This window comes from Salmo salar, chromosome 09, assembly GCF_965601325.2.
Source record: "Salmo salar chromosome 09, fSalSal1, whole genome shotgun sequence".
NCBI lineage: Eukaryota > Metazoa > Chordata > Actinopteri > Salmoniformes > Salmonidae > Salmo > Salmo salar.
The window spans coordinates 37124814-37246709 of NC_138299.1; the positions used below are offsets into that span (position 1 = coordinate 37124814).

The 121896-nt window shown below is 42.8% G+C and overlaps 1 protein-coding gene across 2 annotated transcripts; it reads right to left on the minus strand.

Moving 5' to 3' along the window:
• Window positions 1-42708: 42708 nt before the first annotated feature.
• Window positions 42709-119943, minus strand: LOC106611270 (endoribonuclease Dicer). Of its 2 annotated transcripts, XM_082955752.1 has the most exons (35): window positions 119752-119943; window positions 98182-98239; window positions 97982-98049; window positions 97168-97370; window positions 96742-96904; window positions 96293-96423; window positions 95827-95961; window positions 95323-95483; window positions 94955-95123; window positions 93737-93895; window positions 92179-92486; window positions 91836-91968; window positions 88245-88366; window positions 87938-88058; window positions 87513-87667; window positions 87219-87351; window positions 86827-86902; window positions 86387-86526; window positions 84915-85094; window positions 84477-84690; window positions 83951-84104; window positions 83411-83593; window positions 80563-80668; window positions 80187-80362; window positions 73892-75242; window positions 73395-73547; window positions 72891-73043; window positions 61616-61765; window positions 59363-59613; window positions 51281-51536; window positions 50737-50989; window positions 50240-50508; window positions 48268-48430; window positions 48008-48083; window positions 42709-44963 (listed from the first exon to the last, which is right to left on the minus strand). In XM_082955752.1, exons 4-35 carry the CDS (start codon window positions 97279-97281, stop codon window positions 44798-44800), a joined length of 6474 nt encoding a protein of 2157 aa, XP_082811878.1. In that variant the 5' UTR covers window positions 97282-97370; window positions 97982-98049; window positions 98182-98239; window positions 119752-119943; the 3' UTR covers window positions 42709-44797. The 2 variants fall into 2 exon arrangements, with proteins under 2 accessions (XP_082811878.1, XP_082811879.1); XM_082955753.1 differs by lacking the exons at window positions 94955-95123; window positions 95323-95483; window positions 95827-95961; ... (4 more) ...; window positions 98182-98239; window positions 119752-119943 and adding an exon at window positions 94171-94237.
• Window positions 119944-121896: the final 1953 nt, after the last annotated feature.

Sequence of the window (121896 nt, forward strand, 5' to 3'; positions counted from 1 at the left end):
TCTCTGGGCTATTTACTGTCAGACCGAATAGGCTGTGTCCTCAGTCTTCTCTGGGCTATTTACTGTCAGACCGAATAGGCTGTGTCCTCAGTCTTCTCTGGGCTATTTACTGTCAGACCGAATAGGCTGTGTCCTCAGTCTTCTCTGGGCTATTTACTGTCAGACCGAATAGGCTGTGTCCTCAGTCTTCTCTGGGCTATTTACTGTCAGACCGAATTGGCTGTGTCCTCAGTCTTCTCTGGGCTATTTACTGTCAGACCGAATAGGCTGTGTCCTCAGTCTTCTCTGGGCTATTTGGTGGATGAGTGGAGATTGAAAAGTAGGGCCTACTGACCACACAGAGAAGCTGACAGACCCAACATGGGTTTTTAGAATGGCCTCTGACCCCTGATCTAAAAATAAGTGTTTCCATCAGTCAATAAGTCCATGTACGCATCCCTAATGACACCCTATAATGTGCAGAAGTGCAGTAGTGCACTATATAGGGAATAGGGCTCCATTTGGTATGCATCACGTCAAGGATCTAACCAGTTACTCGTATGAACAGTCCAAGCCAAATACTAAAACCATCTAACTTGGCAAACAACTGTCTTGGTATAAATCATGGCTTCATGAGCGTGTTAGCTGAATTAACTAATTGAAAAGAAAACGAGAAACATGCTTACAGTACAAACAAACTGAACAATCTCTGTCAGATTTCCAACGCTGACACCCCTGGCTTCTCCCTCCAGCCCTAATCCTGCCGTCATCCCAAATGGCATCCTATCCTCTATATAGTGTACTACTTTTTACCAGGGCCCAAAGGGTGCCATTTGGGACACAACCCCTGACTCCACACTAAATGGACGTCGGTGCCGTATGTGTATGTGAAGGGACAAGCCACAATTTAAAGCTGAGGTGTTTCTACATATTAGATTTAAAAGGTTCTGCAGTTTCCTAAAGAGCCAAGCATTAGCAAGTTATAGGCTTTGGCCCCAAAGCCAGTGGTTGCCCTGGCTTAACAGCAGAGTAATATGCTCTGTCAGGAGAATTTAGACAGGCCCCGACTTAAAGGAAGGCTCTGTTGATGCCTGTCTGTAAATGCCTGGGTCATGGCCACGGCTCCACTACAGACGACTGAGGGACTTCAAAACCTCATAAAATGAAGTATCAAGGGTATTTCTCCCACCTCTGGATTTTGTAAAAATCAAGATCTGGTTCCTACTTTTTTTTTCTTTCCTCTCTCAACAGTGGTACTTTTCATGTGAGTGAGAGCAGAGCAAGGCAAGGCTCACTCAGCACGTGGTGGGGAATGACTTTGCTAAGTATTTTTTCTGCGAGGGATCTAATCATGACCTGGCCAATGGGTCTGCTAGGGAAACATCTTGACTAAAATCACTACAGTCTTGGGTCTGCTAGGGAAACATCTTGACTAAAAGCACTACAGCCTTGGGTCTGCTAGGGAAACATCTTGACTAAAAGCACTACAGCCTTGGGTCTGCTAGGGAAACGTCTTGACTAAAAGCACTACAGCCTTGGGTCTGCTAGGGAAACATCTAAAAGCACTACAGCCTTGGGTCTGGGTCTGCCTGAGTGACTGAACTGAATGTCTTATGTAAGTGTTAATGCTAAAATGTCACACAAGTTGGCTCATTCCAGCATAGGCCACAGCATAAAATAACACAGTACATACAGTACATAAGCCCGAATGAGACTGCTCTCTCTCTCTCACTCACACACACACACACACACACACACACACACACACACACACACACACACACACACAATGAGTTTGCTTCTTCACAGATATAAAGTACAATGTCTGTTTCAAACAGTCCTTCTCATTTTACGAAAATTGAATTAGAAAAACTGTGACAAGAACTGTGGTTTCAGGGGAAAGTCGCAGGGAACAAAACTAATTTAAAAAACATGTGAAACAAGTCAAATTATTCCAGAAACCAAGAATTTTGATGAGGTATTTGGAAATAGTCATGAAGAACATGTCTACATTGACATGATTAATGCAGGAGGTTAATGATTTTCCCCTTCCAAAGCTCAGGTTCACCAAACAACAATGCATGGGCTATGTCCCAAATGGCATATGTCCCAAATGGCTTCCTATTCCCTATGTAGTGCCCTATTTTGACCAGAGCCCCTATGGGTCAAAAGTAGTGCACTATAAAGGGAATAGGGTGTGATTTGGGACAGAGGGAGTGGGTATGATGTACTGTCCATTAGCGATAGCTTTAGCTTGTTGTAAAGCTTTACCATTAAGAGGATTGAAAAAGCCCAGAGAGAGATATCAGATATTTTATATTTCACCTTTATTTAACAAGGCAGGCTGGTTGAGAACAAATTCTCATTTGCAATTGCGACCTGGCCAAGATAAAGCATAGCAATTCGACACATACAACAACACAGAGTTACACATGGAATAAACAAAACATACAGTCAATAATACAGTAGAACAAAAGAAAACAAAAAGTCTATATACAGTGAGTGCAAATGAGGTAAGTTAAGACAATAAATAGGCCATGGTGGCGAAGTAATTACAATATAGCAATTAAACACTGGAATGGTAGATGTGCAGAAGATGAATGTGCAAGTAGAGATACTGGGGTGCAAAGGAGCAAGATAAATAAATAAATACAGTATGGGGATGAGGTAGGTAGATAGATGGGCTGTTTACAGATGGGCTATGTACAGGTGCAGTGATCTGTGAGCTGCTCTGACAGCTGGTGCTTAAAGCTAGTGAGGGAGATATGAGTCTCCAGCTTCAGAGATTTTTGCAGTTCGTTCCAGTCATTGGCAGCAGAGAACTGGAAGGAAAGACGACCAAAGGAGGAATTGGCTTTGGGGGTGACCAGAGAGATATACCTGCTGGAGCGCATGCTACGAGTGGGTGCTGCTATGGTGACCAGTGAGCTGAGATAAGGCAGGCTTTACCTAGCAGAGACTTGTAGATAACCTGTAGCCAGTGGGTTTGGCGACGAGTATGAAGCGAGGGCCAACCAACGAGAGCGTACAGGTCGCAATGGTGGGTAGTGTATGGGGCTTTGGTGACAAAACGGATGGCACTGTGATAGACTGCATCCAGTTTGTTGAGTAGAGCGTTGGAGGCTATTTTATAGATGACGTCACCGAAGTCGAGGATCGGTAGGATGGTCAGTTTTACGAGGGTATGTTTGGCAGCATGAGTGAAGGATGCTTTGTTGCGATATAGGAAGCCGATTCTAGATGTAATTTTGGATTGGAGATGCTTAATGTGAGTCTGGAAGGAGAGTTTATCTGTTGGAAAAACATTTCTTTTTTAATGCTAAGCTTTAATTCCTGTTTTTCCATGAGGCTATGGGACTACTTCATGACTCCTGCCTTGAGTTCTCTTTATGTTCTTCCTTTCTTTATTTGAGAGACAGTTTTGGTGCTAATGGTATTAAGTAACTTGTGATCAAGGATATAACAGAGACTGTAAAATAAGTTGTGAGCTGAGTCAGGGTTCAATGAGAGAATCCATCTAACACCTACATTGTTGCCATTCATACAAGTTCCCTCCATATACCTTAGGCCAGGGCTCTCCAACCCTGTTCCATCTTGTAGGTTTTCACTCCAACCCTGTTCCTGGAGAGCTACCATCCCGTAGGTTTTCACTCCAACCCTGTTCCTGGAGAGCTACCATCCCGTAGGTTTTCACTCCAACCCTGTTCCTGGAGAGCAACCATCCCGTAGGTTTTCACTCCAACCCTGTTCCTGGAGAGCTACCATCCTGTAGGTTTTCACTCCAACCCTGTTCCTGGAGAGCTACCATCCCGTAGGTTTTCACTCCAACTCTGTTCCATCCTGTAGGTTTTCACTCCAACTCTGTTCCATCCCGTAGGTTTTCACTCCAACCCTGTTCCTGGAGAGCTACCATCCCGTAGGTTTTCACTCCAACCCTGTTCCTGGAGAGCTACCATCCCGTAGGTTTTCACTCCAACCCTGTTCCTGGAGAGCTACCATCCCGTAGGTTTTCACTCCAACTCTGTTCCATCCCGTAGGTTTTCACTCCAACCCTGTTCCTGGAGAGCTACCATCCCGTAGGTTTTCACTCCAACTCTGTTCCATCCCGTAGGTTTTCACTCCAACCCTGTTCCTGGAGAGCTACCATCCCGTAGGTTTTCACTCCAACTCTGTTCCATCCCGTAGGTTTTCACTCCAACCCTGTTCCTGGAGAGCTACCATCCTGTAGGTTTTCACTCCAACCCTGTTCCTGGAGAGCTACCATCCCGTAGGTTTTCACTCCAACCCTGTTCCTGGAGAGCTACCATCCTGTAGGTTTTCACTCCAACCCTGTTCCTGGAGAGCAACCATCCCGTAGGTTTTCACTCCAACCCTGTTCCTGGAGAGCTACCATCCTGTAGGTTTTCACTCCAACCCTGTTCCTGGAGAGCTACCCTCCTGTAGGTTTTCACTCCAACCCTGTTCCTGGAGAGCTACCATCCTGTAGGTTTTCACTCCAACCCTGTTCCTGGAGAGCTACCATCCCGTAGGTTTTCACTCCAACCCTGTTCCTGGAGAGCTACCATCCTGTAGGTTTTCACTCCAACCCTGTTCCTGGAGAGCTACCATCCTGTAGGTTTTCACTCCAACCCTAATCTAGCACACCGGATTCTAATTATTAGCTGGTTGATAAACTGAACCAGGTTGATTACACATATGGCAACAACAAAAAAAAACCATCTCTTTACATTGCACGACATTAATGTGGATCCCTATTTCTGGAAGATAGTTTATCTAGCTTCTATGATATATGTTAAACAGTGGTATATTCAAGTGGAGGGTAAGGTAAGCGTACATGAACACCGGTTACCCACTTTTTTTTATTTTGGCACATGCAGTTAACCACCTATTGTGGAAAAATGCTTTGAAAATATAAAGACGGTTATTCACCACAAATGGCGATCAGCGTTTACCCACCAATTTTCTTTAGCACTGCATCACTGACTGTCATTTATTTGAGGCCGATTTTGCTAGATTATGTTTGTAATTTAACGCGTCAGACACAGCAGCATCACCTTTCCAAGTGATTCTACACTAGTAGGCCTATACGTTCATCATTCACTGTAACCACTTCCGCAGTGACACAGCCCAATCACCTGCGTGTCGACTCCAAACTGGAAACCATCGCTTTTACAAAATGGGTTTTATTCCTCTCAGCAGGCTGCACTGTGAAAGGAGGCTTGTGACAGACACACAGGGAGATACTGTGACAGTGATGGTGAGCTGAGGGGATCATTTCCATGACTAAAATATCAAGCCCCTTGTCAGACCTGTCATCCTATACAAACACAGATGCAAGTGCGCACGCGCGCACACACACACACACACACACACACACACACACACACACACACACACACACACACACACACACACACACACACACACACACGAGAGAGAGAGAGAGCATGGTGGAAAGGCTCAGAGTTGCCCATGTCTCCAAGTATTCTAGAAGTTTCCGTTTTTAAATGCAGCTGTTAAAGTGGATAGGATGGTGGTCTCCCTAGCTGTTAAAGAGGATGGTGGTCTCCCTAGCTGTTAAAGGGGATAGGATGGTGGTCTCCCTAGCTGTTAAAGTGAATAGGATGGTGGTCTCCCTAGCTGTTAAAGGGGATATGATGGTGGTCTCCCTAGCTGTTAAAGAGGATGGTGGTCTCCCTAGCTGTTAAAGGGGATAGGATGGTGGTCTCCCTAGCTGTTAAAGGGTATAGGATGGTGGTCTCCCTAGCTGTTAAAGGGTATAGGATGGTGGTCTCCCTAGTTGTTAAAGAGGATGGTGGTCTCCCTAGCTGTTAAAGGGGATAGGATGGTGGTCTCCCTAGCTGTTAAAGGGGATATGATGGTGGTCTCCCTAGCTTTTAAAGCGGATAGGATGTTGGTCTCAAGCGGAAAGAAAGAAAGCATTCTCTTATTCACATCTGCGACACATCAAGGAAGCAGCGGGATGCAAAGTGGACATGTCTTCACTCAGTGTCAGGTGAGGCTCAGCTGGCTGGCTGGCTGAGGGGAAGAGAGAAATGGCAGCACTTTGCTCCATTGCAAGTCATTTGGATTGCAGTTGGCACCATTTACTGACGTTGATGGCGACGTGTTAAAGTCCGCATCCCAAATAGCGCCCTATGTAAGGAATAGGGTGTACTTTGGGACGCAAGCATATATGTTCCGCTACAAGACCATGGTGATTGCCTACGGAGCTGTGAAGGGAACGGCACCTCCATACCTTCAGGCTCTGATCAGGCCCTACACCCAAACAAGGGCACTGCGTTCATCCACCTCTGGCCTGCTGGCCCCCCTACCTCTGAGGAAGCACAGTTCCCGCTCAGCCCAGTCAAAACTGTTCGCTGCTCTGGCACCCCAATGGTGGAACAAGCTCCCTCACGACGCCAGGACAGCGGAGTCAGTCACCACCTTCCGGAGACACCTGAAACCCCACCTCTTTAAGGAACACCTAGGATAGGATAAAGTAATCCTTCTAACCCCCCCCCCCCTTAAAAGATTTAGATGCACTATTGTGAAGTGGTTGTTCCACTGGATATCATAAGGTGAATGCACCAATTTGTAAGTCGCTCTGGATAAGAGCGTCTGCTAAATGACTTAAATGTAAAATGTAATGGTTAGAAAAATGTATTTGCCTCTTTGTTTTTGCCTCTATTTCATCTTTCACTTTTTTTTTCCATAAACATGTTTGTTTTTTGGTGTCTTAACATGCTTTTGCTCAAGTCAAGACTAACCCTCTGTCACGACCATATGAAGAATATACATTTTATATACAGGGACCCAAAACATATGAATGTTACCATCAGTGGGTCATTGTAATCACTGTTAGTCTCTACCCACAACACTGAGAAGAAGCTACTGATATGTGATAACAGATTATGATTTAATGTTATACAAACAATCAATACGGATAGGGTTGCACCAACATGGTTTATAAGAAATCAGAGATCTGTTGCACCACTTAATTTTAAACCTGGATAAATTCATCTAAGGTTAAATCTTTAAACTATGATTAGTGACACGTGTCATAATGAATGACCATAACATTCACGTGTCATAATCAATTACCATAGCATTATCATGTGTCATAATCAATTACCATAGCATTATCATGTGTCATAATCAATTACCATAGCATTATCATGTGTCATAATGAATGTCCATAGCATTATCATGTGTCATAATGAATTACCATAGCATTGTGTTCTAATTCTAATTCTGTACACTTCTTTCTGAGGATGACCTTTGGATTTTACCAAACAAATTCATGAGTGCATCCCAATAACCTATGGGCCCTGGTCAAAAGTAGTGCACTAAATGAGGAATAGAGTGCCTGTTTGAGATGAGTGGCTTACTGAAGACAACACAGCTAATAATTGAATGACATTCTCATGTTGTTTGGGTAATTCGACCGTTATTAAATTTCATCAGATTACCCGTTTATAAAGTCACCTTCCAAAGCAGACACAGTGTGTATGCCCCAAATGGCACCCTATTCCGTAAATAGTGCACTACTTTTGACCATAGAGCTCTGGTCAAAAGTAGTGCACTATAAAGGGAATATGTTGCCGTTTGGGACAATCAATATCTGTGTACAATCCATAAAACTAGGTGTGAAGAAGGATTCAACTGTCACGTCCTAACCAGTAAAAGGGGTTATTTGTTATTGTAGTTTGGTCAGGGCGTGGCAGGGGGTGTTTGTTTTGTGTGTTTCGGGGTTTGTTGACCAACTCAATATATATTTACTCTGGTGCTGGGTCCCCAACTCACTATATATTTACTCTGGTGCTGGGTCCCCTACTCACTATATATTTACTCTGGTGCTGGCTCCCCACTCACTATATATTTTCTCTGGTGCTGGGTCCCCTACTCACTATATATTTACTCTGGTGCTGGGTCCCCACTCACTATATATTTACTCTGGTGCTGGGTCCCCTTACTCACTATATATTTACTCCGGTGCTGGGTCCCCACTCACTATATATTTTCTCCGGTGCTGGGGTCCCCAACTTACTATATATTTACTCTGGTGTTGGGGCCCCCACTCACTATATATTTACTCTGGAGTTGAGGCCCCCACTCACTATATATTTACTCTGGTGCTGGGTCCCCAACTCACTATATATTTACTCTGGTGCTGGGTCCCCAACTCACTATAAATTTACTCTGGTGTTGGGGCCCCCACTCACTATATATTTACTCTGGTGCTGGGTCCCCTACTCACTATATATTTACTCTGGTGCTGGGTCCCCAACTCACTATAAATTTACTCTGCATTTGCCCCTAATAGGGAAACAAACACACATATCGCTGCTTCTTATTTTAGGACAATTGTTGCAACGGGGAGGAAATGGTGCTCACTCCGAGCTCTTTCTCTCTTTCTCTAGACCCATGAGGAGGCTGGAGCGAGGCTCCTGGGTAAAGCTTGAATAACAAATGAGTGTTGCTGTGGATTTGGCTAATCATCCCGGCGGGGCCCTGCCTGCCTAGGTTGCAGCCCCCCGCACAATTCTCGACTTATCGCAGAGCAGAGTCCGAGCACTTGAACTGCAGACCCCTGTCCCTAATTAACGACGGCCGCAAATGAAAAGCAGCTGGCTGTAATTACATAATTAAAGTGCCTTTGGGGGAAAGAGGCATAATTTCAGCAGCCATCGCCATAAATCTTGTGCTGTCCAAACCTATAGTTTAACATGAACTTTTCCCCAGCAGGTTAATGCATTACTCATAGAAAAAACAGTATCCCTTTGTGTTTTGGTTGGACCTGCTTAATAACAAAGAGTAGGTTGGGCAGGCGGGCGGCGGGCCGGAGAGGGAGCTCTCTTTACCCGTGAACGAATCAGAGGTTCTAACGCACGGTGCACTGACACCTTCACTTAGCTCCATGTGTGAACTTTTTTTTCTTCTGTTTTAACACAAGTCAGGTCTGCTGTTTGACTGGGTGTGCTATATGCACCAAAGAAAACCTCACTTCTGATAATACTGAGTTGTCTGGATAAAGCATGTTCCAAAGCTGGAACATGTGAGCTTCATAAAACACACATTATATTACAGTATGCTAATTAGAATTATAGACTTTTTATATAAGGATGGAGAAATAGATAAAACATTTTAATGTTCATTGTTATTTTTCTTATTTTTACACTATTTGATTTAGGGACAGTTCTAAAATCACGGGGGGGGGGGGGGGGGGGGGGGGGGGTTGTCCAACTCGAGGTGTTATAAACCCTCCCCCCAAAGTAAAAAACATTTTCACATGTTGCACACTCTCCCCCCTCAGAAAATGTGCTCACAAATAATAATAACTATAGCAACCATGTGTTTATAAGTGTGGCACAGTCGATGCCATGCAGGGCTAACTGGCCAGAAGTTTAAGGGTTCACTGACCACCACGGACAAGCTCACTTTCATTACAGTACAATCAGAGCCGGCTGCAGACAATGATCAGCCAGGGGAAAATCTGATTTAACATTTTGGTGCTATATTTATAATTATATAAAATATATGCAACAGATTTTCCACCAGCAGGTTTCTACACCAATACACCACACACAACCATTAAGCAACACATAACTGATAACCGATTACTGACTTCGAACACTTATCATCATGGTTTGTGTTTTCAACACATCAAGTACAGTATGTCAATCTCAACAAACAGAAAATACATCCCTCTCTATTTAGTAGAGAATGCTTGGTTTAACAAAATCCGAATGTCATTAAACTTCTGAGTGTTTTGTAACAGATGTCTCTTTCCTTTAATCGAATGGTGGTTGCGTAGTTTGAATGCTGGAATTACTGTATATTAGAGTGGAGCGGGTCAGCAGGTAGCCTGCAGGTAGCCCACAGGAGACTATTGAAGGAGCCTAATCAGATTAAAACATTGTGACTAGATGTGTTAATGCCACACATAAAAAGTAATACATTTTAAAACTTAAATGAGAAATATTTAGGCTATATTGAAGCGTTAGGTTCTAGGTCGAGGAATGGCCGCTCTGATCAGAAAGGAGGCAGAATGTGTGTTAAGCTTTCCTGAATAACTGGGCCTGCTGGGGGCATAGGCCTATGTGGCCACACTACATAGGACAACTTGGGAGAATGATGATCAACAACAGACAGCGCATCAGTATAAGAAACAAAACTACAGCCAGACTGGCCTGCTACTGTGCCTTTCTGTAATCTGTCCAGAGTACACCCACAACAGCCTAGAGTAGAATTGTACTCAATTGTACTTACTTGAAAACGATAATGCAATTCTTCATTGGATTGCTGTGTCGTAGGCTAATCTACGTAGCATAATTGTATTGTCCCTAAAGATCCATAGGGGAGCTTTTTGAGCTGCATGTCTTCACTGTTCTTTAAAGTGTAATGACACACCTGGACTCTCATGATTGTATGTATGATATGATTGCTAGTTAACCTATTGTAGACCTGGACAAACAATCCACCGACCACTATTGTCACTATGGATAGAGGGCAGGATGGACAGTTGACTGGTAGACTAGTAAGTGGGTGGAAAAGCGTAGTGCATAAGGGAAGTACCAAAACACCTAGGTAGTAGAGGAGCAGGCAAGCAGTTGAGGAAATGTGGCTATATGGAAGACATTACATATACTGAACAAAAATACAAAACAATTTTTAAGATTTTACTGAGTTACACTTCAGAGAAGAAAATCAGTCAATTGAAATAAATCCATTAGGCCCTAATCTATTGGTTTCACATGACTTGGTAGGGGTGCAGCCATGGGTGGGGGCCTTGGAGGACACACAGCGCATTCGGAAAGTATTCAGACCCTTGACTTTTTCCACAATTTGTTACGTTACAGCCTTATTCTAAAATGTATTAAAATGATTTTCCCCTCAATCTACACACAATACAAAAACAGTTTTTTAGAAATGTTAGCAAATTTATTAAAAAAAAGAAAAACTAATTTACACAAGTATACAGACCCTTTACTCAGTACTTTGTTGATGCACATTTGTCAATGATTTCAGCCTCAAGTCTTCTTGGGTATGACACTACAATCTTGGCACACCTGTATTTGGCGATTTTCTCCCATTCTTCTCTGCAGATCCTCTCAAGCTCTGTCAAGTTGGATGGGGAGCATCGCTGCACAGCTATTTTCAGGTCTCTCCGGAGATGTTCGATCGGGTTCAAGTCCAGGCTCTGGCTGGGCCACTCAAGGAATTTCAGAGACTTGTCCCGTAGCAACTCCTGCGTTGTCTTGGCTGTGTGCTTAGGGTCGTTGTCCTGTTGGAAGGTGAATCCTCGCCCCAGTCGAAGGTCCTGAGGGCTATGGAGCAGGTTTTCATCAAGGATCTCTCTGTACTTTGCTCTATTCATCTTTCCCTCGATCCAGACAAGTCTCCCAGTCCCTGCCATTGAAAAACATCCCCACAGCATGATGCCGCCACCACCATGCTTCACTATAGGGATGGTGCCAGGTTTCCTCCAGACGGGACACTTGGCATTCAGGGCAAAAAGTTACATCTTGATTTCATCAGACCAGAGAAACTTGTTTCTCATGGTCTGAGAGTCCTTTAGGTGCTTTTGGCAAACTCCAAGCAGGCTATCATGTGCCTTTTATTGAGGAGTGGCTTCTGACTGGCCACTCTACCATAAAGGCCTGATTGGTGGAGTGCTGCAGAGATGGTTGTCCTTCTGCAAGGTTCTCCCATCTCCACAGAGGAACTCTGGAGCTCTGTCAGAGTGACCGTCGGGTTCTTGTTCACCTCCCTGCAATATCGAGTCGCATAGCAAAGGGTCTGAATACTCATGTAAATGAGGTATTTCTGTTTTAAATTTGTATACATTTGCAAAAATAAAATAACTTGTTTTCGCTTTGTCATTATGGGGTATTGTGTGTAGATTGATGACAATTTTTTTTTTTAATCAATTTTAGAATAAGGCTGTAACGTTACAAAATCTGGAAAAAGGGAAGGGGTCTGAATACTTTCCGAATGCACTGTAAGCCAACCCACTTGGTAGCCTGGCCCACCCACTGGCCCAGCCAATCAGAATGAGTTTTTCCCAACAAAAGGGCTTTATTACAAACAGAAATACTCTTCAGCACCCCCACTCAGATGATCCCGCAGGTGAAGAAGCAGGATGTGGAGGTCTTGGGCTGGCATGGTTACATATGGTCTGCGGTTGGAGGCCGGTTAGACTTAGTGCCAAATTCTCTAAAACAACATTGGAGGCAGCTTATGGTAGAGAAATGAACATTCAATTCTCTGGCAACAGCTCTGGTGGAAATTCCTGCATTCAGCATGTCAATTGCACGCTCCCTCAAAACTTGAGACATCTGTGGCATTGTGTTGTGTGGTAAAAATTGCACATTTTAAAGTGACCTTTTATTGTCCCCAGCACAAGGTGCACCTGTGTAACCACCATGCTGTTTAATAAGCTTCTTGATATGTCACACCTGTCAGGTGGATAGATTATCTTGGCAAAGGAGAAATGCTCACTAACAGGGATGTAAACAAATTTGTGCAGAACATTTTAAAGAAATAAACTTTTTGTGCATATGGAACATTTCGGGATTTTCTATTTCAGCGCATGAAACAACACTTTACATGTAGCATTTTGTTCAGTGTAGTTAATCCTGCAAAATGGCAAATATAAATCAGGGAAAAAACGAACTACCCTGCCCAAAGCAAAACACATTTGTTAGACAACTTTCCCCTATTTTGGACCATTTCTACGTTTTGGAGAAAAAATATATAAAGATAAAAAGTTCTACCTGATGACATCATCAAAACTTAAAACATTTTAAAAACAGTGATTTGAAAATGTAAAAAGGCACTCGCACATCTGAGCTATCTTTTTTGCAGGTGCATGGTTACAGTTGAATAGCATGAGAAAAACAGTGGTTTTCAAATAATATGAGATTCACCATGATGTGGGAAGGCAAAATATCCTCCCTTGTGCTAGAAACTTGTTACATGTTTTGAAAATCACTGCTTCTCCCTGTGATGTCACGAGAGAAGCATTTTTTAAAAACCTCTTATCTTTTTAACAACAGATCATAGAAACGCTCTGTTTTCACATACTGTGTATATATATATATATATTATATATATATATATATATATATATATATATATATACATACACATACATACATACATACATACATACATACATACATACATACACTGGTTTGGTGCTGGAGATGATGAATAAGAAGTTGAAAAGTGGCGGATATTAAGACCATTTCACAGAATGTGCTATAAACCTGGAAGTGAAGTTCCGACAGCCTGTGTCCTGAATGATTAATAGTTACTTTTTTCTAAATTATTTCTGCGACACAAATCATTTCATACAATGAGGGGCTACTATCTTGTAATGGACCCGTTACCATGATGAAAGCTTTCATTTGTTTTCGGAACACTTAAAGGGTTAAAAAAAAGCCACTCCGCTCCCCATCATCAATCATGTGTCACTTAACAGAAGGGTTATATTATGGGCGTAATGAAAATATGCTCGACTTTAAATGGATCCAGTTGGACGGGCTTTGAATCCCTGCTTACTGTTTTCAGTGTTAAGACAATTACAAGTAGTCCTCTGGTACATGACTTGTCCAGTTAGACATGAAGGATATTATTAGCACCAAGCACAACAGTTATTATGCTAGTTCTCAGACGTACGTAATTGAAAAGGACAGTGTCGTTTCAAAAAAGAAAAACTTCTGATTTATGGTGGTTCTTATAGCTTATGTTGTGATTAGCCAAGAAGTCTGAGAAGGTCCACAAATTAGACAATGCTCTTCCTCTTTTTTTATGAGTAAAAAAAAAATCTGAAAATCTATCTGGACAATATGTTTAAGGAGCAGAGTGGATAACGAAACAAATATGCAAATATTTCTGGACAATGGTATTCCATGGCAGAAAAATATATACAGTGGGGTGTGAAATTATTCACACCCTTTATAAAGATGAGAAAAAAACGACTGTATAAAATGGTAACACTTTACACATTATGACATGGTCATAACCAGCAACTTGCTGACAAGTTGTCAGAACCTGTTATAATATGGTCATAACACTGTCATGACACATATATTTAGACTTGTTGTGAAATATAATTGAGTTATTGTATGGCTGGTTACGACACCTACATTTAGAGTGAAAAACTGGAAAGAAATGACCTGTTTTCAATACTTTTCAGTACCTCAACCTTGTCATACACGTCGATCCAGACCATCCCAAACTTGCTCAATGGGTGACATGTTTGGTGAGTATGCAGACCATGGAAGAAATGGGAAATTTTCAGCTTCCAGTAATTGTGTGCAGATCCTTGCGAGGGGGTTGTGCATTATCATGCTGAAACATGAGGTGATGGCGGTGGATAAATGGCACAAGAATGGGCCTCAGGATCTCGTCACGGTATCTCTGTGCATTCAAATTGCCATCGATAAAATGCAAGTTTGTTCGTTGTCCGTAGCTTATGCCTGCCCATACCATAACCCCATGGGGCACTCTGTTCACAACGTTGACATCAGCAAACCCATGTCATACACGTGGTCTGCCATCTGCCCGGTACAGTTGAAACCGGGATTCATCCGTGAAGAGCACACTTCTCCAGCATGCCAGTTAACATCGAAGGTGAGCATTTGCCCATGGAAGTTGCTTACAACGCCAAACTGCAGTCAGGTCAAGACCCTGGTGAGGACGACGAGCACGCGGATGAGCTTCACTGAGACGGTTTCTGACAGTTTGTGCAGAAATTTTTCAGTTGTGCAAACCCAGTTTCATCAGCTGTCCGGGTGGCTCGTCTCAGACCACTGTATGTGGAGGTCCTGGGCTGGCGTGGTTAAACATGGTCTGCTGTTGTGAGGCCGGTTGGACGCACAGCCAAATTCTCTAAAATGACATTGGAGGCGGCTTATGGTAGAGAAATTAACATTCAAACATTCCTGCAGTTAGCATGCCAATTGCATGCTCCCTCAAAACTGAAAGACATCTGTGGCATTGTGTTGTGTGACAAAACTACACATTTTAGAGTGGCCTTTTATTGTCCCCAGCACAAGGTGCACCTGTGTAGTGATCATAATGTTTACATTTGTACATTTACATTTTAGTCATTTACAGCCACATGTCACAGGCATAGAAAATACATTTTTCCTCAATAACGTAGCTATCAGTAGAGTCAGAATTAGATGGGGGGGGAAGGTCAAGTGCAAGTGCTGGTTAATTAATTCTATTTTTCGGGGGGGGGGGGGTTGAGGTGAGGAGGAGGATCATTTACTATACTATATAAAGGTAGGGTTTCAGATGTGTTCGGGAAGATGGGCAGGGACTCTGCTGTACTAGCATGAGGTTGAAGCTGGTTCCACCATTGGGGTGCCAGGACAGAGAAGAGCTTGGACTGGGCTGAGCAGGAGCTTCCCTCATGTAGGGGTGGGAGGGCCAAGAGACTTGAGGTGGCAGAACGGAGTGCTCGGGTTGGGGTGTAGGGTTTGAGCATAGCCTGAAGGTAGGGAGGGGCAGTTCCTCTTTATGCTCCACAGGTAAGCACCATGGTCTTATAGTGGATATGAGCTTCGACTGGAAGCCAGTGGAGTGTGCGATGGAGCGGGGTGACATGAGAGAACTTGGGAAGGTTGAAAACCAGGCGGGATGCAGCTTTCTGGATAAGTTGCAGGGGTTTGATGGCACAGTAGTCCAGACGGGAGATGGCTTTAGCAGTCGATACAGAGGGAGAGAAGGTAGAGAGGAGGGAGTGAAAGGATGATAGGTCCTTCAGAAGTAAATGTTTTCCTCCCTTTTCGTACAGCTGCCTGCAGCCCTGTTTTGTAAGCTCGCAATGAGTCACTCAGCCACGCAGCAGGAGGGGAGGGCCAAGGTGGCCGGGAGGAAAGAGGACAATGCGAGTCATAGGATGCGGAAAGGCAGGAGAGTAGGGTCGAAGAGACATAATCAGTAGACAGGAGGAAAAAGGGTTTAGCAGAAGGGAGAGATGATAGGATAGAAGAGTAGAGAGTAGTGGGAGGGTTGGAGGAAAGGGAGACAGAAGAAAAAGGGAAAAAAAGTTGTTATCAGATACCTGGAGGGGGGTCGCAGTTTAATCAGTAAGAACCACCTTTGGTATGAAATTGATACAACTGAAGAAAAGTAAGGACCCACATTTGTAATGAAATTGATACGACTGAAGAAAAGTAAGGACCCACATTTGTATTGAAATTGATACAACTGAAGAAAAGTAAGGACCCACATTTGTAATGAAATTGATACGACTGAAGAAAAGTAAGGACCCACATTTGTAATGAAATTGATACGACTGAAGAAAAGTAAGGACCCACTTGTTTTGAAATTGATACAACTGAAGAACACTAAGGACCCACTTGCTATGAAATTGATACACTGAAGAAAAGTAAGGACCCACATTTGTATTGAAATTGATTCAACTGAAGAAAAAAGCCAATTCCTCCTTTGGCCGTCTCTCCTTCCAGTTCTCTGCTGCCAATGACTGGAACGAACTACAAAAATCTCTGAAACTGGAAACACTTATCTCCCTCATTAGCTTTAAGCACCAGCTGTCAGAGCAGCTCACAGATCACTGCACCTGTACATAGCCCATCTATAATTTAGCCCATACAACTACCTCTTCCCCTACTGTATTTATTTATTTTGCTCCTTTGCACCCCATTATTTCTATTTCTACTTTGCACTTTCTTCCACTGCAAATCTACCATTCCAGTGTTTTACTTGCTATATTGTATTTACTTTGCCACCATGGCCTTTTTTGCCTTTACCTCCCTTATCTCACATTGTATATAGACTTATTTTTCTACTGTATTATTGACTGTATGTTTGTTTTACTCCATGTGTAACTCTGTGTTGTATGTGTCGAACTGCTTTGCTTTATCTTGGCCAGTTCGCAATTGTAAATGATACACTGAAATTGATACACTGAAGAAAAGTAAGGACCCACTTGCTATGAAATTGATACTTTTCTTCAGTGTAAGGACCCACTTGTTTTGAAATTGATACGACAGAAGAAAGGTAAGGACCCACTTGTTATGAAATTGATACGACTGAAGAAAAGTAGGCTACTTTTGAGGTGTAGTGTGGTGAGACTCCAGAATCATCCATTTCGCCATGTATTGATTTTTTCCTGATATTGAAAATGGCCCCATTAGCCATTTCTAAACACACAGATAAATAGGCTGAACATATTCAGAAGGAAAGTACATCTCTGGGAAAAGATGTGAGGTAAACGGTGTGCAGTTCAAGGGATTATGAGAATCGTAGCTGTTCAAGGTTTTAACTCTTCTCTCATCTATGACCAAAACAAGGGCAAATGGTGGTCCTATTTTCTGCGTTCCAATTTTTTTGTAATTTAGGAGGCTCTCTTATCCAGAGCGACTTACATGAGAAATTCGGGTTAAGTGCCTCGACAGATTTTTCACCTAGTCGGTTAGGGGGATTCGAGCCAGCGACCTTTCAATTACTGGGCCCAGGAATAGAGTACCTTCTGGGACAACGTCACTGATTTCCTTTGGCTCTTTGTTGAACTGTTCTCTGTGTGTTTTCTTTCCCCTCATCAGTAATACCCACAATTCTAGGTGATGTTATTTCTATTGGAAAGCAGTTCAAAAAGGTGGCTCAGTCAAGTACAATGCTATGAGGGGATCCTACATAACGGTAACCATGGTGGCAAGGGCCAAATGTGAAGCAGATTTCCACTTATTTATGTTACGTTACTTTGTGACTTTAAACAGCGCCAGCCCAATTACAAGCCCAGTGCACGTTCTCTCGTATGGAACGGCTCGGTGCTGCGCCTGAACACCGCCCGCTCAGGTCTCTCTCTATCTCCTGGACTGACGGTGTATTGTAAATGTGTTTTCTCTGTTAAGGTAGAGCTGTTTTTGTAACCACGCTTGTTGACACATCAGCATGCTGCTATGCAGAGGACCTGATTGGGATCATGAGTGTTCCATCGACGGCGGTCGTTTCAGAGGCCTGAGAGACTTCAGGGAAGATGTTCTGAATTAGATTTGAATTACAACCACTAAATGCCCCTGTCACAGCTCGTTATGGTTGACACTGCCCATGTGCATTTAGCTGACTCGGGTCTTATAGGAAGGCCCGCAGCTTAAACAAATTCCTACTCCAAAGGCATAGCCCCTGAAATTGTCACCGTGTAAAAGGTTAATAGAGAGGTATTTCTCAGCTCACAATCCTAATCCTCACACAGCCTTAGTTTGGAAAATAGGCCCTACAATCCTGGGTGGAACATTTTCAGAGGTTTTTTTAAAGATAAAAGCAAATGGAATTAGTTTGATTTTCGTAAAAAAAAGTCTGTTTTGATTTTAAAACCTAAGTGTAAAAGAACAGTATTTTTTTTAAACATATGAATGTGCTTTTCCATTGAATATGAGACGAGCACTTTTCTTTTGATCTTAGTACACAAAAGAGGGGAAGAGGGGAATAACATGTCTTTAGTATAATCAAAAACATGTTAGACAATTTAATGAAAACTACACACACAAGAAAACAAAACAAAATGGCCTTCATTTGACCGATATCAACAAAGTTAAACAATTATTTAAATTATAGATTAAATAATAATTAAATAATAACAAAAATCAGAACCATAATTTTGCCAGACTGGGACAACTTGTCCCCTTCATCTTCCTGTCCTGACATGATGAGAGACTACCTCGCTCTTTGACACAGAGCAACACACACACCTGTCTCAAAGCGAAGATCTTTCAAGATGGAGCTAAATCACTCTGCCTCAGCTCTACTCAGCATCTAGCTACAAATGTTTAAACTCCAGCTCCATGACAACTTAATTGACCCAGGGCTATACACTAGGGGGGAAGAAGCAGGTATCCTTAAACAGTCAAAGTCTCCCAGAAAAATGAAAGGACAAAGAAATACATTAAAATTCTAGTGTGAAATGGTAAAAATAAACAATGTGCCTGAGCAGGGATCAACAATCCCAGAGTGGACTCTGCAGAGTATCAGGCCTCTGGACTCCAAACAGAGACACAGTTTAGACCCGTTCTCTCACCCGCGCACTCCTCTCTCGCATTCTCTCTCTCTCCTCCCTCTCTCTCATACTCTCTCATGTTCCCTCCATCGCTAGTGACAGCCCAGGTGTTAAAGGTTCCCTTTTGGCAAGAAGTCTTCTGCTCTCTCTCCCCCACCGCTTTTCTTTGTTGGAATGATGTGGGCGTACCCAAACAACAGAATGGTGTGGGCGTATACCGGTCATTACAAATATTAATGTGATTAAACCACTGATTGGCCTGCTCATCCTCCTCAGGAGGATGACATCATCCTCTATGAGGAAATAGGAAGCATTTTTGAAATGTCAGAATTTGAGGTGGGGTTTTTGAAGGGTTTTTCCCCCCCTCCAATTTATGCTTTGGCTACAAATAAGATTATAGCATGAGTCAACAACATTATTTTTACGAGTTAACAGAATATGAACTTTTAAAAGTTACTTTACTGGACAGTTACTTTAAAGTATGCCTTTTAAAGGGGGACTGCACTTCCTGATTTGGCTCATTAAGAAATGCTAGAGGCCATGACTGATGCGAAGAGAGAGTTGTCTTGGGGTTGTGGTTTGATGTGGGTGTTATGTTCGCATATCGTACCCTGGCAGGTGCTGTTGTTTTTCCCTCGAGTCACCATAGTGACAACATAGCCACTTCCTCAAAATAGTCACTTACTTAAAGTCAGAATGAATCTAAGATAAAAAATATTACAGATTTCTTGATTTTTGTTTTTTGGCTGCTCGCTCAGGACTGATTTCTGAGAGCAATAACGTCTACATCAGGAGTACTCAACTCTTACCCTATGAGGTCCGGAGCCTGCTGGTTTTCTGTTCTACCTGATAATTAATTGCACACACCTGGGGTCCTAGGTCTAAATCAGTCCCCTGATTAGATGGGAATGATGAAAAATGCAGTGAAACTGTCTTCAAGGTCCAGAGTTGAGTTTGAGGGGTCTGTTATGTCATCATCTGCAAGCTGTCAAATTATCGTAAAACAAGCACAAGTCACACGCTGTTTATCAGTGCCCAAAATCATTTGCTAGCTAGCGGAGATCCAACTCTGTGTTTGTCAATGAAGCTAGCAAGTAGTAGCTAGCAGGCACATTGAGCAGCCAGGGCACAATCAGCTTGTCAAGTCACTGGGTGGGACACAAGATGCTTGTGAATGGGTTTTGGAATATTGACAAGTTGCATTTGGGATACAAGTGCGCTCTGATTGCCACTTTTTTTTACAAAATGAGAATTGAGACAGACTTGAGTGATTGACAGCATCAAACACACAAGTAGGTTGTCACTCCATAAAGGGCTTAGGGCCAAGGCATTGCTCTAAAAAATAAAATAGACATTTTTACAAAATGATTAGTGGCCCGATATAGCCGCCTTCAGCACTGGAAAAGTAGTGCACTGGGCCTTTACTACTCCTGTATTAGCGGACCGATACAGCCGTCAGCGAAAAATTCTCAACACCCCCAAACAAGTTACACACGGCTATGGGCCAAGGGTTATTCAACATAACACTGGTGACGTGTTGTCTTATCTAAACTAGTCTGAGGCGCAGCGTAATAGGCAGGTCTGGCTCACTGTCGGGAGGTTGTGGATGCTATGATTGGATAGAGCCCCCTGACCCTAACCCAACACCTCGTTACTACCTCAGGTAACCCTCCGTTTAAACCTGCCCCCCCCCTAAACCTAACCCTGCCCCCTAACCCTGACCCTAACCCAACACCTCGTTACTACCTCAGGTAAGCCTCCGTTTAAACCTGCCCCCCCTAAACCTAACCCTGCCCCCTAACCCTGACCCTAACCCCTCGTTACTACCTCAGGTAACCCTCCGTTTAAACCTGCCCCCCCCCCTAAACCTAACCCTGCCCCCTAACCCTGACCCTAACCCAACACCTCGTTACTACCTCAAGTAACCCTCCGTTTAAACCTGCCCCCCCTAAACCTAACCCTGCCCCCTAACCCTGACCCTAACCCAACACCTCGTTACCATCTCAGGTAACCCTCCCTTTAACACTAACCCCCTAACCTCCTCGAAACAAGACCTCCTCTAACACTAACCTACTCCAACCCTAAACTCCTCTAACCCTAACCCCCTATAACCTCCTTTAATCCCAGCCTCCTCTATCCCTAAACCTCACCTCCTCTATCCCTAACCTCCTCTAACCCTAACCTACACCATCTCGAACCTCCTCTATCCCTAACCTAGTCTAACCATAACCTCCTCTAACACTAACCTCCTCTAACCCTAAACTCCTCCAAACCTAACATCCTCTATCAAAAACCCTTTCCTCATCTAACCCTAACTTCCATGAATCCTACCCTCCTCTATACCTAAACCTAACATCCTCTATTCCTATCCTCCTCTAACCCTAACCTGCATCAACATTAACCTCCTCTAACCCTTACCTCTTCTATCCCTAACCTAGTCTAACCCTAACCTCCTCTAACCATAACCCTAACCTCATCTAACACTAACCTCTATCCCTAATCTCCTGAAACTGTAATCTCTATCCCTAACCTCCTCTAAATCTAACCTCCTCTATTAGTATCCTCCTCAAACCCTAACCTCCTTAAACGAGAACCTCCTCTAACGAGAACCTCCTCTAACGAGAACCTCCTCTAACGAGAACCTCCTCTAACGAGAACCTCCTCTAACACTAACCTCTATCCATGCACTCCGCTAACAGTAACCTATATCCCTAACCTCCTCTAACCCTAACATCCTCTAACACTAACCTGCCCTAACCCTAAACTCCTCCAACCCTAACCTCCCCTATCCGTAACACTAAACTCCTCTAACCCTAACCTCTTTAATCCGAGCCTCCACTTTACCTAAACCTAACCTCCTCTAACCCTTACCTCCTCTAACCCTTACCTCCTCTAACCCTTACCTCCTCTAACCCTTACCTCCTCTAATCCTAATCTCCTATATCCCTAACCTCCTCTAATCCTAACCTCCTCCAACCGTAACCCTAACCTCCTCTAACACTAACCTCTAATCTCCTGAAACTGTAATCTCTATCCCTAACCTCCTCTAAATCTAACTTCCTCTATTAGTATCCTCCTCTATCCCTAACCTCCTCAAACCCTAACCTCCTTAAACACTAACCTCCTCAAACCCTAACCTCCTCAAACCCTAACCTCCTTAAACCCTAACTTCCTCTAACCCTAACCTCCACTAACTCTAACCTCCACTAACGCTAAACCTAACCCTAACCTTCTCTAAACCTAACCTCCTCTAACCCTAACCTCCTCTAAACCTAACACTAACCTCTTCTGTCCATAACTTCCTCTAACCATAACCTCCTCTAACCCTAACCTCCTCAAACTGTAATATCTATCCCTATATCCTCTAACTCTAACCTCCTATAATTCTAACCTCCTCAAACCCTAACCTCCTCAAACCCTAACCTCCTCAAACCCTAACCTCCTCAAACCCTAACCTCCCCTAACCCTAACCTCCCCTAACCTCCTCTAACCCTAACATCCTCTATCCGTAACCCTATCCTCATCAAACCCTAACCTCCTCTATCCCTATCCTACTCTACCCCTAACCTCCTCCAATCCTAACCTCCTCAAACCATAACTTCCTCTATCCATAACCCTAACCCACTATAACCTTAACCTCCTTTAATCCTAACCTACTCTATCGCTAAACCTCACCTCCTCTATCTCTAACCTCCTCTAACATTAACCTCCGATAACTCTAACCTCTTCCAACTCTAATCTCCTCTAACCCTGACCTCCTCTAACCCTGACCTCCTCTAACCCTGACCTCCTCTAACCCTGACCTCCTCTAACCCTGACCTCCTCTAACCCTGACCTCCTCTAACCCTGACCTCCTCTAACCCTGACCTCCTCTAACCCTGACCTCCTCTAACCCTGACCTCCTCTAACCCTAACCTCCTCTAACCCTAACCTCCTCTAACCCTAACCTCCTCTAACCCTAACCTCCTCTAACCCTAACCTCCTCTAACCCTAACCTCCTCTAACCCTAACCTCCTCTAACCCTAACCTCCCACCCTACCCCCTAACCCTAACCCCTCTAACCCTAACCCTCCCCAACCCTCAACCCTAACCTCATCAAACCCTAACCCTCCCCACCCATCAAACCCTAACCTCATCAAACCCTAACCTCATCAAACCCTAACCTCATTAAACCCTAACCTCATCAAACCCTAACCTCATCAAACCCTAATCCTAACCTCCTCTACCCCTAACCCCCTATACCCCTAACCCCCTCCAACCCTCTAACACTAACACTAACCTCTACCCCTAATCTCCTCAAACTGTAATCTCTACCCCTAACCTCCTCTACCCCTAACCTCCTCTACCCCTAACCTCCTCTACCCCTAACCTCCTCTACCCCTAACCTCCTCTACCCCTAACCTCCTCTACCCCTAACCTCCTCTACCCCTAACCTCCTCTACCCCTAACCTCCTCTACCCCTAACCTCCTCTACCCCTAACCTCCTCCACCCCTAACCTCCTCCACCCCTAACCTCCTCCACCCTAACCTCCTCCACCCCTAACCTCCTCCACCCCTAACCTCCTCCAACCCTAACGTCCTCCAACCCTAACGTCCTCTAACACTAACCTCTATCCCTAATCTCCTCAAACTGTAATCTCTACCCCTAACCTCCTCTACCCCTAACCTCCTCTACCCCTAACCTCCTCTACCCCTAACCTCCTCTACCCCTAACCTCCTCTACCCCTAACCTCCTTTACCCCTAACCTCCTCTACCCCTAACCTCCTCTACCCCTAACCTCCTCTACCCCTAACCTCCTCTACCCCTAACCTCCTCTACCCTAACCTCCTCTACCCCTAACCTCCTCCACCCCTAACCTCCTCCACCCCTAACCTCCTCCACCCCTAACGTCCTCTAACCCTAACCCCCTCTAACACTAACCTCTATCCCTAATCTCCTCAAACTGTAATCTCTACCCCTAAACTCCTCTAACCCTAACCTCTTCTAACCCTAACCCCAACCTCCTCTAACCCTGAGACAGCTACCTCCCTCCATTTATAAGTATACATTAAATACAGCATGTGAAAATTAGATTACTCAGTAATAATATACACAGAGCGATGGCCTTGTTGGTTCCTCGCCAGCCCTGGTGAAACATGTTCAACAAAACAGTTACTGAATTTAACGCACAGCTGAATTATCAGGGGCAGCATTAGACTGGGGTTGAGCCAGCCATTAATATAGCACAACTTCATTAAAACACCACGGAGGACAACACTGTACCATAACACACAGCAAAATGGACGAGACAGTCCAAGTCAAGGAAGGTGTGTGTGTGCGTGTGAAACACAGGGCTTAGTTAATGCTCTTATTCTGTATTTGGGGAGCAGTAGGTTGTAGCGAGTCATGAGCTGGTCCCAAAAAGCAGCCTATTCCCTATATTTTCACCTAATAGTGCACTATAATAAATAACAGGGTGCCATTTGGAGTGCAGGGGTGGTAGTAGGGGTGTTCAGTATGGGTGTTGTAGGGGAACCATTGAGTTTCAGGGCTGCAAAGCCATCCCATCTGAAAACACTTCATTAATGCCTCCCTGAGCCATGTCAGCCCTGCATCCCCCATTCCCGCCATGGCCGCTCCAAACAGGCATTAAACAGTTGAAGTCGTGAGCTGAGCCGAGAGGCCCAAGAGTCTAGTGGGGTGAGTCAATTTGCTGAAAGTGGGTCTGATTTGGCTTGTTTGTGCCTGATCATCAACTAGTGCAGTCTCAGCTTACATTGTTGTTGGTGAGCTGCGGTCGGCCAAATGAGCTTTGATACAGTTTAGGAGTATTGTATCAACAACCAATTGGGAGTTTAGAGGGATTAACTGAAAAGGCCAAACGAGGCCTGCTGTTTTGAAAACTCAAAGTTGGTTTGAGCTCTGAGGATTGAAAAACCATATTATAGTTTGGGGGAAAATGCATTAAATTGGTATTATGTTTTTGTTGCTGGTACCGTGTACAATATCCTTTTCAAATGAATGTTTGAAAAAATGTATTTGTAAACTCGGAATAGTATCTTCTTTCATATTCAAATCCCTGCCACTTCAGGCCCTTTTTAATCCCCCAAAAGCTCTATAATTATGATTATTGTACTAAACATTTCTGCAGTACTCATTCTAAGTTCTAGTAATTCTGAACTCCACCTTGATTCATCAAATTAGCAGAAATAATGGAACAAATTCCTACCCTGAGTGATGATCTAACCTGCATAGCAACAGTCAGAGACCTCACGCAACTGCTGCACCCACCCACAGCAAATCAATCCAATATCCCAATGTTATACGGGCCAACATGGAACACTCTACAGTAGGGAAAATGTAACTTTAATAATACTGTAATTTTATACATGGAAATATTTTTCTTTCAAATAATGCATCTGTGGTGTTAGGCTCCCCCAGTGAGGGTACTTGAATGTGTATCTGTGTCTGGCTGGCACACAGACACTCCTAAATCTATCCCAGGTTGGGTCGCTCTACTCTCTCCCACAAAAATGCATGGTTGTTAAAGAGAAAAATACATAGACGAGAGGCTTGGATATCAGATTAACATCAAGTAGCACCAGATCCCCTGGTATTTTGTTATTATTGAGATTTTGGTATTAAATCGCCTCTTCAAAGTAGCTAATTACACTAAGTCCTGATTTCATGGTCACAGCTGTGTTGCATTACCAATCACAACAACAATACTTAGACAGCGGTGGTTTTCTCCCTCTGCTTGCCATGGAGGAGATGTTGTGGCTTATCACTGTGGTATCCATGTCACTGAAGCCCAGGCTCCATCCCAAATGGTACCCTATTCCATACATAGCGTACTACTTTTCCTAAAGTAGTGCCATATTTATGGAATAGGGTGTCATTTGGAATACAGTCCAAAAACCCTGGGCAGAACCATCCAGTCTAACTGATCACCCTCCCAAATGATGGACTGCCAGCTCCAGTCAAAGTCAAATAAAACAGACAAGGCAGGGCCACGTTGTTTTGTTTCATCCCTGCATGGATTGGTTTCAGAACAGGAGGATGACAATTGAAAACTGCCTTCTGGCAATTGCTTTCTTTACCTCTCGAGATATTCTGAATATTGTAGAGTTCCCAGGAGCGGTTGATCATACCACCCCTGACCTTCCCTTCACACCCAAGTACCCCTCCCCCCTCTCAGATCCAATCACAATGACTTGGGCTGTATACCAAACTGCACCCTATACACCATTTTTTGACCAGAGCACTGTGTAGGGAACAGGATGCCATTTGGGATGCATCCAAGATGTGTTATGAACCTCTCTTAACCACAGAGGCTTGACGTTAGGCATTAATGCTGATCCATTCCAGTGACAGTCAAGGACACAGGTTGGTAGTTCTGTGTGTGTGAGTGTGTGTGTATGTATATTCTCTCAACACTGGACACTATGAGAGAGAAGGGATGGAGGACATGAAAGGATAACATCTACAAGAAAAAAACTCCTTTCCATTCATTATTAATCTCAATTGGACTTCCTGGATTTAATAAAGGTTAAATTGTTCAGCTCTGTTCATACCGTTGCATCTCTCTATAGACAATCTGAGCCTTCTGTGCAGTCAGTTAGATTTTCAACTGTGGGCTGTTCAGTGTCACAAATGATCAGACTACAAGCATTAAAATGTCTGCACTGGTTTCAAACTGTTCATTTCTCCTACACACACAAACACCTTACAAACTATTCATGTTCCCAAGTGTTAGGTGTAGCCTTGTCCTTGGATTTTCACAATTGAGCATACATAGTAAGATATGTCTGAAGGGAATGCACGGTTCAAAACACACACACACACACACACACACACACACACACACACACACACACACACACACACCAGTGAATATGCATGCAAATCTCCATCTCCATCAGCCAAACGGATTTCATCATTTAAAACTGTGTTATTCACTAGCCAGTCAAATGAGAGAGACATGTCTGCGTACCTAAACACCCGTCATTACAGACTAGTCATCTGTGGGACGAACGGTGGGGGCAATTTACGGTCCGCTCAACTCAGGCCATCTAAAAACACTAACTGCAAATAGAAATAAGGCAACCCGGGGCAAAAGGTGTTTATTTATTATTTTGTGCCTCTCTCTCCTTCATCTCCACTTTGTGTCCAAAACTTAATTTCAATATTTCTCAGATTGCATTTGTGCTTCAACAGAGATGGAATGAAAGTGGTGATGTGGAAGGGAGGAAGGGGAGCGAGGAAGGGGGGAAGGGGAGCGAGGGAAGGGAAGAGCGAGGAGGGGGAGAGGGGAGCGAGGAGGGGGGAGGAAACGGGGAGCGAGGGAAGGGAACAGGGCAGCGAGGGAAGGGAAGAAGGGAGCGAGGAGGGAAGAGGAGAGCGAGGAGGGGGAGAGGGGAGCGAGGAGGGGGAGAGGGGAGCGAGGGAAGGGAACAGGGCAGCGAGGGAAGGGAAGAGGGGAGCGAGGAGGGGGAGAGGGGAGCGAGGAGGGGGAGAGGGGAGCGAGGAGGGGGGAGGAAGAGGGGAGCGAGGGAAGGGAACAGGGCAGCAAGGGAAGGGAAGAAGGGAGCGAGGAGGGAAGAGACGATGAATGAGGGAGAGATAAGGGGTATTGGTTGTCTTCAAACAAACCAACTGTGATACTAAACAAATCACCAGCAGCTGAGGCCTCACTAACAGACTACATTATCTCCCAAACACAGTCAGCAACCTCATTCTCTCATTTACTAACTACACTAACAGACTACATTATCTCCGAAACATAGCCAGCAACCTCATTCTCTCATTTACTAACTACACTAACAGACTACATTATCTCCTAAACACAGTCAGCAACCTCATTCACTAACTACAGTAACAACTCTAATTTACTAGTTACAGTAACAACCTCATTCTCTCATTTACAAGCGAGAGTAACAACCCCATTCTCTCATTTACTGGCTACAGTAACAACCTCATTCTCTCATTTACTAGCTACAGTAACACTAATTAAGGCTTATGATACATTGTTAATTCTCATACCTCAGCGTTTTAGATTAGTTGATAATTTAGGTGTGTTAGCAGAGGCTGAGGCAAAAGTGTCACCGGAGTTCCAGTGACCATCCCTGACGTAGACAGAAAGGAAGAGATGAAGCGAGAGGTTTTACTCAGCCCAAAATCTGTCAACGAAAGTAAGCCCACAAAGTGAGGAGGTTTTGGTAAAGGTCAATTAGACAGTATCGAATTAGGTCAACATGTTTTCTTATTGGTCATTTGATCAAACAGAAGTTTCGTAATGGTTAAGTTGTTATGAATGCACTGATATGTGGACGAACGCGGCATTTCGTCAACTTAAAATGTTTTCATAAAAACATATCAGAGTTGTGCTTGTTGTCATAGAGATAAGAGGACTCATCATGGATATAATCTGTTTTAGCATGGACATTGCCATTGAGGGCTTTCTCCATTTTAAAGTAGTCAACTGGGTAGAGATTTGTATGAGTTGGGAGCAAACAGCCAATGAAGAAGAACTTTAACTACTTTAAAATGGAGATAGCCTCAATGGCACTGCCCATGCTGTCACAGATATTAAGATGAGTCCTCTATCTATACTTGACACCTTGTAGATTCCATGCCCCGACGAACTGAGGCTGTTCCGTGGGCAAAAGGAGAACCCTTTATTTCTAAGAGTGTAGACATCCCTCCCTTCCAGTCAAAATCTAAAGCCACAATGACGCCCAATCTTCAAACACATTGGCTGTGTTCCAAACGACACCCTGCTGCACTGTAAAATAGGGTGCCGTTTGGAACACAACCATTGAAATGAAGACAATTCTATTTGCTGGCTTCAAGATTTTCTACAGACTGTAACTCACCCTCCCCCAAACACAGTACACACAGCTGCCCCTCCCCTCTGAACTGACTGGCCAACAAATGACATCTCATGGGTATCTTTTTAATTGAGGTTCTAACCAGTTATAAGTGCACAGTATGAAGCTGCTAAACACTCTGTTCTCCAATCCCATGTACATCTTTATTTGTCACTCAACATGAGGTTGTCTAATGATAGATCATGCTGTTATTATAGAACAACAAACAGTGTGTGTTGTTGATTGATAGGCTGATTGGATCAATAACAAACTAAACCAATCACAGAGCAGATGGTGGGATGAGAGTACTGTTGAGAGGCTGGTCTCTGCCTGCCCCCTGGACTGTGTGTACTTGGTGTGCATGCACACACCCACGCAAACACACCCACGCACACACACACACACACACAGAGAAACACACGTCTGGATGTGGTTAGCAGTGAGGAAGGCCAGACCTACTATAACTGAAGGGCCATCAGTAAGCCTGGGAATTAACAACCCATTTCTGGTATGTGCATTGTATTTGTCAGACTGCGATTTACTGTATTCCTCCAAAGAGAGGGAAACAAAGACAGAAAAATGAGCAAGGCTGTCCTGTCTGTGTTTATTTGTATCTATTTAATGTATATGCGTACAGTGTGTATGTTGGAGCCGTTCTTGCATGCAGAACGCCGGTTACTCTCAATTTGGGTTGTCGCAGCACAACCCCAGCCTTTGAGGAGAGAAAAACAAGATGCCGGGTCGGGAGGGCAAGTTGTGCAAGCGCGTGCTCGCTGAGTGACAGACAGTTGAGCACTAGCAAGGGGCCCGTGTTGCAGAGGTCAGAGCAAGGTTTTGGCAAAGGAGCGAACATAGAAACAATGCACCCCCAAACCCCCCCTGCATATTTATTCCTCATCTGTTTTTACAGCGTAAAGTATAAATGGGTCAGATGACGCGGCAAAAGCCTGCACATTGTCAACACAGGTAATAAGTCACTATAACCCTCTCATTCCCACACACAGCCCCTTCAACAAATCACACTGCCCTCAGATACCGCCACAGAGTAGACTGCAGCATAGAGATGTAGCCTAAATGACACCCATAGGGCTTTGGTCAAATGTAGGGCACTATATAGGGAATAGGGTGCAATGTGGGACTCACTCCTGACACAGAAAATAAACATCTACACTTCAAAAGGACAAGTATGGATGTTAAATCCAAGGCAGTATTTCAGACATTTTAAAAAGCTGTGCTCCAATTCCCCTTCCAACGAACCAGGACACCCAAACGTACCTGACGAGTCTCCTTGCGCACTCCATCAACAGAGGAATATTATTTGTTCTTCCTTTCCTTCCCTCTGCCTGATACCTCGTTCTGCAGTACACACCCTTCAGGCTTATGCAGAGATCAGTGAGTGCGTCTCAAATGGCACCCTATTCCCTATGGGCCCTGGTTAAAAGTAGTGCACTATATAGGGAATAGGGTGCAATTTGAGACTCATTCAGTACCTTGTGGCCTCTGCCTTCCACCTCTGCTCCGAGGTTTAGGGCTGTAGTAAATAGCGTCAGCAGGCACCTCATGTAGGCCTCACGGCCCAGGAAGGGTAGACTGTACAATATACAGGGTGCTAGTGACGAGCCTCAGGCCGGTGTGCGAGAGTGAGCACAAAAAGCAGGCCAGAGGGAAGGAGAGGGAAAGGTAGAGGAGGGAGGACAGGATAAAGAGGGCCCTTTAAAAAGAGACAATCTGGGATTGGTACATACATTTTTAGCAGTTAGAATGCTTTGTTTGAAAAACCAGATTCTCCCTTTAATCGGCTGTAAACGCAGAGCATCAAGGTTAGGTGAACGAGGTCTGGATTCTGTCCTGCATAATTGCATCATGCCTCAAATAGAAGACCCTCAATAGGGATAGACACAGGAAATGGTGGGCTTAGGAAAAGTATCTAAAGTGCCTTCAGAAAGTATTCATACCCCTTGATTTATTCCACATCTTGTTTTGTTACAGCCTGAATTCAAAATTGGTTATCTATACAAAATACCACATGATGACAAAGTGAGAAAAAAAATTGACATTTTTGCAAATGTATTGAAAATGAAATACAGAAATCTGATTTACATAAGTATTCACACCCGAGTCAGTACTTTGTAGAAGCACCTTTGGTGGTGATTATAGCTGTCTACACCTGGATTGTACAATATTCGCACATGATTCTTTTTAAATTATTCAAGCTCTATCAAGTTGATTGTTGATAATTGCTAGACAGACATTTACAAGTCTTGCCGTACATTTTCAAGCCGATTTAATCAAAACTGTAGGCCTCTAAGGAACATTCAATGTCGTCTCGGTAAGCAACTCCAATGTAAATTTGGCCTTGTGTTTTAGGATATTGTCATGCTAAAAGCTGAATTAGTCTCCCAGTGTCTGTTAGAAAGCAGACAACCAGGTTTTTCTCTAGGAATTTGCCTGTGCATATAGCTGTATTCTGTTTCTTTTTATCCCCCCAAAAAATAAAAAACTCTAGTCCTTGCCGATGACAAGCATACCCATAACATGATGCAGCCACCACCGTGCTTTAAAATATTTTGAGTGGTACTCAGTGAAGTGTTGTGTTGGATTTGCCCTAAACATCACGCTTTGTATTCAGGACAAAAAGTAAATGACACATTTTTGCAGTATTGCTTAATTAACTGCCTTGTTGCAAATAAGATGCATGTTTTGGAATATTTTATTTTGTACAGGATTCCTTCTTTTCACTCTGTCATTTAGGTTAGTATTGTGGAGTAATTACAATGTTGTTGATCCATCCTCAGTTTTGTCCTACCACAGCCATTAAACTCCAACTGTTTTAAAGTCACTATTGGCCTCATGTTTAAATCCCTGAGCACTTTCATTCCTCTCCGGCAAATGAGTTAGGAAGGATGCCTGTATCTTTGAGGTGACTGGCTGTATTGACACACCATCCAAAGCCTAATTAGTAACTTTGCCATGCTCAAAGCGATATTGAGTGCCTTTTTTTTAAAAAACACATCTACCAATTGGTGCCCTTCTTCGCGGGGCATTGAAAAACATCCCTGCACTTCGTGGTTGAATCTGTGCTTGAAATTCACTACTCGATTGAGGAATCTTAGAAATAATTGTATGTGTGGGGTACAGAGATTGGGTAGTCATTCAAAAATTATGTTAACCACTATTACTCAACACGGAATGACTCCATGCAACTTATGTGATTTGTTAAGCACATTTTTATTGCTGAACTTATTTAGGCTTGCCATAGCAAAATGGTTTAATATTGACAAAACGTTTCAGCCTTAAATTTATTATTAATTTGTAATATTTTCTACAAACAAAATTCCACTTTGACTTTATGGGGTATTGTGTGTAGATCAGTGACACATTTTAAATTCAGGCTGTAACACAATAAAATGTGGAAAAAGTCAAGGGGTGTGAAAATTTTCTAAAGGCACTGCCTTGAAATGGGGGATCTGGCTCTTCAAGAGCCATGTTCTTAAGACAACCCTTAAACATTTGATCTGATGTGACGTTAAGCATCTGATGTTACGTTAAGCAAAAAGTGCATTGTTGTGGAGCGAGAGAAAGTAACTCCAAAGCTATAACCGCTCAGTTAAAAATAATAAAAATACAATTCTGAGTAAATGTAAGATGTATATCTTGGATTAATACTGTGCAGGTGCAATAAAGTGTTTATCAAAATGTCTGGTGAGATGTCTGTACATGAGGTCATTTCTCTCCTCACCAAGCAGGAAAAACACTTTTTTCCCGAGCTTGGCAAGCAGGATCACAACACACAACCCCATAAAGAGGCCAGAGAAAGTGTAAAAGTAAACAGAAACTCACTAGCCTGTTTATTAGGTACACCACCCCATTCACGAAAATGGATCGCTCCTACAGTGAGTCACATGGCCGTGGCTTGCTACATAAAGCAGGGAGAGGCGTTCGATTGAATGTTGGAATGGGAATCCTGCGTTTTTTACACAAGTGTCTAGGGTTTACCGATAATGACGCAACAAATTAAAAAACATCCAGTCAGAGGCAGTCCTGTTGTTGAAAACAGCTTGTTGAAGGAGAATGACAAGAATCGTGCAAGCTAACAGGCGGGCCGCAGACAGACAAATAACAGTGCAGTACAGCAGTGGTGTGCAGAACGGGCAATTGCAGCAGACGACCACACCGGGTTCCACTCCTATCAGCTAAAAACAAGAAGACGAGGCTCCAGTGGGCACACAATCACCAACACTGGACAATTGAGGAGTGGAAACACATGGCCTGGTCAGTCCCCAGACCTGGTCAGTCCCCAGACTTCAACCCAATAGAACATGTTTGGGATGAGATGGAACGGGCTGTTCACAGCATAAATGTACCGCCGTCAAATCTGCAACAACTGAGTGAGCCATCACGTCAGCATGGATCAAAATACCTGTGGAACGTTTGACACCTTATAGAACGCCCTGGATAATGCAGACTGTTCTGGAGGTAAAGGGGGGTCCGACCCAGTGCGAGATGGGTGTTCTTTCCTTCTTAATGCGTTTGAGCCAATCAGTTATGTTGAGCCAATCAGGTATACAGAAGATAGCCCAATTTGGTAAAAGACCAAGTACATATTATGGCAAGAACAGCTTAAATAAGCAAAGAGAAATGACAGTCCATCATTACTTTAAGACATGAAGGTCAGTCAATCCGGAAAATGTCAAGAACTTTGAAAGTTTCTTCAAGTGCAGTTGCAAAAACATTAAGCGCTATGATGAAACTGGCTCTCATGAGGACCGCCACAGGAAAGGAAGACCCAGAGTTACCTCTGCTGCAGAGGATGCGTTTCTTAGTTACCAGCCTCAGAAATTGCAGCCCAAATAAATGCTTCACTGAGTTCAAGTAACAGACACATCAACTGTTCACTACGTGAATCAAGTCTTCATGGTTGAATTGCTGCGAAGAAACCACTACTAAAGGACACCAATAAGAACAAGAGACTTGCTTGGGCCAAGAAACACGAGGAATAGACATTAGACTGGTGGAAATGTATCCTTTGATCTAATGAGTCCAAATGTGAGATTTTTGGTTCCAACTTCTGTGTCTTTGTGAGATTCAGAGTAGGTGAACAGATGATCTCCGCCTGTGTGGTTCCCACCGTAACACATGGAGGAGGGGGTGTGACGGTGCTTTGCTGGTGACACCGTCTGATTTATTTAGAATTCAAGGCACACATAACCAGCATGGCTACCACAGCATTCTGCAGCGACACGCCATCCAATCTGGTTTGCGCTTAGTAGGACTATCATTTGTTTTTTAAAAGGACAATAACCTAACACACCTCCAGGCTATGTAAGGGCTGTTTGACCAAGAAGGAGAGTGATGGGGTGCTGCATCAGATGACCTGGCCTCCACAATAACCCGACCTCAACCCAATTGAGATGGTTTGGGATGAGTTAGACCACAGAGTTAAGGAAAAGCAGCCAACAAGTGCTCAGCATTTGTGGGAACTCCTTCAAGACTGTTGAAAAAGCATTCCAGGTGAAGCTGGTTGAGAGAATGCCAAGAGTGTGCAAAGCTGTCATCAAGGCAAATCTAAAATACAAATCAAAATATATTTCTTTAACACTTTTTTGGTTACTACATGATTCCATGTGTTATTTCATAGTTTTGATGTCTTCACAATTATTGTAAAATGTAGAAAATAGTTAAAATAAAGAAAAACCCTTATCGGTGTGGCCAAGCTTGACTGGTACTGTACATATATATTTATTTACATTTCGGACTCTGACATTGCGCGTTCTGATGTCTTAATTTCTTGTTATTTTTCATGTATTTTTAAAAAACTTTTGGATTAGGTGTGTGTTATTGTATTGCTGCATTGTTGGAGCTAGAAACAAGCATTTCGCTGCAACTGTGATAACATCTGCAAAACTGTGTACGCGACCAATTAACTTATTTGATTTGAATCATGAAACTGACTTGCCTTAAAGGGAAACGCCACAACTTTTTCATTAGTTCAGTGTTCATACAATCCACAAATATTTTGCATGTCAGCAGTCAAGTTTTCAAGATATTGGAATTTCAAGAAGCAAAGTGTCACCGGCAACATCATTGTGATGCAAAATAAACGGGACAAAATACATCATGCAAAATACACGGGACAAAATACATCATGCAAAATACAACAAATATTTAAAGCATCAGAGGGAAACTCACTAATAACAAAAAAAAACTGAATGAACGACCATACCATAACTTTATTGTAGATAAACTCAGCTACAATTATTACAAAAGAGAACCAAAACAAAAAATGAATGTTAAAGGTAATTGTGATCCATAAGGTGCAGACCTCAAACCACTGCAGCATGATATTACAGCATGAGTGAGAAGTTTTTATTCTTTTCGACGTCCCTTAAAATTCCGCTGCAGGTTGTGATGGCCCATATTTCCCCATACTGAAATCAGTGCATCAACAAGTGTTCCACTCCATTCCGTTCCATTCTGCTGGTGTTCCGCTGTTTGGTGACAATGACATTCTCACAAGTTTTCCTAAAAGTCCCTGTCGGTCCAGACTACCCACCGGCTTCGCTAAAGCAACTTGCTGCTATAAAGAGTGCATTTGATTTTTTTCATTTCATTTAATGTACATTTTGTCATCCAAGAAGTTATATATTTTTTTCTTTAAAAGAAAACCACAACACTTTACTCCTTGTCCAATACACCAGCCCTTGTTAAAAATGAATAGGGTCTGGAAATGTATTTTTTTTTTAGATTGAAATCATTAATAGTACATTCTGCAAAATAAAAAATGTGGAGTAGGGGTACCTCTTTCTATTGGACATGCACTACTCCATGTGGATCTAGTCAAACATAATCTAGCTAAAGGGGGGTAGGGGGGATAGTGGACAAAACATAATTCAAGTCATGCCAATCAGAGGACATGGTAGTTTATGGGTTACATTACAATTCAATATTCAAATAATTACATTTAAGGTATACACAACACAGACATTTTAGCCCCTGATCTATTACAGATATATTTTACTACAGTGCTTTCATCAGATGGTATCCTGCTGTAGGCGCATTGTATAATTCTCATCCATTGCTTCTTAAATACAATTGTAAAATACCAGCAATTGAAACAGAAGCAAAGCCTAAACCACAAGTTATCCCTCCTCTTCACACAACCATGATATATAACTTACTTTTCATTTTTTAAATTCTTTCTCTGACATGAGGTAAAGTATGGCGCCCAAGTGCAATGCTCAATTGTGCTACATGTACAAAAAGAAAAAGAAACCAAAAAATGATTATCCGTTGCCAGTTCGCAATTGATTGAGGTCTACTTCCATAAAACACCTTTACATAAAACACCTTTACTAAGACTCAGGTTGGAGGCAATGCATCATGCCGCAACATTTATCTTGAATTAGCACTTCTTAAGGGTGTAAATTCATCAGTGACAAAAAAAGCGGTGTGGTTGTGGCACCATATGAGTGATTTCACATTCTTGTAAAGTAATCTCCCCCACATGAAACATTGTGTACGCACTTTGAAATTCCACATTTTGGGAACAAATTTTATAAACTAAAAATATAGATATAATAATAATTAAAAAAAAATACAAAAAATAATATATATATATATATAAAAAGAGAGATCTGTACATACATATATATATATATATATATATATATATATATATATACTATATATATATATATATATATATATATATATAGATGAATGTTACATTTGCTGTTGTAGTTCGGGGTCACACAACTGTTGCTTGAGAGCGTGAATCCAGATTGCACTCTATACGATGTCAAACTATATGATATAAAACAAAAACGGTCAGAATATATACCACTGTAGTTTTAGCAAAGCCTCCCCCTTTTAGTCACACATGAGTGGAATGATGTTGTCAATAAAGTATACATTTAGCAAGTATAGTATATTTTCACATATTTACATGGCTACACAAAAGTTCAGAAACCAAATGATGTATGGCACCAGGTTAATAGTAATGCATACATACACATACCCACTATGAACAAACAGTGCTTGGCTCGTTGCAGCTACTGTAGGCAAGTTTTCTGAACCTTCGAGAGAATAGTTGTAGTATTCGCTTGATTAGGATACGATAAGTTGAAAGGCACCGTTTTAGTTTGCGTTATTTGTCTGTCAAAAATATACGTCATCAAACAGATACAAGTAACTGAGGGAATGTTGTATATATGTGCAAACAATTACGATATATATATATATATATATATACTGCTCAAAAAAATAAAGGGAACACTTAAACAACACAATGTAACTCCAAGTCAATCACACTTCTGTGAAATCAAACTGTCCACTTAGGAAGCAACACTGATTGACAATAAATTTCACATGCTGTTGTGCAAATGGAATAGACAACAGGTGGAAATTATAGGCAATTAGCAAGACACCCCCAATAAAGGAGTGGTTCTGCAGGTGGTAACCAGACCACTTCTCAGTTCCTATGCTTCCTGGCTGATGTTTTGGTCACTTTTGAATGCTGGCGGTGCTTTCACTCTAGTGGTAGCATGAGATGGAGTCTACAACCCACACAAGTGGCTCATGTAGTGCAGCTCATCCAGGATGGCACATCAATGCGAGCTGTGGCAAGAAGGTTTGCTGTGTCTGTCAGCGTAGTGTCCAGAGCATGGAGGCGCTACCAGGAGACAGGCCAGTACATCAGGAGACGTGGAGGAGGCCGTAGGAGGGCAACAACCCAGCAGCAGGACCGCTACCTCCGCCTTTGTGCAAGGAGGAGCAGGAGGAGCACTGCCAGAGCCATGCAAAATGACCTCCAGCAGGCCACAAATGTGCATGTGTCTGCTCAAACGGTCAGAAACAGACTCCATGAGGGTGGTATGATGGCCCGACGTCCACAGGTGGGGGTTGTGCTTACAGCCCAACACCGTGCAGGACGTTTGGCATTTGCCAGAGAACACCAAGATTGGCAAAGTCGCCACTGGTGCCCTGTGCTCTTCACAGATGAAAGCAGGTTCACACTGAGCACATGTGACAGACGTGACAGTCTGGAGATGCCGTGGAGAACGTTCTGCAACATCCTCCAGCATGACCGGTTTGGCGGTGGGTCAGTCATGGTGTGGGGTGGCATGTCTTTGGGGGGCCGCACAGCCCTCCATGTGCTCGCCAGAGGTAGCCTGACTGCCATTAGGTACCGAGATGAGATCCTCAGACCCCTTGTGAGACCATATGCTGGTGCGGTTGGCCCTGGGTTCCTCCTAATGCAAGACAATGCTAGACCTCATGTGGCTGGAGTGTGTCAGCAGTTCCTGCAAGAGGAAGGCATTGATGCTATGGACTGGCCCGCCCGTTCCCCAGACCTGAATCCAATTGAGCACATCTGGGACATCATGTCTCGCTCCATCCACCAATGCCACGTTGCACCACAGACTGTCCAGGAGTTGGCGGATGCATTAGTCCAGGTCTGGGAGGAGATCCCTCAGGAGACCATCCGCCACCTCATCAGGAGCATGCCCAGGCTTTGTAGGGAGGTCATACAGGCACGTGGAGGCCACACACACTACTGAGCCTCATTTTGACTTGTTTTAAGGACATTACATCAAAGTTGGATCAGCCTGTAGTGTGGTTTTCCACTATAATTTTGAGTGTGACTCCAAATCCAGACCTCCATGGGTTGATAAATTGGATTTCCATTGATTATTTTTGTGTGATTTTGTTGTCAGCACATTCAACTATGTAAAGAAAAAAGTATTTAATAAGATTATTTCATTCATTCAGATCTAGGATGTGTTATTTTAGTGTTCCCTTTATTTTTTTTGAGCAGTGTATATAGATATATAGATCTATATATAGATATAGATAATATCTATATATACATCTATATATATCTATATATATCTATATAAATAATATCTATATCTATACTATATATATATACATACACACTATGTTCAAAAGTTTGGGGTCACTTAGAAATGTCCTTGTTTTTTAAAGAAAAGCACATTTTTCGTCCTTTCAAATAACATCAAATTGAACAGAAATACAGTGTAGACATTGTTAATGTTGTAAATGACTATCGTAGCTGGAAACATCAGATTTTTAATTTAATATCTACATCGGTGTACAGAGACCCATTATCAGCATCCATCACTCCTGTGTTCCAATTGCACGTTGTGTTAGCTAATCCAAGTTTATAATTTTATGTTAGCACAGCTGAAACCTGTTGTCCTAATTAAATAAGCAATAAAACTGGCCTTCTTTAGACTAGTTGAGTATTTGGAGCATCAGCATTTGTGGGTTCAATTACAGGCTCAAAATAGCCAGAAACAAAGAACTTTCTGCAGAAACTCGTCAAGCTATTCTTGCTCTGAGAAATTAAGGCTATTCCATGCGAGAAATTGCCAAGAAACTGAAGATCTCGTACAATGCTGTGTACTACTCCCTTCACAGAACAGCACAAACTGGCTCTAACTAGAATAGAAAGAGGAGTGGGAGGCCCCGGTGCACAACTGAGCAAGAGGACAAGTACATTAGAGAGTCTAGTTTGAGAAACAGATGCCTCAAAAGTCCTCAACTGGCAGCTTCATTAAATAGTACCCGCAAAACACTAGTCTCAACGTCAACAGTGAAGAGGCGACTCCGGGATGCTGTCCTTCTAGGCAGAGTTGCAAAGAAAATGCCATATCTCAGACTGGCCAATAGAAAGAAAAGATTAAGATGGGCAAAAGAGCAGACATTGGACAGAGGAACTCTGCCTAGAAGGCCATCATCCCGGAGTCATCTCTTCACTCAACTAGTCTAAAGAAGGCCAGTTTTATTGCTTCTTTAAATCAGTACAACAGTTTTCAGCTGTGCTAACATAATTGCAAAAGGGTTTTCTAATGATCAATTAGTCTTTTAAAATGGCAAACTTGGATTAGCTAACACAAAGTGCCATTGGAACACAGGAGTGATGGTTGCTGATAATGGGCCTCTGTACACCTATGTAGATATTCCATTACAAATCTGCCGTTTCCAGCTACAATAGTCATTTACAACATTAACTATGTCTACACTGCATTTCTGATCAATTTGATGTTATCTGAAAGGGCAAAAAAAATGCGCTTTTCTTTCAAAAACAAGGACATTTATAAGTGACCCCAAACTTTTGAACGCTAGTGTATATTAGATTGTTCAAAGTACAGATGTCACAGTAAAACGACTTCAGCATATGTCACTGCCATAGATATTTGTCAAATTGCAGTCTTGTCCAGAAAAAACCCCAGTTTATTTGTACTGATATATATTTAGATAAGACATAGGGCTTGGCAATGAGCAGAGTGCAGTGTCTTCTGAGGTAGTTTACCTATGGTAGGATTTTATGAGTTGCCATACTGACGGAAAGCCTCAGAGGCGTACATGAGATGTACAGTTAAAGTCGGAAGTTTACATACACCTTAGCCAAATACATTTAAACTCAGTTCTTTACAATTCCTGACAGTTAATCCTAGTAAAAATTCACTAGCTTAGGTCAGTTAGGATCACCACTTTATTTTAAGAATGTGAAATGTCAGAATAATAGTAGAGAGAATGATTTATTTCAGCTTTTATTTCTTTCATCACATTCTCAGTGGGTCAGAAGTATACATACAGTCAATTAGTATTTGGTAGCATTGCCTTTAAATTATTTAACTTGGGTTAAATGTTTCGGTGTAGCCTTCCACAAGCTTCCCACAATAAGTTGGGTGAATTTTGGCCCATTCCTCCTGACAGAGCTGGTGTAACTGAGTCAGGTTTGTAGACCTCCTTGCTTGCACACACTTTTTCAGTTCTGCCCACAAATGTTATTTTGGGTTGAGGTCAGGGCTTTGTGATGGCCACTCCAATACCTTGACTTTGTTGTCCTTAAGCCATTTTGCCACAACTTTGGAAGTATTCTTGGCGTCATTGTCCATTTGGAAGACCTATTTGCGACCAAGCTTTAACTTCCTGACTGATGTCTTGAGATGTTGCTTCAATATATCCACATAATTTTCCTCCCTCATGATGCCATCTATTTTGTGAAGTGCACCAGTCAATCCTGCAGCAAACCACCCCCACAACATGATGCCACCCCCGTGCTTCACGGTTGGGATGGTGTTCTTCGGTTTGCAAGCCTCCCCCTTTTTCCTCCAAACATAACGATGGTCATTATGGCCAAACAGTTCTATTTTTGTTTCATCAGACCAGAGGACATTTCTCTAAAAAGCACAATCTTTGCCCCCATGTGCAGTTGCAAACCGTAGTCTGGCTTTATGGCGGTTTTGGAGCAGTGGCTTCTTCCTTGCTGAGCGGCCTTTCAGGTTATGTCGATATAGGACTTGTTTTACTGTGGATATAGATACTTTTGTACCTGTTTCCTCCAGCATCTTCACAACGTCCTTTGCTGTTGTTCTGGGATTGATTTGCACTTTTCGCACCAATGTACGTTCATCTCTAGGAGACAGAATGAGTCTCCTTCCTGAGTGGTATGATGGCTGCGTGGTCCCATGGTGTTTATACTTGCGTACTATTGTTTGTACAGATGAACGTGGTACCTTCAGGCGTTTGGAAATTGATCCCAAGGAGGAATCAGACATGCGGAGGTCTACAAAAAATTTTTTAATGGTTTGGCTGATTTATTTTGATTTTCCTATGATGTCAAGCAAAGAGGCACTGCATTTGAAGGTAGGCCTTGAAACGCATCCACAGGTAGACCTCCAATTGACTCAAATTATGTCAATTAGCCTATCAGAAGCTTCTAAAGCCATGACATAATTTTCTGGAATTTTCCAAGCTGTTTAAAGGCACAGTCAACTTAGTGTATGTAAACTTCTGACCCATTGGAATTGTGATAAAGTGAATTATAAGTGAAATAAATCTGTCTGTAAACAATTGTTGGAAAAATTACTTGTCATGCACAATGTAGATGTCCTAACCGACTTGCCAAAACTATAGTTTGTGAACAAGAAATTTGTGGAGTGGTTGAAAAACTAGATTTAATGACGCCAACCTAAGTGTATGTAAACTTCCGACTTCAACTGTATATATATTAAATATAACACCATACAATCCTCTTCAAACCTAATTCATTCATCAACTTTGGGAACCATTAATTATTTAATTACGTTTCTTGCACACCCACAGTTTTAGGACAACACAGGTGTACAGGTTAAATAATGAAACATCTGTGAGGAATGCCATTTTCGAGTGAGAAAGAATCTTAGAATCTAGAATCTTAAGCCCCCCCAGACTGTACAAATTCAGCCATTTTAAGCCACAATTCTGCTGTACCAGACAACATTTTCACATCGCGGGCAAATTTGTAGGTCGTAAAGGATTGTCGGACGGCTAGGCTCGTTCAGTGTGACAGGTCTGCCAATTAAGTACCACTACGTGCTGTCGGTCGTAGGATCCGTGTAGAGTGGCTGGTGTTATGAGCTGATCCCGGTGACTGACCAATAGGATCACGGCTGGCACTGAGTATGCACACAATAATACGATTATTGTGAATAGTCAGATTACTATAACAGTTCCATTTAAACATGCTGTGCAAGAAGAATGATTTCCCTAATATTCTTGTTTACATGACACAGCTGAAATCGGGCTACCTGATGGGATTTTGAAAAATGCACCAAATCGCCAATCAAAATAAACGGTCAACCACAGCGACCACGTTATTTTGGGGAAGCCGATTTGATTGAGTGGAAACATATAAAGGTTGCTTGTGAAAACTATGCATACTTTCAGTTTTTACACTGCTGTAGTTGACGTAGTCTACATCGGCTGACGTAGCCTCAAGCCAAATCGCAGAATGTGACGACAGAACTGAAGAAAATCTTACAATCTGACAAGGTTGATATCAAGATTTTAATTTGGTAACATCGCACAGTGTGACATGTGACAATCGTAAAAGGCTGAATCCGATGTACAGTCTTGCAAAGGCCTTCGGCATACACTAAGACTGCGCTGGCCACACACGGTGAGAGATATAGAGTGCAATCGGTTTACTTCAACAAGCTACAGTACAGGAGGCCCCCTCCATCTGATCATGGCCAATTCATGTCTTCTTCATTTGAAGAGGACTGATGCTCAACAGAGACTAAATACATTAGTTTAGGCTTATGTATGTGCAGAATAAGAATACCCTCTGGTTTTACCCGACCAAATCATCAAGCATTAAATCAATTGGGCAGGGAGAGAAGAAAAACAAAGAGAACACCGATGCAACTGAACCGCTACAGCTTGAAGGCTGCTAGAACAGGACAACCAACCCAACTGACAGATTTCAAAAAGGTCAAAGAAAGAGGTATTATAGTTACAGTGCAAAAAGGATGAGAAATTCAAGCTTAATACAACAAAAAACATAGCACCAAAAACAAATGCATGCAATCAACTGAGGTATTCAAGTGAAGAGGGCTTATTGATACTATTGAGAGAAAATAAAGACATTTAGTCTAAGAGGCTATTTAGTCACATAACGTGGGCGCTATGTCACAATGTGTTTTAAGTAAATAATGAAACAAAAAGGCTGGTATGCATATCCCTCGGAACTGACTTCACATGTGCAACCCTGTAGCATCACATCTGTATTAGCTTTGGTAAAGTGAAGGGATGTGTGAACCACGATTCTGTTGAAAAAGAAGAACAACCTGTGTCCTAAAGACTGTAATCAAAAGGTGCTCTGAGTCTTACAAAATGACCAACAAAATAAAGATGATCAATCTTGGTATCAAAAGACATTGAGACTAAAGTTGTCGACTTATGTCATAATAATAAACATTTAATATCTCTTTCCCTCTAGATATATTGATAGATTTATAAATGTTTTTCATAAGCCATCCAGTTGCCATGGTTATTAATACATAAGCTACACGAACATGCATCCTCGAGTGCTGTTTAAAAACTATTTTTAAATTTACAGTAAGCGGGAATGTTGAATTCCTATTCTTTTTTTCAGGATACGAGGGAGGGCCTTAGTATGTAAGGCAAATAATATTTATATTTCATCATAAATGTATCTATATATTTTTGTTACATATAGGATTTTGTTGTCCAATCCGACCACACAATTCTGAACATAACAGACCCTAATGGAATAAGTGCAATAATGATTGAGGGTACGTCCCAAATGGCACCCTATTCCTTATATAGTCCACTACTTTTGACCAGGGCCATAGGGTCCTGTATAGGGGATAGAGTGCCATTTTAGACGCACCCTAAGAATACCATCTCAAGACAGAGTTCAGAGAGAGGTGGGCCACACTGGTCGTCTTCACTGGTGGTCTGGCCTCTGCTTGCCATTTCCTTAGCAATAGCATTTTAAGAACCGCTTTAAAACTGGCACTAGTGCACAGACTGAGGAGTATAGCGTTTTTAGATTTACACCTTTGATTTGAACTATGTACAAATCTAATACTACTCATAATACGCATACGCCTAGCATCTCACTGACACAAAGCAAAGGTTAAACAAACAAAATTAAAAAAAATTAAAAAGTGAGAAATTAACAAAGCAACACCTGACCTTTTTTTTCTTTTTAACACTTTGCTATACGTTAATAAAGCACTCTTGTGATTACACAAAGCAGAGAACAGAAGGAAAGTAAAGATTGTGTTTGCAAAAAAATGTAAAATAAAATGTGAAATCCGTTACAACTAGATCAGCTCTCGTTGTGACTTCCCCATGTCTCCACAGAACGTTCCCTGGCTGCCTTGGTTTGCCATTGAGGGCTGAAGATACAGGACTAATGCTGGACTGTGTTGGTAGTTAGCATCAGTTGCTAGCACTGGTAGCTACTGGTTAGCGTCAGTAGTTAGCATCAGTGGCGACTAGCTAACATCAGTAGCAAGCTAGCATCAGTGGCTACTGGCTAGCAACAGTTGTAGGTAGATAGCGTCAGTTGCTAGCATCAGTAACTAGCTAGTTAGCGTGTGAAGCTCAGTTGTTTGGGACCTGAGGTTGATTGGCTTTGAGGCTGCGCAGGGCCCGGCGCGCGGCGGCAGACTTGGCGATCCGGTAACTGCGGCCCACGCCTTTGAACTTGCCCTTGCCCACGACCTCCACTGTCACGCGGACCTTCCCGTCGTACGTCCGCTCCGCAGGGCTAAGGAAGGGGGCATTGAATTACATATAGGACAATAGTACATTGGCATCCTAGCAACACGGTCAGGAAAGCTTTCATTCTAGAAACTAATTAAATATTGTACAATGCATATAGATTCTATAATATGTGAATTATAGAATCTATATGGGGTAGGGGGTGAGTTAATAGAAAAGAGAATATAATAATTGCAATCAAGTAAGTAAGCAAGCAAGCTAAAACTTAAAAAAATATACACAGTAACAGTCAAAACTTTGGACACCTACTCATTCAATGGTTTTTCATTATTTTTTACTAATTTTCCACATTGTAGAATAATAGTGAAGACATCAAAACTATGAAATAAAACAAAGAATCATGTAGTAACCAAAAAAGTGTTTCATATTTTATATTTCAGACTTTTCAAATAGCCACCCTTTGCCTTGATGACAGCTTTGCACACTCTTGGCATTCTCTCAACCAGCTTCATGTGGTAGTCACATGGAATGCATTTCAAATAACAGGTGTGCCTCGTTAAAAGTTAATTTGTGGAATTTCTTTCCTTCTTAATGCGTTTGAGCCAATCAGTTGTGTTGTGACAAGGTAGAGGTGGTATACAGAAGATAGCCCTATTTGGTAAAAGACCAAGTCCATATTATGGCAAGAACAGCTCATATAAGCAAAGAGAAACGACAGTCCATCATTACTTTAAGACATGAAGGTCAGTCAATGCGGAAAATGTCAAGAATTTGAAAGTTTCTTCAAGTGTAGTTGCAAAAACCATCAAGTGCTATGATGAAACTGGCTCTCATGGGGACCGCCACAGGAAAGGAAGACCCAGACTTACCTCTGCTGCAGAGGATAAGTTCATTAGAGTTAGCTGCACCTCAGATTGCAGCCCAAATAAATGCTTCACAGAGTTCAAGTAACAGACAGTCTCCTCTGAACAGTTGATGTTGAGATGTATGTGAATCAGGCCTTCATGGTCAAATTTCTGCAAAGACACCACTACTAAAGGACACCAATAAGAATAAGACTTGCTTGGGCCAAGAAACACAAGCAATGGACATTAGACCGGTGGAAAACTGTCCTTTGTTCTGATGAGACCAAATATGAGATTTTTCGTTCCGTGTGTCTTTTTGAGGAGCAGAGTAGGTGAACGGATGATCTTCACATGTGTGGTTCCCACCGTGAAGCATGGGGGAGGAAGTGTGATGGTGCTTTTCTGGTGACACTGTCAGTAATTTATTTAGAATTCAAGGCACACTTAACCAGTATGGCTACCACAGCATTCTGCAGCGATACGCCATCCAATCTGGTTTGCGCTTAGCAGGACTATCATTTGTTTTTCAACAGGACAATGACCCAACACACCTCCAGGCTGTGTAAGGGTTATTTGACCAAGATGGAGAGTGATGGCGTGCTGCATCAGATGACCTGGCCTCCACAATAACCCGACCTCGACCCAAATGAGATGGTTTGGGATGAGTTGGACCGCAGAGTGAAGGAAAAGCAGCCAACAAGTGCTCAGCATGTGGGAACTCCTTCAAAACTTTTGGGAAAACATTCCAGGTGAAGCTGGTTGAGAGAATGCCAAGAGTGTGCAAAGCTGTCATCAAGGCAAAGGGTGGCTACTTTGAAGAATATAAAATATATTAGGATTTGTTTAACGCTTTTTTGGTTACTACATGATTCCATGTGTTATTTCATAGTTTTGATGTCTTTACTATTATTCTACAATGTAGAAAATAGTAAAAATAAAGAAAAACCATTGAATGAGTATGTGTCCAATCTTTTGACTGGTACCGCGCACGCACACGCACACACACACACACACACACACACACACACACACACACACACACACACACACACACACACACACACACACACACACACACACACACACACACAGAGAGAGAGAGAGAGAAAGTATTCAGATCCTTTCACATTTTGTTACTTTATAGCCTGATTCATTTGGAACCACCAAGACTCTTCCTAGAGCTGAGCAATCGGGGGAGAAGGGCCTTGTTCAAGGAGATGATCAAGAACCCAATGGTCACTCTGACAGAGCTCCAAAGTTCCTCTGTGGAGATGGGAGAACCTTCCAGAAGGACAACCATCTCTGCAGCACTCCACCAATCAGGCCTTTATGGTAGAGTGCCAGACAGAAGCCACTCCTCAGTAAAAGGCATATGACAAACCACTTGGAGTTTGCCAAAAGGCACCTAAAGCCTCTCAGACCATGAGAAACAAGATTCTCTGGTCTGAAGAAACCAAGATTGAACTCTTTGGCCTGAATGCCAAGCATCATGTCTAGAGGAAACATGGCACCATCTCTACGGTGAAGCATGGTGGTGGCAGCATCATTCTGTGAGGATGTTTTTCAGCGACAGGAAGGTTAGACAGGATTGAGGGAAAGATGAACAGAGCAATGTACAGAGCGATCCTTGATGAAAACCTGCTCTAGAGCACTCAGGACCTCAGACTGGGGCGAAGGTTCACCTTCCAACAGGACAATGACACTAAGCACACAGCCAAGACAGCGCAGGAGTGGCTTCGGGATAAGTCTCTGAATGTCCTTGAGTGGCCCAGCCAGAGCCCGGACTTGAACCAAATCTAACATCTCTGGGGAGACTTGAAAATAGCTGTGCAGCAACGCTCCCCATCCAACCTGACAGAGCTTGAGAGGATCTACAGGGAAGAATGGGAGAAACTCCCCAAATACAGGTGACAAGCTTGTAGCCTCATACCCAAGAAGACTCGAGGCTGTAATCGCTGCTTAAGGTGCTTCAACAAAGTACTGAGTAAAGGGTCAGAATACTTATGTAAATATTTTAGCCGTTTTTTTTATATTTTGATCAATTTGCAAAGAATTCTAAAAACCTGTTTTGCATTGTCATTATGGGGTATTGTGTGTAGATAAATGAGGAAAATTAACAATTTAATCAATTTTAGACTAAGGCTACGTAACAAAACGTAACACAATTTGGAAAAAGCCAAGGGGTCTGAATACTTCCCGAATGCACTGTATACACACACAACACACATAACAAAAATCCTCCTACCTGAACTTGGCTGTCTCAGGCTCCATCTCCAACAACTCCCGCACCGGAGAGCGAGGGACATTAGCTGAGAATTTCTCTGCGGGGGAAAAGAAAAACGTTATAACATGAACCCTCATCTTTTAAACTCCTCAGACAGACATATGAGAACACTAATATTTAGTAAATCGTTGAAACTAAAAGCCTCCCTGCATGAACTGCCAAACAATCAGAAAAGAGAAAATCAAAATGTGGAAGAAGTAGTTTCTCGCTCTCCTCCTTACCTATAAGTGGCCTCATCATTGGATAATACACTTGCCACACTGTCTCCAGTGACATTCTGCTATCCATGTAAATTGCTCCGGCTAGTGACTCAAATATGTCTCCCATTGCCTTGGGGACCTCAATGTCCTCCTCTTTTGCCTCGTCTTCCTCTGAGCGCCGAAGCTGAAGGAAAGGGGGAATAACAGAGATGCCATAAAAGTCGTTTTTGTTAAGGTGGAAAAAAATATGTTATCACGAGTGGATTGAATGGTTGTTTTTTTGTTGGTCTGTGCTCTAGTACGGCATCTTTCTAATAACTCGGACTGAACATTGTCTCCCATGTGATATCATATTCATATCTACTAACAAATGTGCTAGGAAAAAAGTAAATGTTTGCTATAGAGTGAATTGAGCATTTTCCTTTGGAAAATGAATATCTGAGGAGAACATTTCGAGATATCCAATTGGTAGTTACAGTCCCCCGAAGAAGCCGCACTGCTTCTTGACACACTACTCGCTTAACCCGGAAGCCAGCCGCACCAATGTGTCGGAGGAGAAACAGTCCAACTGGCGACTGTGTCAGCGTGCAAGCGCCCGGCCCGCCACAGGAGTCGCTGGAGCGCGACGGGACAAGGAAATCATCCCCTATCCCGGACGACGCTGGGCCAATTGTGCACCGCCTCATGGGTCTCCCGGTCGTGATACAGCCCGGGATTGAACCCGGATCTGTAGTTACGCCTCTAGGACTGCGATGCAGTGCCTTAGACCGCTGCGCCACTTGGGAGGCCAAGTGTTAAATTCAAGTAATACAAGTATTGAACTGTATTAAACGTCCAATGCAACTGTTTTTACATCAATATTAAATTGTTTCTGGTTAACAATTAAGTACCTTACAGTGAATGTTTTAAATTAAAACGGTAGAAAATGAAACAAAACATAGCTTCTTAGCGAAGAGCAATTTCTCAAGAAAGGAGTGGTCTGAGTGAAGGGGGAATCTGAAAATTAGCTGTTATTGGCAGAGAGGTTTGGAACTATTTCTTATTGGTCTATTAACTAACTTACCACTGGGTGATGTCACCAGACAGGCCAAACTCCATCTCACCAAAACACGCTGAAATTTCAGATGGTCTTTTCAAACAGCTCTTACACTAAAAGGGCATTATCGCCATTTTCAATTTCACAGTATTACTCCAAACTCAGTGTGGAAATGTATATAAAACACAGGCAAATCACATTTTTTACTGCACTGTGCCTTTAAAGTTATTACTGTATTAAGTTTAATAGCAAACACAAAGTCAGCTGTACCCTCACACACACACTGGAGACCCAGAGACCCCGCCGCCCAGTTGAGCTATTAAGGGGAAATATTTACACATTTCCTGAATTAGTTTTTCTTCTTTAAAATGTTTTAATGTTATCCCTTTGGCATAAAACAAGCTCTGCTCAAACGAGATCCAATTCACTGCCAAGATAGGCACTTAAAAATAAATTAAATCCAACTGGATTTAATTTAAATGTAATTTTATACTGAAAATTCCAAAATCTAAATCTAAAACAGATTCATATGAACTGACAGCCTATGTTTTGGGACTTTTATGTTAGGGGCAGAAAAAACATGAGTATGTCCCACAAAACATGTTTAAATGTTAGTAATTATCAACAAGGCCAAAAGCTATCATTAGGTCTCTGCAAAGATTTCTTGGTGGAAATATACACTGGGGTATGCTGGGAAAATTTGGAACAATAGAAGAGAAGTACAACAGATGTACACCCACAACAACAAGCAAACAAACACCCCAGAACACACATAACTTTTGTTCCACATCCATAAAAGTACCAGTAAATAAGCTACCACAACAAAACACCACACTTCTTCACCAAGGATGCATCCCAAATGGCACCCTGTTCCCTATATAGTGCACCACTTACAGGGAGCCATTTGAGATGCAATCAAACTTTACAATCGCGGGGATGAGACCACCCTAAACCCACCTCAGAGTCCATGCCTTGCATTTCGTTCTTCTCCAGCTGGAATTGCACAAAGTCGTCGATGACATGAAACAGCTCGGGCGACACAGCCTTGAAGTACTTGTGGAAGTCGTACTGGACGGCCAGGGAGGCGAAGATGGTGTTGTTGACCAATGCCGAGCGCAGGTCTGTGAGCACGCCGGGAGAGTGTTGGCGCGGATCTTCATAAAGGTGCTTCGTTATGAGGTAGTCTAAAATTGCATCGCCAAGAAACTCTAGTCGCTGGTAACAATCTGGGAAAGAGAGAAAATGAGGGAGGGAGGATGGAGAGGAAGTATGAGGGAGAGGAAGCGTCAATCATTCCACAATGGAACAACATTATATTAAAAGGCACACTATAGAAAGTGTTGGAATGAAGTTTTTACAAAGTTTTAGAAACAATGCAATCTTATGCAATATGTGCGTTCCTTCATTAGGATTCATCCATTTTGAAATAGATTCCGTAGGAAACTCATGCTTACCTGTAATGGTGTTGTAATGGTAGGAGGCGTGTGTGAAGGCTTGCAGCAGGTAGGCCTTGTTCTGGAAGGTGTAGCTGATCTTCCTCTCAAAGTTCTCAAAGCCAGAGATGAGGTGGTTGAGGGTGAGCTCGGCATCCGGGTGGTCAAAGATGCAGCGGGGTGGGATCTTCAGCCAGCCATACTGGAGGTCAAGGTTCATGACCTCTATGACCCCGCCCTTCTCCTTCAGCCTCCTCCTTTCAACCGGTAACACCTGTTATATGAGAGTGATAGGTTGTATTATTACGTCATACTTCATGTGATGGCTCAGGGATGTAACTTGTACATTTGATTTTCCCATAGGTCACATAGTTGCTTTGGATAAAAGCATCTGATATTTATAATAATAAACATTATCACAGGCATCAATTACCTTGAGGAACATTGTAACTAGAGTGAACATTAACACAACAGTAGAGTTAGTTTAATAGATTAGAGTCTACATTAACACAAGAGTAACAGCATAGGTAGACGATAGAGAGAGGTGGTGTATCTGAGGCCATACCTTGAGTCCCAGTGAGCAGAGGAACATCTGAGCAGCCCTCTCCCCACAGCTGGTGAGGTAGCAGCCCAGCAGTGCCTCCACACAGTCAGCAATGCTCTTGTCAGCGATGCACTGCTCCGTGTGCAGGTCATAGGAGATAGACTGTTTCCCCAACTCCGCCCCACAGTTCTCCTCCGACGGGTTCCAGAAACCCACCACGAAATCATCCTCCTCCCCTGCCTTGCTAGGGTCCAGGTAACACATGGCATCCCACGAGCTGGAATAATTCACAATCATTTGATATGTCTACTTATTAATTAAGTGGTATGCCAAATCAGTCATTAATGCACTGTCCATACATTTAGGTAGAATATACAGTACCAGTCAAAAGTTTGAACACACCTACTCATTCAAGGGTTTTTATTTATTTCTACTATTTTATACAGTGTAGAATAATTGTGAAAATAACAAAACTATGAAATAACACATATGGAATCATGTAGTAGCCACCCTTGTGAAATTTCTTTCCTTCTTAACCTCTCTCGGGTATGTGGGACGAAATCGTCCCACCTAGTCAACAGCCAGTGGAATCGAGTGGCGCGATATTCAAAAACCTTAAAAATGCTATAACTTCAATTTCTCAAACATATGACTATTTCACACCATTTTAAAGACAAGACTCTCGTTAATCTAACCACATTGTCCGATTTCAAAAAGGCTTTACAACAAAAGCAAAACATTAGATTATGTCAGGAGAGTACCCAGCCAGAAATAATCACACACCCATTTTTCAAGCTAGCATATAATGTCACAAAAACCAAAACCACAGCTAAATGCAGCACTAACCTTTGATGATCTTCATCAGATGACACTCCTAGGACATTATGTTATACAATACATGCATGTTTTGTTCAATCAAGTTCATATTTATATCAAAAACAAGCTTTTTACATTAGCATGTGACGTTCAGAACTAGCAAACATACCGGAAACTTCTGGTGAATTTACTAAATTACTCACGATAAACGTTCACAAAAAACAAATTATTTTAAGAATTATAGATACAGAACTCCTTTATGTAATCGCGGTGTCAGATTTTAAAATAGCTTTTCGGCAAAAGCACATTTTGCAATATTCTGAGTAGATAGCCCGGCCATCATGGCTAGCTATTTTGACACCCACCAAGTATGGTGTTCACTAAACTCAGATTTACTATAAGAAAAATTGGATTACCTTTGCTGTTCTTAGTCAGATCTGTTATACTCAGACACACCATTCAAACAGTTTTAGAAACTTTAGGGTGTTTTCTATCCAAATCAAACAATTATATGCATATTCTAGTTTCTGGGCAGGAGTAATAACCAGATTAAATCGGGTACGTTTTTTATCCGGACGTGAAAATACTGCCCCCTACCCAAGAGAGGTTAACCTGTTAGGGCTAGGGGGCAGTATTGACACGGCCGGATAAAAAACATACCCGATTTAATCTGGTTACTACTCCTGCCCAGTAACTAGAATATGCATATAATTACTGGCTTTGGATAGAAAACACCCTAAAGTTTCTAAAACTGTTTGAATGGTGTCTGTGAGTATAACAGAACTCATATGGCAGGCCAAAACCTGAGAAGATTCCATGCAGGAACTGGCCTGTCTGACAAATTGTGTTTCATCTTGGCTCTTTTTATTGAAGACTGAGGATCTTTGCAATAACGTGACACTTCCTACGGCTCCCATAGGCTCTCAGAGCCCGGGAAAAAGCTGAACGATATCGAGGCAGGCTCTGGCTGAAACACATTATCGCTTTTGGCAAGTGGCCGATCAGAGTACTATGGGCTTAGGCGCGTGCCCGAGTCGACCGAATGCTTTATTTTCTTTTGTCTGTTTACCTAAACGCAGATTCCCGGTCGGAATATTATCGCTTTTTTATGAGAAAAATGGCAAAAAAATTGATTTTAAACAGCGGTTGACATGCTTTGAAGTACGGTAATGGAATATTTAGATTTTTTTTGTCACGAATTGCGCCATGCTCGTCACCCTTATTTACCATTTCGGATAGTGTCTTGAACGCACGAACAAAACGACGCTGTTTGGATATAACTATGGATTATTTTGAACCAAACCAACATTTGTTATTGAAGTAGAAGTCCTGGGAGTGCATTCTGACGAAGACAACAAAGGTAATAACATTTTTCTTATAGTAAATCTGACTTTGATGAGTGCTAAACTTGCTGGGTGTCTAAATAGCTAGCCCTGTGATGCCGGGCTATCTACTGAGAATATTGCAAAATGTGCTTTCACCGAAAAGCTATTTTAAAATCGGACATATCGAGTGCATAGAGGAGTTCTGTATCTATAATTCTTAAAATAATTGTTATGTATTTTGTGAACGTTAATCGTGAGTAATTTAGTAAATTCACCGGCAGTGTTCGGTGGGAATGCTAGTCACATGCTAATGTAAAAAGCTGGTTTTTGATATAAATATGAACTTGATTGAACAAAACATGCATGTATTGTATAACATAATGTCCTAGGGTTGTCATCTGATGAAGATCATCAAAGGTTAGTGCTACATTTAGCTGTGGTTTGGGTTTATGTGACATTATATGCTAGCTTGAAAAATGGGTGTCTGATTATTTCTGGCTGGGTACTCTGCTGACATAATCTAATGTTTTGTTTTCGTTGTAAAGCCTTTTTGAAATCGGACAGTGTGGTTAGATTAACGAGAGTCTTATCTTTAAAATGGTGTAAAATAGTCATGTGTTTGAAAAATTGAAGTTTTTGCATTTTTGAGGAATTTTAATAACGCGCCACGGGATTACACTGGCTGTTGAGTAGGTGGGACGACCTAGCCCATAGAGGTTAATGCGTTTGAGTCAAACAGTTGTGTTATGACAAGGTAGGGGTGGTATACAGAAGATAGCCCTATTTGGTAAAAGACCAAGTCCATATTATGGCAAGAACAGCTCAAATAAGCAAAGAGAAACAACAGTCCATCATTACTTTAAGACATGAAGGTCAGTCAATGTGGAAAATTTGTGCAGTCTCAAAAAATATCAAGCGCTATGATGAAACTGGCTCTCATGAGGACCACCACAGGAAAGGAAGACCCAGAGTTACCTCTGCTGCAGAGGAAAGGTTCCTTAGAGTTACCAACCTCAGAAATTGCAGCACAAATAAATGCTTCACAGAGTTCAAGTAATAGACACATCTCAACATCAACTGTTCAGAGGAGACTGCGTGAATCTGGCCTTCATGGTCGAATTACTGCAAAGAAACCACTACTAAAGGTCAGCAAAAATAAAAAAAGACTTGCTTGGGCCAAGAAACACGAGCAATGGACATTAGACCGGTGGAAATCTGTCCAAAATTGAGATTTTTGGTTCCAACCGCCGTGTCTTTGTGAGACGCAGAGTAGGTGAACAGATGATCTCCGCATGTGTGGTTCCCACCATGAAGCATGGAGGAGGAAGTGTAATGGTCTGTGATTTATTTAGAATTCAAGGCACACTTAGCAAGCATGGCTAGCTCAGCATTCTGCAGCAATACGCAATCCCATCTGGCTTGCGCATAGTGGGGCTATCATTTGTTTTTCAACAGGACAATGACCCAACACACACCTCCAGGCTGTGTAAGGGCTACTTGACCAAGAAGGAGATTGATGGAGTGCTGCATCAGATGACCTGGCCTCCACAATAACCTGACCTCAACCCAATTGAGATGGTTTGGGATGAGTTGGACCGCAGAGTGAAGGAAAAGCAGCCAACAAGTGCTCAGCAAACGTGGGAACTCCTTCAAGACTGTTGGAAAAGGATTCCTCATGAAGCTGGTTGAGAGAATGCCAAGAGTGTGAAAAGCTGTCATCAAGGCAAAGGGTGGCTACTTTGAAGGATCTCAAATAAATGTGGATTTGTTTAACACTTTTTTGGTGCTATTTCACAGTTTTGATGTCTTCACAATTATTGTAAAATGTAGAAAATAGTTAAAATAAAGAAAAAACTGAATGTGTAGGTGTGTCCAAACTTTTGACTGGTACTGTATATTTTTACCTCTGTTTTATATATTGTATGAAATATAATTTTATGTATAATTCTGCATATGTACCAAGTAGTTCAAATAAACAATTGATTGTATTATAATAGTTCGAGCCCTGAATGCTGATTGGCTGAAAGCCATATAACCATATACCACGGGTATGACAAAACATTTATTTTTACTGCTATAATTGCGGTGGTAATCTATGCATAGTCACCTCACATCTACCTACATGTACAAATAACCTCGACTAACCTGTTTCCCCGCACAGTGACTCGGTACCAGTACCCCCTGAATATAGCCTCGTTATTGTTACACAATTTTATTGTGTTACTTTTTATTACATTTTTTACTTCAATTTATTTAGTAAATATTTTCACAACTCTATTTCTTGAAATGCATTGTTGTTTAGGGGCTTGTAAGTTAGCGTTTCACGGTAAGGTCTATACCTGCTGCATTTGGCGCATGTGACAAATGCAATTTTATTTTAACCAGTTTATAATAGCAATAAGGCACCTCGGGGGTTTGCAGTATATTGCCAATCTACCACGGCTAAGGACTGTATCCAGGCACTCTGATTTATATCATGCTTAAGAAAAAATAAAATAAAAATGTATTAGTCACACGTGCCGAATACAACAGGTGTAGACCTTACAGTGAAACGCTTACTTACGAGCCCCTAACCAACAATGCAGTTTTAAAAAATATGGATAAGAATAAGAAATAAAAGTAACAAGTAATTAAAGAGCAGCAGTAAAAGAACAATAGCGAGACTATACAGAGGGGGTACTGGTACAGAGTCAACGTGCGGTGGCACCGGTTAGTTGAGGTAATATGTACATGTAGGTAGAGTTATTAAAGTGACAATGCATAGATGATAACAACAGAGAGTAGAAGCGGTGTAAAAGGGGGGGGGGGGGGGGGGCAATGAGAATAGTCTGGGTAGCCATTTGATTAGTTGTTCAGAAGTATTATGGCTTGGGGGTAGAAGCTGTTTAGAAGCCTCTTGGACCTAGACGTGGCGCTCCGGTACCGCTTGCCGTGCGATAGCAGAGAGAACAGTCTATGACTAGGGTGGCTGGAGTCTTTGACCATTTTTAGGGCCTTCCTCTGACACCGCCTGGTATAGAGGTCCTGGATGGCAGGAAGCTTGGCCTCAATGATGTACTGGGCCATTCGCACTACCCTCTGTAGTGCCCTGCGGTCGGAGGCCGAGCAGTTGCCATACCAGGCAATGACGCAACCAGTCAGGATGCTCTCGATTGTGCAGCTGTAGAACCTTTTGAGGATCTGAGGACCCATGCCAAATCTTTTCAGTCTGAGGGGGAATAGGTTTTGTTGTGTCCTCTTCACGACTGTCTTGGTGTGCTTGGAACATGTAAGTTTGTTGGTGATGTGGACAAGGAACTTCAAGCTCTCAACCTGCTCCACTACAGCCCCGTCGATGAGAAAGGGATTGTGCTCGGTCCTCTTTTTCCTGTAGTCCACAATCATCTCCTTTGTCTTGATCACGTTAAGGGAGAGGTTGTTGTACTTGCACCATACGGTCAGGTCTCTGACCTCCTGAATATAGGCTGTCTCAGAGTTGTCGGTGATCAGGCCTACCACGATTGTGTCACCGGCAAACTTAATGATGGTGTTGGAGTCGTGCCTGGCCATAGAGTCATGAGTGAACAGGGAGTACAGTAGGGGACTGAGCATGCACACGAGGGGCCCCTGTGTTGAGGATCAGTGTGGCAGATGTGTTGTTATCTACCCTTACCACCTGGAGGCTGCCCATCAGGAAGTCCAGGATCCAGTTGCAGAGGGAGGTGTTTAGTCCCAGGGTACATAGCTCATTGATGAGCTTTGAGGACACTAAGGTGTTGAACACTGAGCTGTAATCAATGAATAACATTCTCACATAGGTGTTCCTTTTGTCCAGGTGGGAAAGGGCAGTGTAGAGTGCAAGAGATTGCATCATCTGTGGATCTGTTGGGGCGGTATGCAAATTAGAGTGGATCTAGGGTTTCTGGGATAATGGTGTTGATGTGAGCCATGACCAGCCTTTCAAAGAACTTCATGGTTACAGATGTGAGCGCTAAGGTCAGTAGTCATTTAGGCAGGTTACCTTCATGTTCTTGGGCACAGACACTATGGTGGTCTGCTTAAAACATGTTGGTATTGCACACTCGGACAGGGAGAGGTTGAAATGTCAGTAAAGACACATGCCAGTTGGTCAGCACATGCTCATAGTACACATCCTGGTAATCCATCTGGCCCTGCTGCCTTGTGAATGTTGATCTGTTTAAAGGTCTTACTCACATCGGCTGCGGAGAGCATGATCACACAGTCTTCCGGAACAGCTGGTGCTCTCATGCATGTTTCAGTGTTATTTGCCTCGAAGCGAGCATAAAAGTAGTTCAGCTCATCTGATAGGCTCGTGTCACTGGGCAGCTCTCGGCTGTGCTTCCCTTTGTAGTCTGTAATGGTTTGCAAGCCCTGCCACATCCGACGAGCGTCAGAGCCGGTGTAGTACGATTCGATCTTAGTCCTGTATTGACACTTTGCCTGTTTGATGGTTCGTCGGAGGTCATAGCGGGATTTCTTATAAACTTCCGGGTTGAAAGCGGCAGCTCTAGCCTTTAGCTCAGTGCGGATGCTGCCTGTAATCCATGATTTCTGGTTGGGGTATGTACGTATGTATGGTCATTGTGGGGATGACGTCATCGATGCACTTATTGATGAAGCCCATGACTGATGTGGTGTACTCCTCAATGCCATCGGAGGAATCCCGGAACATATTCCAGTCTGTGCTAGCAAAACAGTTCTGTAGCTTAGCATCTGCTTTATCTGACCACCTTTTTATTGATCTAGTCACTGGTGCTTCCTGCTTTCATTTTTGCTTCTAAGCAGGAATCAGGAGCATACAATTATGGTCAGATTTGCCAAATGGAGGGCGAGGGAGATTTTTGTATGCGTCTCAGTGTGTGGAGTAAAGGTGGTCCAGAGTTGTTTTCCCTCTGGTTGCACATTTAACATACTGATAGAAATTTGGTAAAACGGATTTAAGATTCCCTGCATTAAAGTCCCCGGCTACTAGGAGCACCACCTCTGGGTGAGCGTTTTCTTGTTTGCTTATGGGGGAATAAAGCTCAATCAGTGCTGTCTTAGTGCCAGCATCAGTCTGTGGTGGTATGTAAACAGCTACGAAAAATACAGATGAAAACTGTCTAGGTAGATAGTGTGGTCTACAGCTTATCATGAGATACTCTACCTCAGGCGAGCAATAGCTCGAGACTTCCTCAGATATCGTGCACCAGCTGTTATTTACAAAAATACATAGTCCGCCGCCCCTTGTCTTACCAGACGCCGGTACAGCATATAACCAGCCAGCTGTATGTTGATAGTGTTGTCATTCAGGCACAACTCCGTGAAGCATAAGACATTACAGTTTTGAAAGTCCCGTTGGTAGTTTATTCTTCCACGTAGGTTATCGATTTTATTCTCCAAAGATAGCACGTTTTCTAGCAGAATTCGATCGCCTACAAATTCTCAGAAGGCAGCCTGCCCTCTGGCCCCTTTTTCTCCTCTTCATGCAAATCAAGGGGATCTGGGCCTGTTCCCGAGAAAGCAGTATATCATTTGCGTGGGGCCCGTCAAACTCGTTAAAGGAAAAAAAGGAGTCTGCCAGTCTGTGGTGAGTAATCACAGTCCTGAAGTCCAGAAGTTATTTTCAGACATAAGAGACGGTAGTGGCAACATTATGTACAAAATAAGTAAAAAAATTTAAAAAAGTGAAACACAAATAAACAAACAAAAAAAACTATCAGTTGGGGACACGTAGAACGTCAGCCTTCTTCTCCGGCGCCATTTTGCCATTTAGCCATTGGCTAAGAGGGCTGGTTTGGGGTAGGCTGGGGTAGGCTGTCATTGTAAATAAGAATTTGTTCTTAACTGACTTGCCTAGTTAAATAAAGGTTAAATAAAATAATAAAAATACCACACCCTGTCGGGGCCTTATTGCTCAAATATAGTGCTTTGCCTCCTAGGTGTTCAGGTACAACTTCACATGGGATTGGGGGAAACTCACCTGTAGTCAAACTCATCTGCTGAGCCACCACCGCTAGGCTCTGAGGGGTAGTGGGGGGTGGGGACCGGGCCAGGTTTCTTGGGGGGTTTCCACTCCCCGTAGCTGGGCTCGGCTGCAGGGGAGGAGGAGCGGGCGGAGGGGCTGGGACTTGGGCCAGGGGTGGCGGGGGCAGGGGGGAAGGTACCAAGGGAAATCTTCTTGCCGAAGGCACCTGAGCCAATGAGCATGTTGTCGATGAACTTGATGTGCTCCTGGTAGTAGGAATGAGTTAATCAATTAGTCAATCGAGGACATCCTTATCGATTAGAAATTAACACATTTAAATGACATTTTCCATAGCTGAAAATAAAAATGTGTTTAAATAAACTACATTGTGTTTTGATATAGCCTTTCCCACTGTAATTGATAAGTAAGCATGTGTCTGGTATGCAGGCATTCATACCTCTTACTATATAGAGTGCCTTCGGAAAGTATTCAGACCCCTTGACTTTTTCCACATTTTGTTACGTTACAGCCTTATTCTAAAATGGATGAAATAAAACAATTTCCTCAGCAATCTACACACAATACCCCATAATGACAAAGCAAAAACAGGTTGAGACATTTTTGCAAATTTATTAAAAACAAAAAACAAGGATACCTTATTTACATAAGTATTCATACCTTTCACTATGAGACACGAAATTGAGCTCAGGTGTATCCTGTTTACATTGATTATCCTTGAGATGTTGCTACAACTTGATTGGAGTCCACCTGCGGTAAATTTAATTGATTGGACATGATTTGGAAAGGCACACACCTGTCTATATAAGGTCCCACAGTTGACAGTGCATGTCAGAGCAAAAACCAAGCCATGAGGTTGAAGGAATTGTCCGTAGAGCTCCGAGACAGGATTGTGTCGAGGCACAGATCTGGGGAAGGGTACCAAAACATTTCTGCAGCATTGAAGGTCCTCTTCCTAGAGCTGGCCGCCCGGCCAAACTGAGCAATCGGGGGAGTAGGGCCTTGGTCAGGGAGGTGACCAAGAACCCGATAGTCACTCTGACAGAGCTCTAGAGTTCCTCTGTGGAGATAGGAGAACCTTCCAGAAGGACAACCATCTCTGCAGCACTCCACCAATTAGGCCTTTATGGTAGAGTGGCCAGGCGGAAGCCACACCTCAGTAAAAGGCACATGACAGCCCACTTGGAGTAAAAGGCACCCAAAGTCTCTGAGAAACAAGATTCTCTGGTCTGATGAAACCAAGATTGAACTCTTTGGCCTGAATGCCAAGAGACACGTCTGGAGGAAACCTGGAAACATCCCTACGGTGAAGCATGGTGGTGGCAGCATCATGCTGTGGGAATGTATTTCAGCGACAGGAACTGGGAGACTAGTCAGGATCGAGGCAAAGATGAACGGAGCAAAGTACAGAGAGATCCTTGATGAAAACCTGCTCTAGAGCGCTCAGGACCTCAGACTGTGGCAAAGGTTCACCTTCCAACAGGACAACGACACAAAGCACACAGCTAAGACAACGCAGGAGTGGCTTCGGGACAAGTCTCTGAATGTCCTTGAGTGGCCCAGCCAGAGCCCGGACTTGAACTCGATCTAACATGTTTGGAGACCTGAAAATAGCTGTGCAGCAACGCTTCTCATCCAACCTGACAGAGCTTGAGAGGATCTGCAGAGAAGAATGGGAAATCTCCTCAAATACAGGTGTGCCAACATTGAAGCGTCATACCCAAGAAGACTCGAGGCTGTAATCGCTGCCAAAGGTACTCCAACAAAGTACTGCGTAATGGGTCTGAATACTTACGTAAATCTGATATTAGCAAAAACAAATTGTCATTATGGAGTATTGTGTGTAAATTGATAGTGAAAAAAACTATTTTATACATTTTAGAATAAGGCTGTAACCTAACAGAATGTGGAAAAAGTCAAGGTGTCTGAATACTGTACAGTATTTGTTGAAAAAAAACTCAAATCAAATCATATTTAGTCACATACACAGTTTACAGCAGGTATAAAAACGTGCAGCGAAATGCTTATGTGCTAGCTCCCTCAAAGCAGAACATCAATTAATATCAATATTAACACCACAAGAGTCAACTTCGATTAATCACCCCTAACAAACATCAACCAATCCCAAACGGCACCCTATTCCCTATGTAGTGCACTACTTTTGACCAGCGCTCTACGAGCCCAGGTCAAAAGTAGTGCACGATATAGGGAATAGGGTGCAATTTGTGATGGTCTTGAACTCCTCCCTACCTGGTAGTACTCCAGGTCGTCCTCCACGTTGACCTCGTCTTTAGGCTCCTTCCACATCAGATCTTCATCCTCCTCCAGAACCTCCTCCCCTAGTTCCTCCACACACAACTCCTCTCCAGCACTACCATTGGCCAGGAGCTCCTCTTTGGCCTGAGAGAGAGCAAGCGAGAGGATGACAAGAGAAAGAAAGCCAAGGGAGATGTTAAGAGGAGAGAAAGAGGGAAAGGAGAAAAAGTGGATGGATTACTATGTGAATTGTTTTAATGTCTTATTATCCAATGTCTCTCTAATCCAGTAGTGCCTCCAGGCCTGTAGTTGACTCCTGGAGCCGTGGTCAAATCCCACAATGGGATTAATACAGATTATAGTCTCAAAGTTTTACTCTCAACACAGCATTAGATCAGCTTTGGATGTGAGGCAGCCCTATCCAACTCAATGACTCACAGACCTAATGTAATTCAATATCTGACAAGCTTCGTCCTGAACAGTACATTTAGAAATCATTAATAACCCAGAAAGTTTACCAAAAGGGAAGTTCTCTGATGCATATTCATTAAATGCTAATTGTCTGACATGTAACATTGTAATAATAGTCAGACCATGATGGTGAAAATGGCACACACCACTCACACTCTGTTGCACACACACACCACTCACACTCTATTGCACACACACACCACTCACACTCTGTTGCACACACACACCACTCACACTCTGTTGCACACACACACCACTCACACTCTGTTGCACACACACCACTCACACTCTGTTGCACACACACCACTCACACTCTGTTGCACACACACCACTCACTCTTATGCACACACCACTCACTCTTATGCACACACCACTCACTCTTATGCACACACCACTCACTCTTATGCACACACCACTCACTCTCTGTTGCACGCACGCACACACACAGCAAATGCAGACTTGACAAACTTAGAAAACCCAACAATGGTTGACTTCAGACACACACCTCACTGACTCCAGTCTCTGGCTAACCGGCCAGTCTCCAACTATACACATTTCACCCTGCACAGTTTCCTACCCTGTTGTTGGTGTTATACATAGCCTAACTCATGCTGCATTTGATTCATGAAAACAACTCATCTTCAGCTAGAGGCACCTTCAGCTAGAGGCACCTTCAGCTAGAGGCACCTTCAGCTAGAGGCACCTTCAGCTAGAGGCACCTTCAGCTGTCATTTGGAGAATCTATAAGAATGTGTACATGTTCACTAAGAGAGAGCAAGCTGCCATAACAAGAGATTAGATGAGTAATTAATGTACTGTTTATCTAGCATACCCACATGCATTTATTGACCCACATGCATATATCTCCTTCAGTATCATATCGAGGAAATGCTGCCTACCAGTTGATGTATACCAGTAATGTATAGGTCAACAAGTAATGTATAGGTCTACCAGTTGATGTATACCAGTAATGCATAGGTCTACCAGTAATGTATAGGCCTACCAGTAATGCATAGGCCTACCAGTTGATGTATACCAGTAATGCATAGGCCTACCAGTTGATGTATACCAGTAATGCATAGGCCTACCAGTTGATGTATACCAGTAATGCATAGGCCTACCAGTTGATGTATACCAGTAATGCATAGGCCTACCAGTTGATGTATACCAGTAATGTACAGGGCTACCAGTTGATGTATACCAGTAATGTACAGGGCTACCAGTTGATGTATACCAGTAATGTACAGGGCTACCAGTTGATGTATACCAGTAATGTACAGGGCTACCAGTTGATGTATACCAGTAATGTACAGGTATTCCCAAAAACGGGTACGCCAAAAAAAAAAAGGTGATTAATATTTTTTTTCAAACGGTACATTTATATTAAACAACGGAGCTATACATTTGGGTGAGGTTCTTTTCTCACCTGAGTAGCCTCGTTTCACTGCCAAAAATAAAATTAAACCATTGAGTATTCAGCGAAATAACAACACAACATCAAATACAGGTAGCCGCCTCCTTCAGTATCATATTGAGGAAATGCTGCCTACCAGTTGATGTATACCAGTAAGTATAGGTCTATCAGTTGATGTATACCAGTAATGTATAGGTCTATCAGTTGATGTATACCAGTAATGTATAGGCCTACCAGTAATGTATTGGTCTACCAGTTGATGTATACCAGTAATGTATAGGCCTACCAGTAATGTATAGTCCTACCAGTTGATGTATACCAGTAATGTATAGGTCTACCAGTTGATGTATACCAGTAATGTATAGGCCTACCAGTAATGTATAGGTCTACCAGTTGATGTATAACAGTAATGTATAGGTCTACCAGTAATGTATAGGTCTACCAGTTGATGTATAACAGTAATGTATAGGCCTACCAGTAATGTATAGGCCGACCAGTAATGTATAGGCCTACCAGTAAGTTGAAAGCCTACCAGTTGATGTATACCAGTAATGTACAGGTCTACCAGTTGATGTATACCAGTAATGTATAGGCCTACCAGTAATCTATAGGTCTACCTGTTGATGTATACCAGTAACGAATATGTCTATCAGTTGATGTATACCAGTAATGTATAGGCCTATCAGTAATGTATAGGTCTACCAGTAATGTATAGGTCTACCAGTTGATGTATACCAGTAATGTATAGGTCTACCAGTAATGTATTGGCCTACCAGTTGATGTATACCAGTAATGTATAGGCCTGCCAGTTGATGTATACCAGTAATGTATAGGTCTACCAGTAATGTATTGGCCTACCAGTTGATGTATACCAGTAATGTATAGGTCTACCAGTAATGTATTGGCCTACCAGTTGATGTATACCAGTAATGTATAGGCCTGCCAGTTGATGTATACCAGTAATGTATAGGTCTACCAGTTGATGTATACCAGTAATGTATAGGTCTACCAGTAATGTCTTGGCCTACCAGTAATATATAGGTCTACCAGTTGATGTATACCAGTAATATATAGGTCTTCAAGTAATGTATAGGTCTACAAGTAATGTATAGGTCTACAAGTAATGTATAGGTCTACAAGTAATGTATAGGTCTACAGTAATGTATAGGTCTACCAGTTGATGTATACCAGTAATGTATAGGGCTACCAGTTCATGTATACCAGTAATGTATAGGCCTACCAGTTGATGTATACCAGTAATGTATAGGGCTACCAGCTGATGTATACCAGTAATGTATAGGGCTACCAGTTGATGTATACCAGTAATGTATAGGGCTACCAGTTGATGTATACCAGTAATGTATAGGGCTACCAGCTGATGTATACCAGTAATGTATAGGGCTACCAGTTGATGTATACCAGTAATGTATAGGGCTACCAGTTGATGTATACCAGTAATGTATAGGGCTACCAGCTGATGTATACCAGTAATGTATAGGGCTACCAGTTGATGTATACCAGTAATGTATAGGGCTACCAGTTGATGTATACCACTAAGGCAGGTATTCCCAAAAACGGGTACGGCAAATAAAAATGTGATTAATTTTTTTTTTTTTTCAAACGGTACATTTATATTTTCCAACGGGGCTATACATTTGGGTGAGGTTTTTTACTCACCTGAGTAGCCTCGTTTCACTGCCAAAAATAAAATGAAACCATTGAGTATTCAGCGAAATAACACAATGTCAAATACAGGTAGCCTAGACAAATAATTAACATCTAATCACATTAACCGTTACTGTCTTGCGGGAATTCCACATACGGTCCGTACGTAGCCAAACGTAGCTGCTGCTCATTCCGTTTGCTCGAAAATTTATAAATGGTTAAAAAAAAGGCCCGGGTCCATAGACATATACCAGCTATTACCAGCAGTACTACACCTGCACCTGTCGACGACAAGTTGTTCTGCTTCCACGAGCACATCCAATGCTAGCATCAGTAATTCTACATTTGTTGTTAGCACAGCTAGCATGGACACTGACAGTTGTGAATCTGATGCAGCTGAAGAGCCACTGCCCCCTTACCCGGGAAAGCACAGAACAACAGACGGGGACGTTGGACCATCGAAGAAGCGCAAATATGGTGACAACTGCATTAATTTGGGGTTCACTTATATTGGGAGTAGTGCCTTTCCTCAGCCACAGTGTGTTATATGTGCAAAAGTACTCACTTCTGCACAAAGTATCTCACAACTCGATGAATTAAAACATGCCAATTTGAAAAATAAGCCAAGGGAGTTTGAGCAAGAATTAAGACGACTTTCGAGTATAAGACATTAGAGGTCGACCGATTATGATTTTTCAACGCCGATACCGATTATTGGAGAGACAAAAAAAAGCCGATACTGATTAATCGGCCGATTTTTAACATGTTTTTATTTATTTGTAATAATGACAATTACAACAACACTGAATGAACACTTTTAGTTTAAGTTAATATAATACATCAATAAAATCAATTTAGCCTCAATAAATAATCAAACCTGTTCAATTTGGTTTAAAAAATACAAAAACAAAGTGTTGGAAGAGAAAGAAAAAATGCAATATGTGCCATGTAAAAAAAGCTAATGTTTAACCTCTCTTGGGTAGGGGGCAGTATTTTCACGGCCGGATCAAAAACGTACCCAAATTAAAACGGCCTACTACTCGGGCCCAGGAACTAGAATATGCATATTATTAGTAGATTTGGGTAGAAAACACTCTGAAGATTCTAAAACTGTTTGAATGATGTCTGTGAGTATAACAGAACTCATATGGCAGGCAAAGTGGGAAATCTGGTGCTTGTAGTCTTTTCAAGTCATTGCCCATCTAACACACAGTGACTTAGGGTTCATTTTGCACTTCCTAAGGCTTCCACTAGATGCCAACAGTCTTTAGAACCTAGTTTCAGGCTTTTGCAGTGAACAGAGAGCGAAAAAGAAGGCCGGGAAGTTGGTGACTCAGGAAAGGACATGAGTTCATTGGCGCGCATTCACATGAGAGGTAGCTGTGTTCCAAAACATTTTTCAAGACATTGGAATCGTCCAGTTGGAATATTATTGAAGTTTTATGTTAAAAAGGCCCTCAAGATTGATGCTATACAACGATTGACATGTTTCAACGAACGTAAATCTAACTTTTTTTTTTACTTTGCATCGTGAAATTTTGGCCGTGCTTCCTACACTTGGAGTAGCTAACTGAACGCGCTAACAACAAGGAGCTATTTGGACAAAAATTATGGACTTTATCGAACAAAGCAACATTTATTGTGGACCTGGGATTCCTGGAAGTGCCTTCTGATGAAGATCATCAAAGGTAAGTGAATATTTCTAATGCTATTTATGACTTTAGATGACTCCAAAATGGCAGGTATCTGTATTGCCTAGTGTATTTTTCTGAGCGCAGTACTCAGATTATTGCAAAGTGTGCTTTTCTCGTGAAGCTTTTTTGAAATCTGTCACAGCATTTGCATAAAGGAGATGTTCATCTATAATTCTTTGAATAACAGTTTAATATTTTATCAACGTTTATGGTGAGTATTTTTGTAAAATGTTGTGCTGTTCACCGACAGTATTGGAGGCAAAATATTTTCTGAACATCACACGCCAAAGTAAAATGGGGTTTATGGATATAAATATGAACTTTATCGAACAAAAAATGCATGTATTGTGTAACATGATGTCCTAGGAGTGTCATCTGATGAAGATCGTCAAAGGTTAGTGCATAATTTTAGCTTGTTTTCTGGTTTTTGTGACGCCTGCCCTTGCTAGGAAAAATGGCTGTGTGCTTTTTCTTGTGTTGGAACTGTCCTAACATAATCTAACTTTATGCTTTCGCCATAAAGCCTTTTTGAAATCGGACAATGTGGTTACATTAAGGAGACGTGTACCTTTAAAATGGTGTGAAATAGTCCTTTGAGAACTTTGAATTATGACATTTTGTGGTTTTGAATTTGGCGCTCTGATTTTTCACTGGCTGTTGAATAGTGTGAACCGTGAGTGGGACCTGCATTTGCGAAAAATGACTGTTGTTGCTCCAACGTGTACCTAACCATAAACATCAATGTCTTTCTTAAAAGCAATACACAAGTATATATTTTTAAACCTGCATATTTAGTTAATATTGCCTGCTAACATTAATTTATTTTAACTAGGGAAAATGTGTCACCTCTGCAACAGAGTCAGGGTATATGCAGCAGTTTGGTCCGCCTGGCTCGTTGCGAACTGTGTGAATACTATTTCTTCCTAACAAAGACAGCCAACTTCGCCATACGGGGGATGATTTAACAAAAGCGCATTAGCGAAAAAAGCACAATCGTTGCACGACTGTACCTAACCATAAACATCAATGCCTTTCTTAAAATCAATACACAGAAGTATATATTTTTAACCTGCATATTTAGCTAAAAGTAATCCAGGTTAGCAGGCAATATTAACCAGGTGAAATTGTGTCACTTCTCTTGCGTTCATTGCACGCAGAGTCAGGGTATATGCAACAGTTTGGGCTGCCTGGCACGTTGCGAACTAATTTTCCCGAATTTTACGTAATTATGACATAACATTGAAGGTTGTGCAATGTAACAGGAATATTTAGACTTAGGGATGCCACCCGTTAGATAAAATACGGAATGGTTCCGTATTTCACTGAAAAAATAAACGTTTTGTTTTCGAGATGATAGTTTCTGGATTCGACCATATTAATGACCTAAGACTCGTATTTCTGTGTGTTTATTATATTATAATTAAGTCTATGATTTCATATTTGATAGAGCAGTCTGACTAAGCAGTGGTAGGCACCAGCAGGCTCGTAAGCATTCATTCAAACAGCACTTTCGTGCGTTTTGCCAGCAGCTCTTCGCAATTCTTCAAGCATTGCGCTGTTTATGACTTCAATCCTATCAACTCCCAAGATTAGGCTGGTGTAACCGATGTGAAATGGCTAGCTACTTAGCGGGTGCGCGCTAATAGTGTTTCAAACGTCACTCGCTCTGAGACTTGGAGTAGTTGTTCCCTTTGCTCTGCATGGGTAACGCTGCTTCGAGGGTGGCTTTATCGATGTGTTCCTGGTTTGAGCCCAGGTAGGAGAGAGGAGAGGGACAGAAGCTATACTGTTACGCTGGCAATACTAAAGTGCCTATAAGAACATCCAATAGTCAAAGGTATATGAAATACAAATCGTATAGAGAGAAATAGTCCTATAATTCCTATAGTAACTAAAACCCAAAACTTCTTACCTGGGAATATTGAAGACTCATGTTAAAAGGAACCACCAGCTTTCATATGTTTTCATGTTCTGAGCAAGGAACTTAAACGTTAGCTTTTTTACATGGCACATACTGCACTTTCTTCTCCAACACTTTGTTTTTGCATTATTTAAATCAAATTGAACATGTTTCATTATTTATTTGAGGCTAAATTGATAGTATTTATGTATTATATTAAGTTAAAATAAGTGTTCGTTCAGTATTGTTGTAATTGTCATTATTACAAATAAATAATAAAAAAAATAAAAAAACGTCCGATTAATCGGCATCGGCCTTTTTGGTCATCTAATAATCGGTATCGGCGGTGAAAAAGCATAATCGGTCGACCTCTAGTTTTGAAACAATTACTGCTTCGCATACAAGCCAGTGAATTCTATGCGTTACAGCTGGATGAGTCAACATACATGGCGGGCCTGGCACAGCTCCTAGTATATTACATAGTGGAGTGGTAAGGCGTGCAAGCAGTTCCTCCCGACGCCACTTGAGTACACTGCAGCATCCACCGAGAGGCTCTTGCTGCCAAAATAATGCCGGACAGCTTGAAAAACATTTTGGACACTACAGTGAACATTTTTAACTTTGGTAAGGCAAGGCCCCTGAACTCTCATGTATTTTCTGCACTATGCAATGATATGGGCAGCTACCATGTAACAATTTTACAACATACAGAAGAGCGCTGGTTATCAAGGGGCAAAGTATTGACACGTTTTTTTTTTTTTTTTTTTTAATTGAGGGACGAGCTTAAAGTTTTTACTGACCATAATTTTTACTTGTCTGACGACGAGTTTCTCACACAACTGGCCCATCTGGGTGATGTTTTTTTTTCACCTGAATGATCTGAATCGTGGATTACAGGGACTTTCCGCAACTATATTCAATGTGCTATGATTAAGAAGCTGGAGCTCTTCTCTGTCTGCATTAACAAGGACAACACACAGGTGTTTCCATCATTGTATGATTTTTTTGTGTGCAAATGAACTCAAGCTTACAGACAATGTCAAATGTGATATAGCGAAGGACCTGAGGGAGTTGGGTGCGCAATTACGCAGATACTTTCCCGAAATGGATGACAACTGGATTCGTTATCCCTTTCATGCCCTGCCTCCAGTCCACTTACCAATATCTGAACAAGAGAGCCTCATCGAAATTGTAACAAGCGGTTCTGTGAAAATGTTATTTAATCAGAAGCCACTGGCAGATTTCTGGATTGGGCTGTGCTCAGAGTATCCTGCATTGGCAATCGCGCTGTTAAGACACTGATGCCCTTTGCAACCACGTACAGTGAGGGAAAAAAGTATTTGATCCCCTGCTGATTTTGTACGTTTGCCCACTGACAAAAATAATGATCAGTCTATAATTTTAATGGTAGGCTTATTTGAACAGTGAGAGACAGAATAACAACCAAAAAAATCCAGATAAACACATGTCAAAAATGGTATAAAATGATTTGTATTTTAATGAGGGAAATAAGTATTTGACCCCTCTGCAAAACATGACTTAGTACTTGGTGGAAAACCCCTTGTTGGCAATCACAGAGGTCAGACGTTTCTTGTAGTTGGCCACCAGGTTTGCACACATCTCAGGAGGGATTTTGTCCCACTCCGCTTTGCAGATCTTCTCCAAGTCATTAAGGTTTCGAGGCTGACGTTTGGCAACTCGAACCTTCAGCTCCCTCCACAGATTATCTATGGGATTAAGGTCTGGAGACTGGCTAGGCCACTCCAGGACCTTAATGTGCTTCTTCTTGAGCCACTCCTTTGTTGCCTTGGCCGTGTGTTTTGGGTCATTGTCATGCTGGAATACCCATCCACGACCCATTTTCAATGCCCTGACTGAGGGAAGGAGGTTCTCACCCAAGATTTGACAGTACATGGCTCCGTCAAATGATGCGGTGAAGTTGTCCTGTCCCCTTAGCAGAAAAACACCCCCAAAGCATAATGTTTCCACCTCCATGTTTGACGGTGGGCATAGTGCTCTTGGGGTCATAGGCAGCATTCCTCCTCCTCCAAACACGGCGAGTTGAGTTGATGCCAAAGAGCTCCATTTTGGTCTCATCTGACCACAACACTTTCACCCAGTTGTCCTGTGAATCATTCAGATGTTCATTGGCAAACTTCAGACGGGCATGTATATGTGCTTTCTTGAGCAGGGGGACCTTGCGGGCGCTGCAGGATTTCAGTCCTTCACGGCGTAGTGTGTTACCAATTGTTTTCTTGGTGACTATGGTCCCAGCTGCCTTGAGATCATTGACAAGATCCTCCCGTGTAGTTCTGGGCTGATTCCTCAACGTTCTCATGATCATTGCAACTCCACGAGGTGAGATCTTGCATGGAGCCCCAGGCCGAGGGAGATTGACAGTTCTTATGTGTTTCTTCCATTTGCGAAGAATTGCACCAACTGTTGTCACCTTCTCACCAAGCTGCTTGGCGATGGTTTTGTAGCCCATTCCAGCCTTGTGTAGGTCTACAATCTTGTCCCTGACATCCTTGGAGAGCTCTTTGGTCTTGGCCATGGTGGAGAGTTTGGAATCTGAATGATTGATTGCTTCTGTGGACAGGTGTCTTTTATACAGGTAACAAACTGAGATTAGGAGTACTCCCTTTAAGAGTGTGCTCCTAATCTCAGCTCGTTACCTGTATAAAAGACACCTGGGAGCCAGAAATCTTTCTGATTGAGAGGGGGTCAAATACTTATTTCCCTCATTAAAATGCAAATCATTTTATAACATTTTTGACATGCGTTTTTCAGGATTTTTTTTGTTGTTATTCTGTCTCTCACCGTTAAAATAAACCTACCATTAAAATTATAGACTGATCATTTCTTTGTCAGTGGGCAAACGTACAAAATCAAATACTTTTTTCCCCTCACTGTACCTATGTGAGAATGGATTCTCGGCCCTCACTAGCATGAAAACTAAATACAGGCACAGACTGTGTGTGGAAAATGATTTAAGACTGAGACCCTCTCCAACACAACCCAACATTGCAGAGTTCTGTGTTTTTACCCCCAAGCCATAAGACTCCTGAACAGGTAATCAAATGGCTACCCGGACTATTTGCATTGTGTGCCCCCCCCCCCCTCAAACCCCTCTTTTTACGCTGCTGCTACTCTCTGTTTATCATATATGCATAGTCACTTTAACTATACATTCATGTACATACTACCTCAATTGGGCTGACCAACCAGTGCTCCCGCACATTGGTTAACCGGGCTATCTCCATTGTGTCCCACCCACCACCCGCCAACCCGTCTTTTACGCTACTGCTACTCTCTGTTCAACATATATGCATAGTCACTTTAACCATATCTACATGTACATACTACCTCAATCAGCTTGACTAACCGTTGTCTGTATGTAGCCTCGCTACTTTCATAGCCTCGCTACTGTATATAGCCTGTCGTTTTACTGTTGTTTTATTTATTTACCTACCTATTGTTCACCTAATGTTCACCTAATACCTTTTTGCACTATTGATTAGTAAGTAAGCATTTTACTGTAAGGTCTACACCTGTTGTATTCAGCGCACGTGACAAATAAACTTTGATTTGATTTGCATCCTTTCAAGCTCACCCTTCTCATTAACCTGTGGTGAGTTATTCACAATTTTTGATGAACAAATAAGGTTTTATATATAAGATGGCTAAATAAAGAGCAAAATGATTGATTATTATTATATTACTATTTGTGCCCTGGTCCTATAAGAGCTCTTTGTCACTTCCCACGAGCCGGGTTGTGACAACTCACACTCATTCTTATGTTTAATAAATGTATCGTATAGTGTGTGAGGGGCAGGCTTACAATGATGGCAAAAAATAACATTTGAGAGTACGCTGACCCTAGTACTAGAGGGGGTATGCAGCGGGAGGTTGAATGTTTGAAGGGGTACAGGACTATAAAAAGTTTGGGAACCACTGCAGTAAGGTATAGGCCTGCCCTCTAGTGGCCAAGTCAGGAGAGGAGCAGAGAAAATTAGACCAGTGAGTGATGAACAGGATAGGAAGGCTCATGTAAGACAAACTTCACAAGGCAAATGAAGAAACACACACAAACATGAGCACAAAAACACACACAGCACCACGTACCTCATCCTCGTCCCATTTGTCTTCGCTGCTTTTGTCCTGGTTGACCACGTAGCCAGGGGGCAGCCAGTTGACCGGTGGGTCAAAGATGGACACCACCATCCTGCAAGGAAGACCTTTCTTCTTTCCCAGACGATACAGGTTACAGTTGCTCACCTGTTAAACACAAAATAACTATTCAATTCACACCATTCCACACATACATCATATGTATACTTTCTAAGAATACATTAGGTGAAATGTAGGCCTTTGTGACAAAATGTACAGTAAAACAATGAACCACAAACAAACTCTCATACAAATAGGCAAACAAAGCATTCCACTGACAAACATTCAACCCCAACCCCTGGGATGCGTACCAAATGGCACCCTATTCCCTATTTAGTGCACCACTTTTGACCAGAGTGTTGGCCCTGATCAAAAGTAGTGCACTATAAAGGCTACAGGGTACAGTTTGGGACATACACAAAAAGTCAGTCGTTCCCCTCACCCCTCCCCTAGGCTAACCTTCTTGCTCCTCATGTAGGAGAGTCGTCCCTCGTGTGCGTCGGGGTAGGTACAGAACAGGTAGGTGGTGATGGCGTGCTTCAGGAAGGAGTCCCCCAGCATCTCCAGACGCTCCAGGTTGAAGCCGTCACTGGCGTTGGACAGGGTCAGGGCCTGCAGAAACATTAAACAAAGATTCAGGTGAGTGCTGGTCTTCTTTTCAATTTTGACTGAAACACTTTTTGTTGAGGGCTTGAAGGTAGGAATCAAACATTGAAAACACATGTAAGTGATATTTTGAATTGCTGAACAGAGATTTAAGTTAATGTTGTTTATTTATGTGTTGATTCTAAATATTTGTGGCTTTTCTCCCCCACAACCGACAAGAAAGAATATGTCTAGTATGCATATCTAACTATATTTTGACTGGAAATCTGATATTAGTTAAAACAATCAAAACTTCAATTAATCGACCCAAGCAACCATCAACTAACTCTGAAAAACTTGCTGAACCATACCTGAAGGATGAGCCCAGGGTTGGGCCCCAGGGTCTTGGGGCAGGGGCCAAGGGTATCCCCCACTACAGAGCTGCTGGTGGTGATCTCCTGGGTCTCTAGGGCCTCTGAGGGGTCAGGTGAAGGTGTTGTGGTGATGGGAGCTGTGCCGGCGGGCCCCGTCATTGTTGCTGGGCTGCAGCAGTCTGAGGTAGCTTGATTCACGTGGTGTCCGTCGCCCTCACGGAGCTCTGAGGTCCTCCCTGGTCTACATTCATCGCTAGGCTGGGGCTGAGGGGGTGGAGGCTGGGTCCCTGGCTGGGGCTGAGGGCGTGGAGGCTGGGTCCCTGGCTGGGGCTGAGGAGGCTGGGTCCCTGGCTGGGGCTGAGGAGGCTGGGTCCCTGGCTGGGGCTGAGGAGGCTGGGTCCCTGGCTGGGGCTGAGGAGGCTGGGTCCCTGGCTGGGGCTGAGGGGGTGGAGGCTGGGTCCCTGGCTGGGGCTGAGGGGGTGGAGGCTGGGTCCCTGGCTGGGGCTGAGGGGGTGGAGGCTGGGTCCCTGGCTGGGGCTGAGGGGGTGGAGGCTGGGTCCCTGGCTGGGGCTGAGGGGGTGGAGGCTGGGTCCCTGGCTGGGGCTGAGGGGGTGGAGGCTGGGTCCCTGGCTGGGGCTGAGGGGGTGGAGGCTGGGTCCCTGGCTGGGGCTGAGGGGGTGGAGGCTGGGTCCCTGGCTGGGGCTGAGGGGGTGGAGGCTGGGTCCCTGGCTGGGGCTGAGGGGGTGGAGGCTGGGTCCCTGGCTGGGGCTGAGGGGGTGGAGGCTGGGTCCCTGGGAGGGGCTGAGGGGGTGGAGGCTGGGTCCAGGGTGCTGTTGGGGTTAGATTCTGGTTCTCGATGCTAAGAGAGGGCTGCACAGAAAGAACTGAGGTAGTGGTTTGTGTTGTTGATACTTCTTTTTCATTCTCCAGTGGCAAACCAGAACCAGCCGGGAGGCATTGGCAGTTGTCACGTCCGTCGTGAAGGTGTGCATGGTCGCCGTGGTCACCGTTGTTATTGACAATGGGGGCAGTGCCGTTAGCGAGGATGCTAGTGCAGGAGGCGGAGTCTGGCTGCTGGGGCTCCTCCTCCTCTGGGCTGTCATCTTCGGGGTGTTGGCCGATGTCGCCCCCCTCAGGCCGCGAAGAGACATGAGAGTCACTACAGGGTTGCTGGGAAACAGCAGCAGCAAGTCCAGGGTCAGGGGCTACAGTCTGGCCCTGTTGTTTACAGTTATCGTCACCGCTGTCCTCTTCCTCCTCCTCCTCCTCCTCCTCTTCCTCATCACGCAAACAGATGAATGACTTGCTGTCGATAGACTTCTTCCATCCAAAGTCCAGGTTTGGATACCTATAAAGACCGATACAGTGTGAGATTTAGGGGCATTATGTAGTGTTGGAGTGCTATTATCCAACTGCCAAACATGAAGTAGCAATTAGATTTAAAAGACAGTTCTAGGGCTGTCCGACAAAAAAAAAAAAAAAATATTTGTCAACCTAGAGTCGTCCTGTTATTTCGACCAATTGATTATTTTTCCATATTATAGACAGACACCCCGTGTTTGAATAAAACCAATTACATATGCACTGAGGTTGTCTGATGCTATAAGCAAACTGCTTGATAAAAACATTAAGAAACATAAATTACTCAAGAAAGAGCCACACTGTTTTAAAACAAAATGACAGAGAGTGCCTGTGTGACTGGCGCACGTTGTCTCGCACTCCTCCCTACCGCAGCGAAAAGTTACCACAGCACAGGAAGTGTTTATTGCGCTGTCCTTGCTGAAGCTGCAACAAAATTCAGCAATTTAGTTTCTTACTTGTTTCTGACTGAAAAGTTGTTAAAGAAATCCCTAATTTGTTCAGGAAAAACATTCCCTATTCCCTGAACCCTTGCTCTCTTTACGTAAAACATGTAAGCATCGCATGCGTGTGACCAATAGGGCCTGAGCTATAGCCTATCATAATCACATCAATAAATTGGTTATAACGAACTCCGAACATAGTAATGTCGACAGCAAAATGGATGTGGAGGATGTGAAAAAGACACTGGAAACGGGTTAATGTTTACTGGTTGCTCAGGAGCGAAAGGGGAAGTCAGATGTGTGGAAGACATTTGACTTAGTTGTGGAAGCTACTGGAGATCCAGAAAAAGGAGGGTATAGGAGCAAGCACTGCGTGAGTATTATGTGTGCCAAACAGTTACTGTTAGATTACAATATCATTTTTACTGAACATTTGGAACAGTGTGAACACTAAATAAATAAGTGTAACAGAGTCTGTTCTAACACCACAAAAATATATATAAAGTCTTTATCACAGCAGACTAAAAACAGTTGCATGCATTCTTGAATTGCAGTTCATTTCTTGTTTAGGCTAATTATTCAAAAGCTCCCTTTGTTATTTAATTTAAAACTAAAATGCTTGATTGCATTTCACATCATCAATGTCTCGTATGCTGTGTGATGGCATGAACGAATTAATGATTGATTGATAGATACAGTAGCCTATATATTGAATTATAGGCCTAAATCAGTTATGGTATTAAGACTAAACAGGATGCGCTCTTAGGTCTACAGCTCAGTGGTGGTTATACAAGGATACTATACTAAGACTACTAATGATAACGACATTACTTATTATTATAATGAGGATAATAATAATAATAATAATTAGGAGATCAAGAAGAGGAGGGTATTGGAGGGAGAGCTCAATGCATACTATGTGTGACAAACAGGCGCTGTTAGATTACAATATAATTGTTCTTGTTTGGAACAGTGTAAACATTAAATCAATTAAAAAGTAAAAACAGTCTGTTATAATGAAAAGAAAAGTGTAAAGCCTTTATTACAGCATAGCAAAGATTAAAAACAGCTGAATTTGTGAAATTGTTGCGTCAGGCTTGGTGGTCACGGAATCAGTAGGCTATTAAACAAACACTCAGAAGCAGGATCTGTCTTATTTCTGTAGATATACAGTACCAGTATACCACCCCTACCTTGTCACAACACAACTGACTGGTTTTAAGAATGAAAGAAATTCAACAAATTAACATGGCACATCTGTTAATTGAAATGCATTCCAGGTGACTACCTCATGAAGCTGGTTGAGAGAATGCAAAACTGTCATCAAGGCAAAGGGTGGCTACCTTGAAGAGTCTAAAATATACTTTGATTTGTTTAACCTTCACAGGATCGGTGTCCCTATACCGGGATGGTTGTTGCTAACGTGCGCTAATGTAACATCCAACTTTCCAGGACATAGACATGTCCTAAACTATTATTAATCTAACTGCACTGTCCAATTTACAGTAGCTATTACAGTGGAAAAATACCATGCTTTTGTTTGAGGAGAGTGCACCAAGAACAAAAAACTAGTATCACGGCACTTGGTTTGATATATTCACCTCTGAAGGTATATAATGTACATGCATTCAGAAATCTTGCTCTGATTTGTCATTCTGAGGGTCCCAGAGATAAAATGTAGCATAGTTTTGTTTGATAAAATAAATGTCTATATTCAAAACGTAGGAAATGGGTTCTGTTTTTTTGTTTGTATTATCTCTTTTACCAGATCTAATGTGTTATATTCTCCTACATTAATTTCACATTTCCACAAATTGTTTATTTTCAAATGGTATCAAGAATATGCATATCCTTGCTTCAGGGCCTGAGCTACAGTTAACTAGATTTGCGCATGTCATTTTAGGCAAAATTTGAACAAAAAGAGTACGATCTCTTAACCCTTTTTTGGTTGCTACATGATTCCATGTGTTATTTCATAGTTTTCATGTCTTGACTATTATTCTACAATGTAGAAAATAGTAAAAAATAAAGAAAACCCTTGAATGAGTAGGTGTGTCCAAACTTTTGACTGGTAAGGTATTTGGATAATTTATAAAGCCAGGCACATTTAACAGCTAGGATATTGATTATAGACCTAGGGTTTGCTCTCTCCTCAATTTTCTTAGACAATTAGGCTAAGTCCTATTCACATGGGACTAGTATTACTACTGGGCTACACTGATAACTCCAGCTTAGTTCCCAAGTTTCTAAACCATACCAAACCATTTTCTTATAGTGTCACCACAATATTTGAATTGAAGAAGTGTGATCATAATCATTAGGATATTTTAGCGATCCTCAGCAGACGTACCTAAATGCCCCCGGAAAGTTTACTTACACACACCTTAGCAAAATACATTTAAACTCAGTTTTTCACAATTCCTGACATTTAAACCTAAAATAAATTCCCTGTCTTAGGTCAGTTAGGATCACCACTTTATTTAAAGAATGTGAAATGTCAGAGTAATAGAAGATAATTATTTCTTTCAGAATTATTTCTTCTTCTTCTTTCAGCTTTTATTTCTTTCATCACATTCCCAGTGGGTCAGAAGTTTACATACACTCAATTAGTATTTGGTAGCATTGCCTTAGACAATTTAAACTTGGGTCAAATGTTTCGGGGTAGCCTTCCACAAGCTTCCCACAATAAGTTGGGTGAATTTTGGCCCGTTCCTCCTGACAGAGTCAGGTTTGTAGGCCTCCTTGCTCCCACACGCTTTTTCAGTTCTGCCCACAAATTTTCTATAGGATTGAGGTCAGGGCTTTGTGATGGCCATTCCAATAGCTTTACTTCCTTGTCCTTAAGCCATTTTTCCACAACTTTGGAAGTTGTGCGTGGGATCATTGTCCATTTGGAAGACCCATTTGCGACCAAGCTTTAACGTCCTGACTGATGTCCTGAGATGTTGCTTCAATATATCCACATAATTTCCCTTCCTCATGATGCCATCTATTTTGTGAAGTGCACCAGTCCCTCCTGCAGCAAAGCACCCCATAACATGATGCTGCCAGCCCCGTGCTTCACGGTTGCGATGGTGTTTTTCAGCTTGCAAGCCACCCCTTTTTCCTCCAAACATAACGAGGGTCATTATGGCCAAACAGTTCTATTTTTGTTACATCAGACCAGAGGACATTTCTCCAAAAAGCACAATCTGTGTCCCCATGTGCAGTTGCAAACCGTAGTCTGGCTTTTTTATGGCGGTTTTGGAGCAGTGGCTTCTTCCTTGCTGAGCGGCCTTTCAGGTTATGTCGATATAGGACTCGTTTTACTGTGGATATAGATACTTTTGTACCCGTTTCCTCCAGCATCTTCACAACGTCCTTCGCTGTTCTTCTGGGATTGATTTGCACTTTTCACACCAAAGTACATTCATCTCTAGGAGACAGAACGCGTCTCCTTCCTGAGTGCTATGATGGCTGCGTGGTGCCATGGTGTTTATTTGTTATTTAATTTTTTTTTAACATTTTAGTCATTTTTAGCAGACGCTCTTATCCAGAGCGACTTACAGTAGTGAATGCATACATTTCATACATTTTTTTATAATTCCCCCCCCCCGTACTGGTCCCCCGTGGGAATCGAACCCACAACCCTGGCGTTGCAAACACCATGCTCTACCAACTGAGCCACATGGGACCACTATTGCGTACTATTGTTTGTACAGATGAACGTGGAACCTTCAGACGTTTGGAAATTGCTCCCAAGGATGAACCAGACTTGTGGAGGTCTACAATTTATTTTCTGAGGTCTTGGCTGATTTCTTATGATTTTCCCATGATGTCAAGCAAAGAGGCACTGAGTTTGAAGTTAGGCCTTGAAATACATCCACAGGTACACCTCCAATTGACTCAAATGATGTCAATTAGCCTATCAGAAGCTTCTAAAGCCATTACATAATTTTCTGAAATTTTCCAAGCTGTTTAAAGGCACAGAAACAAGACATTTGTGGAGTGGTTGAAAAACGAGTTTTAATGACTCCAACCTAAGTGTATGTCCGACTTCAACTGTAGCAACACAGGGAAAGGTGCCAATTCTACGGCACACTGAAGATTATGTTTCAGAACCGCGGAGAGCGACCGTATCCAACATGGGAGAAAGTGTACTTGTTATAAAATATTCGATTTACTCATTATTTTTGACATAATATAACCATATACAATTTCAGTATCACATGTCTTAGAGTGATGGAATGTGCCATCTCCGTGTCCTCCGCAATGGATTAGTCCACTGAGACAGGCACCAATCAGACAGGAGTCTTATGCACCATGAACCCCAAAAATGTTTTGATGACTGATCAACAAAATCTGACCAGCCTATCGACCAAACAACCGACCAGTCGACTAAATGGGGTCAGCCCTAGATAGTTCATCCAAGTCCAGTCAGGTATATTTCACACTTTATTTACACCATTAAAAAAAGGAGTGAAATATAGGAAAATGGGGATGAGATGTACCTGAAGTCAGAGGGCAGGGTCTGGGCTCCTACTCCAGCGTCGCTGGCTGTCTGGGCCCGCAGCTCCTCGGCTGTGAGCAGGCAGTGAAGGCGATACAGGATGCTGGGGAGACACACAGCCTTCCTCCACAGAGAGGCTGGGATTGGGTGGATGGCACACAGCTCTGGGACCAGGATCTGGAGGGGAGGAGAGTGTGGAAAGTTAGACATTGGTTAAGTCCTAAATAAGACCCTGTTCCCCAACCAGTGCACTACGTTTGACCAGGGCCCTAGGAGTACAGCTGTTCTCCAACATATTCTAATCTAGTTCATTTTCAGAGCTCATCTTCAGCCATAAACCGGTATAGAGCCATGGCTCTATGTGTACACTAGATTACCTGTTTGTTCTGAAGACTCTCCCACTTGGCCTTCCTCTTCTCTGCACTGCTGAGGGGCAGGGCTTTCCCCTTCTGGTTCAGGTGGCGAGGGGTTAACAGATTCAAGCTACAGGGAGATGTCAGAGGTCAAACAATGGATGAGTTGAACAGTAGCTCTCAGATACAGTAACCTGTATAGGTGTCAAGGAACAGAAAGGGTTCTCCCCATATCTTTACTCATTTTGATGTTGGTCATGCTCGCCACACCAGCCATGGAGAGACAGAGGTCATCCTTATGATGACAGAGTTGATTAAGATACATTTTCTTCTCCCCCTCTTGTCCTCTCCCCCTCATCCCCTCTCTCAGTCCTCTCCCACTCTCTCAATCTCCCCATCTCTCTCCCGCTCGTCCTCTCCCCCTCACGTCCTCTCCCCCTCATCCTTTCCCTCTCCCCAATTCTCTACCTCTTGTCCTCTCCCCCTCCCATCCTCTCTTGTCCTCTCCCCCTCTCCCCCCTCTCTCTCGTCCTCTCCCCCCTCTCTCTCTCGTCCTCTCCCCCCTCTCTCTCTCGCCCTCTCCCCCCTCTCTCTCTCGCCCTCTCTCTCGTCCTCTCCCCCTCTCTCTCGTCCTCTCCCCCTCATGTCCTCTCTCTCTCTCCCCATCGTCCTCTCTCCCTCTCTCAATCTCCCCATCGTCCTCTCCCTCTCTCAATCTCCCCATCTCTCTCCCTCACGTCCTCTCCCCCTCACGTCCTCTCCCCCCTCATCCTTTCCCTCTCCCCATTTCTCTACCTCTTGTCCTCTACCCCTCCCAACCTTTCCCCCCCTCTCTCTCGTCCTCTCCCCCCTCTCCCTCATCCTCTCCCCCCTCTCTCTCGTCCTCTCCCCCCTCATGTCCTCTCTCTCTCCCCATCGTCCTCTCTCCTTCTCCCCCCCCTCTCTCAATCTCCCCATCTCTCTCCCGCTCGTCCTCTCCCCCTCACGTCCTCTCCCCATTTCTCTACCTCTTGTCCTCTACCCCTCCCATCCTCTCGTCCTCTCCCTCCCTCCCTCGTCCTCTCCCCCCCTCTCTCTCTCATCCTCTCCCCCCCTCTCTCTCTCTCATCCTCTCCCCCCCCTCTCCCTTCCTATCTCGCCCCCCCCCCTCCCTCCCTCGTCCTCTCCCTCTCGCTCTCGCCCTCTCCCTCTAGTCCTCCTGTTCTCTCCCCCCTCTACCTCGCCCATCCTCTCTAATCTTCTCTCACTCGTCCTCCCTCTCTCGTCCGCTCTCTCTCCCCCTCTTTATCCCGTCCTCCCTATCATCCTCTCCCTTTTCCCGTCCTCTCCTTATCTCTCCCTCTATCTTCCGCTTCCTCCCTCTCGTCCTCTCCCTTCCTCGTCCTCTCCCTCCCTCGTCCTCTCCCTCCCTCGTCCTCTCCCTTCCTCCCTCTTGTCCTCCCCCCTCTCGTCCTCTCCCTCTCGTCCTCTCCCTCTCGTCCTCTCCCTCTCGTCCTCTCTCTCGTCCTCTCTCTCGTCCTCCTGTCCTCTCCCCCTCTCCCTTCCTCTCTAATCTTCTCTCACGTGTCCTCCCTCTCTCGTCCGATCTCTCTCCCCTGTCCTCTCCCTCTCTTTATCCCGTCCTCCCTATCGTCCTCTCCCTCTCGTCCTCTCCCTCCCTCCCTCGTCCTCTCTCTCCCCCGTCCTCTCTCCCCCCGTCCTCTCTCTCCCCCTCATCCTCCCTCTCTCTAGTCCTCTCCCTCTCCCTCTCGTCCTCTCCCTCTCTCGCTCTCCCTCGTTTCCTCCCCTCTCTCTCTCATGCTCTCCCTCATGTCCTCCCCCTCTCGTCCTCTCTCCCCCTCTCCCTCCCTCCCTAGTCCTCTCCCTCCCTCCCTAGTCCTTTCGTCCTCTCTCTCCGTCTCGTCCTCGTCCTCTTCCTCTTGTCCTCTTCCTCTCGTCCTCTCCCACTTGTCCTCTCCCTCCCTCCCGCTCCCTCTCTCTCTCCCCCCCTCTCGTCCTCTCTCTCTCCCCCCCTCTCTCTCTCCCCCCCTCTCGTCCTCTCCCTCCCTCCCTCTCGTCCTCTCTCTCCCCCGTCCTCCCTCTCCCCCGTCCTCCCTCTCTCCCCCGTCCTCCCTCTCTCCCTCTCTCGTCCTCTCCCTCTCCCTCTCTCGTCCTCTCCCTCTCTCGTCCTCTCCCTCTCTCGTCCTCTCCCTCTCTCGTCCTCTCCCTCTCTCGTCCTCATGCCCTCCCTCGTTTCCTCCCCCTCTCTCTCTCATGCTCTCCCTCGTGTCCTCGCTCCCTCTCGTCCTCCCCCTCTCGTCCTCTCTCCCTCTCGTCCTCTCCCTCCCTCCCTAGTCCTCTCGTCCTCTCCCTCCCTCCCTAGTCCTCTCGTCCTCTCCCTCCCGCTCGTCCTCTCCCTCCCGCTCGTCCTCTCCCTCCCGCTCGTCCTCTCGTCCTCTCCCTCTCGTCCTCTCCCTCTCCCTCGTCCTCCCCCTCTCTCTCCCTCATCCTCCCGCTCTCTCTCCCTCATCCTCCCGCTCTCCCTCTCCCCCTCATCCTCCCGCTCTCTCTCTCCCCCTCATCCTCCCGCTCTCTCTCTCCCCCTCATCCTCCCGCTCTCTCTCTCCCCCTCATCCTCCCGCTCTCTCTCCCCCCCCTCGTCCTCCCTCTCTCTCCCCCCCTCCCCCTCCCCCTCTCTCTCCCCTCGTCCTCCCTCTCTCTCCCCCCCTCCCCCTCCCCCTCTCTCTCCCCCTCGTCCTCCCTCTCGTCTCCCTCTCGTCCTCCCTCTCGTCCTCCCTCTCTCGTCCTCCCTCTCTCTCGTCCTCCCTCTCTCTCGTCCTCCCTCTCTCTCGTCCTCCCTCTCTCTCGTCCTCTCTCTCTCTCGTCCTCTCACCGTGAGGAGGTATGGTCTACGTCCAGTAGTGGCTGGTTTACGTTGGACAGGTCCAGGTTGTACTTGGTTTTGTAGTACTCAGCAAATGTCTGGTACTCCGGTGATGGGAACCTGCTGAGAGGTGTGAGGTCTGTGTAAACGTCAGCCACGTAGAACCGGTGAGGCTGGTCAAAGTTACGATACCTGAGAGAGCGAGAGAGAGAGAGAGAGAGACAGGGGTTAGAGGTCAAAGGTTGGCATAATGGAACAGTGAAGATATACTTTAAATTCGCCGCTCAAAAATTGTGAGATGGTTATATTCAAATATGCACCATGCTATTTTCAGTTTCTAAATAATGTTATTATCGTGTGGGTCATACGAAATGTATTGGATGTTGCTTAAAAAAAAGTGAAGATGTGTCCCAAATGGCATCCTATTCCCTATGGACCCTGGTCAAAGGAAGTGCACTATATAGGGAATAGGGTGTTATTTGGAACTTAACCTAAAACTTTATTAGCTCCTACGTCAGAGAGGGGTATGTAGTGAAGTGAGCAGCATACCGTGGAATGATGACAGCGTCCTGGTAGTCTTCCAGTTTGAAAGTGAAGGGGTTCTGCTTGGTGTACTGGGTGGTAGGAATGCCAACACGAGCCTCGGACTTCTCTATGTCCTCCATGAATTTAAAATCCAAATCTAGAGTGTTGGAATCCTCAACTGAAAGCGACAGTGTGTTAGTAATCTTACATGACGAGAGCATCATTAGTTACAGCATGAAGGACTAAAGAACAAAACACCATGCCAACGAAAGGTTAAGAACAGCGGGTAGCAGTACTATCGACTGACAACATGGGCTGACAATTTTTGTTAATTTCCCAACAATTCTACATGTTGAACCACCACCATTGCAGTGTGTTTTGTCCTTCAAAAACAGGGTCTACAGTATTATGTAATGTTGGGGTCTCACTCACCAACATTGAGAGGTAGAACGCAGTAGGCTGAACAAACTCACCAACATTGAGAGGTAGAACGCAGTAGGCTGAACAAACTCACCAACATTGAGAGGTAGAACGCAGTAGGCTGACTCACCAACATTGAGCGGTAGAACGCAGTAGGCTGAGTCGGCTTGCGTGGGATTGAACTCCAAAGCAGGTTTCTCCAGGCGGAGGATGTGAGAGAAAATGTACTGGTGTAGTCTGGTGATCAGGTCCAGCTGGACAGCACTCAGAGTGAACCCAGCCTTCTGGAGCTCCATGGAGATGGTCACCTCACCAGACCGCGTGTACACAGGAAAGTGGGGGATCTGGGGAGAGGACGGGGTTAGGCGAGTACCACAGTACATTTAATAAAATGGCATACTAACTGTGGAAAAGCAAGGTGGGCCCTGCTATCTAGCTGTTGCCTCCTAGAAAAAAATATGTTCTCTATCAGTTTCAATAGAAATGGAATTGCTTGTTTGATCTCTAAATATTTGATTTGTTTCCTGGCAGGTCCTCAATGGGAAACTGAAATAGGTGTGTTCCTTACCCGAGGTATAGGTTTGGCAGTCAGGATGCCGAAGCACCTGGTAGTGTCCTCTGGAGGGTAGAGCTTCCTGCGGCGGAAGTTGAGCTCATCAGGCAGAGGGGTGGTGAGGACCATGCCAATCACATACAGGTAGTAAGACTGCTCCGGTACAGGGTAACTGTCCCGAAGACATTCTGGTATCTGGACAGGAGAGAGACAGAGATCATCTAGCTGTTAGATGCTCCAGAAGGAACAGTCAGATCTGACGGCCCATAGGTCTCTGGTCAAAAGTAGTCCACTATTGTATCAAAGTAATAGGGTGCCATTAGGGATGCATCCAGTGTGGTGACAACTCACAGCTTTAGGGTGGCATCCAGTGTGGTGACAACTCACAGCTTTAGGGTGGCATCCAGTGTGGTGACAACTCACAGCTTTAGGGTAGCATCCAGTGTGGTGACAACTCACAGCTTTAGGGTGGCATCCAGTGTGGTGACAACTCACAGCTTTAGGATGGCATCCAGTGTGGTGACAACTCACAGCTTTAGGATGGCATCCAGTGTGGTGACAACTCACAGCTTTAGGGATGCATCCAGTGTGGTGACAACTCACAGCTTTAGGGATGCATCCAGTGTGGTGACAACTCACAGCTTTAGGGTGGCATCCAGTGTGGTGACAACTCACAGCTTTAGGATGGCATCCAGTGTGGTGACAACTCACAGCTTTAGGGTGGCATCCAGTGTGGTGACAACTCACAGCTGGGTGGCTCCAGGGGGCCCCGCAGGGTGGCATCCAGTGTGGTGACAACTCACAGCTTTAGGGTGGCATCCAGTGTGGTGACAACTCACAGCTTTAGGGTGGCATCCAGTGTGGTGACAACTCACAGCTTTAGGGATGCATCCAGTGTGGTGACAACTCACAGCTTTAGGGTGGCATCCAGTGTGGTGACAACTCACAGCTTTAGGGTGGCATCCAGTGTGGTGACAACTCACAGCTTTAGGGTGGCATCCAGTGTGGTGACAACTCACAGCTTTAGGGTGGCATCCAGTGTGGTGACAACTCACAGCTTTAGGGTGGCATCCAGTGTGGTGACAACTCACAGCTTTAGGGTAGCATCCAGTGTGGTGACAACTCACAGCTTTAGGGTAGCATCCAGTGTGGTGACAACTCACAGCTTTAGGGTAGCATCCAGTGTGGTGACAACTCACAGCTTTAGGGATGCATCCAGTGTGGTGACAACTCACAGCTTTAGGGTAGCATCCAGTGTGGTGACAACTCACAGCTTTAGGATGGCATCCAGTGTGGTGACAACTCACAGCTTTAGGGTGGCATCCAGTGTGGTGACAACTCACAGCTTTAGGGATGCATCCAGTGTGGTGACAACTCACAGCTTTAGGGTGGCATCCAGTGTGGTGACAACTCACAGCTTTAGGGTAGCATCCAGTGTGGTGACAACTCACAGCTTTAGGGTAGCATCCAGTGTGGTGACAACTCACAGCTTTAGGGTAGCACTGCCTCCTCTTGGTGGATCCTGGTCTGCCTGGAACACTGGTCTCCTCCTCGTCATGGAGATCCAGCTCCTCCTCATACTTCACTGTCTCTTTCCCCACAGGCATCAAGTGGTCATCCAACTCACCTGGAGAAGAGAAAGGCAGAACCATTTAACTACCGTAGAAGTATAGCAAAATAAAATGCCCAAGAAGTTAAATGTCACTGTACAGCAGTTAATACCCGGTCCCCCTCCTCTCCCAGGACAAACTGAACCCCCCTCACATCCCAGCAAATTCAGTTACATTCCCACAAGCTTGAAGAGAGAGAGATTTGAGGGAGGGTGACAGAAAGAAATGGGGAAGGAGATACACAATCAGGGACTAGCTGCAGAGAGCACTGCATGATGAAGGATATTCTAACAATCAAATAGTTTAATTTTATTGACCTTTTTTGTGAAGATTTTCACAGCAAAGTAGTGCCACTGCCTTCTCTGCCAGTCGTGCACAGTTCATGATTGGCCCCTGCCATGAAAAAGTGTACATTGGTCTCAAAGACATCCATAAAACACACTGAATCTTGACGTCTCAAATGGAAAAAGTGGATGCTACAACATTGGTGGTGGATGAGGTGAGTTTCGCCCCCATGTAGCCTACTACAGCCATTTGTGCACCTGAAAGCACTGTGTAAGTGTCCCAAAAGGCACCCTTTTCCCTATATAGTGCAGTACGTTTGACCAGAGCTGGAATATATAGGCAATACGGCCATTTGTGAATCAGACCTACAAATCAAATCAATCAGACCAACAAATCAAATCAACGAGGAAAGCCTGAGACTCACAGCGACGGGCACCCGTAGAGGGGAATTGATGGGCAAGTAGAGGGTTGACTGGTAGCGCCCATCCTTCAGCTCCTTGGTCTTACACTTAGGTGCCAGGTGGGTAAACGGGTCACTGGGCAGACGGGCACAGTATCTGGAGAGAGGGTCATTAGCACACCAGACCATCCACAGCCAAATTAAAAGAAAATCAAACATATTTTGTTCTCAGTCCATTTAGAGTTTCCAATGAGAACCCTTTTAAACCTGTATATATCTTTCACAGATTCAAAGCAGCGCTGGCGGTTCTCTCTTTACCTGTTGATGTGTCCGATAGCCGTGTTGATGGTGACGCGGGGTCCTCCTTCCTCAGAGCGGAGCACGTAGGGAGGCAGAATGTTGTCATCATCCAGCACCGGTTCCACCTCAAAGTCCCCGACCCCTGCTGCCTTGGAACACTTGTTTCTCAGGATCTGAAGACGTCAAGAGAAGACCTACAGTCATCAGTATTAGGGTTGTCACAATACTAGTAGAGAAACACCAAGGACCTTTCATATCATCCAAGGACGGGCCTTGTGGACAGACACACAAATCAATTAAAACATGCAGATAGTTCCCTATACAGTACAGTGCACTACGCTATAGGGTGCCATTTGGGATGCATCCTTAAACAAATCTCTGAGAACCCCTGTGTTCCTCAGACAGACACATGGGACCTTGAGGACAGGCTCTGAATACCACACCTTCTCTATGGCCTTGTAGGTCTTCAGGTCTTCCTCGAAGGTCTTGGTCCTCTCACTTTCAGCCAGCATGATGTAGTTGGAGACAGGAGCTCTGGCTCGGCCTTTAGACTGAACGTAGGACCTACAGTCAAGTCAAAGTTTATTAAAAGTGCATTTACCAGGGGTCACAACACACTTTACATGCTTCAAAAAAGAGGAACAAACTGTAGAACGGGATAGGGAACAATATAAAACATAACAAAAAGAGAAGCCATTAGTCCATTGAGCAAGAAGCAACAAGGTAGTGGATGGACAGGCAGTGCTGTACCTGTACTCAGTAGGCAGGTCAAACCTCACCACCAGGTTACACTTGGGAATATCTACCCCTTCCTCCACGATGCTGGTCGCTATGAGCAGGTTGGTCTCGTGGGCACGGAACTTACGCAGAACCTGACAGATAATGAGGAAATATGGTTAGGTCTGAATAGAAGGAGGGGAGAGAGAGAGGCAGAGAGCGACAGAGAGGCAGAGAGAGCGAGACAGAGAGACAGAGAGAGCGAGAGGCAGAGAGAGGAATAGAGAGACAGAGACAGACAGAGAGAGCGAGAGAGGAATAGAGAGACAGAGACAGACAGAGAGAGCGAGAGAGGAATAGAGAGACAGAGACAGACAGACAGAGAGAGGAATAGAGAGACAGACAGACAGACATAGAGACAGAGACAGACAGACATAGAGACAGAGAGACAGACAGAGACAGAGATAGACACAGAGACAGACAGACATAGACACAGAGACAGACAGACATAGAGACATAGAGACAGACATAGAGACAGAAACAGACAGACAGACAGACAGACAGACAGAGACAGAGACAGACAGACATAGAGACATAGAGACAGACATAGAGACAGAAACAGACAGACAGACAGAGACAGACAGACATAGAGACAGAGACAGACAGACACAGAGAGACAGACATAGACAGACATAGACAGACAGACAGACACAGAGAGACATAGACAGACAGACATAGACAGACAGACAGACATAGACAGACAGACATAGAGACAGACATAGAGACAGACAGAGACACACAGATAGAGACAGACAGACATAGAGACAGACAGACATAGAGACAGAGACAGACAGACACAGAGAGACATAGACATAGACAGACAGACAGAGACAGACAGACATAGAGACATAGAGACAGACAGACAGACAGACAGACAGACATAGACAGACAGACAGACATAGAGACAGACATAGAGACAGACAGACAGACAGACAGACAGACAGACAGACAGACAGACAGACAGACAGACATAGACAGACATAGACAGACATAGACAGACATAGAGACAGACATAGAGACAGACATAGAGACAGACATAGAGACAGACATAGAGACAGACATAGAGACAGACATAGAGACAGACATAGAGACATAGACACAGAGAGAGACAGACACAGAGACAGACATAGAGACATAGACACAGAGAGAGACAGACACAGAGACAGACACAGAGACAGACATAGAGACAGACATAGAGACAGACATAGAGACAGACATAGAGACAGACATAGAGACATAGACACAGAGAGAGACAGACACAGAGACAGACATAGAGACAGAGACAGACATAGAGACAGAGACAGACATAGAGACAGAGACAGACATAGAGACAGAGACAGACATAGAGACAGAGACAGACATAGAGACAGAGACAGACAGACATAGAGACAGACATAGAGACAGACAGACATAGAGACAGACAGACATAGAGACAGACAGACATAGAGACAGACAGACATAGAGACAGACAGACATAGAGACAGACAGACATAGAGACAGACAGACATAGACAGAGACAGACAGACATAGACACAGACAGACAGAGAGACATAGACACAGACAGACAGAGAGACATAGAGACAGACAGAGACAGACAGAGACAGACAGACACAGACAGAGACAGACAGAGACAGACAGACACAGACAGACAGAGAGACACAGACAGACATAGAGACAGAGACAGACAGACATAGACAGAGACAGACAGACATAGACAGAGAGACAGAGACAGACAGACATAGACAGACATAGACAAACATAGACAGACAGACAGACATAGACAGACATAGACAGACAGACAGACATAGACAGACATAGACAGACAGACAGACAGACAGACAGACAGACAGACAGACAGACAGACAGACAGACAGAGAGACATAGACACAGACAGAGACAGACAGAGACAGACAGAGACAGACAGACAGAGACAGACAGACATAGAGACAGAGAGACACAGACAGACATAGAGACAGAGACAGACAGACATAGACAGAGAGACAGACAGACATAGACAGACATAGACAGACATAGACAGACATAGACAGACAGACAGACAGAGACATAGACACAGACAGACATAGACACAGACAGACATAGACACAGACAGACATAGACACAGACAGACAGACACAGACACAGACAGACAGACACAGACAGACACAGACATAGACAGACACAGACATAGACAGAGACAGACACAGACAGAGACACACACAGACAGAGACACACACAGACAGAGACACACACAGACAGAGACACAGACAGACACAGACACAGACAGACAGACACAGACACAGACAGACAGACACAGACAGACACAGACATAGACAGACACAGACATAGACAGACATAGACAGAGACAGACATAGACAGAGACACACACAGACAGAGACACACACAGACAGAGACACACACAGACAGAGACACACACAGACAGAGACACACACAGACACAGACAGACAGACACAGACAGACAGACACAGACACAGACATAGACAGAGACACACACAGACAGAGACACACACAGACAGAGACACACACAGACAGAGACACACACAGACAGAGACACAGACAGACATAGACACAGACATAGACAGATAGACATACACAGACATAGACACAGACATAGACACAGACAGACATAGACATAGACACAGACAGACATAGACACAGACAGACATAGACACAGACAGACATAGACACAGACAGACATAGACACAGACAGACATAGACACAGACAGACATAGACACAGACAGACATAGACACAGACAGACATAGACACAGACAGACATAGACACAGACAGACATAGACACAGACAGACATAGACACAGACAGACAGACACAGACAGACAGACACAGACAGACACAGACAGACATAGAGACAGACAGACATAGAGACAGACAGACACAGACATAGACATAGACAGACAGAGACACAGAGACAGACAGAGACATAGACACAGAGACAGACACAGACAGAGACATAGACACAGACAGACATAGACACAGACAGACAGACAGAGACAGACATAGACATAGACAGACAGAGACACAGAGACAGACAGACAGAGACAGACATAGAGACACACAGACAGACAGACAGACAGAGACAGACATAGAGACACACAGACAGACACACAGACAGAGACACACAGACAGAGACACACAGACAGACACACAGACAGACACACAGACAGACACACAGACACACAGACAGACAGACATAGACACACAGACAGACACACAGACAGACACACAGACAGACACACAGACAGACATAGACACACAGAGACACAGACAGACAGACAGACACAGACACAGAGACAGACACACAGACAGACACAGACAGACAGACACAGACAGACACAGACAGACAGACAGACACAGACAGACACAGACAGACAGACAGACACAGACAGACAGACACAGACAGACAGACAGACAGACACAGACAGACACAGACAGACACAGACAGACAGACACAGACTAATGTAGGGGTAGGTAAATTTCGATGTAAACAGATGGGATAATGTCACAATCCAAGATGTTGTGTTCCCACCTCTTCCTGTTTCCTGAACTCCACCTCCATCTGCTTGTTGCGTGGCTGGTTCTTTCCGATGCTGTGTCCTGTGATGAAGTTACTGCTGATGTAGGCCAGCTCCGGGTCCTGTTTCCCTGCCTCCTTTATTAGCCTGTCACAGATGGACAGTAATCATGGAAATGGTATTAAGACAACCGAAATCCTCCCCCAAAAATATACTGCTAAATCACAAAGTTAATTCAATACAATTCATTCCATTCTTCTAGTCTTTTGAGCAGTGTACAAGAAACAATCCAAGGAGACGGTGTAGCAGAGGTATCACACATTTGAGCCAAAATGGCATTGAACACCAGATGCGTACCGGTTGAGGACGACGGCCGTGTAGCGCCTCTCAACGAAGATGATCCCACACAGGATGTTGGTGAACGGCGAGGGGAAGTTAGCCTCGGGTTTCTCCTTCACCTCCTCATCCTCGTCTTCGTCTTCCGAGTCACTCCACGACACGTAGCTGTCCTCGTTGCGGTTGTTGTACCACTCCACACTCTCAAACTGTTGCCTCTCAAAGGGCTTGTACTCATGGAGGATCTCCAGGAGACGGATGACCTTCGGGGTCACAAACTTCAGGTCCAGAGAGGCCGGGGAGAAGAGTTCCTCACACAGGGCGTGGACCTAGGACACCAGGAAGAAATAACTTCATAATAAACTCTGTGGACCTATCCTGTACCAAGAGGGGAAATTCACTTGCCCTTGTACGTACACACACACACACACACACACACACACACACACACACACACACACACTAGATTGCACAGCAACACAAAATACTAAAAGCAATCAATACCATGTATGTCATGAAGCCAAATCAAATCAAACAGACTATGCATAGATAATAAACAGAGATTAGCAGGCAGTGTACAAAACAAATGGGGCGGGTCAATGTAATAGTCCGGTGGCCATTTGATTAATTGTTCAGCAGCAGTCTTATGGCTTGGGGGTAGAAGCTCTGGGTGATGTACTGGGCAGTACACACTACCCTCTGTAGCGCCTTATGGTCAGATGCCGAGCAGTTGCTCGATGTTAATGGGGGCGTGTTCGGCCCGCCTTTTCCTGTAGTCCACAATCAGCTCCTTTGTCTTGATCACGTTGAGGGAAAGGTTGTTGTCCTGGCACCACACTGCCAGGTCTCTGACCTCCTCCCTATAGGCTGTCTCATCGTTGTCGGTGATCAGGCATACCACTGTTGTGTCGTCAGCAAACTTAATGATGGTGTTGGAGTCGTGGGTGAACAGGGAGTACAGGAGGAGACAAAGTACACACCCCTGAGGGGCCCCAATGTTGAGGATCAGCGTGGCGGATGTGTTGTTGCCTACCCTCACCACCTGGGGGCGGCCCGTCAGGAAGTCCAGGATCCAGTTGCAGAGGGAGGTGTACAGTTCCAGGGTCCTTAGCTTCATGGGCACTATGGTGTTTAACGCTGAGCTGTAGTCAATGAATAGCATTCCGACATAGGTTTTCCTGTGTCCAGGTGGGAAAGAGCAGTTTGGAGTGCAATTGAGATGGCGTCATCTGTGGATCTGTTGGGGTGGTATGCGAATTGGAGTGGGTCTAGGGTATCTGGGAGGATGCTGTTGATGTGAGCAATGACCAGAATTTCAAAGCACTTCATGGCTACCGACGTGAGTGCTACGGGGTGGTAATCATTTAGGCAGGTTACCTTCGCTTCCTTGGGCACAGGGACTATGGTGGTCTGCTTATAACATGTAGGTACAACAATGGATGTCATGCCCTTATTACAGCAATGGATGTTACGCAAGCGCTTTACAAACCTCAGCTAGGCCTACATAGCAACACAGGAGACCAAACTCAACGGGAATCACACAAAGAACATACACAAGAGTAAGTTGTTACACACATACCTTCCTCAGGATGGTGTCGGTGAAGAGCAGGAACTTCCTGTTGATCTCTTCCTGTTCGTGTTTGATGTACTTCTGCAGCTCCCTCACCATGATGCCAGCCACCTTGTCGGCACACCACGGCCCCAGTACCAGCAGCACCGCCCGGCAGTCACTCAGCACCTGGGGAAGGAAATCATTCAATGAGGATCTTTGAGAATGTTTTCATCCTAAAAAACGTATGTGTATTAGCCTACATGTTGTTTGAGGTACAGTAGGCCAACAGAGCTCCTGTAATAGGTCAAAGCTGTGTGCCAGAAAACATTTGTGGTGCTCATGTGAATTTCCTTTCTTTTCTTAAGCTTCAGACCAGACTCACTTCTCCCTTAAAACATACTTTTGCTATTCAATAATCACGGGTTTAGATTAGGACTATGCACACATTCTCATTAGCCGACCTGTTTGGATATGAAGGTGGGGCCAGACCTGTTTGGATATGAAGGTGGGGCCAGACCTGTTTGGATATGAAGGTGGGGCCAGACCTGTTTGGATATGAAGGTGGGGTCAGACCTGTTTGGATATGAAGGTGGGGTCAGACCTGTTTGGATATGAAGGTGGGGTCAGACCTGTTTGGATATGAAGGTGGGGTCAGACCTGTTTGGATATGAAGGTGCGGTCAGACCTGTTTGGATATGAAGGTGGGGCCAGACCTGTTTGGATATGAAGGTGGGGCCAGACCTGTTTGGATATGAAGGTGGGGCCAGACCTGTTTGGATATGAAGGTGGGGCCAGACCTGTTTGGATATGAAGGTGGGGCCAGACCTGTTTGGATATGAAGGTGGGGCCAGACCTGTTTGGATATGAAGGTGGGGCCAGACCTGTTTGGATATGAAGGTGGGGTCAGACCTGTTTGGATATGAAGGTGGGGCCAGACCTGTTTGGATATGAAGGTGGGGCCAGACCTGTTTGGATATGAAGGTGGGGCCAGACCTGTTTGGATATGAAGGTGGGGCCAGACCTGTTTGGATATGAAGGTGGGGCCAGACCTGTTTGGATATGAAGGTGGGGCCAGACCTGTTTGGATATGAAGGTGGGGTCAGACCTGTTTGGATATGAAGGTGGGGCCAGACCTGTTTGGATATGAAGGTGGGGCCAGACCTGTTTGGATATGAAGGTGGGGCCAGACCTGTTTGGATATGAAGGTGGGGTCAGACCTGTTTGGATATGAAGGTGGGGACAGACCTGTTTGGATATGAAGGTGGGGTCTCTGTCCTCTCGAGACACAGGTATGTTGCAGTCGTTGAGGAAGTGGAGAGCCTCGTCCAGCTCGCTCAGTAGATGCTCTGAGAGGCCGCTCTTGTCCAGGTAGGGTCCACAGTCCAGTACCACCTCTCTGGGCTGGGAGGCATATCTGAGACACACACACACACACAACACACACAGTTCATGGTAAACGCTGCATATGTCGGCTCAATCGGAAATTACCTTAACATATGAATCGCGCTATACAGCTGAACTTACACAATACGGATTGAATCGAGCCCTTAGATTATGTGCACAGGAGGTACCTGAGACGCTTTGTGAATACAGGCCATGATGTGTAAAATTACCTGTCAAGGACAACGAGGTCAGTAGCTGTCTCTGCATTGCTCTGCAGGATCCGCTCCAGGTTCTGGATCTTCTGTTCCAGTTCAGACGGGTCACATTTACCATTCAAAATGGATGCAGTGAGGCCCAGGATCCGAGGGCTGCACGGACAGCCCTCACATAGCTGAAATGGGAGATACATATAGCTGAAATGAGAGCCCACACATTGCTGTCTCTTCATCTATGTTTCAGTAATCACATCGCTGGAAACAAAGAAATTGGAGACAGGAAGACTGAGCCAGCCTAAAACAAGGAAAATGCTAAAACATTGGCCAGCCTCCAATGGGGTCCAATAATGAAGGCTGACTAACCACACTATTCTCATCTACAAAATGGGGAACAATATAATGAATAATCTCCGATCTCCATAAGGCCTTGGCTTTCGCCATACAGGGAAGGAAGAGTATGTGCTTGGCTTTCAAGCGACAGTTGAATGCATAGCTACGTAGAACAGATAGTAAATGTACCTTCATTATATCCCGGTAGGGATGGTCCGTGATTGCCAGGTGACACTCATCAAACACCACCAGGTTGAGTTTCCATAGTGGCAACACTCCACTCTTCAGCACATGCAGGAAGATATGGCACGTCATAACGAGCACCTAGAACAGAAATGATGGATAGAGTGAGCAGAGGATGGCATATTGCCTCCAAGAATAGATGACAGTTGTGTGACAGTATTCTGTGATGAACACAATCAATAACCTCTCCCCATTATGGACAAGACACTGGGGGTAATCAGTGTTATTTTTCAAAGTTGTTGAAATTGAGGGGAGAAAACTTTGGTAATGTTCTATTTTGTAGAATTACCACTGGTATTTATCATGAAAGAACTCTGTAACAATTGGTACTTTATTCTGGCAATTGCTTAGAATTATATGAAAATTGATAACAATTGGTAATTTTCCAGAAAGTTTGTTCAATGAACGGCACCTGATTTTCAATCATTTCTTGGCTCCACTTTTCCCTGGACCATGATGAGGTCTTCTCCACACACATGTATTCTCCAACCTGGAGATCGGAGTGGGTCCTAACACTAGCTGCTTGCTGAATCACAGACGATGCTTTATTTACCATGGAACAGATAAGGGGAAAACAGAAGAATCATGGTCTCAATCATATTGATGTACACGTATTAGAAGTTCATACTTATAAAAGGCTGCATTGTGACTCTCCACCCTTCTCAACCTTCCCCTTAAAGTGTGCACTTCCACTCTGCCTGAAATGGATTTAACAATGGTGAAACTCCCTCCAACCAATGCTTACACCAATCCAATGCTTTTAAATGCATGACAGGGAGTGGACGTGCACACTTTGAGAAAAGTGTGAAGAAATGGGATGCACCAAATAGTACATTTATCTGCGACTTTAAATGTAGCTACCTGCATTCACCAGGAAAACTGTCCTCTTCCCCTGTTCGACTAAGTCTCCCCGGATTTGGTGGGAGAGCTCTTTAGTTAGGAGTACTGCAATAAAGGTCTTCCCTGAGCCAGTATTTAAGCAGACAATAGTATTGTGTTCAAGAGCTGCTTCAAGAAGTTCAACCTGGTAGGGCAGATGAGGTCACAGTCATTAGTTTCAAACGTTGTGCACTATAACTGGTTACAAATAAATAAACTCTTGAAATAAAAGATAGATGCCGTACACTGACGAATGTTGGCAGTTTATTGAGCGAAAGGTCAATGGTGAAAGTACCAATGTCTACATACAACGCAATGCACTCTCCTAGTGCATAGTCAATTGTCTGTTTAAACTGTCAGTTCAGCTCAAATGTCAATTGTTAGTTAGACTACTTGCTCATTCCTCACCTGATATTTCCTAGGCGTGTAGATGTTGTCGTGGATGGCCTCCTGTTGCCACGGGAGACCAAAGAAAGGCCCCATGGGATTGGAGGCGGGGGTGACCAGCTGGAGTCCTGCCATGCTGCTTTTGGGGGATGCTGGGGGTGAGGTCCTCCACTCTTCCACTTTATTTTTTATCTAATTTCATCTTTCCCCTCCTCTAATGCTTACTGGTTCAGAAATAAACGGACAGCATGCAGACATGACGTTACTAATAATACAAGAATTGCTAATATTATTGAATGACATGATCAATAATTTAATCATTCTCCTCTAAAGCTAACTGGTTCAGGAAGAAACAGACAGCATGCACGCATGATGTTGCTAATTATGGGCAATTCCACAGTAACAGAGTGATGCAGACTTAGTGCAGATGCAAACTTCAGTAACAGAATGACGGTTGGAGCTGTTTGTGCCATCATTCTGTTAGCAAACTTTGCATCTGCACTGTTTTTGTAAAAATGTCAGTGGAAATTGTTAAAAGTAGTCCTTGTGCATAGAGTTGTATGGTTTGTTAAACTTTGAAATAAATGGTTTTTGTTTGACATACATTGTATAGTGAAAAAGCTGAGTCTCAGCATCACTGTCACCATGGAATTGCCCTAATACAATAATTGCTAATATTATTGAATGACATGACCAATAATAAATCATTTAATCTAACTGGTTCAGGAAGCAACAGACAGCATGATGTTCCCAGTAATACAATAATTACTAATATTTTTGACAAGACATGATCAATAACAAACATCATATTCACACAAGTGAAATGTATACTTACAAGTAGCGGCATAGACTCTGTGATGGGCCAGGCAGGACTTCTTCTAGGCTTCATCTCAACTAGAGGAGCTGTACAGAGAAACACACAACACAACCCCCTTAACATCAAACCCATTGATAGACCTATTGCACAAAAGCAAATGAAACTGTTGTTTCCTAGATAACTATCATATGTCAGGCTTATGGTAAAATGTATTTTACCTCTATGCAGTTGACTGGCTGTAATGGCAGGGCTTGAGAAGCTGAAGATTCTTCCTTCCTAAACAGAAATCACAGACAGAAAGGGAAAATACATGAGAGCACAGACATCTTGATGGGAGGAAATGGGAGAGTTCTCTGGTGTGGGCCGGAGGGGAGTGGAGTAAGGAGGGCGGTGGGGGAATCTAAATTCTGGATGGACACTAGCTTTTCAACACATTGTTGCCGCCCTAAAATTAAGACCCCACGCCTGCCCTGACTACCACAGCTCAACACAGCTGCAACCAATCCCAGCAGTAATTTCTGCTCAGCCAGCACAAGCCCTCATTTTTATAGAGTGATCACATTTGCTGTTAGTTAAAAGGCGGTTGGCTCCCTCTCGCTGACTGCATCCCAAATGGCACTCTATTCCATATATAGTGCACTACTTTTGACCAGAGCCCCCATGGGCCCTGGTCAAAGGTAGTACACTACTTAGGGAATGGGATGGTGTGCCAGTGTCTCTGACGCCATGCTGAGAGAGAACATACAAGCATATATAAATAAAATAAACAATTATATTAGGCCTAACCCCAATTAGTCTACTGGTCGATTGGCTGTTGGTCGACCTAGATCTTTTTAGTCGAGCAGTAGTATATATATCTATCTATCTGCACCCCATCTCAGTGAATTAATCTGAAAAAGGTTATGGTGATTTATGTTAATGCATTCAATATATTATTATTCCAGTCTTACCATTCTCATTCTCGGAATTGACACATTGTTCGCAGAGCGCACAAAGTTAAGTCAATTCAATTTAGTCAGTGTCTTGTTTGGTGCGCTCCTGTCAATGTTGAGTAAGGACGAGCACCTGATTACACATAAGTACACTACCGGTCAAAATTTTGTAGAACACCTACTCATTCAAGGGTTTTTCTTTATTCGAACTATTTTCTACATTGTAGAATAGTGAAGACATCAAAACTATGAAATAACACATATGGAATCATGTTGCAACCAAAAAAAGTGTTCAACAAATCAAAATATATTTTATATTTGAGATTTATCAAAGTAGCCACCTTTGGATGACACCTTTGCATATAAAATGTGTCAATTTGGGTATCTGATAGTATTTTTGATTAGCTTAACGTACCATACCAAATGGTACGTTAAGCTGTGGAGCTTCTCAAAGTAATGTTTTCTTCACCTCAAAAAGCAAGCAAACAAACGATGTTTTTACATCCGTTGAGAATGACAATAGTACCTCAATTTATCGGAAAAATCTTTCCAGCCCTCTCCCTTTCGATAACCACTCTGTGTGATCCAGTAGAAACGTAATAAAACAGGCCTACCTGATTACTTCTTATCAGTGCTTGACTTGGGTGCTGGTACTGTTTATATATATAGGTACAGGAGCTCCACAATACTTTTGTGCTAATATTCTATAAGAAGAACAGGAGCTCAAACAGTAGAACATTTGAGATGCTCCACTCTGGTGAGCTCTTGCCAAAGTCAAGCTCTGCTTCTTATCCCTTGCGCAAATAGCCTACAGCTGTGTCTGTCCCAAGCTCACTGGAGCAGGAAACTGAGGGCCCAGGATACTTTATACAATGTTGCAAGTTTGCTAGTGCAAGCTTGAGGCCAACTGAAGTTAATAGTTGATACAATGTTCCAAGTTCCTTGCAGAAAAGCCATGTGTAGCCAATGTGATTTATAGGATTTTAAAAAAGTAATAACTATCAGGATATTTCCTACCTGCAGGCTGCAATGTTTATTTGTTGCCTTTTTGTAGGCTATTTTTACATATTTGGCAACGGCAATAGAAGTTACTTTTTAGGTTGATAATTTTCAGTTAGATTTGGAGAGAAATTTGATTAACCACGCGACATTGATTTTGAGATAAGACGTTATTATATATGAAATGAAACTGTTCCACGAAAATGTGCATATGAAAACCAGAACTGGCACGCAGATCGGTAGAAATGGTCATACAAATTGGCATTCCACATGAGAAAGGTTGCCAACTCCCCATATAGCCTATTACCAGCAACTTCAGGAGAGTAATGGCAGAACATGCGAAAGCCAGCAGGAGGAGAATAGTTGGGTCAGGGTACGTTTTTTTCTTCTTCTGGTTATCTAGATCTCTGGCTCCCTCGAGTCACGCGTGTTATTTCATCAAACAGTAAGCTGATAGAACCAGGCATCCTGTGGCGTACGGCATCAGCATCGAATAGCCCCCGCGATATGCAACTTTTCAGGGAAGTCAGGAACCAATATACACAGTCAGTTAGGAAAGCTTAGGCTAGCCTTTTCAAACAGAAATTTGCATCCTGGAGCACTAATTCCAAAAAGTTTTGGGACACTGTTAAATCCATGGAGAATAAGAGCACCTCCTCCCAGCTGCCCACTGCACTGAGGCTAGGAAACACTGTCACCACCGGTAAATCTTCGATAATCGAGAATTTCAATAAGCATTTTTCTACGGCCAGCCATGCTTTCCACCTGGCTACCCCTATGGCATGCTCTCCCTTATGTAAGGAATTAGGCACTTTCCCATGTTTACTACAGTATTTATTGCCGACTGCACAGTAACCTAATAAACAAAAACTTATTTTGTTAAAAAAATAAGGATTAAAAAAAAAATACTCTCAAAATGAAGATGTTGATTTAGTTATGGATCCATTCTATAACGAATTACTATGGGAATAAATATCACTGATTTACAGAAATATTGGAACAAAGTTGGCTAATGAAGGCAAACAACTTAGAATCCTCTGATCCTGTAGCCTACTCCTGACGTCACGTTGTACAGCGCCATAGAAATCGTGAGGGTTTCGTTTTTTCCTTTTTCTCTGAATAGAAACACCATAATATTAATCAAATGAATTAAGCCAAATTTCTTAAAATCAATCCCATATACTATGTTATTACAAAAAAGGTTTTAAATTCTCTGGTAATGCCAATACGGAATACAATCAAATGCTTCTCAAAGATGCCCTCTGGTGGTCAAACTAGCAATAACTTGAAGTAACAGAAAAAAAATGGCTGAGAAATAAATGACGTGTCACAGAATGCTGAGGCAGCACGCCTTTAAGTGTGCCGCAGTATGACTACTTTAAAGGAGGAACCAATTAGAAGGCGACCGATTAATCGGAATGGCCGATTAATTCGGGCCGATTTCAAGTTTTCATAACAATCGGAAATCGTTATTTTTGGATCCCGATTAGGCCGTTTTTTTTTTTTACACCTTTATTTAACTAGGCAAGTCAGTTAAGAACACATTTTTATTTTCAATGACAGCCTAGGAACGGTGGGTTAACTGCCTTGTTCAGGGGCAGAACAACAGATTTTTACCTTGTCAGCTCGGGGATTCAATCTTGCAACCTTACGGTTAACTAGTCCAACGCTCTAACCACCTGCTTTACATTGCACCCCACGAGGAGCCTGCCTGTTACGCGAATGCAGTAAGAAGCAAAGGTAAGTTGCTAGCTAGCATTAAACTTATCTTATAAAAAACAATCAGTCATAGTCACTAGTTAAATACACATGGTTGATGATATTACTAGTTTATCTAGCCTGTCCTGCGTTGCATATAATCGCTTAGGTACACGTTGCTTCAACGTGTACCTAACCATAAACATCAATGCCTTTCTTAAAATCAATACACAAGTATATATTTTTAAACCTGCATATTTAGTTAATATTGCCTGCTAACATGAATTTCTTTTAACTAGGGAAAATGTGTCACTTCTCTTGCAACAGTCAGGGTATATGCAGCAGTTTGGGCCGCCTGGCTCGTTGCAAACAGTGAAGACTATTTCTTCCTAACAAAGACAGCCGACTTCGCCAAAAGGGGGATGATTTAACAAAAGCGCATGCACGAATGTATCTAACCATAAACATCAATGCCTTTCTTAAAATCAATACACAGAAGTATATATTTTTAAACCTGCATATTTAGCTAAAAGAAATCCAGGTTAGCAGGCAATACTAACCAGGTGAAATTGTGTCACTTCTCTTGCGTTCATTGCACGTAGAGTCAGGGTATATGCAACAGTTTGGGCTGCCTGGCTCGTTGCGAACTAATTTGCCAGAATGTTACGTAATTATGACATAACATAGAAGGCTGTGCAATGTAACAGGAATATTTAGACTTAGGGATGCCACCCGTTAGATAAAATACGGAACGGTTCCGTATTTCACTGAAAGAAAAACGTTTGAGATGATAGTTTCCGGATTCGACCATATTAATGACCTAAGGCTCGTATTTCTGTGTGTTTATTATATTATAATTAAGTCTATGATTTGATAGAGCAGTCTGACTGAGCGGTGGTCCTTTATCCGCCGGTCCGTGAAAATATTGTCTGACATTAAACCGGTCCGTGGCCTAAAAAAGGTTGGGGACCGCTGGTGTAACCGATGTGAAATGGCTAGCTAGTTAGCCAGGTGCGCGCTAATAGCGTTTCAAACGTCACTCGCTCTTAGACTTGGAGTGGTTGTTCCCCTTGCTCTGCATGGGTAACGCTGCTTCGAGGGTGGCTGTTGTCGATGTGTTCCTGGTTCGAGCCCAGGTAGGAGCGAGGAGAGGGACGGAAGCTATACCGTTACACTGGCAATAATAAAGTCACTATAAGAACATCCAATAGTCAAAGGTATATGAAATACAAATCGTATAGAGAGAAATAGTCCTATAATTCCTATAATAACTACAACCTAAAACTTCTTACCTGGGAATATTGAAGACTCATGTTAAAAGGAACCACAAGCTTTCATATGTTCTCATGTTCTGAGCAAGGAACTTAAACGTTAGCTTTCTTACATGGCACATATTGCATTTTTACGTTCTTCTCCAACACTTTGTTTTTGCATTATTTAAACCAAATTGAACATGTTTCATTATTTATTTGAGGCTAAATTGATTTTATTGGTGCATTATATTAAGTTAAAATAAGTGTTCATTCAGTATTGTTGTAATTGTCATTATTACAAATAAACCAAAAAAATGTTAAAAAAACATTTTTGATTTTGATTTATTTTAACCTCTTACATCTAGACGTTCCGCTAGCGGAACACCTGCTCCAATATCCAATGATGGGCGTGGCGCGAAATACAAATTCCTCTAACATCCGAAAACTTCCATTTTTCAAACATATGACTATTTTACAGCATTTTAAAGACAAGACTCTCGTTAATCTAACCACACTGTCCGATTTCAAAAAGGCTTTACAACGAAAGCAAAACAGATTATGTCAGCAGAGTACCCAGCCAGAAATAATCAGACACCCATTTTTCAAGCTAGCATATAATGTCACAAAAAACAAAACCACAGCTAAATGCAGCACTAACCTTTGATGATCTTCATCAGATGACAACCCTAGGACATTATGTTATACAATGCATGCATGTTTTGTTCAATCAAGTTCATATTTATATAAAAAAACAGCTTTTTTACATTAGCATGTGACGTTCAGAACTAGCATACCCCCCGCAAACATCCGGTGAATTTACAAAATTACTCACGATAAACGTTCACAAAAAACATCATTATTTTAAGAATTATAGATACAGAACTCCTCTATGCACTCGATATGTCCGATTTTAAAATAGCTTTTCGGTGAAAGCACATTTAGCAATATTCTCAGTAGATAGCCCAGCCATCACGGCTAGCCATTTAGACACCGACCAAGTTTAGCCCTGATCAAACTCCGATTTACTATTACAAAAGTTTCATTACCTTTGTTGTCTTCGTCAGAATGCACTCCCAGGACTGCCATTTCAATAACAAATGTTGGTTTGGTCCAAAATAATCCATCGTTATATCCAAATTGCGGCGTTTTGTTCGTGCGTTCCAAGACACTATCCGAAATGGTAAATCAGGGTCGCGAGCATGGCGCAATTCGTGACAAAAGATTTCTAAATATTCCATTACCGTACTTCGAAGCATGTCAACCGCTGTTTAAAATCCATTTTTATGCCATTTTTCTCGTAAAAAAGCGATAATATTCCGACCGGGAATCTCCGTTTAGCTAAACAGAGGAAAGAAAACAAAGCTTTCGGTCGACGCGGGCACGAGCCTGAGTCTCACAGTACTGTAACCAGCCACTATCCAAACGCGCTACTTTGTTTCAGCCAGAGCCTGCAAAGCCACGATTCAGCATTTTGCCGCCTTCTCAGAGTCCATGTGAGCCGTAGAAAGTGTCACGTAAGAGCAGAGATCCCCTGTAATAGATAGAGATAATCAACAAGGCCAAGAAATGGTCAGACAGGGTACTTCCTGTACAGAATCTTCTCAGGTTTTGGCCTGCCAAATTAGTTCTGTTATACTCACAGACACCATTCAAACAGTTTTAGAAACTTTGGAGTGTTTTCTATCCAAAGCTAATAATTATATGCATATTCTAGTTTCTGGGCAGGAGTACTAATCAGATTAAATCGGGTACGTTTTTTATCCGTCCGTGAAAATACTGCCCCCTAGCCATAACAGGTTAATTGGCCGATTAATCGGTATCGGCTTTTTTGGTCCTCCAATAATCGGTATCGGCGGTGAAAATCATAATCGGTCGACCTCTAGAACCAATGTACCTAGGTGTCTGGTTGGACAGTAAACTCTCAACAACATTAACCTCTATGGGCTAGGTGGGACGCTAGCGTGCCACCCGTGGTGCACTCCATCAACAGCAGGTGCATTTCAAGAGCGGCAAATTTGAATCCAAATAAATGTCAAAATTCAAATTTTTCAAACTTACAACTATTTTACACCCTTTGAAAGATAAACATCTCCTTAATCTAACCACGTTTTACGATTTCAAAAAGGTTTTACGGCGAAAGCATAAATTTAGAGTATGTTGGGACAGTACATTTACAAGAGTTGTGTGTAATGTTTTGTCAAGTCAAAGACAGGGTCACCAAAACCATAAAACCAGCTAAAATGATGCACTAACCTTTTACAATCTCCATCAGATGACACTCCTAGGACATTATGTTAGACAATGCATGCATTTTTAGTTCTATCAAGTTCATATTTATATCCAAAAACAGCGTTTTACTATGGCATTGACGTTGAGGAAATCGTTTCCCTCCAATAACCGGCAGTCAAGTCAGCGTCACAAATTAAATAATTAAAATTAGAAAACATTGGTAAAATATTATATTGTCATTTAAAGAATTATAGATTTACATCTCTTGAACGCAATCAACTTGCCAGATTTAAAAATAACCTTACTGGGAAATCACACTTTGCAATAATCTGAGCACTGCGCCCAGAAAAATACGCGTTGTGATACAGACTAGACGTCATGTTGGGGAGATCTAAAATCGAAAATACTATGTAAATAATCCATTACCTTTGATTCTCTTCATCAGATGTCACTTCCAGGTATCACAGGTCCATAACGAATGTAGTTTTGTTCAAAAAAGCTCATCATTTATGTCCAAAAATCTCCGTCTTGTTAGCACATGATCTAAGCCAGCCGGACTTCTCGTCATGAACGAGGGGAAAAAATATATTTACGTTCGTTCAAACATGTCAAACGTTGTATAGCATAAATCATTAGGGCCTTTTTTAACCAGAACATGAATAATATTCAAGGTGGACGAATGCATACTCTTTTATAACGTATTGGAACGAGGGTACCCAACATGAACTCGCGCGCCAGGTGTCTAATGGGACATCATCGTTCCATGGCTCTTGTTCGGTCAGATCTCCCTCCAGAAGACTCAAAACACTTTGTAAAGGCTGGTGACATCTAGTGGAAGCAATAGGAAGTGCCAAAATATTCCTCAGCCCCTGTGTTTTTCAATGGGATAGGTTTAAAGGTAATACAACACATCAGGTATCCACTTCCTGTCAGAAAATGTCTCAAGGTTTTGCCTGCCAAATGAGTTCTGTTATACGCACAGACACCATTCAAACAGTTTTAGAAACTTTGGAGTGTTTTCTATCCAAAGCTAATAATTATATGCATATTCTAGTTTCTGGGCAGGAGTACTAATCAGATTAAATCGGGTACATTTTTTTATCCAGACGTGCAAATGCTGCCCCCTAGCCCTAACAGGTTAAGCATCTCCAATCCAAAATGTAATCTAGAATCGGCTTCCTATTTCGCAACAAAGCATCCTTCACTCATGCTGCCAAACATACCCTCGTAAAACTGACAATCCTAACGATCCTCGACTTCAGGCGATGTAATTTACAAAATAGCCTCCAACACCCTACTCAGAAAATTGGATGTAGTCTATCATAGAGCCATCCGTTTTGTCACTAAAGCCCCATATACTACCCACCACTGCGACCTGTATGCTCTCGTTGGCTGGCCCTCGCTACATATCCGTCGCCAAACCCACAGGCTCCAGGTCATCTATAAGTCTTTGCTAGGCAAAGCCCCGCCTTCTCAGCTCACTGGTCACCATAGCAACACCCACCCATAGCACACACTCCAGGTATATTTCACTGGTCATCCCAAATCCAACACCTCCCTTGGCTGCCTTTCCTTCCAGTTCTCTGCTGCCAATGACTGGAACGAATTGCAAAAGTCAATGAAGCTGGAGACATATCTCCCTCACTAACTATAAGCATCAGCTGTCAGAGCAGCTTACCAATCACTGCACCTGTACACAGCCCATCTGTAAATAACCCACCCAACTACCTCCTCCCCATATTGTTTTTATTTTATTTTATTTTTTTAATTGCACCCCAGTATCTTTACTTGCACATCATGCTTAGGGTCATTGTCCTGCTGGAAGGTGAACCTCCGTCCCAGTCTCAAATCTCTGGAAGACTGAAACAGGTTTCCCGCAAGAATTTCCCTGTATTTAACGCCATCCATTATTCCTTCAATTCTGACCCGTTTCCCAGTCCCTGCCGATGGAAAATGGGATGGTTTTCTCGGGGTGATGAGAGGTGTTGGGTTTGCGCCATACACAACATTTTCCTTGATGGCAAAAAGCTCAATTTTAGTCTCATCTGATCAGAGTACCTTTTTCCATATGTATGGAGAGTCTCCCATATGCCTTTTGGCGAACATCAAACGTGTTTGCTTATTTTTTTCTTTAAGCAATGGCTTTTTTCTGTCCACTCTTCCGTAAAGCCCAGCTCTGTGGAGTGCACGGCTTAAAGTGGTCTTATGGACAGACACTCCAATCTCCACTGTGGAGCTTTGCAGCTCCTTCAGGGTTATCTTTAGTCTCCTTGTTGCCTCTCTGATTAATGCCCTCCTTGCCTGGTCCATGAGTTTTGGTGGGCGGCCCTCTCTTGGCAGGCTTATTGTGGTGCCATATTATTTCCAATTTTTAATAAATGGATTTAATGGCGCTCCGTGGGATGTTCAAAGTTTCAGATATTTTTTTATAACCCAACCCTGATCTGTACGTCTCCACAACTTTGTCCCTGACCTGTTTGGAGAGCTCCTTGGTCTTCATGGTGCCGCTTGCTTGGCGGTGCCCCTTGCTTAGTGGTGTTGCACACTCTGGGGCTTTTCAGAACTGGTGTAAATATACTGAGATAATGTGACAGATTGCACACAGGTGGACTTTATTAAACTAATTATGTGACTTCTGAAGGTAATTGGTTGCACCAGAACTTATTTAGGGGCTTCATAGCAAAAGGGGCGAATACATATGCACGCACCACTTCTCTTTTTTTTTTTAACAAGTAATTGTTTTCATTTCACTTCACCAATTTGGACTATTTTGTGTATGTCCATTACATGAAATCCAAATAAAAATCAATTTAAATTACAGGTTGTAATGCAACAAAATAGGAAAAACACCAAGGGGGTGAATACTTTTGCAAGGCATTGTATACACTCCTTTCATGAAACTATCTTATCGCCTAGTTGAAACCTGGGGCTCCTACTTTACTCTTAACATTACTGTTCTTCACGTTCGTAAAAAAATATCTTTAAACTTTGTCATGCTCGTTAGAATTTCCTTGATTCGCTGGTAGGGAAGAGTGGGGGGAATTGTTTGAAAGTTGCGCACTCCCTAGTAGTAAGGGGAGACGGGGGAATTGTTTGAAAGTTGCGCGCTCACTATTAGGAAGGGGAAACGGGGGGAATTGTTTGAAAGTTGCACGCTCACTATTGGTAAGGGGGGGACGGGATTATAACAGTCTTTATATCTATTATAGACATGTTTGCTCAGTGGTGAACCGTGGCCTTCAGTGGGGGAAAAAAAAATCTTTCAACACATTGTACCAAACTCAAAAATATCAAAAATAACAAATATAAAAGGGCTCGACATCAGCGCTTGTCCGCTTGCCTGGGGAATTTTTTTTTAAATTATCGGACAACAAAAATATAGATTTAAGTTGTCAGAATCCCGCAAAAATCGCAATATCAAACAATTAGGCTACTCCGATCCGAACTGGATCAGTGTCCTCCGGATGCAATTTGTTGCACACTGTCCTCCCAATCTCTGCAGTGCGCGTTGGAGTAGAATTATTGTAGGCCTGCATTGACAGGCACAAGCGGTCTTTCAATCATGCAGTTACTAGACACGTTTTTGAGATTAAAGCCTCATTTGTTGATATTCATTGCTAGCTAGCAAGTTACTTCAACAATTATAGTTCATTTTTGGTCAGCAATTAAAATCCTGGAAAAGTCATGGTGTGTGATTCACCAGCGTGTACCAGTAGGCCCTTGCCGGGGGGAGAGACAGAGAGGTATAATAATGACATTCAAACTAACTAGATAGCCAATTCAAAACATAGTGTAGTTTGGCTAGTTCTCTCGCTAGTTAACCTGTTATGGCTAGGGGGCAGTATTTTCACAGCCGGATAAAAAAACGTACCCGATTTAATCTGATTATTACTCCTGCCCAGAAACTAGAATATGCATATAATTATTGGCTTTGGATAGAAAACACTCCAAAGTTTCTAAAACTGTTTGAATGGTGTCTGTGAGTATAACAGAACTCATTTGGCAGGCCAAAACCTGAGAAGATTCCATGCAGGAAGTGCCCTGTCTGACAATTTCTTGCCCTTCTTCATTATCTCTATCCATTACAGAGGATCTCTGCTGTTACGTGACACTTCCTACGGCTCCCATGGGCTCTCAGAAGGCGGCAAAAAGCTGAATCGTGGCTTTGCAGCCTCTGGCTGAAAAAAAGTAGCGCGTTTGGGTAGTGGCTGGTTACAGTACTGTGAGACTCAGGCTCGTGCCCGCGTCGACAGAATGCTTTGTTTTCTTTCGTCTGTTTACCTAAACGCAGATTCCCGGTCGGAATATTATCGCTTTTTTACGAGAAAATAGGCATAAAAATTGATTTTAAACAGCGGTTGACATGCTTCGAAGTAGGGTAATGGAATATTTAGAAATCTTTTGTCACGAATTGCGCCATGCTCGTGACCCTTATTTACCATTTCGGATAGTGTCTTGAACGCACGAACAAAACGCCGCTGTTTGGATATAACTATGGATTATTTTGAACCAAACCAACATTTGTTATTGAAGTAGCAGTCCTGGGAGTGCCTTCTAACGAAGAACATCAAAGGTAATCAAACTTTTGTAATAGTAAATCGGAATTTGGTCAGGGCTAAACTTGGTCGGTGTCTAAATGGCTAGCCGTGATGGCTGGGCTATCTACTGAGAATATTGCAAAATGTGCTTTCACCGAAAAGCTATTTTAAAATCGGACATATCGAGTGCATAGAGGAGTTCTGTATCTATAATTCTTAAAATAATTGTTATGTTTTTTGTGAACGTTTATCGTGAGTAATTTACTAATTCACCGGAAGTTTGCGGTGGGTATGCTAGTTCTGAACATCACATGCTAATGAAAAGGCTGGTTTTTGATATAAATATGAACTTAATTGAACAAAACATTGTATAACATAATGTCCTAGGAGTGTCATCTGATGAAGATCAAAGGTTAGTGCTGCATTTAGCTGTGGTTTTGGTTTTTGTGACATATATGCTTGCTTTGAAAATGGCTGTGTGATTATTTTTGGCAGGGTACTCTCCTGACATAATGTAATGTTTTGCTTTCGCTGTAAAGCCTTTTTGAAATTGGACAATGTGGTTAGATTAACGAGAGTCTTGTCTTTAAAATGGTGTAAAATAGTCATATGTTTGAGAAATGAAAGTTATAGCATTTATGAGGTATTTGTATTTCACGCCACGCGATTCCACTGGCTGTTGACCTTGCCCAGGGAGGTTAACCTCTTACATCTAGACGTTCCGCTAGCGGAACACCTGCTCCAATATCCAATGATAGGCGTGGCGCGAAATACAAATTCCTCAAAAATACAAAAACTTCAATTTTTCAAACATATGACTATTTCACAGCATTTTAAAGACAAGACTCTCCTTTATCTAACCACACTGTCCGATTTCAAAAAGGCTTTACAGCGAAAGCAAAACATTAGATTATGTCAGCAGAGTACCAAGCCAGAAATAATCAGACACCCATTTTTCAAGCTAGCATATAATGTCACAAAAACCCAGAAGACAGCTAAATGCAGCACTAACCTTTGATGATCTTCATCAGATGACACACCTAGGACATTATGTTATACAATACATGCATGTTTTGTTCAATCAAGTTCATATTTATATCAAAAAACAGCTTTTTACATTAGCATGTGACGTTCAGAACTAGCATACCCCCCGCAAAGTTCCGGGGAATTCGCTAACAATTTACTAAATTACTCACGATAAACGTTCACAAAAAGCATAACAATTATTTTAAGAATTATAGATACAGAACTCCTCTATGCACTCGATATGTCCGATTTTAAAATAGCTTTTTGGTGAAAGCACATTTTGCAATATTCTAAGTACATAGCCCAGCCATCACGGGCTAGCTATTTAGACACCCGGCAAGTTTAGCACTCACCAATATCAGATTTACTATTATAAACGTTTGATTACCTTTTGTTGTCTTCGTCAGAATGCACTCCATGGACTGCTACTTCAATAACAAATGTTGGTTTGGTCCAAAATAATCCATCGTTATATCCGAATAGCGGCGTTTTGTTCGTGCGTCCCAGACACTATCCGAAATGGTAAATCAGGGTCCCGCGCATGGCGCAATTCGTGACAAAAAATGTCTAAATATTCCATTACCGTACTTCGAAGCATGTCAACCGCTGTTTAAAATCAATTTTTATGCAATTTATCTCGTAAAAAAGCGATAATATTCCGACCGGGAATCTCCTTTTCGGCAAACAGAGGAAAAAAATAACAAAGACGGGGGGGGCCAGGGCACGCGCCTAAGCCCACAGTCCCTTGATCGGCCACTTGAGAAAGGCGATAATGTGTTTCAGCCTGGGGCTGGGATGACGACATTCAGGTTTTTCCCGGGCTCTGAGCGCCCATGGAAGACGTAGGAAGTGTCACGTTAGAGCAGAGATCCTTTGTAAAAGATAGAGATGGCAAAGAAGTTCAAGAAATGGTCAGACAGGCCAATCCTGTAAAGGAATCTCTCAGGTTTTGACCTGCCATTTGAGTTCTGTTATACTCACAGACACCATTCAAACAGTTTTAGAAACTTTGGAGTGTTTTCTATCCAAAGCCAATAATTATATGCATATTCTAGTTACTGGGCAGGAGTAGTAACCAGATTAAATCAGGTACGTTTTTTATCCAGCCGTGAAAATACTGCCCCCTAGCCATAACAGGTTAAGGAGAAGTTTATATATAATCCTATGCATAGAACTTGTATCTTTCATCAAAGTTTATGATGAGTATTTCTGTAAATTGATGTGGCTCTGCAAAATCACCGGATGTTTTGTAGGCAAAACATTACTGAACATAACGCGCCAATGTAAACTGAGATTTTTGGATATAAATATGAACTTTATCGAACAAAACATACATGTACTGTGTAACACGAAGTCCTATGAGTGCCATCTGATGAAGATCATCAAAGGTCAGTGATTAATTTTCTCTCTATTTCAGCTTTTTGTGACTCCTCTCTTTGGCTGGAAAATGGCTGTATGTTTTTTTTGTGACTAGGTGCTGACCTAACAATCGTATGGTGTGGTTTCGTTGCAAAGCCTTTTTGAAATCAGACACTGTGGCTGGATTAACAAGAAGTTTATCTTTAAAATGGTGTATTATACTTGTATGTTTGAGGAATTTTAATTATGAGATTTCTGTTTTGAATTTGGCGCCCTGCAATTTCACTGGCTGTTGTTGAGGTGGTAGCGTCCCACATATCCCAGAGGTTTTAAGCTGACTCTGGTGTGTTCAAGCAGGGTTTGATCAAAAGCCTGAACACCCAGTAGCTCTCCAGATGGAGGGTTGACGGACCACGTATTTTATACAGTAGCCTATCAGTGCACTATTTTACTTGGTAGAGGTTTAAGTGCCTTGCTTAAGGCCACAAGGCAAAAGATACTGTATAACACATGGTATCAGACAGCAGCAGCCATCCTTTGTCAATACCAATGATAATAATTTATGTTGTTTTGTGAAGTGATTTCTTGCATTACACAACACCATTTTCAGTCACCTTTTTGTCTTGTCAGTCCTATATGTCTGAAGGACACGTGGCAAAAAAAAATGTCAAGCCCTGACATAGCATAATTGAAATGCATTCAAATGAAATAAACAGGCGGAAGACTGAGCCGAGCTTCAGGCTGCCTCTCACATCGATAGCACTCACACGGATAACGTTGACAACAACCACACAACCTATGGTAGCCTAACAGCATCACCATCACACTATCACCAAAAGTGACAAGTGGCACATCAAAAGGATGTGTGTGACAAGCTTGTGACGCTGAAAGGACAGCGACTGTAATACCAGCGCACTCTATGTTGGAGACTGCACTTTTTGTAAAACACATAGCGCTGATAGAAAGATAGCCGTCACACACAGCATGATGTTAAAGGATAAGCAGCCCATTCACTCAGACATAAAAGGCCAAGCATTTCCCAATCAAAATTTACAACTATTACTTCCCATTACAACAAAGAAAAGTTAGCACATTAATTTAAACTTTAGGTGATCTAAACCAACATAAGTTATTTTGGAAGAGATAGCTAACATTAAGCGAGCTGCAATAAAAAAAGAAGCAGTCCTACTCACCAGATGATGATCACTTGAAGCTAACAAATTGGCAACAACATCTAACACCTGCTGCAAACTAGACTACAACAAAAGCTAGCTAGCAAAACCGTGGTAAAACTACTGCTCAGTGACCTGTTGGATTTCGAGAAGACAGAATTTTCTATACATTTTTGTAAAAACATTCCCACAAATTACAAGTCAAAATGTGATTGGTTGATTCCACTGTCACTCAAAAATATGGCCCTAATACAGTTGAATGGCAATTGCCTTCCATCTATGTCTACTTGCCCTCAGCATGCATTTTTTTCTAACTGTCTAAAGAATCCAGATGTTGTTCTGAAATATGACCACAGAAATACTGGACATTTTGAACTCTTATTATGATAGCAATTTGATAAAATTACAATCATGGTCTTGAAATGGACTCGCATTTTTCTGGTCTTGACTCGTGGTCTCGGACCCATCACCTCCCCTCCGGTCTTGGTCTTGACTGACTCAATTCGCTCTGGTCTTGAATCGGTCTCGCTTTAGGTTTAGGTGGTCTCGCTTTAGGTGGTCTCAAACACTGCAGTTACATATCGGGATATTATTTTTGACTATATCGCATCATTTTGACAATATATCAAAATTATTTTTGCGCTAGTTGGCTGTACCGAGCACAAAAACTCCAGTATTTAGCCTTCATAGCTTGTTCTCCATCTTTTTAAATGGGTTTGATTTTTTACTTTGATCATGAGTAAATTCATGCAGTGTATTATATGTTTTCTTACAGTTTTGAACCAAACTTGATAATTGTCCAATGGTGTGACTGTCTGAGGTAAAGGTGTGGAACGTTGAACTTAAGTAAATTAATGAAAAAATTAACAACACTTCCCTTTACCTATGCTTTTTGTTAATACACAGAAGTTTATTTCAAGAAACAATAATCCCCAAGTCTATTCATGACATTTCCAAATAGTTTTGATTGATTACATTTTGTCCCTAAAGCAAAGTCCACTCGGTGTGACAATTATGGGATTAGATAACGACCCAGCATTTGGACACCATTGCACTGGGGAGGGTTCTCTTGCAATGAGGAAGTACAGAAGACATGGCTGGAGCACATGGCCTGAACAGATTGTAAAATCTGAAATATCTATCAAAATATTGCACTTTTCTGCCATTGCCATAAAAGGTGTCAGTTTCTTAGTCTTTTGGTGTGATGCTTTTTGACTGTATATATGAAAACAATATTTGTTGACAATTAAAGTATAAAAAGCAACGAAAACATGTTGTAAAATCATACTGAAGGCCTACTTAACAATTAGGCCCAAATGGGACCATGCAGCCTGAGATTTCCAACAGTGTGACAGCTTTATTTCCCTTGGTGTGACATGAAGACAGTGTCACACCAGAGGAAATACAAGACAACTGTCTGATTCTCGCCTGTCTGAGTGGACTGATCCAATGTGGAGGCCGTGGGGATGACACTGTCCATCTCTCTAAGACGTGCTGCTGAAATTGTGCATGGCTATATTACATAACAATGGTGCAACACTAATAAAAAAAAAAATATTATAACAAATGCGCTTTCTCCCGCGTTGGATAGTGGTCGCTGTCCGAGTTCTGAAACACATCAGTGCGCTGTTGAATTGACGCCTTTTCCTAGACCATGTTGCCATGCGCAAAATAGCAAAGTTAACCAGCATATTGTTGAAAACAATGCGGCGGAGGCAGCAGCAGAATGAGGAGACCTTGTCTTATTGTCTAAGAAAAGTGAGGAGAAAAAAACCCAACTTAATTAAAGTCTGTAATCAATAGCCTAACTGTTAAATGTACCTGGCTTTATAAATCAACCATATATATACACATTAGCTTACTTACATGGCACATATTGCACTTTTACTTTCTTCTCCAACACTTCGTTTGTGCATTATTTAAACCAAATTGAACATGTTTCATTATTTAATTGAGGCTAAATTGATTTTATTGAAGTATTGTATAAAGTTGAAATAAGTGTTCATTCAGTATTGTTGCAATTGTTATTATTACAACTCAATAAATGCATTTTTAAAAAAAAATCTTTAAAATCGGACGATTAAATCGGTACCGGCTTTTTTTGGTCCTCCAATAAACGGTATCGGTATTGAAAAATCATAATTGGTCGACCTCTAATAAATAAATAAATAAATAAATAAATATATAGTGGAAGTCGGAAGTTTACAAACTTAAGTTGGAGTCATTAAAGCTCGTTTTTCAACCACTCCACAAATTTCTTGTTAACAATCTATAGTTTTGGCAAGACGGTTAGGACATCTACTTTGTGCATGACACAAGGAACTTTTCCAACAATTGTTTACAGACAGATTATTTCACTTATAATTCACTGTATCACAATTCCAGTGGGTCAGAAGTTTACATACACTAAATTGACTGTGCCTTTAAACTGCTTGGAAATTTCCAGAAAATTATGTAATGGCTTTAGAAGCTTCTGATAGGCTAATTGACATCACTTGAGTCAGTTGGAGGTGTACCTGTGGATGTATTTCAAGGCCTACCTTCAAACTCAGTGCCTCTTTGCTTGACATCAGGTGAAAATCAAAAGAAATCAGCCAAGACCTCAGAAAATAAATTGTAGACCTCCACAAGTCTGGTTCCTCCTTGGGAGAAATTTTCAAACGCCTGAAGGTACCATGTTCATCTGTACAAACAATAGTATGCAAGTATAAACACCATGGGACCACGCAGCCATCATACCGCTCAGGAAGAAGACGTGTTCTGTCTCCTAGAAATGAACATACATTGGTGCGAAAAGTGCAAATCAATCCCAGAACAACAGAAAAGGACCTTCTGAAGATGGAGGAAACAGGTACAAATCTATCTATATCCAGGGTACAACAAGTCCTATATTGACATAACCTGAAAGGCCGCTCAGCAAGGAGGAAGCCACTGCTCCAAAACCGCCATAAGAAAAGCCAGACTACAGTTTGCAACTGCACATGGGGACAAAAGTTTGTGCTTTTTGGAGAAATGTCCTCTGGTCTGATGAAACAAAAATAGAACTGTTTGGCCATAATGACCATCATTATGTTGGGAGGAAAAAGGGGGAGGCTTGCAAGCCAAAGAACACCATCCCAACCGTGAAGCACGGGGGTGGCAGCATCATGTTGTGGTCCCGTGTGGCTCAGTTGGAAGAGCATGGTTTTTGCAATGCCAGGGTTGCGGGTTCGATTCCCACGGGGGACCAGTACGGAGGAAAAATGTATGAAATGTATGCATTCACTACTGTAAGTCGCTCTGGATAAGAGTGTCTGCTAAATGACTAAAAATGTAAATGTAAAATGGCGTGCTTTGCTGCAGAAGGGACTGGTGCACTTCACAAAATAGATGGCTGCATGAGAAGGAAAACTTTGTTGATATGTTGAAGCAACATCTCAAGACATCAGTCAGGAAGTTAAAGCTTGGTCGCAAATGGGTCTTCCAAATGGACAATGACCCCAAGCATACTTCCAAAGTTGTGGCAAAATGGCTTAAGGACAACAAAGTCAAGGTGTTGGAGTGGCCATCACAAAGCCCAATCCCATAGAAAAATGTAATGGCCGAACTGAAAAAGTGTGTGCGAGCAAGGAGGCCTACAAACCTGACTCAGTTACACCAGCTCTGTCAGGAGGAATGGGCCACAATTCACCCAGCTTATTGTAGGAAGGCTACCCAACACGTTTGACCCAAGTTAAACAATTTAAAGGCAATGCTACCAAATACTGATTGACTGTATGTCTGACCCACTGGGAATGTGATGAAAGAAATAAAAGCTGAAAAAAATAATTCTCTCTACTATTATTCTGACATTTCACATTCTTAAAATAAAGTGGTGATCCTAACTGACCTAAGACAGGGAATTTTTACTAGGATTAAATGTCAGGAATTGTGAAAAACTGAGTTTAAACGTATTTGGCTAAGGTGTATGTAACCTTCCGACTTCAACTGTATATATAAACACACAGACATAAGACAGATCCCGCTTCTGTGGCCTGTTTGAGTGTGTGTGTTTAATAGCCTACTGATTCCGTGTCATTTAAACTGTTCAAAATGGTCCAAAAAATATTTCTAATAACCCTCCTTTTTATTGATCTACTTATTACAAAAATTATTTTGTTCATTATAATAATACATGTCATTAATCGGCTTAGTACAGCAGCCTAGTATAACCACCATTGAGCTGTAGGCCTAAGAGCGCATCCTGTTTAGTCTTAATACCGTAACTTAGGCCTATAATTCAATACCTATATAGGCTACTGTATCAATCATTCGTTTATGTAATCACACAGCCTAATAGTCATTCATGATTTGAAATGCAATCAAGCATTTTATGTTTTAAAATAAAATAAAGCAAGCCTTGAAAAATTAGCTTACACAATGAATAAACCGTTCATTACGTAATTCCATTCACGAATTAATGCGACTGTTTTTAGTCTTTGTTGTAATAAAGGATTAACAAAAAAACATTACAAGAGACTCTCTGGTACGCTTATAACTGATTTAGTGTTGTTTACATTGTCCCAAATGGTCAGAAAAATTATATTGTAATCTAACAGCACCTGTTTCGATTGGTCAAAAGAATAGAAGACTCTCAATTTCGGGGCCAGCCCTAAATTGGAATGAGTACACTTCAAATGATTTAATGAGGATCCATTATTGAGGTTTAGTACTGATGTTTAGAAGCATTTTTACAGTGGTCAGAAACTTCTGAAAGTGTCATTAATTATTGTTAAGCATGAGGCAGGTAACATAATACAGTATGATAATTGCTTTTTATCTAGGTTTAGTTTAATGCCTGTGAATCTTAGACAAAATGTAATTGTGAGACACTTGGTTATCATCATTATTCTCCAAGGAAATGTGTTTTTCATTTTAAATTCAAGAATATGATTAATGATATAAAAAATATAACTAAATTATGTGTAAAAAAATATATATTGTCTATTTGGGAATCATTAAAACTTGATATTGACAATTGTAGTGTCACAACAGAGTCCAAATTCAAGGCTCTAATGCATGAAATGGTTCATTAAAATGGATATAAATTCTAAATTGAAGGTGGCCATGTAATATTTTGAAATGTTTAGCCAGTTTGTGAATAAATGTAGTTTTATTTTATTTTTTTCTACTTTAATTTAGAGGAAATTATTTTTTCAATTATGTTTTGGCCATATGGTAACTATCAACATATGGTATTGGTACCTAAGTACCCTGGGAAAGCTCATCCCTACCCTATGGGCCCTGGTCAAAAGTTGTGCACTACATAGTAGGGAATAAAGTGCCATTTGGGATGACAAAATAAAAATACATCAAAACAATGTATTAATGCTTACTCTGCCACAACTCACATTTGGGGTTAGAGACAGAGAGAACAGTTTTGTGTGAAGAAACATTTGCTACGCATATGTGGGGAAATGGTGACGTGACAACCCCCACCACCTCAAAACCCATGCACATGCTTTCACATACCATACACATTCGGGAACATGGGCTAATATTGAAACTGAGCAGGGGTGGGTATAGGCCTGTGGTATATAAAATAGATTTAAAAAAACAAGTCAAATTGACATGAGCAACTGAACTCTTTGATCAGACAGTGAAACCAAATATACTGGTAACTAGGTCCTATCTGTGGTGAAACGACTTGATTCGGTGTTACTCAATGCCACAACCTCAGCTAGTCATATTGTGGCAATATGACTGGGGACATTTTTATCAATGAATGAGCCATCATAACCAGTCCACTGATTTTCCAAAAGTTAACTGATCAACATAAGTGTACATAGCACATAATGAATTGTGCATAAATGTAGCTAACTAACTATCTCAACAGTCTCATCACCAGCAACTGACGACTTTCGTTTAGAATCATTAACCAACACATTCCAAACTATGACATGAAATTAGGGAAATCATTTGGAAAAACACTAGCGAACTAGCTATTCTAAATTAGGCCTCAGGGCGACATTGGCCTTTCATTGAAAGGAAATAGCTAACTGGCGAGTGAATGATAACAAAACTGGCTGATGCAGTAGCATTTAGCAAGCTAGCTAAGCACAGGTGGCTACTGGCTAACTAGCTAGCTACAACAAGCTGGTGGCAAACAACCACGTCCACGAGAACACGTGTATACCTTGGGGAAATGTCTAAATACATGACAAATCATACAATATGTTTATTATTTGATCGTTTGATAACTAGTAAACGGGTTTATAGCTGATGCAATGGCGTTCTAGTCAAACATAACGTCAAAATCCCACGCGTGCAGCTAGCTAACTTAGCTACCGAACTTGACACAGGCTAGCGAAGTAGTAAGTACCTGGCGGATTGACTAACTAGAATCAATATAGATACAGTACAGAGAAATATATATACAATTATTTTGTCTGAGACGTCTAATGGAGATGGCAAAACTACAATAATCATGTGGAAACAAAGTTAGCCATGCTAACTAGCTAGTTTGCTAGTTAACATAGTTATATTATGGATGTGACAAGGCATGCACATTGCCACCAGTAAGGAATAGCATGCATTCGGGGTGTTTCGGTTAAACTTCCTCACCTATAAAATATTCTTTATTGGGCCGTCTTGATAGGAATTTGTCCTGTTATTTCGTCTGATACCCCTTTCCACCATTCCCTCCTGCTGCTGCTGTCAGGAACTAATCCACCACGGTCAAGACTTCCTTCCACCTGGGCCTTCGAAATGCAACACTTTTGCGTAAAGTAGCCTAGATGACGTGCGTGTGGTGGTCGAGAATACAAATCCCTTCAAAACCAAAGAGTAACTACGCAAATAAAACGACCCCCCCACTCCCAACATTGGCCCCTCATGTTAAAGAAAATGTCAAATTCAGATTTGTGCATAACAAAGAAACAGGGAAAATAGCTATAATATTGACTCAAACTGTAAGAGCTGTCCAACTTTATTTGTGTTATTTTGTTTCCACAACTTTGAAGCCTGCTTGAAAAAAATGTTTTTAAGCAAAAGGGCAACAGCAGTGTTCCACCTAGGGGCATTCGGAGATTCAGTGTTTAATAGTCATATGTACAGGGTTGCAGGTGTGATTGCAGGATACAGTGAAAATCATGCAGGACTAAGTGAAATAAAATCATGAAAATGGTAATAAAAAACAATAGAAATAGAAATATATACATTATAACTGTATCAGTGGTTTGACAAGACGAGATGTGTGTGACCATCAAGGCCTGAAGAGGAACTGACTTGTTATTTTTTAAACAATTTAAATATTATATCCATCAACTGAGTATCACATAAATCCTACTTTTTTTTTTTGTACACATATATTGTATGAGTATGCCAGTCCCTGAAATAGGTAGTGTAACAGGGTAAAGGTGCCTATTAATTTAATTATATTATGGTAGCCATGCGGTTGTACAATGTGAGCTGATTGGTCCATTTGAATTAATAGTTTTTCTTCTCTGATTGGTTTCAGGTGTCACGATGTGCCACACATCTACCTGTTTCCACCGCCATGGTGGTTAATTTTTCAGCCAGGAGATGGAGAGATAGGACAGAGCTCCTGCTCTCCATAGTCCCACACCAATATCAGTGTGCATTCACAGTTATCTATCAAGTCTCTGTGTTGTGTTAAGGTGTTGATTGTAGGCAGGAGTGCAACTTTGGTATTAGAAGCAGGGGGGACTTTTCCCTTTTTTCCCCCCGGACAAACACTCCAAACAGCCTACCCGACCGCTCGGAGGCGTCCACATGATCCTAAAGCACACCGTTGCCTTGTTTTGTATCACATTCCAAGTATAAAACTGGGGGGGATAAACATCTAATTTCAGAATGTGGGGTGTCCCCCATCACCCACCCACAGTGAAAGTTGCACCACTGATTGTAGGTATCCTGAGTACAACCACAGCCTTCTGTGTGGTCCACCTCTCAAAAGAAGGTCCAATGCACATTTAATACATTTTCATTGAGTGGTGTGATTGATAAATCTGGTCTTCTTGTTCCATTACTCCACATACTGCGACTGACGTATTGAAACAGACAGGTACCTTCTTTATTATTTAAAATATTTAGTTTTTGTTCACCAAGTTGTTTTCACTTACAGAAACTCACAATAATTACCATTTAGTAACTGTTCTTACCTGATTAATATGCTCATTGTTATTTTGCCATTTACTGTGTATCACAGAAGGTAGGTGGCATCTTAATTGGGGAAGACTGGCTTGTGATAATGGCTAGAGCGGAATGGTATCAAATATGTCAAACATATGGTTTCCATGTGTTTGCAATTCCGTTCCAGCCATTATGAGCTGTCCTCCCCTCAAAAGCCTCCACTGCTGTGTATGTATCTGTACGCACACTGCATGTTGAAGGTGACTGTTGCTGATGGCCCCTAATCGATCTCTCTGAACCAGCCAGTGAATTCTGAGACAAATGGTGTCTGGAGGATTGGAAAACCCAACATGGCAAACAGTATGCCCAGGTAACTCAGACCCTTACATGTCCTGATAATAAAAAAGTTAAGATGGAAACAATATTAAGATCAGTGGTGGGCAATGTAGATGCTTCTCCTGATGACAACACCTGTCTTAGTCTGAGGAAACCCACTTTAGGACTATGTTAGGAACAAAACATTTGAACACTCTGGTTTCTTTATTGCTCCTATAACACTAGTTGGGTTTTGGTGGGCAACTGTAGGTCCATGTACCACCTGCATACCAAATGGCA

Excerpts from the sequence above, each read along its gene's own strand:
- LOC106611270 (XM_082955752.1), bottom strand. The coding sequence starts at position 97,281 with ATGGCAGGACTCCAGCTGGTCACCCCCGCCTCCAATCCCATGGGGCCT. Across the intron at positions 85,095-86,386 it reads GGCAGTGCTACCCTAAAGCT|ATACCAGAATGTCTTCGGGA; the intron begins GTGAGTTGTCAC and ends TCTCCTGTCCAG. Across the intron at positions 84,105-84,476 it reads CGTTCTACCGCTCAATGTTG|TTGAGGATTCCAACACTCTA; the intron begins GTGAGTCAGCCT and ends TGTCGCTTTCAG.